This window comes from Balaenoptera ricei, chromosome 13 (genome assembly GCF_028023285.1).
Source record: "Balaenoptera ricei isolate mBalRic1 chromosome 13, mBalRic1.hap2, whole genome shotgun sequence".
NCBI lineage: Eukaryota > Metazoa > Chordata > Mammalia > Artiodactyla > Balaenopteridae > Balaenoptera > Balaenoptera ricei.
The window spans coordinates 29,024,260-29,167,315 of NC_082651.1; positions in this window are offsets into that span (position 1 = coordinate 29,024,260).

A 143,056-nucleotide genomic window follows, 5' to 3' on the forward strand; every position below is an offset into this window, starting at 1 on the left:
CCATTCTTTGCTGGTGCTCATCCTTCGGTAATCTTCAGTGAATAGGCGAACCCGTTTGACCACTAGCCTCAAGCTAAAGTTCCTCTTGTATCATTCCACAGGTTGGCATGCAGCAGAATCCATGTAGGCTTATTCAGTGTGGTTATAAACTCTAGGAATCATTCCAGGTCTCTTAGTACTGGCGAATCTGCACTATGATGAGCAAAGTAAAATCAGGATGGCCTGTGTGTCTGGGGAGTTGAGAGCAGTGTAGCGTTGGGAACAGCTAGATGCCGAGTCATGGGAGGTGAAGGGCTATTTTTATTAAACCTGTAGAATGTGGTAACTTGAAACAACTCAAGTATCTCCCTTCTAAAGCACCTTGGTGGAACAAAATAGAGCATGAAACAGCAGGGTCAATGCTCTGCGGGCCCTTTTGTAAATAAGGCTTGAAGGGAAACTTTATTTATTTTCTTCATTGGTCTTTAGAGAGTTGCGGGCTCAATTTTCCCTGACATACCCCGTAGTTGCACATGTTCTCTTCATAGCACAATTGCCTTTGTGATGACAAGTCAGTTCCTAGGAAAGAAACTTGGAAGTTGCCATTCTTTGGTAGGGGCCCATCCTTCGGTACTCTTCAGTGAATTGGCGACCCCATTTGAACAGTATCCTCAAGCTAACGTTCCTCTTGTATCATGCCACAGGTTGGCATGCATCAGAATCCATGTAACCTTATTCAGGTTGGTTCTTGAGCTCCAGGAAGCAGTCCAGGACTCTTAATACTGGCGGAACTGCTCTAGGATGAGACACGTACAAGAAGGACTGCCTGTGTGTTTTGGATGTTATGAGCAGTGCAGTGTTGGGAACAGCTAGTTGCCGAGTCATGGGAGGTGAAGGGCTTCTTTTGTTAAACCTCTAGAATGTGGTAACTTGAAACAACTCAAGGATCTCCCTTCTAAAGCACCTTGGAGGTACGAAATAGAGAAAGAAAAAGCAGGGTCAATGCTCTGTGGACCTTTTTGTAAATAAGGCTTGAAGGGAAACTTTATTTTCTTCATTGGGATATAGAGAGTTGAGGGCTGAATCCTCCCTGAGAAACACTTTAGCGGCACATGTTCTGTTCTTAGCACAATTGCCTTTGTGATGACAAGTGAGTTTCTAGGAAAGAAACTTGGAGGTTGAAAATCTTTGGTAGGTGCTCACCCTTCAGTAAACTTCAGTGAATTGGCGAGCCCATTTAACTCTAGCCTCAAGCTAACGTGCCTCTTGTATCATGCCACCGGTTGGCATGCAGCAGAATCCATGTAGCCTTATTCAGTGTGCTTCCTGAGCTCTAGGAAGCATTCCAGGTCTCTTAGTACAGGCGGATCTGCACTATGATGAGAAAAGTACAAGAAGGACGGCCTGTGTGTCTGGGGAGTTGTGAGCAATGTAGCGTTGGGAACAGCTAGATGCCGAGGCATGGGAGGTGAAGGGCTATTTGTTTTAAACCTGTAGAATGTGGTAACTTGAAACAACTCAAGTATCTCCCTTCTAAAGCACCTTGTTGGTTCAAAATAGAGAAAGAAACAGCAGGGTCAATGCTCTGTGGGCCCTTTTGTAAATAAGGCTTGAAGGGAAACTTTATTTTCTTCATTGGTTTTTAGAGAGTTGCGGGCTCAGTTTTCCCTGACATACCCTGTAGTTGCACATGTTCTCTTCATAGCACAATTGCCTTTGTGATGACAAGTGATTTTCTAGGAAAGATAGTTGGAAGTTGCCATTCTTTGGTAGGTGCTCGTCCTTCAGTAATCTTCAGTGAATTGGTGAACGCATCTGACGACTAGCCTCAAGCTAATGGTGTTTTGTATCATGCCACAGGTTGGCATGCAGCAGAATCCATGTAGCGTTTTTCAGTGTGGTTCTTGAGCTCTAGGAAGCATTCCAGGTCTCTTAGAAGTGCCGGGTCTGCACTAGGATGAGAAAATTAGAAGAAAGACGGCCTGGATGTTTGGGCCTTTGTGAGCAATGCCGAGTTGGGAACAGCTAGATGCCGAGTCAGGGGTAGTGAAGGGCTTCTTTGGGTAAACCTCTAGATTGTGGCAAGTTGAAACAACTGAAGTATCTCCCTTCTAAAGCACCCTGGAGTTACAAAGTACAGAAAGAAATAGCAGGGTCCAATCTCTGCGGACCCTTTTGAAAATAAGGATTGAAGGGAAACTTTATTCTCCTCATTGGGATTTAGAGAGTTGCATGCTCAGTTCTCCCTGAGAAACACTGCAGCTGCACATGTTCTCTTCATGGCACAATTGCCTTTGTGATGACAAGTGAGTTTCTAGGAAAGAAAATGGAGGTTGCCATTCTTTGCTGGTGCTCATCCTTCGGTAATCTTCAGTGAATAGGCGAACCCGTTTGACCACTAGCCTCAAGCTAAACTTCCTCTTGTATCATTCCACAGGTTGGCATGCAGCAGAATCCATGTAGGCTTATTCAGTGTGGTTATAAACTCTAGGAATCATTCCAGGTCTCTTAGTACTGGCGGATCTGTACTATGATGAGAAAAGTAAAATAAGGATGGCCTGTGTGTCTGGGGAGTTGAGAGCAGTGTAGCGTTGGGAACAGCTAGATGCCGAGTCATGAGAGGTGAAGGGCTATTTTTATTAAACCTGTAGAATGTGGTAACTTGAAACAACTCAAGTATCTCCCTTCTAAAGCACCTTGGTGGTACAAAATAGAGAATGAAACAGCAGGGTCAAGGCTCTGCGGGCCCTTTTGTAAATAAGGCTTGAAGGGAAACTTTATTTTCCTCATTGGGATATAGAGAGTTGCGGGCTGAATCCTCCCTGAGAAACACTTTAGCGGCACATGTTCTGTTCTTAGCACAATTGCCTTTGTGATGACAAGTGAGTTTCTAGGAAAGAAACTTGGAGGTTGAAAATCTTTGGTAGGTGCTCATCCTTCAGTAAACTTCAGTGAATTGGCGAGCCCATTTAACTCTAGCCTCAAGCTGACGTGCCTCTTGTACCATGCCACCAGTTGGCATGCAGTAGAATCCATGTAGCCTTATTCAGTGTGGTTCTTGAGCTCTAGGAAGCATTCCAGGTCTCTTAGTACTGGCGGATCTGCACTAGGATGAGAAATGTACAAGGAGGAAGGCCTGTGTGTTGGGGGAGTTGGGAACAGTGCAGCTTTGGGAACAGCTCGATAGTGAGTCATGGGAGATGAAGGGCTTCTTTTCTTAAACCTCTAGAATGTGGTAAGTTGAAACAACACAAGGATCTCCCTTCTAAATCACCTTGGAAATACAAAATAGCGAAAGAAACAGCAGGGTCAGTGCTCTGCAGGCACTGTTGAAAATAAGGCTTGAAGGGAAACTTTGTTTTCCTCATTGGGATGTAGAGAGATGCGGGCTCAATTCTCCCTGAGAAACACTGTAGTTGCACATGTTCTCTTCATAGCACAATTGCCTTTCCGATGTCATGTGTGTTCCTAGCAAAGAAAGTTGGAGGGTGCAATTCTTTGGTACGTGCTCGTCTTTCAGTAATCTTCAGTGAATTGGCTAACCCGTTTGACCACTAGCATCAAGCTAACGTTGTTTTGTATCATGCCACAGGTTGGCATGCAGCAGAATCCATGTAGCTTTATTCAAGTTGGTTCCTGAGCTCCAGGAACCATTCCAGGACTCTTAATACTGGCGGGTCTGCACTGGGATGAGACACATACAAGAAGGACTGCCTGTGTGTTTTGGATGTTATGAGCCGTGCAGTGTTGGGAAAAGGTAGTTGCCGAGTCATGGGAGGTGAAGGGCTTCTTTTGTTAAACCTCTAGAATGTGGTAACTTGAAACAACTCAGGTATCTCCCTTCTAAAGCACCTTGGTGGTACGAAATAGAGAAAGAAACAGCAGGGTTAATTCTCTGTGGGCTCTTTTGTAAATAAGGCTTGAAGGGAAACTTTATTTTCTTCATGGTTTTTAGAGAGTTGCGGGCTCAATTTCCCTGACATACCCTGTAGTTGCACATGTTCTCTTCATACCACAATTGCCTTTGTGATGACAAGTGAGTTTCTAAGCAAGGAAATTGGAAGGTGCCATTCTTTGGTAGGTGCTCGTCCTTCAGTAATCTTCAGTGAATTGGTGAACGCATCTGACGACTAGCCTCAAGCTAATGGTGTTTTGTATCATGCCACAGGTTGGCATGCAGCAGAATCCATGTAGCGTTTTTCAGTGTGGTTCTTGAGCTCTAGGAAGCATTCCAGGTCTCTTAGAAGTGCCGGGTCTGCACTAGGATGAGAAAATTAGAAGAAAGACGGCCTGGATGTTTGGGCCTTTGTGAGCAATGCCGAGTTGGGAACAGCTAGATGCCGAGTCAGGGGTAGTGAAGGGCTTCTTTGGGTGAACCTCTAGATTGTGGCAAGTTGAAACAACTGAAGTATCTCCCTTCTAAAGCACCCTGGAGTTACAAAGTACAGAAAGAAATAGCAGGGTCCAATCTCTGCGGACCCTTTTGAAAATAAGGATTGAAGGGAAACTTTATTTTCCTCATTGGGATTTAGAGAGTTGCATGCTCAATTCTCCCTGAGAAACACTGTAGCTGCACATGTTCTCTTCACGGCACAATTGCCTTTGTGATGACAAGTGAGTTTCTAGGAAAGAAAATGGAGGTTGCCATTCTTTGCTGGTGCTCATCCTTCGGTAATCTTCAGTGAATAGGCGAACCCGTTTGACCACTAGCCTCAAGCTAAAGTTCCTCTTGTATCATTCCACAGGTGGGCATGCAGCAGAATCCATGTAGGCTTATTCAGTGTGGTTATAAACTCTAGGAATCATTCCAGGTCTCTTAGAACTGGCGAATCTGCACTATGATGAGCAAAGTAAAATCAGGATGGCCTGTGTGTCTGGGGAGTTGAGAGCAGTGTAGCGTTGGGAACAGCTAGATGCCGAGTCATGGGAGGTGAAGGGCTATTTTTATTAAACCTGTAGAATGTGGTAACTTGAAACAACTCAAGTATCTCCCTTCTAAAGCACCTTGGTGGAACAAAATAGAGAATGAAACAGCAGGGTCAATGCTCTGCGGGCCCTTTTGTAAATAAGGCTTGAAGGGAAACTTTATTTATTTTCTTCATTGGTCTTTAGAGAGTTGCGGGCTCAATTTTCCCTGACATACCCCGTAGTTGCACATGTTCTCTTCATAGCACAATTGCCTTTGTGATGACAAGTCAGTTCCTAGGAAAGAAACTTGGAAGTTGCCATTCTTTGGTAGGGGCCCATCCTTCGGTACTCTTCAGTGAATTGGCGACCCCATTTGAACAGTATCCTCAAGCTAACGTTCCTCTTGTATCATGCCACAGGTTGGCATGCAGCAGAATCCATGTAACCTTATTCAGGTTGGTTCTTGAGCTCCAGGAAGCAGTCCAGGACTCTTAATACTGGCGGAACTGCTCTAGGATGAGACACGTACAAGAAGGACTGCCTGTGTGTTTTGGATGTTATGAGCAGTGCAGTGTTGGGAACAGCTAGTTGCCGAGTCATGGGAGGTGAAGGGCTTCTTTTGTTAAACCTCTAGAATGTGGTAACTTGAAACAACTCAAGGATCTCCCTTCTAAAGCACCTTGGAGGTACGAAATAGAGAAAGAAAAAGCAGGGTCAATGCTCTGTGGACCTTTTTGTAAATAAGGCTTGAAGGGAAACTTTATTTTCTTCATTGGGATATAGAGAGTTGAGGGCTGAATCCTCCCTGAGAAACACTTTAGCGGCACATGTTCTGTTCTTAGCACAATTGCCTTTGTGATGACAAGTGAGTTTCTAGGAAAGAAACTTGGAGGTTGAAAATCTTTGGTAGGTGCTCATCCTTCAGTAAACTTCAGTGAATTGGCGAGCCCATTTAACTCTAGCCTCAAGCTGACGTGCCTCTTGTACCATGCCACCAGTTGGCATGCAGTAGAATCCATGTAGCCTTATTCAGTGTGGTTCTTGAGCTCTAGGAAGCATTCCAGGTCTCTTAGTACTGGCGGATCTGCACTAGGATGAGAAATGTACAAGGAGGAAGGCCTCTGTGTTGGGGGAGTTGAGAACAGTGCAGCTTTGGGAACAGCTCGATAGTGAGTCATGGGAGATGAAGGGCTTCTTTTCTTAAACCTCTAGAATGTGGTAAGTTGAAACAACACAAGGATCTCCCTTCTAAATCACCTTGGAAATACAAAATAGCGAAAGAAACAGCAGGGTCAGTGCTCTGCAGGCACTGTTGAAAATAAGGCTTGAAGGGAAACTTTGTTTTCCTCATTGGGATGTAGAGAGATGCGGGCTCAATTCTCCCTGAGAAACACTGTAGTTGCACATGTTCTCTTCATAGCACAATTGCCTTTCCGATGTCATGTGTGTTCCTAGCAAAGAAAGTTGGAGGGTGCAATTCTTTGGTACGTGCTCGTCTTTCAGTAATCTTCAGTGAATTGGCTAACCCGTTTGACCACTAGCATCAAGCTAACGTTGTTTTGTATCATGCCACAGGTTGGCATGCAGCAGAATCCATGTAGCTTTATTCAAGTTGGTTCCTGAGCTCCAGGAACCATTCCAGGACTCTTAATACTGGCGGGTCTCCACTGGGATGAGACACATACAAGAAGGACTGCCTGTGTGTTTTGGATGTTATGAGCCGTGCAGTGTTGGGAAAAGGTAGTTGCCGAGTCATGGGAGGTGAAGGGCTTCTTTTGTTAAACCTCTAGAATGTGGTAACTTGAAACAACTCAGGTATCTCCCTTCTAAAGCACCTTGGTGGTACGAAATAGAGAAAGAAACAGCAGGGTTAATTCTCTGTGGGCTCTTTTGTAAATAAGGCTTGAAGGGAAACTTTATTTTCTTCATGGTTTTTAGAGAGTTGCGGGCTCAATTTCCCTGACATACCCTGTAGTTGCACATGTTCTCTTCATACCACAATTGCCTTTGTGATGACAAGTGAGTTTCTAAGCAAGGAAATTGGAAGGTGCCATTCTTTGGTAGGTGCTCGTCCTTCAGTAATCTTCAGTGAATTGGTGAACGCATCTGACGACTAGCCTCAAGCTAATGGTGTTTTGTATCATGCCACAGGTTGGCATGCAGCAGAATCCATGTAGCGTTTTTCAGTGTGGTTCTTGAGCTCTAGGAAGCATTCCAGGTCTCTTAGAAGTGCCGGGTCTGCACTAGGATGAGAAAATTAGAAGAAAGACGGCCTGGATGTTTGGGCCTTTGTGAGCAATGCCGAGTTGGGAACAGCTAGATGCCGAGTCAGGGGTAGTGAAGGGCTTCTTTGGGTGAATCTCTAGATTGTGGCAAGTTGAAACAACTGAAGTATCTCCCTTCTAAAGCACCCTGGAGTTACAAAGTACAGAAAGAAATAGCAGGGTCCAATCTCTGCGGACCCTTTTGAAAATAAGGATTGAAGGGAAACTTTATTTTCCTCATTGGGATTTAGAGAGTTGCATGCTCAATTCTCCCTGAGAAACACTGTAGCTGCACATGTTCTCTTCACGGCACAATTGCCTTTGTGATGACAAGTGAGTTTCTAGGAAAGAAAATGGAGGTTGCCATTCTTTGCTGGTGCTCATCCTTCGGTAATCTTCAGTGAATAGGCGAACCCGTTTGACCACTAGCCTCAAGCTAAAGTTCCTCTTGTATCATTCCACAGGTGGGCATGCAGCAGAATCCATGTAGGCTTATTCAGTGTGGTTATAAACTCTAGGAATCATTCCAGGTCTCTTAGAACTGGCGAATCTGCACTATGATGAGCAAAGTAAAATCAGGATGGCCTGTGTGTCTGGGGAGTTGAGAGCAGTGTAGCGTTGGGAACAGCTAGATGCCGAGTCATGGGAGGTGAAGGGCTATTTTTATTAAACCTGTAGAATGTGGTAACTTGAAACAACTCAAGTATCTCCCTTCTAAAGGACCTTGGTGGAACAAAATAGAGAATGAAACAGCAGGGTCAATGCTCTGCGGGCCCTTTTGTAAATAAGGCTTGAAGGGAAACTTTATTTTCTTCATTGGTCTTTAGAGAGTTGCGGGCTCAATTTTCCCTGACATACCCCGTAGTTGCACATGTTCTCTTCATAGCACAATTGCCTTTGTGATGACAAGTCAGTTCCTAGGAAAGAAACTTGGAAGTTGCCATTCTTTGGTAGGGGCCCATCCTTCGGTACTCTTCAGTGAATTGGCGACCCCATTTGAACAGTATCCTCAAGCTAACGTTCCTCTTGTATCATGCCACAGGTTGGCATGCAGCAGAATCCATGTAACCTTATTCAGGTTGGTTCTTGAGCTCCAGGAAGCAGTCCAGGACTCTTAATACTGGCGGAACTGCTCTAGGATGAGACACGTACAAGAAGGACTGCCTGTGTGTTTTGGATGTTATGAGCAGTGCAGTGTTGGGAACAGCTAGTTGCCGAGTCATGGGAGGTGAAGGGCTTCTTTTGTTAAACCTCTAGAATGTGGTAACTTGAAACAACTCAAGGATCTCCCTTCTAAAGCACCTTGGAGGTACGAAATAGAGAAAGAAAAAGCAGGGTCAATGCTCTGTGGACCTTTTTGTAAATAAGGCTTGAAGGGAAACTTTATTTTCTTCATTGGGATATAGAGAGTTGAGGGCTGAATCCTCCCTGAGAAACACTTTAGCGGCACATGTTCTGTTCTTAGCACAATTGCCTTTGTGATGACAAGTGAGTTTCTAGGAAAGAAACTTGGAGGTTGAAAATCTTTGGTAGGTGCTCATCCTTCAGTAAACTTCAGTGAATTGGCGAGCCCATTTAACTCTAGCCTCAAGCTGACGTGCCTCTTGTACCATGCCACCAGTTGGCATGCAGTAGAATCCATGTAGCCTTATTCAGTGTGGTTCTTGAGCTCTAGGAAGCATTCCAGGTCTCTTAGTACTGGCGGATCTGCACTAGGATGAGAAATGTACAAGGAGGAAGGCCTCTGTGTTGGGGGAGTTGAGAACAGTGCAGCTTTGGGAACAGCTCGATAGTGAGTCATGGGAGATGAAGGGCTTCTTTTCTTAAACCTCTAGAATGTGGTAAGTTGAAACAACACAAGGATCTCCCTTCTAAATCACCTTGGAAATACAAAATAGCGAAAGAAACAGCAGGGTCAGTGCTCTGCAGGCACTGTTGAAAATAAGGCTTGAAGGGAAACTTTGTTTTCCTCATTGGGATGTAGAGAGATGCGGGCTCAATTCTCCCTGAGAAACACTGTAGTTGCACATGTTCTCTTCATAGCACAATTGCCTTTCCGATGTCATGTGTGTTCCTAGCAAAGAAAGTTGGAGGGTGCAATTCTTTGGTACGTGCTCGTCTTTCAGTAATCTTCAGTGAATTGGCTAACCCGTTTGACCACTAGCATCAAGCTAACGTTGTTTTGTATCATGCCACAGGTTGGCATGCAGCAGAATCCATGTAGCTTTATTCAAGTTGGTTCCTGAGCTCCAGGAACCATTCCAGGACTCTTAATACTGGCGGGTCTCCACTGGGATGAGACACATACAAGAAGGACTGCCTGTGTGTTTTGGATGTTATGAGCCGTGCAGTGTTGGGAAAAGGTAGTTGCCGAGTCATGGGAGGTGAAGGGCTTCTTTTGTTAAACCTCTAGAATGTGGTAACTTGAAACAACTCAGGTATCTCCCTTCTAAAGCACCTTGGTGGTACGAAATAGAGAAAGAAACAGCAGGGTTAATTCTCTGTGGGCTCTTTTGTAAATAAGGCTTGAAGGGAAACTTTATTTTCTTCATGGTTTTTAGAGAGTTGCGGGCTCAATTTCCCTGACATACCCTGTAGTTGCACATGTTCTCTTCATACCACAATTGCCTTTGTGATGACAAGTGAGTTTCTAAGCAAGGAAATTGGAAGGTGCCATTCTTTGGTAGGTGCTCGTCCTTCAGTAATCTTCAGTGAATTGGTGAACGCATCTGACGACTAGCCTCAAGCTAATGGTGTTTTGTATCATGCCACAGGTTGGCATGCAGCAGAATCCATGTAGCGTTTTTCAGTGTGGTTCTTGAGCTCTAGGAAGCATTCCAGGTCTCTTAGAAGTGCCGGGTCTGCACTAGGATGAGAAAATTAGAAGAAAGACGGCCTGGATGTTTGGGCCTTTGTGAGCAATGCCGAGTTGGGAACAGCTAGATGCCGAGTCAGGGGTAGTGAAGGGCTTCTTTGGGTGAACCTCTAGATTGTGGCAAGTTGAAACAACTGAAGTATCTCCCTTCTAAAGCACCCTGGAGTTACAAAGTACAGAAAGAAATAGCAGGGTCCAATCTCTGCGGACCCTTTTGAAAATAAGGATTGAAGGGAAACTTTATTTTCCTCATTGGGATTTAGAGAGTTGCATGCTCAATTCTCCCTGAGAAACACTGTAGCTGCACATGTTCTCTTCACGGCACAATTGCCTTTGTGATGACAAGTGAGTTTCTAGGAAAGAAAATGGAGGTTGCCATTCTTTGCTGGTGCTCATCCTTCGGTAATCTTCAGTGAATAGGCGAACCCGTTTGACCACTAGCCTCAAGCTAAAGTTCCTCTTGTATCATTCCACAGGTGGGCATGCAGCAGAATCCATGTAGGCTTATTCAGTGTGGTTATAAACTCTAGGAATCATTCCAGGTCTCTTAGAACTGGCGAATCTGCACTATGATGAGCAAAGTAAAATCAGGATGGCCTGTGTGTCTGGGGAGTTGAGAGCAGTGTAGCGTTGGGAACAGCTAGATGCCGAGTCATGGGAGGTGAAGGGCTATTTTTATTAAACCTGTAGAATGTGGTAACTTGAAACAACTCAAGTATCTCCCTTCTAAAGGACCTTGGTGGAACAAAATAGAGAATGAAACAGCAGGGTCAATGCTCTGCGGGCCCTTTTGTAAATAAGGCTTGAAGGGAAACTTTATTTTCTTCATTGGTCTTTAGAGAGTTGCGGGCTCAGTTTTCCCTGACATACCCCGTAGTTGCACATGTTCTCTTCATAGCACAATTGCCTTTGTGATGACAAGTCAGTTCCTAGGAAAGAAACTTGGAAGTTGCCATTCTTTGGTAGGGGCCCATCCTTCGGTACTCTTCAGTGAATTGGCGACCCCATTTGAACAGTATCCTCAAGCTAACGTTCCTCTTGTATCATGCCACAGGTTGGCATGCAGCAGAATCCATGTAACCTTATTCAGGTTGGTTCTTGAGCTCCAGGAAGCAGTCCAGGACTCTTAATACTGGCGGAACTGCTCTAGGATGAGACACGTACAAGAAGGACTGCCTGTGTGTTTTGGATGTTATGAGCAGTGCAGTGTTGGGAACAGCTAGTTGCCGAGTCATGGGAGGTGAAGGGCTTCTTTTGTTAAACCTCTAGAATGTGGTAACTTGAAACAACTCAAGGATCTCCCTTCTAAAGCACCTTGGAGGTACGAAATAGAGAAAGAAAAAGCAGGGTCAATGCTCTGTGGACCTTTTTGTAAATAAGGCTTGAAGGGAAACTTTATTTTCTTCATTGGGATATAGAGAGTTGAGGGCTGAATCCTCCCTGAGAAACACTTTAGCGGCACATGTTCTGTTCTTAGCACAATTGCCTTTGTGATGACAAGTGAGTTTCTAGGAAAGAAACTTGGAGGTTGAAAATCTTTGGTAGGTGCTCATCCTTCAGTAAACTTCAGTGAATTGGCGAGCCCATTTAACTCTAGCCTCAAGCTGACGTGCCTCTTGTACCATGCCACCAGTTGGCATGCAGTAGAATCCATGTAGCCTTATTCAGTGTGGTTCTTGAGCTCTAGGAAGCATTCCAGGTCTCTTAGTACTGGCGGATCTGCACTAGGATGAGAAATGTACAAGGAGGAAGGCCTCTGTGTTGGGGGAGTTGGGAACAGTGCAGCTTTGGGAACAGCTCGATAGTGAGTCATGGGAGATGAAGGGCTTCTTTTCTTAAACCTCTAGAATGTGGTAAGTTGAAACAACACAAGGATCTCCCTTCTAAATCACCTTGGAAATACAAAATAGCGAAAGAAACAGCAGGGTCAGTGCTCTGCAGGCACTGTTGAAAATAAGGCTTGAAGGGAAACTTTGTTTTCCTCATTGGGATGTAGAGAGATGCGGGCTCAATTCTCCCTGAGAAACACTGTAGTTGCACATGTTCTCTTCATAGCACAATTGCCTTTCCGATGTCATGTGTGTTCCTAGCAAAGAAAGTTGGAGGGTGCAATTCTTTGGTACGTGCTCGTCTTTCAGTAATCTTCAGTGAATTGGCTAACCCGTTTGACCACTAGCATCAAGCTAACGTTGTTTTGTATCATGCCACAGGTTGGCATGCAGCAGAATCCATGTAGCTTTATTCAAGTTGGTTCCTGAGCTCCAGGAACCATTCCAGGACTCTTAATACTGGCGGGTCTCCACTGGGATGAGACACATACAAGAAGGACTGCCTGTGTGTTTTGGATGTTATGAGCCGTGCAGTGTTGGGAAAAGGTAGTTGCCGAGTCATGGGAGGTGAAGGGCTTCTTTTGTTAAACCTCTAGAATGTGGTAACTTGAAACAACTCAGGTATCTCCCTTCTAAAGCACCTTGGTGGTACGAAATAGAGAAAGAAACAGCAGGGTTAATTCTCTGTGGGCTCTTTTGTAAATAAGGCTTGAAGGGAAACTTTATTTTCTTCATGGTTTTTAGAGAGTAGCGGGCTCAATTTCCCTGACATACCCTGTAGTTGCACATGTTCTCTTCATACCACAATTGCCTTTGTGATGACAAGTGAGTTTCTAAGCAAGGAAATTGGAAGGTGCCATTCTTTGGTAGGTGCTCGTCCTTCAGTAATCTTCAGTGAATTGGTGAACGCATCTGACGACTAGCCTCAAGCTAATGGTGTTTTGTATCATGCCACAGGTTGGCATGCAGCAGAATCCATGTAGCGTTTTTCAGTGTGGTTCTTGAGCTCTAGGAAGCATTCCAGGTCTCTTAGAAGTGCCGGGTCTGCACTAGGATGAGAAAATTAGAAGAAAGACGGCCTGGATGTTTGGGCCTTTGTGAGCAATGCCGAGTTGGGAACAGCTAGATGCCGAGTCAGGGGTAGTGAAGGGCTTCTTTGGGTGAACCTCTAGATTGTGGCAAGTTGAAACAACTGAAGTATCTCCCTTCTAAAGCACCCTGGAGTTACAAAGTACAGAAAGAAATAGCAGGGTCCAATCTCTGCGGACCCTTTTGAAAATAAGGATTGAAGGGAAACTTTATTTTCCTCATTGGGATTTAGAGAGTTGCATGCTCAATTCTCCCTGAGAAACACTGTAGCTGCACATGTTCTCTTCACGGCACAATTGCCTTTGTGATGACAAGTGAGTTTCTAGGAAAGAAAATGGAGGTTGCCATTCTTTGCTGGTGCTCATCCTTCGGTAATCTTCAGTGAATAGGCGAACCCGTTTGACCACTAGCCTCAAGCTAAAGTTCCTCTTGTATCATTCCACAGGTGGGCATGCAGCAGAATCCATGTAGGCTTATTCAGTGTGGTTATAAACTCTAGGAATCATTCCAGGTCTCTTAGAACTGGCGAATCTGCACTATGATGAGCAAAGTAAAATCAGGATGGCCTGTGTGTCTGGGGAGTTGAGAGCAGTGTAGCGTTGGGAACAGCTAGATGCCGAGTCATGGGAGGTGAAGGGCTATTTTTATTAAACCTGTAGAATGTGGTAACTTGAAACAACTCAAGTATCTCCCTTCTAAAGGACCTTGGTGGAACAAAATAGAGAATGAAACAGCAGGGTCAATGCTCTGCGGGCCCTTTTGTAAATAAGGCTTGAAGGGAAACTTTATTTTCTTCATTGGTCTTTAGAGAGTTGCGGGCTCAGTTTTCCCTGACATACCCCGTAGTTGCACATGTTCTCTTCATAGCACAATTGCCTTTGTGATGACAAGTCAGTTCCTAGGAAAGAAACTTGGAAGTTGCCATTCTTTGGTAGGGGCCCATCCTTCGGTACTCTTCAGTGAATTGGCGACCCCATTTGAACAGTATCCTCAAGCTAACGTTCCTCTTGTATCATGCCACAGGTTGGCATGCAGCAGAATCCATGTAACCTTATTCAGGTTGGTTCTTGAGCTCCAGGAAGCAGTCCAGGACTCTTAATACTGGCGGAACTGCTCTAGGATGAGACACGTACAAGAAGGACTGCCTGTGTGTTTTGGATGTTATGAGCAGTGCAGTGTTGGGAACAGCTAGTTGCCGAGTCATGGGAGGTGAAGGGCTTCTTTTGTTAAACCTCTAGAATGTGGTAACTTGAAACAACTCAAGGATCTCCCTTCTAAAGCACCTTGGAGGTACGAAATAGAGAAAGAAAAAGCAGGGTCAATGCTCTGTGGACCTTTTTGTAAATAAGGCTTGAAGGGAAACTTTATTTTCTTCATTGGGATATAGAGAGTTGAGGGCTGAATCCTCCCTGAGAAACACTTTAGCGGCACATGTTCTGTTCTTAGCACAATTGCCTTTGTGATGACAAGTGAGTTTCTAGGAAAGAAACTTGGAGGTTGAAAATCTTTGGTAGGTGCTCATCCTTCAGTAAACTTCAGTGAATTGGCGAGCCCATTTAACTCTAGCCTCAAGCTGACGTGCCTCTTGTACCATGCCACCAGTTGGCATGCAGTAGAATCCATGTAGCCTTATTCAGTGTGGTTCTTGAGCTCTAGGAAGCATTCCAGGTCTCTTAGTACTGGCGGATCTGCACTAGGATGAGAAATGTACAAGGAGGAAGGCCTCTGTGTTGGGGGAGTTGGGAACAGTGCAGCTTTGGGAACAGCTCGATAGTGAGTCATGGGAGATGAAGGGCTTCTTTTCTTAAACCTCTAGAATGTGGTAAGTTGAAACAACACAAGGATCTCCCTTCTAAATCACCTTGGAAATACAAAATAGCGAAAGAAACAGCAGGGTCAGTGCTCTGCAGGCACTGTTGAAAATAAGGCTTGAAGGGAAACTTTGTTTTCCTCATTGGGATGTAGAGAGATGCGGGCTCAATTCTCCCTGAGAAACACTGTAGTTGCACATGTTCTCTTCATAGCACAATTGCCTTTCCGATGTCATGTGTGTTCCTAGCAAAGAAAGTTGGAGGGTGCAATTCTTTGGTACGTGCTCGTCTTTCAGTAATCTTCAGTGAATTGGCTAACCCGTTTGACCACTAGCATCAAGCTAACGTTGTTTTGTATCATGCCACAGGTTGGCATGCAGCAGAATCCATGTAGCTTTATTCAAGTTGGTTCCTGAGCTCCAGGAACCATTCCAGGACTCTTAATACTGGCGGGTCTCCACTGGGATGAGACACATACAAGAAGGACTGCCTGTGTGTTTTGGATGTTATGAGCCGTGCAGTGTTGGGAAAAGGTAGTTGCCGAGTCATGGGAGGTGAAGGGCTTCTTTTGTTAAACCTCTAGAATGTGGTAACTTGAAACAACTCAGGTATCTCCCTTCTAAAGCACCTTGGTGGTACGAAATAGAGAAAGAAACAGCAGGGTTAATTCTCTGTGGGCTCTTTTGTAAATAAGGCTTGAAGGGAAACTTTATTTTCTTCATGGTTTTTAGAGAGTAGCGGGCTCAATTTCCCTGACATACCCTGTAGTTGCACATGTTCTCTTCATACCACAATTGCCTTTGTGATGACAAGTGAGTTTCTAAGCAAGGAAATTGGAAGGTGCCATTCTTTGGTAGGTGCTCGTCCTTCAGTAATCTTCAGTGAATTGGTGAACGCATCTGACGACTAGCCTCAAGCTAATGGTGTTTTGTATCATGCCACAGGTTGGCATGCAGCAGAATCCATGTAGCGTTTTTCAGTGTGGTTCTTGAGCTCTAGGAAGCATTCCAGGTCTCTTAGAAGTGCCGGGTCTGCACTAGGATGAGAAAATTAGAAGAAAGACGGCCTGGATGTTTGGGCCTTTGTGAGCAATGCCGAGTTGGGAACAGCTAGATGCCGAGTCAGGGGTAGTGAAGGGCTTCTTTGGGTGAACCTCTAGATTGTGGCAAGTTGAAACAACTGAAGTATCTCCCTTCTAAAGCACCCTGGAGTTACAAAGTACAGAAAGAAATAGCAGGGTCCAATCTCTGCGGACCCTTTTGAAAATAAGGATTGAAGGGAAACTTTATTTTCCTCATTGGGATTTAGAGAGTTGCATGCTCAATTCTCCCTGAGAAACACTGTAGCTGCACATGTTCTCTTCACGGCACAATTGCCTTTGTGATGACAAGTGAGTTTCTAGGAAAGAAAATGGAGGTTGCCATTCTTTGCTGGTGCTCATCCTTCGGTAATCTTCAGTGAATAGGCGAACCCGTTTGACCACTAGCCTCAAGCTAAAGTTCCTCTTGTATCATTCCACAGGTGGGCATGCAGCAGAATCCATGTAGGCTTATTCAGTGTGGTTATAAACTCTAGGAATCATTCCAGGTCTCTTAGAACTGGCGAATCTGCACTATGATGAGCAAAGTAAAATCAGGATGGCCTGTGTGTCTGGGGAGTTGAGAGCAGTGTAGCGTTGGGAACAGCTAGATGCCGAGTCATGGGAGGTGAAGGGCTATTTTTATTAAACCTGTAGAATGTGGTAACTTGAAACAACTCAAGTATCTCCCTTCTAAAGCACCTTGGTGGAACAAAATAGAGAATGAAACAGCAGGGTCAATGCTCTGCGGGCCCTTTTGTAAATAAGGCTTGAAGGGAAACTTTATTTATTTTCTTCATTGGTCTTTAGAGAGTTGCGGGCTCAATTTTCCCTGACATACCCCGTAGTTGCACATGTTCTCTTCATAGCACAATTGCCTTTGTGATGACAAGTCAGTTCCTAGGAAAGAAACTTGGAAGTTGCCATTCTTTGGTAGGGGCCCATCCTTCGGTACTCTTCAGTGAATTGGCGACCCCATTTGAACAGTATCCTCAAGCTAACGTTCCTCTTGTATCATGCCACAGGTTGGCATGCAGCAGAATCCATGTAACCTTATTCAGGTTGGTTCTTGAGCTCCAGGAAGCAGTCCAGGACTCTTAATACTGGCGGAACTGCTCTAGGATGAGACACGTACAAGAAGGACTGCCTGTGTGTTTTGGATGTTATGAGCAGTGCAGTGTTGGGAACAGCTAGTTGCCGAGTCATGGGAGGTGAAGGGCTTCTTTTGTTAAACCTCTAGAATGTGGTAACTTGAAACAACTCAAGGATCTCCCTTCTAAAGCACCTTGGAGGTACGAAATAGAGAAAGAAAAAGCAGGGTCAATGCTCTGTGGACCTTTTTGTAAATAAGGCTTGAAGGGAAACTTTATTTTCTTCATTGGGATATAGAGAGTTGAGGGCTGAATCCTCCCTGAGAAACACTTTAGCGGCACATGTTCTGTTCTTAGCACAATTGCCTTTGTGATGACAAGTGAGTTTCTAGGAAAGAAACTTGGAGGTTGAAAATCTTTGGTAGGTGCTCATCCTTCAGTAAACTTCAGTGAATTGGCGAGCCCATTTAACTCTAGCCTCAAGCTGACGTGCCTCTTGTACCATGCCACCAGTTGGCATGCAGTAGAATCCATGTAGCCTTATTCAGTGTGGTTCTTGAGCTCTAGGAAGCATTCCAGGTCTCTTAGTACTGGCGGATCTGCACTAGGATGAGAAATGTACAAGGAGGAAGGCCTCTGTGTTGGGGGAGTTGGGAACAGTGCAGCTTTGGGAACAGCTCGATAGTGAGTCATGGGAGATGAAGGGCTTCTTTTCTTAAACCTCTAGAATGTGGTAAGTTGAAACAACACAAGGATCTCCCTTCTAAATCACCTTGGAAATACAAAATAGCGAAAGAAACAGCAGGGTCAGTGCTCTGCAGGCACTGTTGAAAATAAGGCTTGAAGGGAAACTTTGTTTTCCTCATTGGGATGTAGAGAGATGCGGGCTCAATTCTCCCTGAGAAACACTGTAGTTGCACATGTTCTCTTCATAGCACAATTGCCTTTCCGATGTCATGTGTGTTCCTAGCAAAGAAAGTTGGAGGGTGCAATTCTTTGGTACGTGCTCGTCTTTCAGTAATCTTCAGTGAATTGGCTAACCCGTTTGACCACTAGCATCAAGCTAACGTTGTTTTGTATCATGCCACAGGTTGGCATGCAGCAGAATCCATGTAGCTTTATTCAAGTTGGTTCCTGAGCTCCAGGAACCATTCCAGGACTCTTAATACTGGCGGGTCTCCACTGGGATGAGACACATACAAGAAGGACTGCCTGTGTGTTTTGGATGTTATGAGCCGTGCAGTGTTGGGAAAAGGTAGTTGCCGAGTCATGGGAGGTGAAGGGCTTCTTTTGTTAAACCTCTAGAATGTGGTAACTTGAAACAACTCAGGTATCTCCCTTCTAAAGCACCTTGGTGGTACGAAATAGAGAAAGAAACAGCAGGGTTAATTCTCTGTGGGCTCTTTTGTAAATAAGGCTTGAAGGGAAACTTTATTTTCTTCATGGTTTTTAGAGAGTTGCGGGCTCAATTTCCCTGACATACCCTGTAGTTGCACATGTTCTCTTCATACCACAATTGCCTTTGTGATGACAAGTGAGTTTCTAAGCAAGGAAATTGGAAGGTGCCATTCTTTGGTAGGTGCTCGTCCTTCAGTAATCTTCAGTGAATTGGTGAACGCATCTGACGACTAGCCTCAAGCTAATGGTGTTTTGTATCATGCCACAGGTTGGCATGCAGCAGAATCCATGTAGCGTTTTTCAGTGTGGTTCTTGAGCTCTAGGAAGCATTCCAGGTCTCTTAGAAGTGCCGGGTCTGCACTAGGATGAGAAAATTAGAAGAAAGACGGCCTGGATGTTTGGGCCTTTGTGAGCAATGCCGAGTTGGGAACAGCTAGATGCCGAGTCAGGGGTAGTGAAGGGCTTCTTTGGGTGAACCTCTAGATTGTGGCAAGTTGAAACAACTGAAGTATCTCCCTTCTAAAGCACCCTGGAGTTACAAAGTACAGAAAGAAATAGCAGGGTCCAATCTCTGCGGACCCTTTTGAAAATAAGGATTGAAGGGAAACTTTATTTTCCTCATTGGGATTTAGAGAGTTGCATGCTCAATTCTCCCTGAGAAACACTGTAGCTGCACATGTTCTCTTCACGGCACAATTGCCTTTGTGATGACAAGTGAGTTTCTAGGAAAGAAAATGGAGGTTGCCATTCTTTGCTGGTGCTCATCCTTCGGTAATCTTCAGTGAATAGGCGAACCCGTTTGACCACTAGCCTCAAGCTAAAGTTCCTCTTGTATCATTCCACAGGTGGGCATGCAGCAGAATCCATGTAGGCTTATTCAGTGTGGTTATAAACTCTAGGAATCATTCCAGGTCTCTTAGAACTGGCGAATCTGCACTATGATGAGCAAAGTAAAATCAGGATGGCCTGTGTGTCTGGGGAGTTGAGAGCAGTGTAGCGTTGGGAACAGCTAGATGCCGAGTCATGGGAGGTGAAGGGCTATTTTTATTAAACCTGTAGAATGTGGTAACTTGAAACAACTCAAGTATCTCCCTTCTAAAGCACCTTGGTGGAACAAAATAGAGAATGAAACAGCAGGGTCAATGCTCTGCGGGCCCTTTTGTAAATAAGGCTTGAAGGGAAACTTTATTTATTTTCTTCATTGGTCTTTAGAGAGTTGCGGGCTCAATTTTCCCTGACATACCCCGTAGTTGCACATGTTCTCTTCATAGCACAATTGCCTTTGTGATGACAAGTCAGTTCCTAGGAAAGAAACTTGGAAGTTGCCATTCTTTGGTAGGGGCCCATCCTTCGGTACTCTTCAGTGAATTGGCGACCCCATTTGAACAGTATCCTCAAGCTAACGTTCCTCTTGTATCATGCCACAGGTTGGCATGCAGCAGAATCCATGTAACCTTATTCAGGTTGGTTCTTGAGCTCCAGGAAGCAGTCCAGGACTCTTAATACTGGCGGAACTGCTCTAGGATGAGACACGTACAAGAAGGACTGCCTGTGTGTTTTGGATGTTATGAGCAGTGCAGTGTTGGGAACAGCTAGTTGCCGAGTCATGGGAGGTGAAGGGCTTCTTTTGTTAAACCTCTAGAATGTGGTAACTTGAAACAACTCAAGGATCTCCCTTCTAAAGCACCTTGGAGGTACGAAATAGAGAAAGAAAAAGCAGGGTCAATGCTCTGTGGACCTTTTTGTAAATAAGGCTTGAAGGGAAACTTTATTTTCTTCATTGGGATATAGAGAGTTGAGGGCTGAATCCTCCCTGAGAAACACTTTAGCGGCACATGTTCTGTTCTTAGCACAATTGCCTTTGTGATGACAAGTGAGTTTCTAGGAAAGAAACTTGGAGGTTGAAAATCTTTGGTAGGTGCTCATCCTTCAGTAAACTTCAGTGAATTGGCGAGCCCATTTAACTCTAGCCTCAAGCTGACGTGCCTCTTGTACCATGCCACCAGTTGGCATGCAGTAGAATCCATGTAGCCTTATTCAGTGTGGTTCTTGAGCTCTAGGAAGCATTCCAGGTCTCTTAGTACTGGCGGATCTGCACTAGGATGAGAAATGTACAAGGAGGAAGGCCTCTGTGTTGGGGGAGTTGGGAACAGTGCAGCTTTGGGAACAGCTCGATAGTGAGTCATGGGAGATGAAGGGCTTCTTTTCTTAAACCTCTAGAATGTGGTAAGTTGAAACAACACAAGGATCTCCCTTCTAAATCACCTTGGAAATACAAAATAGCGAAAGAAACAGCAGGGTCAGTGCTCTGCAGGCACTGTTGAAAATAAGGCTTGAAGGGAAACTTTGTTTTCCTCATTGGGATGTAGAGAGATGCGGGCTCAATTCTCCCTGAGAAACACTGTAGTTGCACATGTTCTCTTCATAGCACAATTGCCTTTCCGATGTCATGTGTGTTCCTAGCAAAGAAAGTTGGAGGGTGCAATTCTTTGGTACGTGCTCGTCTTTCAGTAATCTTCAGTGAATTGGCTAACCCGTTTGACCACTAGCATCAAGCTAACGTTGTTTTGTATCATGCCACAGGTTGGCATGCAGCAGAATCCATGTAGCTTTATTCAAGTTGGTTCCTGAGCTCCAGGAACCATTCCAGGACTCTTAATACTGGCGGGTCTCCACTGGGATGAGACACATACAAGAAGGACTGCCTGTGTGTTTTGGATGTTATGAGCCGTGCAGTGTTGGGAAAAGGTAGTTGCCGAGTCATGGGAGGTGAAGGGCTTCTTTTGTTAAACCTCTAGAATGTGGTAACTTGAAACAACTCAGGTATCTCCCTTCTAAAGCACCTTGGTGGTACGAAATAGAGAAAGAAACAGCAGGGTTAATTCTCTGTGGGCTCTTTTGTAAATAAGGCTTGAAGGGAAACTTTATTTTCTTCATGGTTTTTAGAGAGTTGCGGGCTCAATTTCCCTGACATACCCTGTAGTTGCACATGTTCTCTTCATACCACAATTGCCTTTGTGATGACAAGTGAGTTTCTAAGCAAGGAAATTGGAAGGTGCCATTCTTTGGTAGGTGCTCGTCCTTCAGTAATCTTCAGTGAATTGGTGAACGCATCTGACGACTAGCCTCAAGCTAATGGTGTTTTGTATCATGCCACAGGTTGGCATGCAGCAGAATCCATGTAGCGTTTTTCAGTGTGGTTCTTGAGCTCTAGGAAGCATTCCAGGTCTCTTAGAAGTGCCGGGTCTGCACTAGGATGAGAAAATTAGAAGAAAGACGGCCTGGATGTTTGGGCCTTTGTGAGCAATGCCGAGTTGGGAACAGCTAGATGCCGAGTCAGGGGTAGTGAAGGGCTTCTTTGGGTGAACCTCTAGATTGTGGCAAGTTGAAACAACTGAAGTATCTCCCTTCTAAAGCACCCTGGAGTTACAAAGTACAGAAAGAAATAGCAGGGTCCAATCTCTGCGGACCCTTTTGAAAATAAGGATTGAAGGGAAACTTTATTTTCCTCATTGGGATTTAGAGAGTTGCATGCTCAATTCTCCCTGAGAAACACTGTAGCTGCACATGTTCTCTTCACGGCACAATTGCCTTTGTGATGACAAGTGAGTTTCTAGGAAAGAAAATGGAGGTTGCCATTCTTTGCTGGTGCTCATCCTTCGGTAATCTTCAGTGAATAGGCGAACCCGTTTGACCACTAGCCTCAAGCTAAAGTTCCTCTTGTATCATTCCACAGGTGGGCATGCAGCAGAATCCATGTAGGCTTATTCAGTGTGGTTATAAACTCTAGGAATCATTCCAGGTCTCTTAGAACTGGCGAATCTGCACTATGATGAGCAAAGTAAAATCAGGATGGCCTGTGTGTCTGGGGAGTTGAGAGCAGTGTAGCGTTGGGAACAGCTAGATGCCGAGTCATGGGAGGTGAAGGGCTATTTTTATTAAACCTGTAGAATGTGGTAACTTGAAACAACTCAAGTATCTCCCTTCTAAAGCACCTTGGTGGAACAAAATAGAGAATGAAACAGCAGGGTCAATGCTCTGCGGGCCCTTTTGTAAATAAGGCTTGAAGGGAAACTTTATTTATTTTCTTCATTGGTCTTTAGAGAGTTGCGGGCTCAATTTTCCCTGACATACCCCGTAGTTGCACATGTTCTCTTCATAGCACAATTGCCTTTGTGATGACAAGTCAGTTCCTAGGAAAGAAACTTGGAAGTTGCCATTCTTTGGTAGGGGCCCATCCTTCGGTACTCTTCAGTGAATTGGCGACCCCATTTGAACAGTATCCTCAAGCTAACGTTCCTCTTGTATCATGCCACAGGTTGGCATGCAGCAGAATCCATGTAACCTTATTCAGGTTGGTTCTTGAGCTCCAGGAAGCAGTCCAGGACTCTTAATACTGGCGGAACTGCTCTAGGATGAGACACGTACAAGAAGGACTGCCTGTGTGTTTTGGATGTTATGAGCAGTGCAGTGTTGGGAACAGCTAGTTGCCGAGTCATGGGAGGTGAAGGGCTTCTTTTGTTAAACCTCTAGAATGTGGTAACTTGAAACAACTCAAGGATCTCCCTTCTAAAGCACCTTGGAGGTACGAAATAGAGAAAGAAAAAGCAGGGTCAATGCTCTGTGGACCTTTTTGTAAATAAGGCTTGAAGGGAAACTTTATTTTCTTCATTGGGATATAGAGAGTTGAGGGCTGAATCCTCCCTGAGAAACACTTTAGCGGCACATGTTCTGTTCTTAGCACAATTGCCTTTGTGATGACAAGTGAGTTTCTAGGAAAGAAACTTGGAGGTTGAAAATCTTTGGTAGGTGCTCATCCTTCAGTAAACTTCAGTGAATTGGCGAGCCCATTTAACTCTAGCCTCAAGCTGACGTGCCTCTTGTACCATGCCACCAGTTGGCATGCAGTAGAATCCATGTAGCCTTATTCAGTGTGGTTCTTGAGCTCTAGGAAGCATTCCAGGTCTCTTAGTACTGGCGGATCTGCACTAGGATGAGAAATGTACAAGGAGGAAGGCCTCTGTGTTGGGGGAGTTGGGAACAGTGCAGCTTTGGGAACAGCTCGATAGTGAGTCATGGGAGATGAAGGGCTTCTTTTCTTAAACCTCTAGAATGTGGTAAGTTGAAACAACACAAGGATCTCCCTTCTAAATCACCTTGGAAATACAAAATAGCGAAAGAAACAGCAGGGTCAGTGCTCTGCAGGCACTGTTGAAAATAAGGCTTGAAGGGAAACTTTGTTTTCCTCATTGGGATGTAGAGAGATGCGGGCTCAATTCTCCCTGAGAAACACTGTAGTTGCACATGTTCTCTTCATAGCACAATTGCCTTTCCGATGTCATGTGTGTTCCTAGCAAAGAAAGTTGGAGGGTGCAATTCTTTGGTACGTGCTCGTCTTTCAGTAATCTTCAGTGAATTGGCTAACCCGTTTGACCACTAGCATCAAGCTAACGTTGTTTTGTATCATGCCACAGGTTGGCATGCAGCAGAATCCATGTAGCTTTATTCAAGTTGGTTCCTGAGCTCCAGGAACCATTCCAGGACTCTTAATACTGGCGGGTCTCCACTGGGATGAGACACATACAAGAAGGACTGCCTGTGTGTTTTGGATGTTATGAGCCGTGCAGTGTTGGGAAAAGGTAGTTGCCGAGTCATGGGAGGTGAAGGGCTTCTTTTGTTAAACCTCTAGAATGTGGTAACTTGAAACAACTCAGGTATCTCCCTTCTAAAGCACCTTGGTGGTACGAAATAGAGAAAGAAACAGCAGGGTTAATTCTCTGTGGGCTCTTTTGTAAATAAGGCTTGAAGGGAAACTTTATTTTCTTCATGGTTTTTAGAGAGTAGCGGGCTCAATTTCCCTGACAAACCCTGTAGTTGCACATGTTCTCTTCATACCACAATTGCCTTTGTGATGACAAGTGAGTTTCTAAGCAAGGAAATTGGAAGGTGCCATTCTTTGGTAGGTGCTCGTCCTTCAGTAATCTTCAGTGAATTGGTGAACGCATCTGACGACTAGCCTCAAGCTAATGGTGTTTTGTATCATGCCACAGGTTGGCATGCAGCAGAATCCATGTAGCGTTTTTCAGTGTGGTTCTTGAGCTCTAGGAAGCATTCCAGGTCTCTTAGAAGTGCCGGGTCTGCACTAGGATGAGAAAATTAGAAGAAAGACGGCCTGGATGTTTGGGCCTTTGTGAGCAATGCCGAGTTGGGAACAGCTAGATGCCGAGTCAGGGGTAGTGAAGGGCTTCTTTGGGTGAACCTCTAGATTGTGGCAAGTTGAAACAACTGAAGTATCTCCCTTCTAAAGCACCCTGGAGTTACAAAGTACAGAAAGAAATAGCAGGGTCCAATCTCTGCGGACCCTTTTGAAAATAAGGATTGAAGGGAAACTTTATTTTCCTCATTGGGATTTAGAGAGTTGCATGCTCAATTCTCCCTGAGAAACACTGTAGCTGCACATGTTCTCTTCACGGCACAATTGCCTTTGTGATGACAAGTGAGTTTCTAGGAAAGAAAATGGAGGTTGCCATTCTTTGCTGGTGCTCATCCTTCGGTAATCTTCAGTGAATAGGCGAACCCGTTTGACCACTAGCCTCAAGCTAAAGTTCCTCTTGTATCATTCCACAGGTGGGCATGCAGCAGAATCCATGTAGGCTTATTCAGTGTGGTTATAAACTCTAGGAATCATTCCAGGTCTCTTAGAACTGGCGAATCTGCACTATGATGAGCAAAGTAAAATCAGGATGGCCTGTGTGTCTGGGGAGTTGAGAGCAGTGTAGCGTTGGGAACAGCTAGATGCCGAGTCATGGGAGGTGAAGGGCTATTTTTATTAAACCTGTAGAATGTGGTAACTTGAAACAACTCAAGTATCTCCCTTCTAAAGCACCTTGGTGGAACAAAATAGAGAATGAAACAGCAGGGTCAATGCTCTGCGGGCCCTTTTGTAAATAAGGCTTGAAGGGAAACTTTATTTATTTTCTTCATTGGTCTTTAGAGAGTTGCGGGCTCAATTTTCCCTGACATACCCCGTAGTTGCACATGTTCTCTTCATAGCACAATTGCCTTTGTGATGACAAGTCAGTTCCTAGGAAAGAAACTTGGAAGTTGCCATTCTTTGGTAGGGGCCCATCCTTCGGTACTCTTCAGTGAATTGGCGACCCCATTTGAACAGTATCCTCAAGCTAACGTTCCTCTTGTATCATGCCACAGGTTGGCATGCAGCAGAATCCATGTAACCTTATTCAGGTTGGTTCTTGAGCTCCAGGAAGCAGTCCAGGACTCTTAATACTGGCGGAACTGCTCTAGGATGAGACACGTACAAGAAGGACTGCCTGTGTGTTTTGGATGTTATGAGCAGTGCAGTGTTGGGAACAGCTAGTTGCCGAGTCATGGGAGGTGAAGGGCTTCTTTTGTTAAACCTCTAGAATGTGGTAACTTGAAACAACTCAAGGATCTCCCTTCTAAAGCACCTTGGAGGTACGAAATAGAGAAAGAAAAAGCAGGGTCAATGCTCTGTGGACCTTTTTGTAAATAAGGCTTGAAGGGAAACTTTATTTTCTTCATTGGGATATAGAGAGTTGAGGGCTGAATCCTCCCTGAGAAACACTTTAGCGGCACATGTTCTGTTCTTAGCACAATTGCCTTTGTGATGACAAGTGAGTTTCTAGGAAAGAAACTTGGAGGTTGAAAATCTTTGGTAGGTGCTCATCCTTCAGTAAACTTCAGTGAATTGGCGAGCCCATTTAACTCTAGCCTCAAGCTGACGTGCCTCTTGTACCATGCCACCAGTTGGCATGCAGTAGAATCCATGTAGCCTTATTCAGTGTGGTTCTTGAGCTCTAGGAAGCATTCCAGGTCTCTTAGTACTGGCGGATCTGCACTAGGATGAGAAATGTACAAGGAGGAAGGCCTCTGTGTTGGGGGAGTTGGGAACAGTGCAGCTTTGGGAACAGCTCGATAGTGAGTCATGGGAGATGAAGGGCTTCTTTTCTTAAACCTCTAGAATGTGGTAAGTTGAAACAACACAAGGATCTCCCTTCTAAATCACCTTGGAAATACAAAATAGCGAAAGAAACAGCAGGGTCAGTGCTCTGCAGGCACTGTTGAAAATAAGGCTTGAAGGGAAACTTTGTTTTCCTCATTGGGATGTAGAGAGATGCGGGCTCAATTCTCCCTGAGAAACACTGTAGTTGCACATGTTCTCTTCATAGCACAATTGCCTTTCCGATGTCATGTGTGTTCCTAGCAAAGAAAGTTGGAGGGTGCAATTCTTTGGTACGTGCTCGTCTTTCAGTAATCTTCAGTGAATTGGCTAACCCGTTTGACCACTAGCATCAAGCTAACGTTGTTTTGTATCATGCCACAGGTTGGCATGCAGCAGAATCCATGTAGCTTTATTCAAGTTGGTTCCTGAGCTCCAGGAACCATTCCAGGACTCTTAATACTGGCGGGTCTCCACTGGGATGAGACACATACAAGAAGGACTGCCTGTGTGTTTTGGATGTTATGAGCCGTGCAGTGTTGGGAAAAGGTAGTTGCCGAGTCATGGGAGGTGAAGGGCTTCTTTTGTTAAACCTCTAGAATGTGGTAACTTGAAACAACTCAGGTATCTCCCTTCTAAAGCACCTTGGTGGTACGAAATAGAGAAAGAAACAGCAGGGTTAATTCTCTGTGGGCTCTTTTGTAAATAAGGCTTGAAGGGAAACTTTATTTTCTTCATGGTTTTTAGAGAGTAGCGGGCTCAATTTCCCTGACAAACCCTGTAGTTGCACATGTTCTCTTCATACCACAATTGCCTTTGTGATGACAAGTGAGTTTCTAAGCAAGGAAATTGGAAGGTGCCATTCTTTGGTAGGTGCTCGTCCTTCAGTAATCTTCAGTGAATTGGTGAACGCATCTGACGACTAGCCTCAAGCTAATGGTGTTTTGTATCATGCCACAGGTTGGCATGCAGCAGAATCCATGTAGCGTTTTTCAGTGTGGTTCTTGAGCTCTAGGAAGCATTCCAGGTCTCTTAGAAGTGCCGGGTCTGCACTAGGATGAGAAAATTAGAAGAAAGACGGCCTGGATGTTTGGGCCTTTGTGAGCAATGCCGAGTTGGGAACAGCTAGATGCCGAGTCAGGGGTAGTGAAGGGCTTCTTTGGGTGAACCTCTAGATTGTGGCAAGTTGAAACAACTGAAGTATCTCCCTTCTAAAGCACCCTGGAGTTACAAAGTACAGAAAGAAATAGCAGGGTCCAATCTCTGCGGACCCTTTTGAAAATAAGGATTGAAGGGAAACTTTATTTTCCTCATTGGGATTTAGAGAGTTGCATGCTCAATTCTCCCTGAGAAACACTGTAGCTGCACATGTTCTCTTCACGGCACAATTGCCTTTGTGATGACAAGTGAGTTTCTAGGAAAGAAAATGGAGGTTGCCATTCTTTGCTGGTGCTCATCCTTCGGTAATCTTCAGTGAATAGGCGAACCCGTTTGACCACTAGCCTCAAGCTAAAGTTCCTCTTGTATCATTCCACAGGTGGGCATGCAGCAGAATCCATGTAGGCTTATTCAGTGTGGTTATAAACTCTAGGAATCATTCCAGGTCTCTTAGAACTGGCGAATCTGCACTATGATGAGCAAAGTAAAATCAGGATGGCCTGTGTGTCTGGGGAGTTGAGAGCAGTGTAGCGTTGGGAACAGCTAGATGCCGAGTCATGGGAGGTGAAGGGCTATTTTTATTAAACCTGTAGAATGTGGTAACTTGAAACAACTCAAGTATCTCCCTTCTAAAGCACCTTGGTGGAACAAAATAGAGAATGAAACAGCAGGGTCAATGCTCTGCGGGCCCTTTTGTAAATAAGGCTTGAAGGGAAACTTTATTTATTTTCTTCATTGGTCTTTAGAGAGTTGCGGGCTCAATTTTCCCTGACATACCCCGTAGTTGCACATGTTCTCTTCATAGCACAATTGCCTTTGTGATGACAAGTCAGTTCCTAGGAAAGAAACTTGGAAGTTGCCATTCTTTGGTAGGGGCCCATCCTTCGGTACTCTTCAGTGAATTGGCGACCCCATTTGAACAGTATCCTCAAGCTAACGTTCCTCTTGTATCATGCCACAGGTTGGCATGCAGCAGAATCCATGTAACCTTATTCAGGTTGGTTCTTGAGCTCCAGGAAGCAGTCCAGGACTCTTAATACTGGCGGAACTGCTCTAGGATGAGACACGTACAAGAAGGACTGCCTGTGTGTTTTGGATGTTATGAGCAGTGCAGTGTTGGGAACAGCTAGTTGCCGAGTCATGGGAGGTGAAGGGCTTCTTTTGTTAAACCTCTAGAATGTGGTAACTTGAAACAACTCAAGGATCTCCCTTCTAAAGCACCTTGGAGGTACGAAATAGAGAAAGAAAAAGCAGGGTCAATGCTCTGTGGACCTTTTTGTAAATAAGGCTTGAAGGGAAACTTTATTTTCTTCATTGGGATATAGAGAGTTGAGGGCTGAATCCTCCCTGAGAAACACTTTAGCGGCACATGTTCTGTTCTTAGCACAATTGCCTTTGTGATGACAAGTGAGTTTCTAGGAAAGAAACTTGGAGGTTGAAAATCTTTGGTAGGTGCTCACCCTTCAGTAAACTTCAGTGAATTGGCGAGCCCATTTAACTCTAGCCTCAAGCTAACGTGCCTCTTGTATCATGCCACCGGTTGGCATGCAGCAGAATCCATGTAGCCTTATTCAGTGTGCTTCCTGAGCTCTAGGAAGCATTCCAGGTCTCTTAGTACTGGCGGATCTGCACTATGATGAGAAAAGTACAAGAAGGACGGCCTGTGTGTCTGGGGAGTTGTGAGCAATGTAGCGTTGGGAACAGCTAGATGCCGAGGCATGGGAGGTGAAGGGCTATTTGTTTTAAACCTGTAGAATGTGGTAACTTGAAACAACTCAAGTATCTCCCTTCTAAAGCACCTTGTTGGTTCAAAATAGAGAAAGAAACAGCAGGGTCAATGCTCTGTGGGCCCTTTTGTAAATAAGGCTTGAAGGGAAACTTTATTTTCTTCATTGGTTTTTAGAGAGTTGCGGGCTCAGTTTTCCCTGACATACCCTGTAGTTGCACATGTTCTCTTCATAGCACAATTGCCTTTGTGATGACAAGTGATTTTCTAGGAAAGATAGTTGGAAGTTGCCATTCTTTGGTAGGTGCTCGTCCTTCAGTAATCTTCAGTGAATTGGTGAACGCATTTGACGACTAGCCTCAAGCTAATGTTGTTTTGTATCATGCCACAGGTTGGCATGCAGCAGAATCCATGTAGCGTTTTTCAGTGTGGTTCTTGAGCTCTAGGAAGCATTCCAGGTCTCTTAGAAGTGCCGGGTCTGCACTAGGATGAGAAAATTAGAAGAAAGACGGCCTGGATGTTTGGGCCTTTGTGAGCAATGCCGAGTTGGGAACAGCTAGATGCCGAGTCAGGGGTAGTGAAGGGCTTCTTTGGGTAAACCTCTAGATTGTGGCAAGTTGAAACAACTGAAGTATCTCCCTTCTAAAGCACCCTTGAGTTACAAAGTACAGAAAGAAATAGCAGGGTCCAATCTCTGCGGACCCTTTTGAAAATAAGGATTGAAGGGAAACTTTATTCTCCTCATTGGGATTTAGAGAGTTGCATGCTCAGTTCTCCCTGAGAAACACTGTAGCTGCACATGTTCTCTTCACGGCACAATTGCCTTTGTGATGACAAGTGAGTTTCTAGGAAAGAAACTTGGAGGTTGCCATTCTTTGCTGGTGCTCATCCTTCGGTAATCTTCAGTGAATAGGCGAACCCGTTTGACCACTAGCCTCAAGCTAAACTTCCTCTTGTATCATTCCACAGGTTGGCATGCAGCAGAATCCATGTAGGCTTATTCAGTGTGGTTATAAACTCTAGGAATCATTCCAGGTCTCTTAGTACTGGCGGATCTGTACTATGATGAGAAAAGTAAAATAAGGATGGCCTGTGTGTCTGGGGAGTTGAGAGCAGTGTAGCGTTGGGAACAGCTAGATGCCGAGTCATGAGAGGTGAAGGGCTATTTTTATTAAACCTGTAGAATGTGGTAACTTGAAACAACTCAAGTATCTCCCTTCTAAAGCACCTTGGTGGTACAAAATAGAGAATGAAACAGCAGGGTCAAGGCTCTGCGGGCCCTTTTGTAAATAAGGCTTGAAGGGAAACTTTATTTTCCTCATTGGGATATAGAGAGTTGCGGGCTGAATCCTCCCTGAGAAACACTTTAGCGGCACATGTTCTGTTCTTAGCACAATTGCCTTTGTGATGACAAGTGAGTTTCTAGGAAAGAAACTTGGAGGTTGAAAATCTTTGGTAGGTGCTCATCCTTCAGTAAACTTCAGTGAATTGGCGAGCCCATTTAACTCTAGCCTCAAGCTAACGTGCCTCTTGTACCATGCCACCAGTTGGCATGCAGTAGAATCCATGTAGCCTTATTCAGTGTGGTTCTTGAGCTCTAGGAAGCATTCCAGGTCTCTTAGTACTGGCGGATCTGCACTAGGATGAGAAATGTACAAGGAGGAAGGCCTGTGTGTTGGGGGAGTTGGGAACAGTGCAGCTTTGGGAACAGCTCGATAGTGAGTCATGGGAGATGAAGGGCTTCTTTTCTTAAACCTCTAGAATGTGGTAAGTTGAAACAACACAAGGATCTCCCTTCTAAATCACCTTGGAAATACAAAATAGCGAAAGAAACAGCAGGGTCAGTGCTCTGCAGGCACTGTTGAAAATAAGGCTTGAAGGGAAACTTTGTTTTCCTCATTGGGATGTAGAGAGATGCGGGCTCAATTCTCCCTGAGAAACACTGTAGTTGCACATGTTCTCTTCATAGCACAATTGCCTTTCCGATGTCATGTGTGTTCCTAGCAAAGAAAGTTGGAGGGTGCAATTCTTTGGTACGTGCTCGTCTTTCAGTTATCTTCAGTGAATTGGCTAACCCGTTTGACCACTAGCATCAAGCTAACGTTGTTTTGTATCATGCCACAGGTTGGCATGCAGCAGAATCCATGTAGCTTTATTCAAGTTGGTTCCTGAGCTCCAGGAACCATTCCAGGACTCTTAATACTGGCGGGTCTGCACTGGGATGAGACACATACAAGAAGGACTGCCTGTGTGTTTTGGATGTTATGAGCCGTGCAGTGTTGGGAAAAGGTAGTTGCCGAGTCATGGGAGGTGAAGGGCTTCTTTTGTTAAACCTCTAGAATGTGGTAACTTGAAACAACTCAGGTATCTCCCTTCTAAAGCACCTTGGTGGTACGAAATAGAGAAAGAAACAGCAGGGTTAATTCTCTGTGGGCTCTTTTGTAAATAAGGCTTGAAGGGAAACTTTATTTTCTTCATGGTTTTTAGAGAGTTGCGGGCTCAATTTCCCTGACATACCCTGTAGTTGCACATGTTCTCTTCATACCACAATTGCCTTTGTGATGACAAGTGAGTTTCTAAGCAAGGAAATTGGAAGGTGCCATTCTTTGGTAGGTGCTCGTCCTTCAGTAATCTTCAGTGAATTGGTGAACGCATCTGACGACTAGCCTCAAGCTAATGGTGTTTTGTATCATGCCACAGGTTGGCATGCAGCAGAATCCATGTAGCGTTTTTCAGTGTGGTTCTTGAGCTCTAGGAAGCATTCCAGGTCTCTTAGAAGTGCCGGGTCTGCACTAGGATGAGAAAATTAGAAGAAAGACGGCCTGGATGTTTGGGCCTTTGTGAGCAATGCCGAGTTGGGAACAGCTAGATGCCGAGTCAGGGGTAGTGAAGGGCTTCTTTGGGTGAACCTCTAGATTGTGGCAAGTTGAAACAACTGAAGTATCTCCCTTCTAAAGCACCCTGGAGTTACAAAGTACAGAAAGAAATAGCAGGGTCCAATCTCTGCGGACCCTTTTGAAAATAAGGATTGAAGGGAAACTTTATTTTCCTCATTGGGATTTAGAGAGTTGCATGCTCAATTCTCCCTGAGAAACACTGTAGCTGCACATGTTCTCTTCACGGCACAATTGCCTTTGTGATGACAAGTGAGTTTCTAGGAAAGAAAATGGAGGTTGCCATTCTTTGCTGGTGCTCATCCTTCGGTAATCTTCAGTGAATAGGCGAACCCGTTTGACCACTAGCCTCAAGCTAAAGTTCCTCTTGTATCATTCCACAGGTGGGCATGCAGCAGAATCCATGTAGGCTTATTCAGTGTGGTTATAAACTCTAGGAATCATTCCAGGTCTCTTAGAACTGGCGAATCTGCACTATGATGAGCAAAGTAAAATCAGGATGGCCTGTGTGTCTGGGGAGTTGAGAGCAGTGTAGCGTTGGGAACAGCTAGATGCCGAGTCATGGGAGGTGAAGGGCTATTTTTATTAAACCTGTAGAATGTGGTAACTTGAAACAACTCAAGTATCTCCCTTCTAAAGCACCTTGGTGGAACAAAATAGAGAATGAAACAGCAGGGTCAATGCTCTGCGGGCCCTTTTGTAAATAAGGCTTGAAGGGAAACTTTATTTATTTTCTTCATTGGTCTTTAGAGAGTTGCGGGCTCAATTTTCCCTGACATACCCCGTAGTTGCACATGTTCTCTTCATAGCACAATTGCCTTTGTGATGACAAGTCAGTTCCTAGGAAAGAAACTTGGAAGTTGCCATTCTTTGGTAGGGGCCCATCCTTCGGTACTCTTCAGTGAATTGGCGACCCCATTTGAACAGTATCCTCAAGCTAACGTTCCTCTTGTATCATGCCACAGGTTGGCATGCAGCAGAATCCATGTAACCTTATTCAGGTTGGTTCTTGAGCTCCAGGAAGCAGTCCAGGACTCTTAATACTGGCGGAACTGCTCTAGGATGAGACACGTACAAGAAGGACTGCCTGTGTGTTTTGGATGTTATGAGCAGTGCAGTGTTGGGAACAGCTAGTTGCCGAGTCATGGGAGGTGAAGGGCTTCTTTTGTTAAACCTCTAGAATGTGGTAACTTGAAACAACTCAAGGATCTCCCTTCTAAAGCACCTTGGAGGTACGAAATAGAGAAAGAAAAAGCAGGGTCAATGCTCTGTGGACCTTTTTGTAAATAAGGCTTGAAGGGAAACTTTATTTTCTTCATTGGGATATAGAGAGTTGAGGGCTGAATCCTCCCTGAGAAACACTTTAGCGGCACATGTTCTGTTCTTAGCACAATTGCCTTTGTGATGACAAGTGAGTTTCTAGGAAAGAAACTTGGAGGTTGAAAATCTTTGGTAGGTGCTCATCCTTCAGTAAACTTCAGTGAATTGGCGAGCCCATTTAACTCTAGCCTCAAGCTGACGTGCCTCTTGTACCATGCCACCAGTTGGCATGCAGTAGAATCCATGTAGCCTTATTCAGTGTGGTTCTTGAGCTCTAGGAAGCATTCCAGGTCTCTTAGTACTGGCGGATCTGCACTAGGATGAGAAATGTACAAGGAGGAAGGCCTCTGTGTTGGGGGAGTTGGGAACAGTGCAGCTTTGGGAACAGCTCGATAGTGAGTCATGGGAGATGAAGGGCTTCTTTTCTTAAACCTCTAGAATGTGGTAAGTTGAAACAACACAAGGATCTCCCTTCTAAATCACCTTGGAAATACAAAATAGCGAAAGAAACAGCAGGGTCAGTGCTCTGCAGGCACTGTTGAAAATAAGGCTTGAAGGGAAACTTTGTTTTCCTCATTGGGATGTAGAGAGATGCGGGCTCAATTCTCCCTGAGAAACACTGTAGTTGCACATGTTCTCTTCATAGCACAATTGCCTTTCCGATGTCATGTGTGTTCCTAGCAAAGAAAGTTGGAGGGTGCAATTCTTTGGTACGTGCTCGTCTTTCAGTAATCTTCAGTGAATTGGCTAACCCGTTTGACCACTAGCATCAAGCTAACGTTGTTTTGTATCATGCCACAGGTTGGCATGCAGCAGAATCCATGTAGCTTTATTCAAGTTGGTTCCTGAGCTCCAGGAACCATTCCAGGACTCTTAATACTGGCGGGTCTCCACTGGGATGAGACACATACAAGAAGGACTGCCTGTGTGTTTTGGATGTTATGAGCCATGCAGTGTTGGGAAAAGGTAGTTGCCGAGTCATGGGAGGTGAAGGGCTTCTTTTGTTAAACCTCTAGAATGTGGTAACTTGAAACAACTCAGGTATCTCCCTTCTAAAGCACCTTGGTGGTACGAAATAGAGAAAGAAACAGCAGGGTTAATTCTCTGTGGGCTCTTTTGTAAATAAGGCTTGAAGGGAAACTTTATTTTCTTCATGGTTTTTAGAGAGTAGCGGGCTCAATTTCCCTGACATACCCTGTAGTTGCACATGTTCTCTTCATACCACAATTGCCTTTGTGATGACAAGTGAGTTTCTAAGCAAGGAAATTGGAAGGTGCCATTCTTTGGTAGGTGCTCGTCCTTCAGTAATCTTCAGTGAATTGGTGAACGCATCTGACGACTAGCCTCAAGCTAATGGTGTTTTGTATCATGCCACAGGTTGGCATGCAGCAGAATCCATGTAGCGTTTTTCAGTGTGGTTCTTGAGCTCTAGGAAGCATTCCAGGTCTCTTAGAAGTGCCGGGTCTGCACTAGGATGAGAAAATTAGAAGAAAGACGGCCTGGATGTTTGGGCCTTTGTGAGCAATGCCGAGTTGGGAACAGCTAGATGCCGAGTCAGGGGTAGTGAAGGGCTTCTTTGGGTGAACCTCTAGATTGTGGCAAGTTGAAACAACTGAAGTATCTCCCTTCTAAAGCACCCTGGAGTTACAAAGTACAGAAAGAAATAGCAGGGTCCAATCTCTGCGGACCCTTTTGAAAATAAGGATTGAAGGGAAACTTTATTTTCCTCATTGGGATTTAGAGAGTTGCATGCTCAATTCTCCCTGAGAAACACTGTAGCTGCACATGTTCTCTTCACGGCACAATTGCCTTTGTGATGACAAGTGAGTTTCTAGGAAAGAAAATGGAGGTTGCCATTCTTTGCTGGTGCTCATCCTTCGGTAATCTTCAGTGAATAGGCGAACCCGTTTGACCACTAGCCTCAAGCTAAAGTTCCTCTTGTATCATTCCACAGGTGGGCATGCAGCAGAATCCATGTAGGCTTATTCAGTGTGGTTATAAACTCTAGGAATCATTCCAGGTCTCTTAGAACTGGCGAATCTGCACTATGATGAGCAAAGTAAAATCAGGATGGCCTGTGTGTCTGGGGAGTTGAGAGCAGTGTAGCGTTGGGAACAGCTAGATGCCGAGTCATGGGAGGTGAAGGGCTATTTTTATTAAACCTGTAGAATGTGGTAACTTGAAACAACTCAAGTATCTCCCTTCTAAAGCACCTTGGTGGAACAAAATAGAGAATGAAACAGCAGGGTCAATGCTCTGCGGGCCCTTTTGTAAATAAGGCTTGAAGGGAAACTTTATTTATTTTCTTCATTGGTCTTTAGAGAGTTGCGGGCTCAATTTTCCCTGACATACCCCGTAGTTGCACATGTTCTCTTCATAGCACAATTGCCTTTGTGATGACAAGTCAGTTCCTAGGAAAGAAACTTGGAAGTTGCCATTCTTTGGTAGGGGCCCATCCTTCGGTACTCTTCAGTGAATTGGCGACCCCATTTGAACAGTATCCTCAAGCTAACGTTCCTCTTGTATCATGCCACAGGTTGGCATGCAGCAGAATCCATGTAACCTTATTCAGGTTGGTTCTTGAGCTCCAGGAAGCAGTCCAGGACTCTTAATACTGGCGGAACTGCTCTAGGATGAGACACGTACAAGAAGGACTGCCTGTGTGTTTTGGATGTTATGAGCAGTGCAGTGTTGGGAACAGCTAGTTGCCGAGTCATGGGAGGTGAAGGGCTTCTTTTGTTAAACCTCTAGAATGTGGTAACTTGAAACAACTCAAGGATCTCCCTTCTAAAGCACCTTGGAGGTACGAAATAGAGAAAGAAAAAGCAGGGTCAATGCTCTGTGGACCTTTTTGTAAATAAGGCTTGAAGGGAAACTTTATTTTCTTCATTGGGATATAGAGAGTTGAGGGCTGAATCCTCCCTGAGAAACACTTTAGCGGCACATGTTCTGTTCTTAGCACAATTGCCTTTGTGATGACAAGTGAGTTTCTAGGAAAGAAACTTGGAGGTTGAAAATCTTTGGTAGGTGCTCATCCTTCAGTAAACTTCAGTGAATTGGCGAGCCCATTTAACTCTAGCCTCAAGCTGACGTGCCTCTTGTACCATGCCACCAGTTGGCATGCAGTAGAATCCATGTAGCCTTATTCAGTGTGGTTCTTGAGCTCTAGGAAGCATTCCAGGTCTCTTAGTACTGGCGGATCTGCACTAGGATGAGAAATGTACAAGGAGGAAGGCCTGTGTGTTGGGGGAGTTGGGAACAGTGCAGCTTTGGGAACAGCTCGATAGTGAGTCATGGGAGATGAAGGGCTTCTTTTCTTAAACCTCTAGAATGTGGTAAGTTGAAACAACACAAGGATCTCCCTTCTAAATCACCTTGGAAATACAAAATAGCGAAAGAAACAGCAGGGTCAGTGCTCTGCAGGCACTGTTGAAAATAAGGCTTGAAGGGAAACTTTGTTTTCCTCATTGGGATGTAGAGAGATGCGGGCTCAATTCTCCCTGAGAAACACTGTAGTTGCACATGTTCTCTTCATAGCACAATTGCCTTTCCGATGTCATGTGTGTTCCTAGCAAAGAAAGTTGGAGGGTGCAATTCTTTGGTACGTGCTCGTCTTTCAGTAATCTTCAGTGAATTGGCTAACCCGTTTGACCACTAGCATCAAGCTAACGTTGTTTTGTATCATGCCACAGGTTGGCATGCAGCAGAATCCATGTAGCTTTATTCAAGTTGGTTCCTGAGCTCCAGGAACCATTCTAGGACTCTTAATACTGGCGGGTCTCCACTGGGATGAGACACATACAAGAAGGACTGCCTGTGTGTTTTGGATGTTATGAGCCGTGCAGTGTTGGGAAAAGGTAGTTGCCGAGTCATGGGAGGTGAAGGGCTTCTTTTGTTAAACCTCTAGAATGTGGTAACTTGAAACAACTCAGGTATCTCCCTTCTAAAGCACCTTGGTGGTACGAAATAGAGAAAGAAACAGCAGGGTTAATTCTCTGTGGGCTCTTTTGTAAATAAGGCTTGAAGGGAAACTTTATTTTCTTCATGGTTTTTAGAGAGTTGCGGGCTCAATTTCCCTGACATACCCTGTAGTTGCACATGTTCTCTTCATACCACAATTGCCTTTGTGATGACAAGTGAGTTTCTAAGCAAGGAAATTGGAAGGTGCCATTCTTTGGTAGGTGCTCGTCCTTCAGTAATCTTCAGTGAATTGGTGAACGCATCTGACGACTAGCCTCAAGCTAATGGTGTTTTGTATCATGCCACAGGTTGGCATGCAGCAGAATCCATGTAGCGTTTTTCAGTGTGGTTCTTGAGCTCTAGGAAGCATTCCAGGTCTCTTAGAAGTGCCGGGTCTGCACTAGGATGAGAAAATTAGAAGAAAGACGGCCTGGATGTTTGGGCCTTTGTGAGCAATGCCGAGTTGGGAACAGCTAGATGCCGAGTCAGGGGTAGTGAAGGGCTTCTTTGGGTGAACCTCTAGATTGTGGCAAGTTGAAACAACTGAAGTATCTCCCTTCTAAAGCACCCTGGAGTTACAAAGTACAGAAAGAAATAGCAGGGTCCAATCTCTGCGGACCCTTTTGAAAATAAGGATTGAAGGGAAACTTTATTTTCCTCATTGGGATTTAGAGAGTTGCATGCTCAATTCTCCCTGAGAAACACTGTAGCTGCACATGTTCTCTTCACGGCACAATTGCCTTTGTGATGACAAGTGAGTTTCTAGGAAAGAAAATGGAGGTTGCCATTCTTTGCTGGTGCTCATCCTTCGGTAATCTTCAGTGAATAGGCGAACCCGTTTGACCACTAGCCTCAAGCTAAAGTTCCTCTTGTATCATTCCACAGGTGGGCATGCAGCAGAATCCATGTAGGCTTATTCAGTGTGGTTATAAACTCTAGGAATCATTCCAGGTCTCTTAGAACTGGCGAATCTGCACTATGATGAGCAAAGTAAAATCAGGATGGCCTGTGTGTCTGGGGAGTTGAGAGCAGTGTAGCGTTGGGAACAGCTAGATGCCGAGTCATGGGAGGTGAAGGGCTATTTTTATTAAACCTGTAGAATGTGGTAACTTGAAACAACTCAAGTATCTCCCTTCTAAAGCACCTTGGTGGAACAAAATAGAGAATGAAACAGCAGGGTCAATGCTCTGCGGGCCCTTTTGTAAATAAGGCTTGAAGGGAAACTTTATTTATTTTCTTCATTGGTCTTTAGAGAGTTGCGGGCTCAATTTTCCCTGACATACCCCGTAGTTGCACATGTTCTCTTCATAGCACAATTGCCTTTGTGATGACAAGTCAGTTCCTAGGAAAGAAACTTGGAAGTTGCCATTCTTTGGTAGGGGCCCATCCTTCGGTACTCTTCAGTGAATTGGCGACCCCATTTGAACAGTATCCTCAAGCTAACGTTCCTCTTGTATCATGCCACAGGTTGGCATGCAGCAGAATCCATGTAACCTTATTCAGGTTGGTTCTTGAGCTCCAGGAAGCAGTCCAGGACTCTTAATACTGGCGGAACTGCTCTAGGATGAGACACGTACAAGAAGGACTGCCTGTGTGTTTTGGATGTTATGAGCAGTGCAGTGTTGGGAACAGCTAGTTGCCGAGTCATGGGAGGTGAAGGGCTTCTTTTGTTAAACCTCTAGAATGTGGTAACTTGAAACAACTCAAGGATCTCCCTTCTAAAGCACCTTGGAGGTACGAAATAGAGAAAGAAAAAGCAGGGTCAATGCTCTGTGGACCTTTTTGTAAATAAGGCTTGAAGGGAAACTTTATTTTCTTCATTGGGATATAGAGAGTTGAGGGCTGAATCCTCCCTGAGAAACACTTTAGCGGCACATGTTCTGTTCTTAGCACAATTGCCTTTGTGATGACAAGTGAGTTTCTAGGAAAGAAACTTGGAGGTTGAAAATCTTTGGTAGGTGCTCATCCTTCAGTAAACTTCAGTGAATTGGCGAGCCCATTTAACTCTAGCCTCAAGCTGACGTGCCTCTTGTACCATGCCACCAGTTGGCATGCAGTAGAATCCATGTAGCCTTATTCAGTGTGGTTCTTGAGCTCTAGGAAGCATTCCAGGTCTCTTAGTACTGGCGGATCTGCACTAGGATGAGAAATGTACAAGGAGGAAGGCCTCTGTGTTGGGGGAGTTGGGAACAGTGCAGCTTTGGGAACAGCTCGATAGTGAGTCATGGGAGATGAAGGGCTTCTTTTCTTAAACCTCTAGAATGTGGTAAGTTGAAACAACACAAGGATCTCCCTTCTAAATCACCTTGGAAATACAAAATAGCGAAAGAAACAGCAGGGTCAGTGCTCTGCAGGCACTGTTGAAAATAAGGCTTGAAGGGAAACTTTGTTTTCCTCATTGGGATGTAGAGAGATGCGGGCTCAATTCTCCCTGAGAAACACTGTAGTTGCACATGTTCTCTTCATAGCACAATTGCCTTTCCGATGTCATGTGTGTTCCTAGCAAAGAAAGTTGGAGGGTGCAATTCTTTGGTACGTGCTCGTCTTTCAGTAATCTTCAGTGAATTGGCTAACCCGTTTGACCACTAGCATCAAGCTAACGTTGTTTTGTATCATGCCACAGGTTGGCATGCAGCAGAATCCATGTAGCTTTATTCAAGTTGGTTCCTGAGCTCCAGGAACCATTCCAGGACTCTTAATACTGGCGGGTCTCCACTGGGATGAGACACATACAAGAAGGACTGCCTGTGTGTTTTGGATGTTATGAGCCGTGCAGTGTTGGGAAAAGGTAGTTGCCGAGTCATGGGAGGTGAAGGGCTTCTTTTGTTAAACCTCTAGAATGTGGTAACTTGAAACAACTCAGGTATCTCCCTTCTAAAGCACCTTGGTGGTACGAAATAGAGAAAGAAACAGCAGGGTTAATTCTCTGTGGGCTCTTTTGTAAATAAGGCTTGAAGGGAAACTTTATTTTCTTCATGGTTTTTAGAGAGTAGCGGGCTCAATTTCCCTGACATACCCTGTAGTTGCACATGTTCTCTTCATACCACAATTGCCTTTGTGATGACAAGTGAGTTTCTAAGCAAGGAAATTGGAAGGTGCCATTCTTTGGTAGGTGCTCGTCCTTCAGTAATCTTCAGTGAATTGGTGAACGCATCTGACGACTAGCCTCAAGCTAATGGTGTTTTGTATCATGCCACAGGTTGGCATGCAGCAGAATCCATGTAGCGTTTTTCAGTGTGGTTCTTGAGCTCTAGGAAGCATTCCAGGTCTCTTAGAAGTGCCGGGTCTGCACTAGGATGAGAAAATTAGAAGAAAGACGGCCTGGATGTTTGGGCCTTTGTGAGCAATGCCGAGTTGGGAACAGCTAGATGCCGAGTCAGGGGTAGTGAAGGGCTTCTTTGGGTGAACCTCTAGATTGTGGCAAGTTGAAACAACTGAAGTATCTCCCTTCTAAAGCACCCTGGAGTTACAAAGTACAGAAAGAAATAGCAGGGTCCAATCTCTGCGGACCCTTTTGAAAATAAGGATTGAAGGGAAACTTTATTTTCCTCATTGGGATTTAGAGAGTTGCATGCTCAATTCTCCCTGAGAAACACTGTAGCTGCACATGTTCTCTTCACGGCACAATTGCCTTTGTGATGACAAGTGAGTTTCTAGGAAAGAAAATGGAGGTTGCCATTCTTTGCTGGTGCTCATCCTTCGGTAATCTTCAGTGAATAGGCGAACCCGTTTGACCACTAGCCTCAAGCTAAAGTTCCTCTTGTATCATTCCACAGGTGGGCATGCAGCAGAATCCATGTAGGCTTATTCAGTGTGGTTATAAACTCTAGGAATCATTCCAGGTCTCTTAGAACTGGCGAATCTGCACTATGATGAGCAAAGTAAAATCAGGATGGCCTGTGTGTCTGGGGAGTTGAGAGCAGTGTAGCGTTGGGAACAGCTAGATGCCGAGTCATGGGAGGTGAAGGGCTATTTTTATTAAACCTGTAGAATGTGGTAACTTGAAACAACTCAAGTATCTCCCTTCTAAAGCACCTTGGTGGAACAAAATAGAGAATGAAACAGCAGGGTCAATGCTCTGCGGGCCCTTTTGTAAATAAGGCTTGAAGGGAAACTTTATTTATTTTCTTCATTGGTCTTTAGAGAGTTGCGGGCTCAATTTTCCCTGACATACCCCGTAGTTGCACATGTTCTCTTCATAGCACAATTGCCTTTGTGATGACAAGTCAGTTCCTAGGAAAGAAACTTGGAAGTTGCCATTCTTTGGTAGGGGCCCATCCTTCGGTACTCTTCAGTGAATTGGCGACCCCATTTGAACAGTATCCTCAAGCTAACGTTCCTCTTGTATCATGCCACAGGTTGGCATGCAGCAGAATCCATGTAACCTTATTCAGGTTGGTTCTTGAGCTCCAGGAAGCAGTCCAGGACTCTTAATACTGGCGGAACTGCTCTAGGATGAGACACGTACAAGAAGGACTGCCTGTGTGTTTTGGATGTTATGAGCAGTGCAGTGTTGGGAACAGCTAGTTGCCGAGTCATGGGAGGTGAAGGGCTTCTTTTGTTAAACCTCTAGAATGTGGTAACTTGAAACAACTCAAGGATCTCCCTTCTAAAGCACCTTGGAGGTACGAAATAGAGAAAGAAAAAGCAGGGTCAATGCTCTGTGGACCTTTTTGTAAATAAGGCTTGAAGGGAAACTTTATTTTCTTCATTGGGATATAGAGAGTTGAGGGCTGAATCCTCCCTGAGAAACACTTTAGCGGCACATGTTCTGTTCTTAGCACAATTGCCTTTGTGATGACAAGTGAGTTTCTAGGAAAGAAACTTGGAGGTTGAAAATCTTTGGTAGGTGCTCATCCTTCAGTAAACTTCAGTGAATTGGCGAGCCCATTTAACTCTAGCCTCAAGCTGACGTGCCTCTTGTACCATGCCACCAGTTGGCATGCAGTAGAATCCATGTAGCCTTATTCAGTGTGGTTCTTGAGCTCTAGGAAGCATTCCAGGTCTCTTAGTACTGGCGGATCTGCACTAGGATGAGAAATGTACAAGGAGGAAGGCCTCTGTGTTGGGGGAGTTGGGAACAGTGCAGCTTTGGGAACAGCTCGATAGTGAGTCATGGGAGATGAAGGGCTTCTTTTCTTAAACCTCTAGAATGTGGTAAGTTGAAACAACACAAGGATCTCCCTTCTAAATCACCTTGGAAATACAAAATAGCGAAAGAAACAGCAGGGTCAGTGCTCTGCAGGCACTGTTGAAAATAAGGCTTGAAGGGAAACTTTGTTTTCCTCATTGGGATGTAGAGAGATGCGGGCTCAATTCTCCCTGAGAAACACTGTAGTTGCACATGTTCTCTTCATAGCACAATTGCCTTTCCGATGTCATGTGTGTTCCTAGCAAAGAAAGTTGGAGGGTGCAATTCTTTGGTACGTGCTCGTCTTTCAGTAATCTTCAGTGAATTGGCTAACCCGTTTGACCACTAGCATCAAGCTAACGTTGTTTTGTATCATGCCACAGGTTGGCATGCAGCAGAATCCATGTAGCTTTATTCAAGTTGGTTCCTGAGCTCCAGGAACCATTCCAGGACTCTTAATACTGGCGGGTCTCCACTGGGATGAGACACATACAAGAAGGACTGCCTGTGTGTTTTGGATGTTATGAGCCGTGCAGTGTTGGGAAAAGGTAGTTGCCGAGTCATGGGAGGTGAAGGGCTTCTTTTGTTAAACCTCTAGAATGTGGTAACTTGAAACAACTCAGGTATCTCCCTTCTAAAGCACCTTGGTGGTACGAAATAGAGAAAGAAACAGCAGGGTTAATTCTCTGTGGGCTCTTTTGTAAATAAGGCTTGAAGGGAAACTTTATTTTCTTCATGGTTTTTAGAGAGTTGCGGGCTCAATTTCCCTGACATACCCTGTAGTTGCACATGTTCTCTTCATACCACAATTGCCTTTGTGATGACAAGTGAGTTTCTAAGCAAGGAAATTGGAAGGTGCCATTCTTTGGTAGGTGCTCGTCCTTCAGTAATCTTCAGTGAATTGGTGAACGCATCTGACGACTAGCCTCAAGCTAATGGTGTTTTGTATCATGCCACAGGTTGGCATGCAGCAGAATCCATGTAGCGTTTTTCAGTGTGGTTCTTGAGCTCTAGGAAGCATTCCAGGTCTCTTAGAAGTGCCGGGTCTGCACTAGGATGAGAAAATTAGAAGAAAGACGGCCTGGATGTTTGGGCCTTTGTGAGCAATGCCGAGTTGGGAACAGCTAGATGCCGAGTCAGGGGTAGTGAAGGGCTTCTTTGGGTGAACCTCTAGATTGTGGCAAGTTGAAACAACTGAAGTATCTCCCTTCTAAAGCACCCTGGAGTTACAAAGTACAGAAAGAAATAGCAGGGTCCAATCTCTGCGGACCCTTTTGAAAATAAGGATTGAAGGGAAACTTTATTTTCCTCATTGGGATTTAGAGAGTTGCATGCTCAATTCTCCCTGAGAAACACTGTAGCTGCACATGTTCTCTTCACGGCACAATTGCCTTTGTGATGACAAGTGAGTTTCTAGGAAAGAAAATGGAGGTTGCCATTCTTTGCTGGTGCTCATCCTTCGGTAATCTTCAGTGAATAGGCGAACCCGTTTGACCACTAGCCTCAAGCTAAAGTTCCTCTTGTATCATTCCACAGGTGGGCATGCAGCAGAATCCATGTAGGCTTATTCAGTGTGGTTATAAACTCTAGGAATCATTCCAGGTCTCTTAGAACTGGCGAATCTGCACTATGATGAGCAAAGTAAAATCAGGATGGCCTGTGTGTCTGGGGAGTTGAGAGCAGTGTAGCGTTGGGAACAGCTAGATGCCGAGTCATGGGAGGTGAAGGGCTATTTTTATTAAACCTGTAGAATGTGGTAACTTGAAACAACTCAAGTATCTCCCTTCTAAAGCACCTTGGTGGAACAAAATAGAGAATGAAACAGCAGGGTCAATGCTCTGCGGGCCCTTTTGTAAATAAGGCTTGAAGGGAAACTTTATTTATTTTCTTCATTGGTCTTTAGAGAGTTGCGGGCTCAATTTTCCCTGACATACCCCGTAGTTGCACATGTTCTCTTCATAGCACAATTGCCTTTGTGATGACAAGTCAGTTCCTAGGAAAGAAACTTGGAAGTTGCCATTCTTTGGTAGGGGCCCATCCTTCGGTACTCTTCAGTGAATTGGCGACCCCATTTGAACAGTATCCTCAAGCTAACGTTCCTCTTGTATCATGCCACAGGTTGGCATGCAGCAGAATCCATGTAACCTTATTCAGGTTGGTTCTTGAGCTCCAGGAAGCAGTCCAGGACTCTTAATACTGGCGGAACTGCTCTAGGATGAGACACGTACAAGAAGGACTGCCTGTGTGTTTTGGATGTTATGAGCAGTGCAGTGTTGGGAACAGCTAGTTGCCGAGTCATGGGAGGTGAAGGGCTTCTTTTGTTAAACCTCTAGAATGTGGTAACTTGAAACAACTCAAGGATCTCCCTTCTAAAGCACCTTGGAGGTACGAAATAGAGAAAGAAAAAGCAGGGTCAATGCTCTGTGGACCTTTTTGTAAATAAGGCTTGAAGGGAAACTTTATTTTCTTCATTGGGATATAGAGAGTTGAGGGCTGAATCCTCCCTGAGAAACACTTTAGCGGCACATGTTCTGTTCTTAGCACAATTGCCTTTGTGATGACAAGTGAGTTTCTAGGAAAGAAACTTGGAGGTTGAAAATCTTTGGTAGGTGCTCATCCTTCAGTAAACTTCAGTGAATTGGCGAGCCCATTTAACTCTAGCCTCAAGCTGACGTGCCTCTTGTACCATGCCACCAGTTGGCATGCAGTAGAATCCATGTAGCCTTATTCAGTGTGGTTCTTGAGCTCTAGGAAGCATTCCAGGTCTCTTAGTACTGGCGGATCTGCACTAGGATGAGAAATGTACAAGGAGGAAGGCCTCTGTGTTGGGGGAGTTGGGAACAGTGCAGCTTTGGGAACAGCTCGATAGTGAGTCATGGGAGATGAAGGGCTTCTTTTCTTAAACCTCTAGAATGTGGTAAGTTGAAACAACACAAGGATCTCCCTTCTAAATCACCTTGGAAATACAAAATAGCGAAAGAAACAGCAGGGTCAGTGCTCTGCAGGCACTGTTGAAAATAAGGCTTGAAGGGAAACTTTGTTTTCCTCATTGGGATGTAGAGAGATGCGGGCTCAATTCTCCCTGAGAAACACTGTAGTTGCACATGTTCTCTTCATAGCACAATTGCCTTTCCGATGTCATGTGTGTTCCTAGCAAAGAAAGTTGGAGGGTGCAATTCTTTGGTACGTGCTCGTCTTTCAGTAATCTTCAGTGAATTGGCTAACCCGTTTGACCACTAGCATCAAGCTAACGTTGTTTTGTATCATGCCACAGGTTGGCATGCAGCAGAATCCATGTAGCTTTATTCAAGTTGGTTCCTGAGCTCCAGGAACCATTCCACGACTCTTAATACTGGCGGGTCTCCACTGGGATGAGACACATACAAGAAGGACTGCCTGTGTGTTTTGGATGTTATGAGCCGTGCAGTGTTGGGAAAAGGTAGTTGCCGAGTCATGGGAGGTGAAGGGCTTCTTTTGTTAAACCTCTAGAATGTGGTAACTTGAAACAACTCAGGTATCTCCCTTCTAAAGCACCTTGGTGGTACGAAATAGAGAAAGAAACAGCAGGGTTAATTCTCTGTGGGCTCTTTTGTAAATAAGGCTTGAAGGGAAACTTTATTTTCTTCATGGTTTTTAGAGAGTAGCGGGCTCAATTTCCCTGACATACCCTGTAGTTGCACATGTTCTCTTCATACCACAATTGCCTTTGTGATGACAAGTGAGTTTCTAAGCAAGGAAATTGGAAGGTGCCATTCTTTGGTAGGTGCTCGTCCTTCAGTAATCTTCAGTGAATTGGTGAACGCATCTGACGACTAGCCTCAAGCTAATGGTGTTTTGTATCATGCCACAGGTTGGCATGCAGCAGAATCCATGTAGCGTTTTTCAGTGTGGTTCTTGAGCTCTAGGAAGCATTCCAGGTCTCTTAGAAGTGCCGGGTCTGCACTAGGATGAGAAAATTAGAAGAAAGACGGCCTGGATGTTTGGGCCTTTGTGAGCAATGCCGAGTTGGGAACAGCTAGATGCCGAGTCAGGGGTAGTGAAGGGCTTCTTTGGGTGAACCTCTAGATTGTGGCAAGTTGAAACAACTGAAGTATCTCCCTTCTAAAGCACCCTGGAGTTACAAAGTACAGAAAGAAATAGCAGGGTCCAATCTCTGCGGACCCTTTTGAAAATAAGGATTGAAGGGAAACTTTATTTTCCTCATTGGGATTTAGAGAGTTGCATGCTCAATTCTCCCTGAGAAACACTGTAGCTGCACATGTTCTCTTCACGGCACAATTGCCTTTGTGATGACAAGTGAGTTTCTAGGAAAGAAAATGGAGGTTGCCATTCTTTGCTGGTGCTCATCCTTCGGTAATCTTCAGTGAATAGGCGAACCCGTTTGACCACTAGCCTCAAGCTAAAGTTCCTCTTGTATCATTCCACAGGTGGGCATGCAGCAGAATCCATGTAGGCTTATTCAGTGTGGTTATAAACTCTAGGAATCATTCCAGGTCTCTTAGAACTGGCGAATCTGCACTATGATGAGCAAAGTAAAATCAGGATGGCCTGTGTGTCTGGGGAGTTGAGAGCAGTGTAGCGTTGGGAACAGCTAGATGCCGAGTCATGGGAGGTGAAGGGCTATTTTTATTAAACCTGTAGAATGTGGTAACTTGAAACAACTCAAGTATCTCCCTTCTAAAGCACCTTGGTGGAACAAAATAGAGAATGAAACAGCAGGGTCAATGCTCTGCGGGCCCTTTTGTAAATAAGGCTTGAAGGGAAACTTTATTTATTTTCTTCATTGGTCTTTAGAGAGTTGCGGGCTCAATTTTCCCTGACATACCCCGTAGTTGCACATGTTCTCTTCATAGCACAATTGCCTTTGTGATGACAAGTCAGTTCCTAGGAAAGAAACTTGGAAGTTGCCATTCTTTGGTAGGGGCCCATCCTTCGGTACTCTTCAGTGAATTGGCGACCCCATTTGAACAGTATCCTCAAGCTAACGTTCCTCTTGTATCATGCCACAGGTTGGCATGCAGCAGAATCCATGTAACCTTATTCAGGTTGGTTCTTGAGCTCCAGGAAGCAGTCCAGGACTCTTAATACTGGCGGAACTGCTCTAGGATGAGACACGTACAAGAAGGACTGCCTGTGTGTTTTGGATGTTATGAGCAGTGCAGTGTTGGGAACAGCTAGTTGCCGAGTCATGGGAGGTGAAGGGCTTCTTTTGTTAAACCTCTAGAATGTGGTAACTTGAAACAACTCAAGGATCTCCCTTCTAAAGCACCTTGGAGGTACGAAATAGAGAAAGAAAAAGCAGGGTCAATGCTCTGTGGACCTTTTTGTAAATAAGGCTTGAAGGGAAACTTTATTTTCTTCATTGGGATATAGAGAGTTGAGGGCTGAATCCTCCCTGAGAAACACTTTAGCGGCACATGTTCTGTTCTTAGCACAATTGCCTTTGTGATGACAAGTGAGTTTCTAGGAAAGAAACTTGGAGGTTGAAAATCTTTGGTAGGTGCTCATCCTTCAGTAAACTTCAGTGAATTGGCGAGCCCATTTAACTCTAGCCTCAAGCTGACGTGCCTCTTGTACCATGCCACCAGTTGGCATGCAGTAGAATCCATGTAGCCTTATTCAGTGTGGTTCTTGAGCTCTAGGAAGCATTCCAGGTCTCTTAGTACTGGCGGATCTGCACTAGGATGAGAAATGTACAAGGAGGAAGGCCTCTGTGTTGGGGGAGTTGGGAACAGTGCAGCTTTGGGAACAGCTCGATAGTGAGTCATGGGAGATGAAGGGCTTCTTTTCTTAAACCTCTAGAATGTGGTAAGTTGAAACAACACAAGGATCTCCCTTCTAAATCACCTTGGAAATACAAAATAGCGAAAGAAACAGCAGGGTCAGTGCTCTGCAGGCACTGTTGAAAATAAGGCTTGAAGGGAAACTTTGTTTTCCTCATTGGGATGTAGAGAGATGCGGGCTCAATTCTCCCTGAGAAACACTGTAGTTGCACATGTTCTCTTCATAGCACAATTGCCTTTCCGATGTCATGTGTGTTCCTAGCAAAGAAAGTTGGAGGGTGCAATTCTTTGGTACGTGCTCGTCTTTCAGTAATCTTCAGTGAATTGGCTAACCCGTTTGACCACTAGCATCAAGCTAACGTTGTTTTGTATCATGCCACAGGTTGGCATGCAGCAGAATCCATGTAGCTTTATTCAAGTTGGTTCCTGAGCTCCAGGAACCATTCCACGACTCTTAATACTGGCGGGTCTCCACTGGGATGAGACACATACAAGAAGGACTGCCTGTGTGTTTTGGATGTTATGAGCCGTGCAGTGTTGGGAAAAGGTAGTTGCCGAGTCATGGGAGGTGAAGGGCTTCTTTTGTTAAACCTCTAGAATGTGGTAACTTGAAACAACTCAGGTATCTCCCTTCTAAAGCACCTTGGTGGTACGAAATAGAGAAAGAAACAGCAGGGTTAATTCTCTGTGGGCTCTTTTGTAAATAAGGCTTGAAGGGAAACTTTATTTTCTTCATGGTTTTTAGAGAGTAGCGGGCTCAATTTCCCTGACATACCCTGTAGTTGCACATGTTCTCTTCATACCACAATTGCCTTTGTGATGACAAGTGAGTTTCTAAGCAAGGAAATTGGAAGGTGCCATTCTTTGGTAGGTGCTCGTCCTTCAGTAATCTTCAGTGAATTGGTGAACGCATCTGACGACTAGCCTCAAGCTAATGGTGTTTTGTATCATGCCACAGGTTGGCATGCAGCAGAATCCATGTAGCGTTTTTCAGTGTGGTTCTTGAGCTCTAGGAAGCATTCCAGGTCTCTTAGAAGTGCCGGGTCTGCACTAGGATGAGAAAATTAGAAGAAAGACGGCCTGGATGTTTGGGCCTTTGTGAGCAATGCCGAGTTGGGAACAGCTAGATGCCGAGTCAGGGGTAGTGAAGGGCTTCTTTGGGTGAACCTCTAGATTGTGGCAAGTTGAAACAACTGAAGTATCTCCCTTCTAAAGCACCCTGGAGTTACAAAGTACAGAAAGAAATAGCAGGGTCCAATCTCTGCGGACCCTTTTGAAAATAAGGATTGAAGGGAAACTTTATTTTCCTCATTGGGATTTAGAGAGTTGCATGCTCAATTCTCCCTGAGAAACACTGTAGCTGCACATGTTCTCTTCACGGCACAATTGCCTTTGTGATGACAAGTGAGTTTCTAGGAAAGAAAATGGAGGTTGCCATTCTTTGCTGGTGCTCATCCTTCGGTAATCTTCAGTGAATAGGCGAACCCGTTTGACCACTAGCCTCAAGCTAAAGTTCCTCTTGTATCATTCCACAGGTGGGCATGCAGCAGAATCCATGTAGGCTTATTCAGTGTGGTTATAAACTCTAGGAATCATTCCAGGTCTCTTAGAACTGGCGAATCTGCACTATGATGAGCAAAGTAAAATCAGGATGGCCTGTGTGTCTGGGGAGTTGAGAGCAGTGTAGCGTTGGGAACAGCTAGATGCCGAGTCATGGGAGGTGAAGGGCTATTTTTATTAAACCTGTAGAATGTGGTAACTTGAAACAACTCAAGTATCTCCCTTCTAAAGCACCTTGGTGGAACAAAATAGAGAATGAAACAGCAGGGTCAATGCTCTGCGGGCCCTTTTGTAAATAAGGCTTGAAGGGAAACTTTATTTATTTTCTTCATTGGTCTTTAGAGAGTTGCGGGCTCAATTTTCCCTGACATACCCCGTAGTTGCACATGTTCTCTTCATAGCACAATTGCCTTTGTGATGACAAGTCAGTTCCTAGGAAAGAAACTTGGAAGTTGCCATTCTTTGGTAGGGGCCCATCCTTCGGTACTCTTCAGTGAATTGGCGACCCCATTTGAACAGTATCCTCAAGCTAACGTTCCTCTTGTATCATGCCACAGGTTGGCATGCAGCAGAATCCATGTAACCTTATTCAGGTTGGTTCTTGAGCTCCAGGAAGCAGTCCAGGACTCTTAATACTGGCGGAACTGCTCTAGGATGAGACACGTACAAGAAGGACTGCCTGTGTGTTTTGGATGTTATGAGCAGTGCAGTGTTGGGAACAGCTAGTTGCCGAGTCATGGGAGGTGAAGGGCTTCTTTTGTTAAACCTCTAGAATGTGGTAACTTGAAACAACTCAAGGATCTCCCTTCTAAAGCACCTTGGAGGTACGAAATAGAGAAAGAAAAAGCAGGGTCAATGCTCTGTGGACCTTTTTGTAAATAAGGCTTGAAGGGAAACTTTATTTTCTTCATTGGGATATAGAGAGTTGAGGGCTGAATCCTCCCTGAGAAACACTTTAGCGGCACATGTTCTGTTCTTAGCACAATTGCCTTTGTGATGACAAGTGAGTTTCTAGGAAAGAAACTTGGAGGTTGAAAATCTTTGGTAGGTGCTCATCCTTCAGTAAACTTCAGTGAATTGGCGAGCCCATTTAACTCTAGCCTCAAGCTGACGTGCCTCTTGTACCATGCCACCAGTTGGCATGCAGTAGAATCCATGTAGCCTTATTCAGTGTGGTTCTTGAGCTCTAGGAAGCATTCCAGGTCTCTTAGTACTGGCGGATCTGCACTAGGATGAGAAATGTACAAGGAGGAAGGCCTGTGTGTTGGGGGAGTTGGGAACAGTGCAGCTTTGGGAACAGCTCGATAGTGAGTCATGGGAGATGAAGGGCTTCTTTTCTTAAACCTCTAGAATGTGGTAAGTTGAAACAACACAAGGATCTCCCTTCTAAATCACCTTGGAAATACAAAATAGCGAAAGAAACAGCAGGGTCAGTGCTCTGCAGGCACTGTTGAAAATAAGGCTTGAAGGGAAACTTTGTTTTCCTCATTGGGATGTAGAGAGATGCGGGCTCAATTCTCCCTGAGAAACACTGTAGTTGCACATGTTCTCTTCATAGCACAATTGCCTTTCCGATGTCATGTGTGTTCCTAGCAAAGAAAGTTGGAGGGTGCAATTCTTTGGTACGTGCTCGTCTTTCAGTAATCTTCAGTGAATTGGCTAACCCGTTTGACCACTAGCATCAAGCTAACGTTGTTTTGTATCATGCCACAGGTTGGCATGCAGCAGAATCCATGTAGCTTTATTCAAGTTGGTTCCTGAGCTCCAGGAACCATTCCAGGACTCTTAATACTGGCGGGTCTCCACTGGGATGAGACACATACAAGAAGGACTGCCTGTGTGTTTTGGATGTTATGAGCCGTGCAGTGTTGGGAAAAGGTAGTTGCCGAGTCATGGGAGGTGAAGGGCTTCTTTTGTTAAACCTCTAGAATGTGGTAACTTGAAACAACTCAGGTATCTCCCTTCTAAAGCACCTTGGTGGTACGAAATAGAGAAAGAAACAGCAGGGTTAATTCTCTGTGGGCTCTTTTGTAAATAAGGCTTGAAGGGAAACTTTATTTTCTTCATGGTTTTTAGAGAGTAGCGGGCTCAATTTCCCTGACATACCCTGTAGTTGCACATGTTCTCTTCATACCACAATTGCCTTTGTGATGACAAGTGAGTTTCTAAGCAAGGAAATTGGAAGGTGCCATTCTTTGGTAGGTGCTCGTCCTTCAGTAATCTTCAGTGAATTGGTGAACGCATCTGACGACTAGCCTCAAGCTAATGGTGTTTTGTATCATGCCACAGGTTGGCATGCAGCAGAATCCATGTAGCGTTTTTCAGTGTGGTTCTTGAGCTCTAGGAAGCATTCCAGGTCTCTTAGAAGTGCCGGGTCTGCACTAGGATGAGAAAATTAGAAGAAAGACGGCCTGGATGTTTGGGCCTTTGTGAGCAATGCCGAGTTGGGAACAGCTAGATGCCGAGTCAGGGGTAGTGAAGGGCTTCTTTGGGTGAACCTCTAGATTGTGGCAAGTTGAAACAACTGAAGTATCTCCCTTCTAAAGCACCCTGGAGTTACAAAGTACAGAAAGAAATAGCAGGGTCCAATCTCTGCGGACCCTTTTGAAAATAAGGATTGAAGGGAAACTTTATTTTCCTCATTGGGATTTAGAGAGTTGCATGCTCAATTCTCCCTGAGAAACACTGTAGCTGCACATGTTCTCTTCACGGCACAATTGCCTTTGTGATGACAAGTGAGTTTCTAGGAAAGAAAATGGAGGTTGCCATTCTTTGCTGGTGCTCATCCTTCGGTAATCTTCAGTGAATAGGCGAACCCGTTTGACCACTAGCCTCAAGCTAAAGTTCCTCTTGTATCATTCCACAGGTGGGCATGCAGCAGAATCCATGTAGGCTTATTCAGTGTGGTTATAAACTCTAGGAATCATTCCAGGTCTCTTAGAACTGGCGAATCTGCACTATGATGAGCAAAGTAAAATCAGGATGGCCTGTGTGTCTGGGGAGTTGAGAGCAGTGTAGCGTTGGGAACAGCTAGATGCCGAGTCATGGGAGGTGAAGGGCTATTTTTATTAAACCTGTAGAATGTGGTAACTTGAAACAACTCAAGTATCTCCCTTCTAAAGCACCTTGGTGGAACAAAATAGAGAATGAAACAGCAGGGTCAATGCTCTGCGGGCCCTTTTGTAAATAAGGCTTGAAGGGAAACTTTATTTATTTTCTTCATTGGTCTTTAGAGAGTTGCGGGCTCAATTTTCCCTGACATACCCCGTAGTTGCACATGTTCTCTTCATAGCACAATTGCCTTTGTGATGACAAGTCAGTTCCTAGGAAAGAAACTTGGAAGTTGCCATTCTTTGGTAGGGGCCCATCCTTCGGTACTCTTCAGTGAATTGGCGACCCCATTTGAACAGTATCCTCAAGCTAACGTTCCTCTTGTATCATGCCACAGGTTGGCATGCAGCAGAATCCATGTAACCTTATTCAGGTTGGTTCTTGAGCTCCAGGAAGCAGTCCAGGACTCTTAATACTGGCGGAACTGCTCTAGGATGAGACACGTACAAGAAGGACTGCCTGTGTGTTTTGGATGTTATGAGCAGTGCAGTGTTGGGAACAGCTAGTTGCCGAGTCATGGGAGGTGAAGGGCTTCTTTTGTTAAACCTCTAGAATGTGGTAACTTGAAACAACTCAAGGATCTCCCTTCTAAAGCACCTTGGAGGTACGAAATAGAGAAAGAAAAAGCAGGGTCAATGCTCTGTGGACCTTTTTGTAAATAAGGCTTGAAGGGAAACTTTATTTTCTTCATTGGGATATAGAGAGTTGAGGGCTGAATCCTGCCTGAGAAACACTTTAGCGGCACATGTTCTGTTCTTAGCACAATTGCCTTTGTGATGACAAGTGAGTTTCTAGGAAAGAAACTTGGAGGTTGAAAATCTTTGGTAGGTGCTCACCCTTCAGTAAACTTCAGTGAATTGGCGAGCCCATTTAACTCTAGCCTCAAGCTAACGTGCCTCTTGTATCATGCCACCGGTTGGCATGCAGCAGAATCCATGTAGCCTTATTCAGTGTGCTTCCTGAGCTCTAGGAAGCATTCCAGGTCTCTTAGTACTGGCGGATCTGCACTATGATGAGAAAAGTACAAGAAGGACGGCCTGTGTGTCTGGGGAGTTGTGAGCAATGTAGCGTTGGGAACAGCTAGATGCCGAGGCATGGGAGGTGAAGGGCTATTTGTTTTAAACCTGTAGAATGTGGTAACTTGAAACAACTCAAGTATCTCCCTTCTAAAGCACCTTGTTGGTTCAAAATAGAGAAAGAAACAGCAGGGTCAATGCTCTGTGGGCCCTTTTGTAAATAAGGCTTGAAGGGAAACTTTATTTTCTTCATTGGTTTTTAGAGAGTTGCGGGCTCAGTTTTCCCTGACATACCCTGTAGTTGCACATGTTCTCTTCATAGCACAATTGCCTTTGTGATGACAAGTGATTTTCTAGGAAAGATAGTTGGAAGTTGCCATTCTTTGGTAGGTGCTCGTCCTTCAGTAATCTTCAGTGAATTGGTGAACGCATTTGACGACTAGCCTCAAGCTAATGTTGTTTTGTATCATGCCACAGGTTGGCATGCAGCAGAATCCATGTAGCGTTTTTCAGTGTGGTTCTTGAGCTCTAGGAAGCATTCCAGGTCTCTTAGAAGTGCCGGGTCTGCACTAGGATGAGAAAATTAGAAGAAAGACGGCCTGGATGTTTGGGCCTTTGTGAGCAATGCCGAGTTGGGAACAGCTAGATGCCGAGTCAGGGGTAGTGAAGGGCTTCTTTGGGTAAACCTCTAGATTGTGGCAAGTTGAAACAACTGAAGTATCTCCCTTCTAAAGCACCCTTGAGTTACAAAGTACAGAAAGAAATAGCAGGGTCCAATCTCTGCGGACCCTTTTGAAAATAAGGATTGAAGGGAAACTTTATTCTCCTCATTGGGATTTAGAGAGTTGCATGCTCAGTTCTCCCTGAGAAACACTGTAGCTGCACATGTTCTCTTCACGGCACAATTGCCTTTGTGATGACAAGTGAGTTTCTAGGAAAGAAACTTGGAGGTTGCCATTCTTTGCTGGTGCTCATCCTTCGGTAATCTTCAGTGAATAGGCGAACCCGTTTGACCACTAGCCTCAAGCTAACCTTCCTCTTGTATCATTCCACAGGTTGGCATGCAGCAGAATCCATGTAGGCTTATTCAGTGTGGTTATAAACTCTAGGAATCATTCCAGGTCTCTTAGTACTGGCGGATCTGTACTATGATGAGAAAAGTAAAATAAGGATGGCCTGTGTGTCTGGGGAGTTGAGAGCAGTGTAGCGTTGGGAACAGCTAGATGCCGAGTCATGAGAGGTGAAGGGCTATTTTTATTAAACCTGTAGAATGTGGTAACTTGAAACAACTCAAGTATCTCCCTTCTAAAGCACCTTGGTGGTACAAAATAGAGAATGAAACAGCAGGGTCAAGGCTCTGCGGGCCCTTTTGTAAATAAGGCTTGAAGGGAAACTTTATTTTCCTCATTGGGATATAGAGAGTTGCGGGCTGAATCCTCCCTGAGAAACACTTTAGCGGCACATGTTCTGTTCTTAGCACAATTGCCTTTGTGATGACAAGTGAGTTTCTAGGAAAGAAACTTGGAGGTTGAAAATCTTTGGTAGGTGCTCATCCTTCAGTAAACTTCAGTGAATTGGCGAGCCCATTTAACTCTAGCCTCAAGCTAACGTGCCTCTTGTACCATGCCACCAGTTGGCATGCAGTAGAATCCATGTAGCCTTATTCAGTGTGGTTCTTGAGCTCTAGGAAGCATTCCAGGTCTCTTAGTACTGGCGGATCTGCACTAGGATGAGAAATGTACAAGGAGGAAGGCCTGTGTGTTGGGGGAGTTGGGAACAGTGCAGCTTTGGGAACAGCTCGATAGTGAGTCATGGGAGATGAAGGGCTTCTTTTCTTAAACCTCTAGAATGTGGTAAGTTGAAACAACACAAGGATCTCCCTTCTAAATCACCTTGGAAATACAAAATAGCGAAAGAAACAGCAGGGTCAGTGCTCTGCAGGCACTGTTGAAAATAAGGCTTGAAGGGAAACTTTGTTTTCCTCATTGGGATGTAGAGAGATGCGGGCTCAATTCTCCCTGAGAAACACTGTAGTTGCACATGTTCTCTTCATAGCACAATTGCCTTTCCGATGTCATGTGTGTTCCTAGCAAAGAAAGTTGGAGGGTGCAATTCTTTGGTACGTGCTCGTCTTTCAGTAATCTTCAGTGAATTGGCTAACCCGTTTGACCACTAGCATCAAGCTAACGTTGTTTTGTATCATGCCACAGGTTGGCATGCAGCAGAATCCATGTAGCTTTATTCAAGTTGGTTCCTGAGCTCCAGGAACCATTCCAGGACTCTTAATACTGGCGGGTCTCCACTGGGATGAGACACATACAAGAAGGACTGCCTGTGTGTTTTGGATGTTATGAGCCGTGCAGTGTTGGGAAAAGGTAGTTGCCGAGTCATGGGAGGTGAAGGGCTTCTTTTGTTAAACCTCTAGAATGTGGTAACTTGAAACAACTCAGGTATCTCCCTTCTAAAGCACCTTGGTGGTACGAAATAGAGAAAGAAACAGCAGGGTTAATTCTCTGTGGGCTCTTTTGTAAATAAGGCTTGAAGGGAAACTTTATTTTCTTCATGGTTTTTAGAGAGTTGCGGGCTCAATTTCCCTGACATACCCTGTAGTTGCACATGTTCTCTTCATACCACAATTGCCTTTGTGATGACAAGTGAGTTTCTAAGCAAGGAAATTGGAAGGTGCCATTCTTTGGTAGGTGCTCGTCCTTCAGTAATCTTCAGTGAATTGGTGAACGCATCTGACGACTAGCCTCAAGCTAATGGTGTTTTGTATCATGCCACAGGTTGGCATGCAGCAGAATCCATGTAGCGTTTTTCAGTGTGGTTCTTGAGCTCTAGGAAGCATTCCAGGTCTCTTAGAAGTGCCGGGTCTGCACTAGGATGAGAAAATTAGAAGAAAGACGGCCTGGATGTTTGGGCCTTTGTGAGCAATGCCGAGTTGGGAACAGCTAGATGCCGAGTCAGGGGTAGTGAAGGGCTTCTTTGGGTGAACCTCTAGATTGTGGCAAGTTGAAACAACTGAAGTATCTCCCTTCTAAAGCACCCTGGAGTTACAAAGTACAGAAAGAAATAGCAGGGTCCAATCTCTGCGGACCCTTTTGAAAATAAGGATTGAAGGGAAACTTTATTTTCCTCATTGGGATTTAGAGAGTTGCATGCTCAATTCTCCCTGAGAAACACTGTAGCTGCACATGTTCTCTTCACGGCACAATTGCCTTTGTGATGACAAGTGAGTTTCTAGGAAAGAAAATGGAGGTTGCCATTCTTTGCTGGTGCTCATCCTTCGGTAATCTTCAGTGAATAGGCGAACCCGTTTGACCACTAGCCTCAAGCTAAAGTTCCTCTTGTATCATTCCACAGGTGGGCATGCAGCAGAATCCATGTAGGCTTATTCAGTGTGGTTATAAACTCTAGGAATCATTCCAGGTCTCTTAGAACTGGCGAATCTGCACTATGATGAGCAAAGTAAAATCAGGATGGCCTGTGTGTCTGGGGAGTTGAGAGCAGTGTAGCGTTGGGAACAGCTAGATGCCGAGTCATGGGAGGTGAAGGGCTATTTTTATTAAACCTGTAGAATGTGGTAACTTGAAACAACTCAAGTATCTCCCTTCTAAAGCACCTTGGTGGAACAAAATAGAGAATGAAACAGCAGGGTCAATGCTCTGCGGGCCCTTTTGTAAATAAGGCTTGAAGGGAAACTTTATTTATTTTCTTCATTGGTCTTTAGAGAGTTGCGGGCTCAATTTTCCCTGACATACCCCGTAGTTGCACATGTTCTCTTCATAGCACAATTGCCTTTGTGATGACAAGTCAGTTCCTAGGAAAGAAACTTGGAAGTTGCCATTCTTTGGTAGGGGCCCATCCTTCGGTACTCTTCAGTGAATTGGCGACCCCATTTGAACAGTATCCTCAAGCTAACGTTCCTCTTGTATCATGCCACAGGTTGGCATGCAGCAGAATCCATGTAACCTTATTCAGGTTGGTTCTTGAGCTCCAGGAAGCAGTCCAGGACTCTTAATACTGGCGGAACTGCTCTAGGATGAGACACGTACAAGAAGGACTGCCTGTGTGTTTTGGATGTTATGAGCAGTGCAGTGTTGGGAACAGCTAGTTGCCGAGTCATGGGAGGTGAAGGGCTTCTTTTGTTAAACCTCTAGAATGTGGTAACTTGAAACAACTCAAGGATCTCCCTTCTAAAGCACCTTGGAGGTACGAAATAGAGAAAGAAAAAGCAGGGTCAATGCTCTGTGGACCTTTTTGTAAATAAGGCTTGAAGGGAAACTTTATTTTCTTCATTGGGATATAGAGAGTTGAGGGCTGAATCCTCCCTGAGAAACACTTTAGCGGCACATGTTCTGTTCTTAGCACAATTGCCTTTGTGATGACAAGTGAGTTTCTAGGAAAGAAACTTGGAGGTTGAAAATCTTTGGTAGGTGCTCATCCTTCAGTAAACTTCAGTGAATTGGCGAGCCCATTTAACTCTAGCCTCAAGCTGACGTGCCTCTTGTACCATGCCACCAGTTGGCATGCAGTAGAATCCATGTAGCCTTATTCAGTGTGGTTCTTGAGCTCTAGGAAGCATTCCAGGTCTCTTAGTACTGGCGGATCTGCACTAGGATGAGAAATGTACAAGGAGGAAGGCCTCTGTGTTGGGGGAGTTGGGAACAGTGCAGCTTTGGGAACAGCTCGATAGTGAGTCATGGGAGATGAAGGGCTTCTTTTCTTAAACCTCTAGAATGTGGTAAGTTGAAACAACACAAGGATCTCCCTTCTAAATCACCTTGGAAATACAAAATAGCGAAAGAAACAGCAGGGTCAGTGCTCTGCAGGCACTGTTGAAAATAAGGCTTGAAGGGAAACTTTGTTTTCCTCATTGGGATGTAGAGAGATGCGGGCTCAATTCTCCCTGAGAAACACTGTAGTTGCACATGTTCTCTTCATAGCACAATTGCCTTTCCGATGTCATGTGTGTTCCTAGCAAAGAAAGTTGGAGGGTGCAATTCTTTGGTACGTGCTCGTCTTTCAGTAATCTTCAGTGAATTGGCTAACCCGTTTGACCACTAGCATCAAGCTAACGTTGTTTTGTATCATGCCACAGGTTGGCATGCAGCAGAATCCATGTAGCTTTATTCAAGTTGGTTCCTGAGCTCCAGGAACCATTCCAGGACTCTTAATACTGGCGGGTCTCCACTGGGATGAGACACATACAAGAAGGACTGCCTGTGTGTTTTGGATGTTATGAGCCGTGCAGTGTTGGGAAAAGGTAGTTGCCGAGTCATGGGAGGTGAAGGGCTTCTTTTGTTAAACCTCTAGAATGTGGTAACTTGAAACAACTCAGGTATCTCCCTTCTAAAGCACCTTGGTGGTACGAAATAGAGAAAGAAACAGCAGGGTTAATTCTCTGTGGGCTCTTTTGTAAATAAGGCTTGAAGGGAAACTTTATTTTCTTCATGGTTTTTAGAGAGTTGCGGGCTCAATTTCCCTGACATACCCTGTAGTTGCACATGTTCTCTTCATACCACAATTGCCTTTGTGATGACAAGTGAGTTTCTAAGCAAGGAAATTGGAAGGTGCCATTCTTTGGTAGGTGCTCGTCCTTCAGTAATCTTCAGTGAATTGGTGAACGCATCTGACGACTAGCCTCAAGCTAATGGTGTTTTGTATCATGCCACAGGTTGGCATGCAGCAGAATCCATGTAGCGTTTTTCAGTGTGGTTCTTGAGCTCTAGGAAGCATTCCAGGTCTCTTAGAAGTGCCGGGTCTGCACTAGGATGAGAAAATTAGAAGAAAGACGGCCTGGATGTTTGGGCCTTTGTGAGCAATGCCGAGTTGGGAACAGCTAGATGCCGAGTCAGGGGTAGTGAAGGGCTTCTTTGGGTGAACCTCTAGATTGTGGCAAGTTGAAACAACTGAAGTATCTCCCTTCTAAAGCACCCTGGAGTTACAAAGTACAGAAAGAAATAGCAGGGTCCAATCTCTGCGGACCCTTTTGAAAATAAGGATTGAAGGGAAACTTTATTTTCCTCATTGGGATTTAGAGAGTTGCATGCTCAATTCTCCCTGAGAAACACTGTAGCTGCACATGTTCTCTTCACGGCACAATTGCCTTTGTGATGACAAGTGAGTTTCTAGGAAAGAAAATGGAGGTTGCCATTCTTTGCTGGTGCTCATCCTTCGGTAATCTTCAGTGAATAGGCGAACCCGTTTGACCACTAGCCTCAAGCTAAAGTTCCTCTTGTATCATTCCACAGGTGGGCATGCAGCAGAATCCATGTAGGCTTATTCAGTGTGGTTATAAACTCTAGGAATCATTCCAGGTCTCTTAGAACTGGCGAATCTGCACTATGATGAGCAAAGTAAAATCAGGATGGCCTGTGTGTCTGGGGAGTTGAGAGCAGTGTAGCGTTGGGAACAGCTAGATGCCGAGTCATGGGAGGTGAAGGGCTATTTTTATTAAACCTGTAGAATGTGGTAACTTGAAACAACTCAAGTATCTCCCTTCTAAAGGACCTTGGTGGAACAAAATAGAGAATGAAACAGCAGGGTCAATGCTCTGCGGGCCCTTTTGTAAATAAGGCTTGAAGGGAAACTTTATTTTCTTCATTGGTCTTTAGAGAGTTGCGGGCTCAATTTTCCCTGACATACCCCGTAGTTGCACATGTTCTCTTCATAGCACAATTGCCTTTGTGATGACAAGTCAGTTCCTAGGAAAGAAACTTGGAAGTTGCCATTCTTTGGTAGGGGCCCATCCTTCGGTACTCTTCAGTGAATTGGCGACCCCATTTGAACAGTATCCTCAAGCTAACGTTCCTCTTGTATCATGCCACAGGTTGGCATGCAGCAGAATCCATGTAACCTTATTCAGGTTGGTTCTTGAGCTCCAGGAAGCAGTCCAGGACTCTTAATACTGGCGGAACTGCTCTAGGATGAGACACGTACAAGAAGGACTGCCTGTGTGTTTTGGATGTTATGAGCAGTGCAGTGTTGGGAACAGCTAGTTGCCGAGTCATGGGAGGTGAAGGGCTTCTTTTGTTAAACCTCTAGAATGTGGTAACTTGAAACAACTCAAGGATCTCCCTTCTAAAGCACCTTGGAGGTACGAAATAGAGAAAGAAAAAGCAGGGTCAATGCTCTGTGGACCTTTTTGTAAATAAGGCTTGAAGGGAAACTTTATTTTCTTCATTGGGATATAGAGAGTTGAGGGCTGAATCCTCCCTGAGAAACACTTTAGCGGCACATGTTCTGTTCTTAGCACAATTGCCTTTGTGATGACAAGTGAGTTTCTAGGAAAGAAACTTGGAGGTTGAAAATCTTTGGTAGGTGCTCATCCTTCAGTAAACTTCAGTGAATTGGCGAGCCCATTTAACTCTAGCCTCAAGCTGACGTGCCTCTTGTACCATGCCACCAGTTGGCATGCAGTAGAATCCATGTAGCCTTATTCAGTGTGGTTCTTGAGCTCTAGGAAGCATTCCAGGTCTCTTAGTACTGGCGGATCTGCACTAGGATGAGAAATGTACAAGGAGGAAGGCCTCTGTGTTGGGGGAGTTGGGAACAGTGCAGCTTTGGGAACAGCTCGATAGTGAGTCATGGGAGATGAAGGGCTTCTTTTCTTAAACCTCTAGAATGTGGTAAGTTGAAACAACACAAGGATCTCCCTTCTAAATCACCTTGGAAATACAAAATAGCGAAAGAAACAGCAGGGTCAGTGCTCTGCAGGCACTGTTGAAAATAAGGCTTGAAGGGAAACTTTGTTTTCCTCATTGGGATGTAGAGAGATGCGGGCTCAATTCTCCCTGAGAAACACTGTAGTTGCACATGTTCTCTTCATAGCACAATTGCCTTTCCGATGTCATGTGTGTTCCTAGCAAAGAAAGTTGGAGGGTGCAATTCTTTGGTACGTGCTCGTCTTTCAGTAATCTTCAGTGAATTGGCTAACCCGTTTGACCACTAGCATCAAGCTAACGTTGTTTTGTATCATGCCACAGGTTGGCATGCAGCAGAATCCATGTAGCTTTATTCAAGTTGGTTCCTGAGCTCCAGGAACCATTCCAGGACTCTTAATACTGGCGGGTCTCCACTGGGATGAGACACATACAAGAAGGACTGCCTGTGTGTTTTGGATGTTATGAGCCGTGCAGTGTTGGGAAAAGGTAGTTGCCGAGTCATGGGAGGTGAAGGGCTTCTTTTGTTAAACCTCTAGAATGTGGTAACTTGAAACAACTCAGGTATCTCCCTTCTAAAGCACCTTGGTGGTACGAAATAGAGAAAGAAACAGCAGGGTTAATTCTCTGTGGGCTCTTTTGTAAATAAGGCTTGAAGGGAAACTTTATTTTCTTCATGGTTTTTAGAGAGTAGCGGGCTCAATTTCCCTGACATACCCTGTAGTTGCACATGTTCTCTTCATACCACAATTGCCTTTGTGATGACAAGTGAGTTTCTAAGCAAGGAAATTGGAAGGTGCCATTCTTTGGTAGGTGCTCGTCCTTCAGTAATCTTCAGTGAATTGGTGAACGCATCTGACGACTAGCCTCAAGCTAATGGTGTTTTGTATCATGCCACAGGTTGGCATGCAGCAGAATCCATGTAGCGTTTTTCAGTGTGGTTCTTGAGCTCTAGGAAGCATTCCAGGTCTCTTAGAAGTGCCGGGTCTGCACTAGGATGAGAAAATTAGAAGAAAGACGGCCTGGATGTTTGGGCCTTTGTGAGCAATGCCGAGTTGGGAACAGCTAGATGCCGAGTCAGGGGTAGTGAAGGGCTTCTTTGGGTGAACCTCTAGATTGTGGCAAGTTGAAACAACTGAAGTATCTCCCTTCTAAAGCACCCTGGAGTTACAAAGTACAGAAAGAAATAGCAGGGTCCAATCTCTGCGGACCCTTTTGAAAATAAGGATTGAAGGGAAACTTTATTTTCCTCATTGGGATTTAGAGAGTTGCATGCTCAATTCTCCCTGAGAAACACTGTAGCTGCACATGTTCTCTTCACGGCACAATTGCCTTTGTGATGACAAGTGAGTTTCTAGGAAAGAAAATGGAGGTTGCCATTCTTTGCTGGTGCTCATCCTTCGGTAATCTTCAGTGAATAGGCGAACCCGTTTGACCACTAGCCTCAAGCTAAAGTTCCTCTTGTATCATTCCACAGGTGGGCATGCAGCAGAATCCATGTAGGCTTATTCAGTGTGGTTATAAACTCTAGGAATCATTCCAGGTCTCTTAGAACTGGCGAATCTGCACTATGATGAGCAAAGTAAAATCAGGATGGCCTGTGTGTCTGGGGAGTTGAGAGCAGTGTAGCGTTGGGAACAGCTAGATGCCGAGTCATGGGAGGTGAAGGGCTATTTTTATTAAACCTGTAGAATGTGGTAACTTGAAACAACTCAAGTATCTCCCTTCTAAAGCACCTTGGTGGAACAAAATAGAGAATGAAACAGCAGGGTCAATGCTCTGCGGGCCCTTTTGTAAATAAGGCTTGAAGGGAAACTTTATTTATTTTCTTCATTGGTCTTTAGAGAGTTGCGGGCTCAATTTTCCCTGACATACCCCGTAGTTGCACATGTTCTCTTCATAGCACAATTGCCTTTGTGATGACAAGTCAGTTCCTAGGAAAGAAACTTGGAAGTTGCCATTCTTTGGTAGGGGCCCATCCTTCGGTACTCTTCAGTGAATTGGCGACCCCATTTGAACAGTATCCTCAAGCTAACGTTCCTCTTGTATCATGCCACAGGTTGGCATGCAGCAGAATCCATGTAACCTTATTCAGGTTGGTTCTTGAGCTCCAGGAAGCAGTCCAGGACTCTTAATACTGGCGGAACTGCTCTAGGATGAGACACGTACAAGAAGGACTGCCTGTGTGTTTTGGATGTTATGAGCAGTGCAGTGTTGGGAACAGCTAGTTGCCGAGTCATGGGAGGTGAAGGGCTTCTTTTGTTAAACCTCTAGAATGTGGTAACTTGAAACAACTCAAGGATCTCCCTTCTAAAGCACCTTGGAGGTACGAAATAGAGAAAGAAAAAGCAGGGTCAATGCTCTGTGGACCTTTTTGTAAATAAGGCTTGAAGGGAAACTTTATTTTCTTCATTGGGATATAGAGAGTTGAGGGCTGAATCCTCCCTGAGAAACACTTTAGCGGCACATGTTCTGTTCTTAGCACAATTGCCTTTGTGATGACAAGTGAGTTTCTAGGAAAGAAACTTGGAGGTTGAAAATCTTTGGTAGGTGCTCATCCTTCAGTAAACTTCAGTGAATTGGCGAGCCCATTTAACTCTAGCCTCAAGCTGACGTGCCTCTTGTACCATGCCACCAGTTGGCATGCAGTAGAATCCATGTAGCCTTATTCAGTGTGGTTCTTGAGCTCTAGGAAGCATTCCAGGTCTCTTAGTACTGGCGGATCTGCACTAGGATGAGAAATGTACAAGGAGGAAGGCCTCTGTGTTGGGGGAGTTGGGAACAGTGCAGCTTTGGGAACAGCTCGATAGTGAGTCATGGGAGATGAAGGGCTTCTTTTCTTAAACCTCTAGAATGTGGTAAGTTGAAACAACACAAGGATCTCCCTTCTAAATCACCTTGGAAATACAAAATAGCGAAAGAAACAGCAGGGTCAGTGCTCTGCAGGCACTGTTGAAAATAAGGCTTGAAGGGAAACTTTGTTTTCCTCATTGGGATGTAGAGAGATGCGGGCTCAATTCTCCCTGAGAAACACTGTAGTTGCACATGTTCTCTTCATAGCACAATTGCCTTTCCGATGTCATGTGTGTTCCTAGCAAAGAAAGTTGGAGGGTGCAATTCTTTGGTACGTGCTCGTCTTTCAGTAATCTTCAGTGAATTGGCTAACCCGTTTGACCACTAGCATCAAGCTAACGTTGTTTTGTATCATGCCACAGGTTGGCATGCAGCAGAATCCATGTAGCTTTATTCAAGTTGGTTCCTGAGCTCCAGGAACCATTCCAGGACTCTTAATACTGGCGGGTCTCCACTGGGATGAGACACATACAAGAAGGACTGCCTGTGTGTTTTGGATGTTATGAGCCGTGCAGTGTTGGGAAAAGGTAGTTGCCGAGTCATGGGAGGTGAAGGGCTTCTTTTGTTAAACCTCTAGAATGTGGTAACTTGAAACAACTCAGGTATCTCCCTTCTAAAGCACCTTGGTGGTACGAAATAGAGAAAGAAACAGCAGGGTTAATTCTCTGTGGGCTCTTTTGTAAATAAGGCTTGAAGGGAAACTTTATTTTCTTCATGGTTTTTAGAGAGTAGCGGGCTCAATTTCCCTGACATACCCTGTAGTTGCACATGTTCTCTTCATACCACAATTGCCTTTGTGATGACAAGTGAGTTTCTAAGCAAGGAAATTGGAAGGTGCCATTCTTTGGTAGGTGCTCGTCCTTCAGTAATCTTCAGTGAATTGGTGAACGCATCTGACGACTAGCCTCAAGCTAATGGTGTTTTGTATCATGCCACAGGTTGGCATGCAGCAGAATCCATGTAGCGTTTTTCAGTGTGGTTCTTGAGCTCTAGGAAGCATTCCAGGTCTCTTAGAAGTGCCGGGTCTGCACTAGGATGAGAAAATTAGAAGAAAGACGGCCTGGATGTTTGGGCCTTTGTGAGCAATGCCGAGTTGGGAACAGCTAGATGCCGAGTCAGGGGTAGTGAAGGGCTTCTTTGGGTGAACCTCTAGATTGTGGCAAGTTGAAACAACTGAAGTATCTCCCTTCTAAAGCACCCTGGAGTTACAAAGTACAGAAAGAAATAGCAGGGTCCAATCTCTGCGGACCCTTTTGAAAATAAGGATTGAAGGGAAACTTTATTTTCCTCATTGAGATTTAGAGAGTTGCATGCTCAATTCTCCCTGAGAAACACTGTAGCTGCACATGTTCTCTTCACGGCACAATTGCCTTTGTGATGACAAGTGAGTTTCTAGGAAAGAAAATGGAGGTTGCCATTCTTTGCTGGTGCTCATCCTTCGGTAATCTTCAGTGAATAGGCGAACCCGTTTGACCACTAGCCTCAAGCTAAAGTTCCTCTTGTATCATTCCACAGGTGGGCATGCAGCAGAATCCATGTAGGCTTATTCAGTGTGGTTATAAACTCTAGGAATCATTCCAGGTCTCTTAGAACTGGCGAATCTGCACTATGATGAGCAAAGTAAAATCAGGATGGCCTGTGTGTCTGGGGAGTTGAGAGCAGTGTAGCGTTGGGAACAGCTAGATGCCGAGTCATGGGAGGTGAAGGGCTATTTTTATTAAACCTGTAGAATGTGGTAACTTGAAACAACTCAAGTATCTCCCTTCTAAAGCACCTTGGTGGAACAAAATAGAGAATGAAACAGCAGGGTCAATGCTCTGCGGGCCCTTTTGTAAATAAGGCTTGAAGGGAAACTTTATTTATTTTCTTCATTGGTCTTTAGAGAGTTGCGGGCTCAATTTTCCCTGACATACCCCGTAGTTGCACATGTTCTCTTCATAGCACAATTGCCTTTGTGATGACAAGTCAGTTCCTAGGAAAGAAACTTGGAAGTTGCCATTCTTTGGTAGGGGCCCATCCTTCGGTACTCTTCAGTGAATTGGCGACCCCATTTGAACAGTATCCTCAAGCTAACGTTCCTCTTGTATCATGCCACAGGTTGGCATGCAGCAGAATCCATGTAACCTTATTCAGGTTGGTTCTTGAGCTCCAGGAAGCAGTCCAGGACTCTTAATACTGGCGGAACTGCTCTAGGATGAGACACGTACAAGAAGGACTGCCTGTGTGTTTTGGATGTTATGAGCAGTGCAGTGTTGGGAACAGCTAGTTGCCGAGTCATGGGAGGTGAAGGGCTTCTTTTGTTAAACCTCTAGAATGTGGTAACTTGAAACAACTCAAGGATCTCCCTTCTAAAGCACCTTGGAGGTACGAAATAGAGAAAGAAAAAGCAGGGTCAATGCTCTGTGGACCTTTTTGTAAATAAGGCTTGAAGGGAAACTTTATTTTCTTCATTGGGATATAGAGAGTTGAGGGCTGAATCCTCCCTGAGAAACACTTTAGCGGCACATGTTCTGTTCTTAGCACAATTGCCTTTGTGATGACAAGTGAGTTTCTAGGAAAGAAACTTGGAGGTTGAAAATCTTTGGTAGGTGCTCATCCTTCAGTAAACTTCAGTGAATTGGCGAGCCCATTTAACTCTAGCCTCAAGCTGACGTGCCTCTTGTACCATGCCACCAGTTGGCATGCAGTAGAATCCATGTAGCCTTATTCAGTGTGGTTCTTGAGCTCTAGGAAGCATTCCAGGTCTCTTAGTACTGGCGGATCTGCACTAGGATGAGAAATGTACAAGGAGGAAGGCCTCTGTGTTGGGGGAGTTGGGAACAGTGCAGCTTTGGGAACAGCTCGATAGTGAGTCATGGGAGATGAAGGGCTTCTTTTCTTAAACCTCTAGAATGTGGTAAGTTGAAACAACACAAGGATCTCCCTTCTAAATCACCTTGGAAATACAAAATAGCGAAAGAAACAGCAGGGTCAGTGCTCTGCAGGCACTGTTGAAAATAAGGCTTGAAGGGAAACTTTGTTTTCCTCATTGGGATGTAGAGAGATGCGGGCTCAATTCTCCCTGAGAAACACTGTAGTTGCACATGTTCTCTTCATAGCACAATTGCCTTTCCGATGTCATGTGTGTTCCTAGCAAAGAAAGTTGGAGGGTGCAATTCTTTGGTACGTGCTCGTCTTTCAGTAATCTTCAGTGAATTGGCTAACCCGTTTGACCACTAGCATCAAGCTAACGTTGTTTTGTATCATGCCACAGGTTGGCATGCAGCAGAATCCATGTAGCTTTATTCAAGTTGGTTCCTGAGCTCCAGGAACCATTCCAGGACTCTTAATACTGGCGGGTCTCCACTGGGATGAGACACATACAAGAAGGACTGCCTGTGTGTTTTGGATGTTATGAGCCGTGCAGTGTTGGGAAAAGGTAGTTGCCGAGTCATGGGAGGTGAAGGGCTTCTTTTGTTAAACCTCTAGAATGTGGTAACTTGAAACAACTCAGGTATCTCCCTTCTAAAGCACCTTGGTGGTACGAAATAGAGAAAGAAACAGCAGGGTTAATTCTCTGTGGGCTCTTTTGTAAATAAGGCTTGAAGGGAAACTTTATTTTCTTCATGGTTTTTAGAGAGTAGCGGGCTCAATTTCCCTGACATACCCTGTAGTTGCACATGTTCTCTTCATACCACAATTGCCTTTGTGATGACAAGTGAGTTTCTAAGCAAGGAAATTGGAAGGTGCCATTCTTTGGTAGGTGCTCGTCCTTCAGTAATCTTCAGTGAATTGGTGAACGCATCTGACGACTAGCCTCAAGCTAATGGTGTTTTGTATCATGCCACAGGTTGGCATGCAGCAGAATCCATGTAGCGTTTTTCAGTGTGGTTCTTGAGCTCTAGGAAGCATTCCAGGTCTCTTAGAAGTGCCGGGTCTGCACTAGGATGAGAAAATTAGAAGAAAGACGGCCTGGATGTTTGGGCCTTTGTGAGCAATGCCGAGTTGGGAACAGCTAGATGCCGAGTCAGGGGTAGTGAAGGGCTTCTTTGGGTGAACCTCTAGATTGTGGCAAGTTGAAACAACTGAAGTATCTCCCTTCTAAAGCACCCTGGAGTTACAAAGTACAGAAAGAAATAGCAGGGTCCAATCTCTGCGGACCCTTTTGAAAATAAGGATTGAAGGGAAACTTTATTTTCCTCATTGGGATTTAGAGAGTTGCATGCTCAATTCTCCCTGAGAAACACTGTAGCTGCACATGTTCTCTTCACGGCACAATTGCCTTTGTGATGACAAGTGAGTTTCTAGGAAAGAAAATGGAGGTTGCCATTCTTTGCTGGTGCTCATCCTTCGGTAATCTTCAGTGAATAGGCGAACCCGTTTGACCACTAGCCTCAAGCTAAAGTTCCTCTTGTATCATTCCACAGGTGGGCATGCAGCAGAATCCATGTAGGCTTATTCAGTGTGGTTATAAACTCTAGGAATCATTCCAGGTCTCTTAGAACTGGCGAATCTGCACTATGATGAGCAAAGTAAAATCAGGATGGCCTGTGTGTCTGGGGAGTTGAGAGCAGTGTAGCGTTGGGAACAGCTAGATGCCGAGTCATGGGAGGTGAAGGGCTATTTTTATTAAACCTGTAGAATGTGGTAACTTGAAACAACTCAAGTATCTCCCTTCTAAAGCACCTTGGTGGAACAAAATAGAGAATGAAACAGCAGGGTCAATGCTCTGCGGGCCCTTTTGTAAATAAGGCTTGAAGGGAAACTTTATTTATTTTCTTCATTGGTCTTTAGAGAGTTGCGGGCTCAATTTTCCCTGACATACCCCGTAGTTGCACATGTTCTCTTCATAGCACAATTGCCTTTGTGATGACAAGTCAGTTCCTAGGAAAGAAACTTGGAAGTTGCCATTCTTTGGTAGGGGCCCATCCTTCGGTACTCTTCAGTGAATTGGCGACCCCATTTGAACAGTATCCTCAAGCTAACGTTCCTCTTGTATCATGCCACAGGTTGGCATGCAGCAGAATCCATGTAACCTTATTCAGGTTGGTTCTTGAGCTCCAGGAAGCAGTCCAGGACTCTTAATACTGGCGGAACTGCTCTAGGATGAGACACGTACAAGAAGGACTGCCTGTGTGTTTTGGATGTTATGAGCAGTGCAGTGTTGGGAACAGCTAGTTGCCGAGTCATGGGAGGTGAAGGGCTTCTTTTGTTAAACCTCTAGAATGTGGTAACTTGAAACAACTCAAGGATCTCCCTTCTAAAGCACCTTGGAGGTACGAAATAGAGAAAGAAAAAGCAGGGTCAATGCTCTGTGGACCTTTTTGTAAATAAGGCTTGAAGGGAAACTTTATTTTCTTCATTGGGATATAGAGAGTTGAGGGCTGAATCCTCCCTGAGAAACACTTTAGCGGCACATGTTCTGTTCTTAGCACAATTGCCTTTGTGATGACAAGTGAGTTTCTAGGAAAGAAACTTGGAGGTTGAAAATCTTTGGTAGGTGCTCATCCTTCAGTAAACTTCAGTGAATTGGCGAGCCCATTTAACTCTAGCCTCAAGCTGACGTGCCTCTTGTACCATGCCACCGGTTGGCATGCAGTAGAATCCATGTAGCCTTATTCAGTGTGGTTCTTGAGCTCTAGGAAGCATTCCAGGTCTCTTAGTACTGGCGGATCTGCACTAGGATGAGAAATGTACAAGGAGGAAGGCCTCTGTGTTGGGGGAGTTGGGAACAGTGCAGCTTTGGGAACAGCTCGATAGTGAGTCATGGGAGATGAAGGGCTTCTTTTCTTAAACCTCTAGAATGTGGTAAGTTGAAACAACACAAGGATCTCCCTTCTAAATCACCTTGGAAATACAAAATAGCGAAAGAAACAGCAGGGTCAGTGCTCTGCAGGCACTGTTGAAAATAAGGCTTGAAGGGAAACTTTGTTTTCCTCATTGGGATGTAGAGAGATGCGGGCTCAATTCTCCCTGAGAAACACTGTAGTTGCACATGTTCTCTTCATAGCACAATTGCCTTTCCGATGTCATGTGTGTTCCTAGCAAAGAAAGTTGGAGGGTGCAATTCTTTGGTACGTGCTCGTCTTTCAGTAATCTTCAGTGAATTGGCTAACCCGTTTGACCACTAGCATCAAGCTAACGTTGTTTTGTATCATGCCACAGGTTGGCATGCAGCAGAATCCATGTAGCTTTATTCAAGTTGGTTCCTGAGCTCCAGGAACCATTCCACGACTCTTAATACTGGCGGGTCTCCACTGGGATGAGACACATACAAGAAGGACTGCCTGTGTGTTTTGGATGTTATGAGCCGTGCAGTGTTGGGAAAAGGTAGTTGCCGAGTCATGGGAGGTGAAGGGCTTCTTTTGTTAAACCTCTAGAATGTGGTAACTTGAAACAACTCAGGTATCTCCCTTCTAAAGCACCTTGGTGGTACGAAATAGAGAAAGAAACAGCAGGGTTAATTCTCTGTGGGCTCTTTTGTAAATAAGGCTTGAAGGGAAACTTTATTTTCTTCATGGTTTTTAGAGAGTTGCGGGCTCAATTTCCCTGACATACCCTGTAGTTGCACATGTTCTCTTCATACCACAATTGCCTTTGTGATGACAAGTGAGTTTCTAAGCAAGGAAATTGGAAGGTGCCATTCTTTGGTAGGTGCTCGTCCTTCAGTAATCTTCAGTGAATTGGTGAACGCATCTGACGACTAGCCTCAAGCTAATGGTGTTTTGTATCATGCCACAGGTTGGCATGCAGCAGAATCCATGTAGCGTTTTTCAGTGTGGTTCTTGAGCTCTAGGAAGCATTCCAGGTCTCTTAGAAGTGCCGGGTCTGCACTAGGATGAGAAAATTAGAAGAAAGACGGCCTGGATGTTTGGGCCTTTGTGAGCAATGCCGAGTTGGGAACAGCTAGATGCCGAGTCAGGGGTAGTGAAGGGCTTCTTTGGGTGAACCTCTAGATTGTGGCAAGTTGAAACAACTGAAGTATCTCCCTTCTAAAGCACCCTGGAGTTACAAAGTACAGAAAGAAATAGCAGGGTCCAATCTCTGCGGACCCTTTTGAAAATAAGGATTGAAGGGAAACTTTATTTTCCTCATTGGGATTTAGAGAGTTGCATGCTCAATTCTCCCTGAGAAACACTGTAGCTGCACATGTTCTCTTCACGGCACAATTGCCTTTGTGATGACAAGTGAGTTTCTAGGAAAGAAAATGGAGGTTGCCATTCTTTGCTGGTGCTCATCCTTCGGTAATCTTCAGTGAATAGGCGAACCCGTTTGACCACTAGCCTCAAGCTAAAGTTCCTCTTGTATCATTCCACAGGTGGGCATGCAGCAGAATCCATGTAGGCTTATTCAGTGTGGTTATAAACTCTAGGAATCATTCCAGGTCTCTTAGAACTGGCGAATCTGCACTATGATGAGCAAAGTAAAATCAGGATGGCCTGTGTGTCTGGGGAGTTGAGAGCAGTGTAGCGTTGGGAACAGCTAGATGCCGAGTCATGGGAGGTGAAGGGCTATTTTTATTAAACCTGTAGAATGTGGTAACTTGAAACAACTCAAGTATCTCCCTTCTAAAGCACCTTGGTGGAACAAAATAGAGAATGAAACAGCAGGGTCAATGCTCTGCCGGCCCTTTTGTAAATAAGGCTTGAAGGGAAACTTTATTTATTTTCTTCATTGGTCTTTAGAGAGTTGCGGGCTCAATTTTCCCTGACATACCCCGTAGTTGCACATGTTCTCTTCATAGCACAATTGCCTTTGTGATGACAAGTCAGTTCCTAGGAAAGAAACTTGGAAGTTGCCATTCTTTGGTAGGGGCCCATCCTTCGGTACTCTTCAGTGAATTGGCGACCCCATTTGAACAGTATCCTCAAGCTAACGTTCCTCTTGTATCATGCCACAGGTTGGCATGCAGCAGAATCCATGTAACCTTATTCAGGTTGGTTCTTGAGCTCCAGGAAGCAGTCCAGGACTCTTAATACTGGCGGAACTGCTCTAGGATGAGACACGTACAAGAAGGACTGCCTGTGTGTTTTGGATGTTATGAGCAGTGCAGTGTTGGGAACAGCTAGTTGCCGAGTCATGGGAGGTGAAGGGCTTCTTTTGTTAAACCTCTAGAATGTGGTAACTTGAAACAACTCAAGGATCTCCCTTCTAAAGCACCTTGGAGGTACGAAATAGAGAAAGAAAAAGCAGGGTCAATGCTCTGTGGACCTTTTTGTAAATAAGGCTTGAAGGGAAACTTTATTTTCTTCATTGGGATATAGAGAGTTGAGGGCTGAATCCTCCCTGAGAAACACTTTAGCGGCACATGTTCTGTTCTTAGCACAATTGCCTTTGTGATGACAAGTGAGTTTCTAGGAAAGAAACTTGGAGGTTGAAAATCTTTGGTAGGTGCTCATCCTTCAGTAAACTTCAGTGAATTGGCGAGCCCATTTAACTCTAGCCTCAAGCTGACGTGCCTCTTGTACCATGCCACCAGTTGGCATGCAGTAGAATCCATGTAGCCTTATTCAGTGTGGTTCTTGAGCTCTAGGAAGCATTCCAGGTCTCTTAGTACTGGCGGATCTGCACTAGGATGAGAAATGTACAAGGAGGAAGGCCTCTGTGTTGGGGGAGTTGGGAACAGTGCAGCTTTGGGAACAGCTCGATAGTGAGTCATGGGAGATGAAGGGCTTCTTTTCTTAAACCTCTAGAATGTGGTAAGTTGAAACAACACAAGGATCTCCCTTCTAAATCACCTTGGAAATACAAAATAGCGAAAGAAACAGCAGGGTCAGTGCTCTGCAGGCACTGTTGAAAATAAGGCTTGAAGGGAAACTTTGTTTTCCTCATTGGGATGTAGAGAGATGCGGGCTCAATTCTCCCTGAGAAACACTGTAGTTGCACATGTTCTCTTCATAGCACAATTGCCTTTCCGATGTCATGTGTGTTCCTAGCAAAGAAAGTTGGAGGGTGCAATTCTTTGGTACGTGCTCGTCTTTCAGTAATCTTCAGTGAATTGGCTAACCCGTTTGACCACTAGCATCAAGCTAACGTTGTTTTGTATCATGCCACAGGTTGGCATGCAGCAGAATCCATGTAGCTTTATTCAAGTTGGTTCCTGAGCTCCAGGAACCATTCCACGACTCTTAATACTGGCGGGTCTCCACTGGGATGAGACACATACAAGAAGGACTGCCTGTGTGTTTTGGATGTTATGAGCCGTGCAGTGTTGGGAAAAGGTAGTTGCCGAGTCATGGGAGGTGAAGGGCTTCTTTTGTTAAACCTCTAGAATGTGGTAACTTGAAACAACTCAGGTATCTCCCTTCTAAAGCACCTTGGTGGTACGAAATAGAGAAAGAAACAGCAGGGTTAATTCTCTGTGGGCTCTTTTGTAAATAAGGCTTGAAGGGAAACTTTATTTTCTTCATGGTTTTTAGAGAGTAGCGGGCTCAATTTCCCTGACATACCCTGTAGTTGCACATGTTCTCTTCATACCACAATTGCCTTTGTGATGACAAGTGAGTTTCTAAGCAAGGAAATTGGAAGGTGCCATTCTTTGGTAGGTGCTCGTCCTTCAGTAATCTTCAGTGAATTGGTGAACGCATCTGACGACTAGCCTCAAGCTAATGGTGTTTTGTATCATGCCACAGGTTGGCATGCAGCAGAATCCATGTAGCGTTTTTCAGTGTGGTTCTTGAGCTCTAGGAAGCATTCCAGGTCTCTTAGAAGTGCCGGGTCTGCACTAGGATGAGAAAATTAGAAGAAAGACGGCCTGGATGTTTGGGCCTTTGTGAGCAATGCCGAGTTGGGAACAGCTAGATGCCGAGTCAGGGGTAGTGAAGGGCTTCTTTGGGTGAACCTCTAGATTGTGGCAAGTTGAAACAACTGAAGTATCTCCCTTCTAAAGCACCCTGGAGTTACAAAGTACAGAAAGAAATAGCAGGGTCCAATCTCTGCGGACCCTTTTGAAAATAAGGATTGAAGGGAAACTTTATTTTCCTCATTGAGATTTAGAGAGTTGCATGCTCAATTCTCCCTGAGAAACACTGTAGCTGCACATGTTCTCTTCACGGCACAATTGCCTTTGTGATGACAAGTGAGTTTCTAGGAAAGAAAATGGAGGTTGCCATTCTTTGCTGGTGCTCATCCTTCGGTAATCTTCAGTGAATAGGCGAACCCGTTTGACCACTAGCCTCAAGCTAAAGTTCCTCTTGTATCATTCCACAGGTGGGCATGCAGCAGAATCCATGTAGGCTTATTCAGTGTGGTTATAAACTCTAGGAATCATTCCAGGTCTCTTAGAACTGGCGAATCTGCACTATGATGAGCAAAGTAAAATCAGGATGGCCTGTGTGTCTGGGGAGTTGAGAGCAGTGTAGCGTTGGGAACAGCTAGATGCCGAGTCATGGGAGGTGAAGGGCTATTTTTATTAAACCTGTAGAATGTGGTAACTTGAAACAACTCAAGTATCTCCCTTCTAAAGCACCTTGGTGGAACAAAATAGAGAATGAAACAGCAGGGTCAATGCTCTGCGGGCCCTTTTGTAAATAAGGCTTGAAGGGAAACTTTATTTATTTTCTTCATTGGTCTTTAGAGAGTTGCGGGCTCAATTTTCCCTGACATACCCCGTAGTTGCACATGTTCTCTTCATAGCACAATTGCCTTTGTGATGACAAGTCAGTTCCTAGGAAAGAAACTTGGAAGTTGCCATTCTTTGGTAGGGGCCCATCCTTCGGTACTCTTCAGTGAATTGGCGACCCCATTTGAACAGTATCCTCAAGCTAACGTTCCTCTTGTATCATGCCACAGGTTGGCATGCAGCAGAATCCATGTAACCTTATTCAGGTTGGTTCTTGAGCTCCAGGAAGCAGTCCAGGACTCTTAATACTGGCGGAACTGCTCTAGGATGAGACACGTACAAGAAGGACTGCCTGTGTGTTTTGGATGTTATGAGCAGTGCAGTGTTGGGAACAGCTAGTTGCCGAGTCATGGGAGGTGAAGGGCTTCTTTTGTTAAACCTCTAGAATGTGGTAACTTGAAACAACTCAAGGATCTCCCTTCTAAAGCACCTTGGAGGTACGAAATAGAGAAAGAAAAAGCAGGGTCAATGCTCTGTGGACCTTTTTGTAAATAAGGCTTGAAGGGAAACTTTATTTTCTTCATTGGGATATAGAGAGTTGAGGGCTGAATCCTCCCTGAGAAACACTTTAGCGGCACATGTTCTGTTCTTAGCACAATTGCCTTTGTGATGACAAGTGAGTTTCTAGGAAAGAAACTTGGAGGTTGAAAATCTTTGGTAGGTGCTCATCCTTCAGTAAACTTCAGTGAATTGGCGAGCCCATTTAACTCTAGCCTCAAGCTGACGTGCCTCTTGTACCATGCCACCAGTTGGCATGCAGTAGAATCCATGTAGCCTTATTCAGTGTGGTTCTTGAGCTCTAGGAAGCATTCCAGGTCTCTTAGTACTGGCGGATCTGCACTAGGATGAGAAATGTACAAGGAGGAAGGCCTCTGTGTTGGGGGAGTTGGGAACAGTGCAGCTTTGGGAACAGCTCGATAGTGAGTCATGGGAGATGAAGGGCTTCTTTTCTTAAACCTCTAGAATGTGGTAAGTTGAAACAACACAAGGATCTCCCTTCTAAATCACCTTGGAAATACAAAATAGCGAAAGAAACAGCAGGGTCAGTGCTCTGCAGGCACTGTTGAAAATAAGGCTTGAAGGGAAACTTTGTTTTCCTCATTGGGATGTAGAGAGATGCGGGCTCAATTCTCCCTGAGAAACACTGTAGTTGCACATGTTCTCTTCATAGCACAATTGCCTTTCCGATGTCATGTGTGTTCCTAGCAAAGAAAGTTGGAGGGTGCAATTCTTTGGTACGTGCTCGTCTTTCAGTAATCTTCAGTGAATTGGCTAACCCGTTTGACCACTAGCATCAAGCTAACGTTGTTTTGTATCATGCCACAGGTTGGCATGCAGCAGAATCCATGTAGCTTTATTCAAGTTGGTTCCTGAGCTCCAGGAACCATTCCAGGACTCTTAATACTGGCGGGTCTGCACTGGGATGAGACACATACAAGAAGGACTGCCTGTGTGTTTTGGATGTTATGAGCCGTGCAGTGTTGGGAAAAGGTAGTTGCCGAGTCATGGGAGGTGAAGGGCTTCTTTTGTTAAACCTCTAGAATGTGGTAACTTGAAACAACTCAGGTATCTCCCTTCTAAAGCACCTTGGTGGTACGAAATAGAGAAAGAAACAGCAGGGTTAATTCTCTGTGGGCTCTTTTGTAAATAAGGCTTGAAGGGAAACTTTATTTTCTTCATGGTTTTTAGAGAGTAGCGGGCTCAATTTCCCTGACATACCCTGTAGTTGCACATGTTCTCTTCATACCACAATTGCCTTTGTGATGACAAGTGAGTTTCTAAGCAAGGAAATTGGAAGGTGCCATTCTTTGGTAGGTGCTCGTCCTTCAGTAATCTTCAGTGAATTGGTGAACGCATCTGACGACTAGCCTCAAGCTAATGGTGTTTTGTATCATGCCACAGGTTGGCATGCAGCAGAATCCATGTAGCGTTTTTCAGTGTGGTTCTTGAGCTCTAGGAAGCATTCCAGGTCTCTTAGAAGTGCCGGGTCTGCACTAGGATGAGAAAATTAGAAGAAAGACGGCCTGGATGTTTGGGCCTTTGTGAGCAATGCCGAGTTGGGAACAGCTAGATGCCGAGTCAGGGGTAGTGAAGGGCTTCTTTGGGTGAACCTCTAGATTGTGGCAAGTTGAAACAACTGAAGTATCTCCCTTCTAAAGCACCCTGGAGTTACAAAGTACAGAAAGAAATAGCAGGGTCCAATCTCTGCGGACCCTTTTGAAAATAAGGATTGAAGGGAAACTTTATTTTCCTCATTGGGATTTAGAGAGTTGCATGCTCAATTCTCCCTGAGAAACACTGTAGCTGCACATGTTCTCTTCACGGCACAATTGCCTTTGTGATGACAAGTGAGTTTCTAGGAAAGAAAATGGAGGTTGCCATTCTTTGCTGGTGCTCATCCTTCGGTAATCTTCAGTGAATAGGCGAACCCGTTTGACCACTAGCCTCAAGCTAAAGTTCCTCTTGTATCATTCCACAGGTGGGCATGCAGCAGAATCCATGTAGGCTTATTCAGTGTGGTTATAAACTCTAGGAATCATTCCAGGTCTCTTAGAACTGGCGAATCTGCACTATGATGAGCAAAGTAAAATCAGGATGGCCTGTGTGTCTGGGGAGTTGAGAGCAGTGTAGCGTTGGGAACAGCTAGATGCCGAGTCATGGGAGGTGAAGGGCTATTTTTATTAAACCTGTAGAATGTGGTAACTTGAAACAACTCAAGTATCTCCCTTCTAAAGCACCTTGGTGGAACAAAATAGAGAATGAAACAGCAGGGTCAATGCTCTGCGGGCCCTTTTGTAAATAAGGCTTGAAGGGAAACTTTATTTATTTTCTTCATTGGTCTTTAGAGAGTTGCGGGCTCAATTTTCCCTGACATACCCCGTAGTTGCACATGTTCTCTTCATAGCACAATTGCCTTTGTGATGACAAGTCAGTTCCTAGGAAAGAAACTTGGAAGTTGCCATTCTTTGGTAGGGGCCCATCCTTCGGTACTCTTCAGTGAATTGGCGACCCCATTTGAACAGTATCCTCAAGCTAACGTTCCTCTTGTATCATGCCACAGGTTGGCATGCAGCAGAATCCATGTAACCTTATTCAGGTTGGTTCTTGAGCTCCAGGAAGCAGTCCAGGACTCTTAATACTGGCGGAACTGCTCTAGGATGAGACACGTACAAGAAGGACTGCCTGTGTGTTTTGGATGTTATGAGCAGTGCAGTGTTGGGAACAGCTAGTTGCCGAGTCATGGGAGGTGAAGGGCTTCTTTTGTTAAACCTCTAGAATGTGGTAACTTGAAACAACTCAAGGATCTCCCTTCTAAAGCACCTTGGAGGTACGAAATAGAGAAAGAAAAAGCAGGGTCAATGCTCTGTGGACCTTTTTGTAAATAAGGCTTGAAGGGAAACTTTATTTTCTTCATTGGGATATAGAGAGTTGAGGGCTGAATCCTCCCTGAGAAACACTTTAGCGGCACATGTTCTGTTCTTAGCACAATTGCCTTTGTGATGACAAGTGAGTTTCTAGGAAAGAAACTTGGAGGTTGAAAATCTTTGGTAGGTGCTCACCCTTCAGTAAACTTCAGTGAATTGGCGAGCCCATTTAACTCTAGCCTCAAGCTAACGTGCCTCTTGTATCATGCCACCGGTTGGCATGCAGCAGAATCCATGTAGCCTTATTCAGTGTGCTTCCTGAGCTCTAGGAAGCATTCCAGGTCTCTTAGTACTGGCGGATCTGCACTATGATGAGAAAAGTACAAGAAGGACGGCCTGTGTGTCTGGGGAGTTGTGAGCAATGTAGCGTTGGGAACAGCTAGATGCCGAGGCATGGGAGGTGAAGGGCTATTTGTTTTAAACCTGTAGAATGTGGTAACTTGAAACAACTCAAGTATCTCCCTTCTAAAGCACCTTGTTGGTTCAAAATAGAGAAAGAAACAGCAGGGTCAATGCTCTGTGGGCCCTTTTGTAAATAAGGCTTGAAGGGAAACTTTATTTTCTTCATTGGTTTTTAGAGAGTTGCGGGCTCAGTTTTCCCTGACATACCCTGTAGTTGCACATGTTCTCTTCATAGCACAATTGCCTTTGTGATGACAAGTGATTTTCTAGGAAAGATAGTTGGAAGTTGCCATTCTTTGGTAGGTGCTCGTCCTTCAGTAATCTTCAGTGAATTGGTGAACGCATTTGACGACTAGCCTCAAGCTAATGTTGTTTTGTATCATGCCACAGGTTGGCATGCAGCAGAATCCATGTAGCGTTTTTCAGTGTGGTTCTTGAGCTCTAGGAAGCATTCCAGGTCTCTTAGAAGTGCCGGGTCTGCACTAGGATGAGAAAATTAGAAGAAAGACGGCCTGGATGTTTGGGCCTTTGTGAGCAATGCCGAGTTGGGAACAGCTAGATGCCGAGTCAGGGGTAGTGAAGGGCTTCTTTGGGTAAACCTCTAGATTGTGGCAAGTTGAAACAACTGAAGTATCTCCCTTCTAAAGCACCCTGGAGTTACAAAGTACAGAAAGAAATAGCAGGGTCCAATCTCTGCGGACCCTTTTGAAAATAAGGATTGAAGGGAAACTTTATTCTCCTCATTGGGATTTAGAGAGTTGCATGCTCAGTTCTCCCTGAGAAACACTGTAGCTGCACATGTTCTCTTCACGGCACAATTGCCTTTGTGATGACAAGTGAGTTTCTAGGAAAGAAACTTGGAGGTTGCCATTCTTTGCTGGTGCTCATCCTTCGGTAATCTTCAGTGAATAGGCGAACCCGTTTTACCACTAGCCTCAAGCTAAACTTCCTCTTGTATCATTCCACAGGTTGGCATGCAGCAGAATCCATGTAGGCTTATTCAGTGTGGTTATAAACTCTAGGAATCATTCCAGGTCTCTTAGTACTGGCGGATCTGTACTATGATGAGAAAAGTAAAATCAGGATGGCCTGTGTGTCTGGGGAGTTGAGAGCAGTGTAGCGTTGGGAACAGCTAGATGCCGAGTCATGAGAGGTGAAGGGCTATTTTTATTAAACCTGTAGAATGTGGTAACTTGAAACAACTCAAGTATCTCCCTTCTAAAGCACCTTGGTGGTACAAAATAGAGAATGAAACAGCAGGGTCAAGGCTCTGCGGGCCCTTTTGTAAATAAGGCTTGAAGGGAAACTTTATTTTCCTCATTGGGATATAGAGAGTTGCGGGCTGAATCCTCCCTGAGAAACACTTTAGCGGCACATGTTCTGTTCTTAGCACAATTGCCTTTGTGATGACAAGTGAGTTTCTAGGAAAGAAACTTGGAGGTTGAAAATCTTTGGTAGGTGCTCATCCTTCAGTAAACTTCAGTGAATTGGCGAGCCCATTTAACTCTAGCCTCAAGCTAACGTGCCTCTTGTACCATGCCACCAGTTGGCATGCAGTAGAATCCATGTAGCCTTATTCAGTGTGGTTCTTGAGCTCTAGGAAGCATTCCAGGTCTCTTAGTACTGGCGGATCTGCACTAGGATGAGAAATGTACAAGGAGGAAGGCCTGTGTGTTGGGGGAGTTGGGAACAGTGCAGCTTTGGGAACAGCTCGATAGTGAGTCATGGGAGATGAAGGGCTTCTTTTCTTAAACCTCTAGAATGTGGTAAGTTGAAACAACACAAGGATCTCCCTTCTAAATCACCTTGGAAATACAAAATAGCGAAAGAAACAGCAGGGTCAGTGCTCTGCAGGCACTGTTGAAAATAAGGCTTGAAGGGAAACTTTGTTTTCCTCATTGGGATGTAGAGAGATGCGGGCTCAATTCTCCCTGAGAAACACTGTAGTTGCACATGTTCTCTTCATAGCACAATTGCCTTTCCGATGTCATGTGTGTTCCTAGCAAAGAAAGTTGGAGGGTGCAATTCTTTGGTACGTGCTCGTCTTTCAGTAATCTTCAGTGAATTGGCTAACCCGTTTGACCACTAGCATCAAGCTAACGTTGTTTTGTATCATGCCACAGGTTGGCATGCAGCAGAATCCATGTAGCTTTATTCAAGTTGGTTCCTGAGCTCCAGGAACCATTCCAGGACTCTTAATACTGGCGGGTCTGCACTGGGATGAGACACATACAAGAAGGACTGCCTGTGTGTTTTGGATGTTATGAGCCGTGCAGTGTTGGGAAAAGGTAGTTGCCGAGTCATGGGAGGTGAAGGGTTTCTTTTGTTAAACCTCTAGAATGTGGTAACTTGAAACAACTCAGGTATCTCCCTTCTAAAGCACCTTGGTGGTACGAAATAGAGAAAGAAACAGCAGGGTTAATTCTCTGTGGGCTCTTTTGTAAATAAGGCTTGAAGGGAAACTTTATTTTCTTCATGGTTTTTAGAGAGTTGCGGGCTCAATTTCCCTGACATACCCTGTAGTTGCACATGTTCTCTTCATACCACAATTGCCTTTGTGATGACAAGTGAGTTTCTAAGCAAGGAAATTGGAAGGTGCCATTCTTTGGTAGGTGCTCGTCCTTCAGTAATCTTCAGTGAATTGGTGAACGCATCTGACGACTAGCCTCAAGCTAATGGTGTTTTGTATCATGCCACAGGTTGGCATGCAGCAGAATCCATGTAGCGTTTTTCAGTGTGGTTCTTGAGCTCTAGGAAGCATTCCAGGTCTCTTAGAAGTGCCGGGTCTGCACTAGGATGAGAAAATTAGAAGAAAGACGGCCTGGATGTTTGGGCCTTTGTGAGCAATGCCGAGTTGGGAACAGCTAGATGCCGAGTCAGGGGTAGTGAAGGGCTTCTTTGGGTGAACCTCTAGATTGTGGCAAGTTGAAACAACTGAAGTATCTCCCTTCTAAAGCACCCTGGAGTTACAAAGTACAGAAAGAAATAGCAGGGTCCAATCTCTGCGGACCCTTTTGAAAATAAGGATTGAAGGGAAACTTTATTTTCCTCATTGGGATTTAGAGAGTTGCATGCTCAATTCTCCCTGAGAAACACTGTAGCTGCACATGTTCTCTTCACGGCACAATTGCCTTTGTGATGACAAGTGAGTTTCTAGGAAAGAAAATGGAGGTTGCCATTCTTTGCTGGTGCTCATCCTTCGGTAATCTTCAGTGAATAGGCGAACCCGTTTGACCACTAGCCTCAAGCTAAAGTTCCTCTTGTATCATTCCACAGGTGGGCATGCAGCAGAATCCATGTAGGCTTATTCAGTGTGGTTATAAACTCTAGGAATCATTCCAGGTCTCTTAGAACTGGCGAACCTGCACTATGATGAGCAAAGTAAAATCAGGATGGCCTGTGTGTCTGGGGAGTTGAGAGCAGTGTAGCGTTGGGAACAGCTAGATGCCGAGTCATGGGAGGTGAAGGGCTATTTTTATTAAACCTGTAGAATGTGGTAACTTGAAACAACTCAAGTATCTCCCTTCTAAAGCACCTTGGTGGAAAAAAATAGAGAATGAAACAGCAGGGTCAATGCTCTGCGGGCCCTTTTGTAAATAAGGCTTGAAGGGAAACTTTATTTTCTTCATTGGTCTTTAGAGAGTTGCGGGCTCAATTTTCCCTGACATACCCCGTAGTTGCACATGTTCTCTTCATAGCACAATTGCCTTTGTGATGACAAGTCAGTTCCTAGGAAAGAAACTTGGAAGTTGCCATTCTTTGGTAGGGGCCCATCCTTCGGTACTCTTCAGTGAATTGGCGACCCCATTTGAACAGTATCCTCAAGCTAACGTTCCTCTTGTATCATGCCACAGGTTGGCATGCAGCAGAATCCATGTAACCTTATTCAGGTTGGTTCTTGAGCTCCAGGAAGCAGTCCAGGACTCTTAATACTGGCGGAACTGCTCTAGGATGAGACACGTACAAGAAGGACTGCCTGTGTGTTTTGGATGTTATGAGCAGTGCAGTGTTGGGAACAGCTAGTTGCCGAGTCATGGGAGGTGAAGGGCTTCTTTTGTTAAACCTCTAGAATGTGGTAACTTGAAACAACTCAAGGATCTCCCTTCTAAAGCACCTTGGAGGTACGAAATAGAGAAAGAAAAAGCAGGGTCAATGCTCTGTGGACCTTTTTGTAAATAAGGCTTGAAGGGAAACTTTATTTTCTTCATTGGGATATAGAGAGTTGAGGGCTGAATCCTCCCTGAGAAACACTTTAGCGGCACATGTTCTGTTCTTAGCACAATTGCCTTTGTGATGACAAGTGAGTTTCTAGGAAAGAAACTTGGAGGTTGAAAATCTTTGGTAGGTGCTCACCCTTCTGTAAACTTCAGTGAATTGGCGAGCCCATTTAACTCTAGCCTCAAGCTAACGTGCCTCTTGTATCATGCCACCGGTTGGCATGCAGCAGAATCCATGTAGCCTTATTCAGTGTGCTTCCTGAGCTCTAGGAAGCATTCCAGGTCTCTTAGTACTGGCGGATCTGCACTATGATGAGAAAAGTACAAGAAGGACGGCCTGTGTGTCTGGGGAGTTGTGAGCAATGTAGCGTTGGGAACAGCTAGATGCCGAGGCATGGGAGGTGAAGGGCTATTTGTTTTAAACCTGTAGAATGTGGTAACTTGAAACAACTCAAGGATCTCCCTTCTAAAGCACCTTGTTGGTTCAAAATAGAGAAAGAAACAGCAGGGTCAATGCTCTGTGGGCCCTTTTGTAAATAAGGCTTGAAGGGAAACTTTATTTTCTTCATTGGTTTTTAGAGAGTTGCGGGCTCAGTTTTCCCTGACATACCCTGTAGTTGCACATGTTCTCTTCATAGCACAATTGCCTTTGTGATGACAAGTGATTTTCTAGGAAAGATAGTTGGAAGTTGCCATTCTTTGGTAGGTGCTCGTCCTTCAGTAATCTTCAGTGAATTGGTGAACGCATTTGACGACTAGCCTCAAGCTAATGTTGTTTTGTATCATGCCACAGGTTGGCATGCAGCAGAATCCATGTAGCGTTTTTCGGTGTGGTTCTTGAGCTCTAGGAAGCATTCCAGGTCTCTTAGAAGTGCCGGGTCTGCACTAGGATGAGAAAATTAGAAGAAAGACGGCCTGGATGTTTGGGCCTTTGTGAGCAATGCCGAGTTGGGAACAGCTAGATGCCGAGTCAGGGGTAGTGAAGGGCTTCTTTGGGTAAACCTCTAGATTGTGGCAAGTTGAAACAACTGAAGTATCTCCCTTCTAAAGCACCCTGGAGTTACAAAGTACAGAAAGAAATAGCAGGGTCCAATCTCTGCGGACCCTTTTGAAAATAAGGATTGAAGGGAAACTTTATTCTCCTCATTGGGATTTAGAGAGTTGCATGCTCAGTTCTCCCTGAGAAACACTGTAGCTGCACATGTTCTCTTCACGGCACAATTGCCTTTGTGATGACAAGTGAGTTTCTAGGAAAGAAACTTGGAGGTTGCCATTCTTTGCTGGTGCTCATCCTTCGGTAATCTTCAGTGAATAGGCGAACCCGTTTGACCACTAGCCTCAAGCTAAACTTCCTCTTGTATCATTCCACAGGTTGGCATGCAGCAGAATCCATGTAGGCTTATTCAGTGTGGTTATAAACTCTAGGAATCATTCCAGGTCTCTTAGAACTGGCGAATCTGCACTATGATGAGCAAAGTAAAATCAGGATGGCCTGTGTGTCTGGGGAGTTGAGAGCAGTGTAGCGTTGGGAACAGCTAGATGCCGAGTCATGGGAGGTGAAGGGCTATTTTTATTAAACCTGTAGAATGTGGTAACTTGAAACAACTCAAGTATCTCCCTTCTAAAGCACCTTGGTGGAACAAAATAGAGAATGAAACAGCAGGGTCAATGCTCTGCGGGCCCTTTTGTAAATAAGGCTTGAAGGGAAACTTTATTTATTTTCTTCATTGGTCTTTAGAGAGTTGCGGGCTCAATTTTCCCTGACATACCCCGTAGTTGCACATGTTCTCTTCATAGCACAATTGCCTTTGTGATGACAAGTCAGTTCCTAGGAAAGAAACTTGGAAGTTGCCATTCTTTGGTAGGGGCCCATCCTTCGGTACTCTTCAGTGAATTGGCGACCCCATTTGAACAGTATCCTCAAGCTAACGTTCCTCTTGTATCATGCCACAGGTTGGCATGCAGCAGAATCCATGTAACCTTATTCAGGTTGGTTCTTGAGCTCCAGGAAGCAGTCCAGGACTCTTAATACTGGCGGAACTGCTCTAGGATGAGACACGTACAAGAAGGACTGCCTGTGTGTTTTGGATGTTATGAGCAGTGCAGTGTTGGGAACAGCTAGTTGCCGAGTCATGGGAGGTGAAGGGCTTCTTTTGTTAAACCTCTAGAATGTGGTAACTTGAAACAACTCAAGGATCTCCCTTCTAAAGCACCTTGGAGGTACGAAATAGAGAAAGAAAAAGCAGGGTCAATGCTCTGTGGACCTTTTTGTAAATAAGGCTTGAAGGGAAACTTTATTTTCTTCATTGGGATATAGAGAGTTGAGGGCTGAATCCTCCCTGAGAAACACTTTAGCGGCACATGTTCTGTTCTTAGCACAATTGCCTTTGTGATGACAAGTGAGTTTCTAGGAAAGAAACTTGGAGGTTGAAAATCTTTGGTAGGTGCTCATCCTTCAGTAAACTTCAGTGAATTGGCGAGCCCATTTAACTCTAGCCTCAAGCTGACGTGCCTCTTGTACCATGCCACCAGTTGGCATGCAGTAGAATCCATGTAGCCTTATTCAGTGTGGTTCTTGAGCTCTAGGAAGCATTCCAGGTCTCTTAGTACTGGCGGATCTGCACTAGGATGAGAAATGTACAAGGAGGAAGGCCTCTGTGTTGGGGGAGTTGGGAACAGTGCAGCTTTGGGAACAGCTCGATAGTGAGTCATGGGAGATGAAGGGCTTCTTTTCTTAAACCTCTAGAATGTGGTAAGTTGAAACAACACAAGGATCTCCCTTCTAAATCACCTTGGAAATACAAAATAGCGAAAGAAACAGCAGGGTCAGTGCTCTGCAGGCACTGTTGAAAATAAGGCTTGAAGGGAAACTTTGTTTTCCTCATTGGGATGTAGAGAGATGCGGGCTCAATTCTCCCTGAGAAACACTGTAGTTGCACATGTTCTCTTCATAGCACAATTGCCTTTCCGATGTCATGTGTGTTCCTAGCAAAGAAAGTTGGAGGGTGCAATTCTTTGGTACGTGCTCGTCTTTCAGTAATCTTCAGTGAATTGGCTAACCCGTTTGACCACTAGCATCAAGCTAACGTTGTTTTGTATCATGCCACAGGTTGGCATGCAGCAGAATCCATGTAGCTTTATTCAAGTTGGTTCCTGAGCTCCAGGAACCATTCCAGGACTCTTAATACTGGCGGGTCTCCACTGGGATGAGACACATACAAGAAGGACTGCCTGTGTGTTTTGGATGTTATGAGCCGTGCAGTGTTGGGAAAAGGTAGTTGCCGAGTCATGGGAGGTGAAGGGCTTCTTTTGTTAAACCTCTAGAATGTGGTAACTTGAAACAACTCAGGTATCTCCCTTCTAAAGCACCTTGGTGGTACGAAATAGAGAAAGAAACAGCAGGGTTAATTCTCTGTGGGCTCTTTTGTAAATAAGGCTTGAAGGGAAACTTTATTTTCTTCATGGTTTTTAGAGAGTAGCGGGCTCAATTTCCCTGACATACCCTGTAGTTGCACATGTTCTCTTCATACCACAATTGCCTTTGTGATGACAAGTGAGTTTCTAAGCAAGGAAATTGGAAGGTGCCATTCTTTGGTAGGTGCTCGTCCTTCAGTAATCTTCAGTGAATTGGTGAACGCATCTGACGACTAGCCTCAAGCTAATGGTGTTTTGTATCATGCCACAGGTTGGCATGCAGCAGAATCCATGTAGCGTTTTTCAGTGTGGTTCTTGAGCTCTAGGAAGCATTCCAGGTCTCTTAGAAGTGCCGGGTCTGCACTAGGATGAGAAAATTAGAAGAAAGACGGCCTGGATGTTTGGGCCTTTGTGAGCAATGCCGAGTTGGGAACAGCTAGATGCCGAGTCAGGGGTAGTGAAGGGCTTCTTTGGGTGAACCTCTAGATTGTGGCAAGTTGAAACAACTGAAGTATCTCCCTTCTAAAGCACCCTGGAGTTACAAAGTACAGAAAGAAATAGCAGGGTCCAATCTCTGCGGACCCTTTTGAAAATAAGGATTGAAGGGAAACTTTATTTTCCTCATTGGGATTTAGAGAGTTGCATGCTCAATTCTCCCTGAGAAACACTGTAGCTGCACATGTTCTCTTCACGGCACAATTGCCTTTGTGATGACAAGTGAGTTTCTAGGAAAGAAAATGGAGGTTGCCATTCTTTGCTGGTGCTCATCCTTCGGTAATCTTCAGTGAATAGGCGAACCCGTTTGACCACTAGCCTCAAGCTAAAGTTCCTCTTGTATCATTCCACAGGTGGGCATGCAGCAGAATCCATGTAGGCTTATTCAGTGTGGTTATAAACTCTAGGAATCATTCCAGGTCTCTTAGTACTGGCGAATCTGCACTATGATGAGCAAAGTAAAATCAGGATGGCCTGTGTGTCTGGGGAGTTGAGAGCAGTGTAGCGTTGGGAACAGCTAGATGCCGAGTCATGGGGGGTGAAGGGCTATTTTTATTAAACCTGTAGAATGTGGTAACTTGAAACAACTCAAGTATCTCCCTTCTAAAGCACCTTGGTGGAACAAAATAGAGAATGAAACAGCAGGGTCAATGCTCTGCGGGCCCTTTTGTAAATAAGGCTTGAAGGGGAACTTTATTTTCTTCATTGGTCTTTAGAGAGTTGCGGGCTCAATTTTCCCTGACATACCCCGTAGTTGCACATGTTCTCTTCATAGCACAGTTGCCTTTGTGATGACAAGTCAGTTCCTAGGAAAGAAACTTGGAAGTTGCCATTCTTTGGTAGGGGCCCATCCTTCGGTACTCTTCAGTGAATTGGCGACCCCATTTGAACAGTATCCTCAAGCTAACGTTCCTCTTGTATCATGCCACAGGTTGGCATGCAGCAGAATCCATGTAACCTTATTCAGGTTGGTTCTTGAGCTCCAGGAAGCAGTCCAGGACTCTTAATACTGGCGGAACTGCTCTAGGATGAGACACGTACAAGAAGGACTGCCTGTGTGTTTTGGATGTTATGAGCAGTGCAGTGTTGGGAACAGCTAGTTGCCGAGTCATGGGAGGTGAAGGGCTTCTTTTGTTAAACCTCTAGAATGTGGTAACTTGAAACAACTCAAGGATCTCCCTTCTAAAGCACCTTGGAGGTACGAAATAGAGAAAGAAAAAGCAGGGTCAATGCTCTGTGGACCTTTTTGTAAATAAGGCTTGAAGGGAAACTTTATTTTCTTCATTGGGATATAGAGAGTTGAGGGCTGAATCCTCCCTGAGAAACACTTTAGCGGCACATGTTCTGTTCTTAGCACAATTGCCTTTGTGATGACAAGTGAGTTTCTAGGAAAGAAACTTGGAGGTTGAAAATCTTTGGTAGGTGCTCACCCTTCTGTAAACTTCAGTGAATTGGCGAGCCCATTTAACTCTAGCCTCAAGCTAACGTGCCTCTTGTATCATGCCACCGGTTGGCATGCAGCAGAATCCATGTAGCCTTATTCAGTGTGCTTCCTGAGCTCTAGGAAGCATTCCAGGTCTCTTAGTACTGGCGGATCTGCACTATGATGAGAAAAGTACAAGAAGGACGGCCTGTGTGTCTGGGGAGTTGTGAGCAATGTAGCGTTGGGAACAGCTAGATGCCGAGGCATGGGAGGTGAAGGGCTATTTGTTTTAAACCTGTAGAATGTGGTAACTTGAAACAACTCAAGGATCTCCCTTCTAAAGCACCTTGTTGGTTCAAAATAGAGAAAGAAACAGCAGGGTCAATGCTCTGTGGGCCCTTTTGTAAATAAGGCTTGAAGGGAAACTTTATTTTCTTCATTGGTTTTTAGAGAGTTGCGGGCTCAGTTTTCCCTGACATACCCTGTAGTTGCACATGTTCTCTTCATAGCACAATTGCCTTTGTGATGACAAGTGATTTTCTAGGAAAGATAGTTGGAAGTTGCCATTCTTTGGTAGGTGCTCGTCCTTCAGTAATCTTCAGTGAATTGGTGAACGCATTTAACGACTAGCCTCAAGCTAATGTTGTTTTGTATCATGCCACAGGTTGGCATGCAGCAGAATCCATGTAGCGTTTTTCGGTGTGGTTCTTGAGCTCTAGGAAGCATTCCAGGTCTCTTAGAAGTGCCGGGTCTGCACTAGGATGAGAAAATTAGAAGAAAGACGGCCTGGATGTTTGGGCCTTTGTGAGCAATGCCGAGTTGGGAACAGCTAGATGCCGAGTCAGGGGTAGTGAAGGGCTTCTTTGGGTAAACCTCTAGATTGTGGCAAGTTGAAACAACTGAAGTATCTCCCTTCTAAAGCACCCTGGAGTTACAAAGTACAGAAAGAAATAGCAGGGTCCAATCTCTGCGGACCCTTTTGAAAATAAGGATTGAAGGGAAACTTTATTCTCCTCATTGGGATTTAGAGAGTTGCATGCTCAGTTCTCCCTGAGAAACACTGTAGCTGCACATGTTCTCTTCACGGCACAATTGCCTTTGTGATGACAAGTGAGTTTCTAGGAAAGAAACTTGGAGGTTGCCATTCTTTGCTGGTGCTCATCCTTCGGTAATCTTCAGTGAATAGGCGAACCCGTTTGACCACTAGCCTCAAGCTAAACTTCCTCTTGTATCATTCCACAGGTTGGCATGCAGCAGAATCCATGTAGGCTTATTCAGTGTGGTTATAAACTCTAGGAATCATTCCAGGTCTCTTAGAACTGGCGAATCTGCACTATGATGAGCAAAGTAAAATCAGGATGGCCTGTGTGTCTGGGGAGTTGAGAGCAGTGTAGCGTTGGGAACAGCTAGATGCCGAGTCATGGGAGGTGAAGGGCTATTTTTATTAAACCTGTAGAATGTGGTAACTTGAAACAACTCAAGTATCTCCCTTCTAAAGCACCTTGGTGGAACAAAATAGAGAATGAAACAGCAGGGTCAATGCTCTGCGGGCCCTTTTGTAAATAAGGCTTGAAGGGAAACTTTATTTATTTTCTTCATTGGTCTTTAGAGAGTTGCGGGCTCAATTTTCCCTGACATACCCCGTAGTTGCACATGTTCTCTTCATAGCACAATTGCCTTTGTGATGACAAGTCAGTTCCTAGGAAAGAAACTTGGAAGTTGCCATTCTTTGGTAGGGGCCCATCCTTCGGTACTCTTCAGTGAATTGGCGACCCCATTTGAACAGTATCCTCAAGCTAACGTTCCTCTTGTATCATGCCACAGGTTGGCATGCAGCAGAATCCATGTAACCTTATTCAGGTTGGTTCTTGAGCTCCAGGAAGCAGTCCAGGACTCTTAATACTGGCGGAACTGCTCTAGGATGAGACACGTACAAGAAGGACTGCCTGTGTGTTTTGGATGTTATGAGCAGTGCAGTGTTGGGAACAGCTAGTTGCCGAGTCATGGGAGGTGAAGGGCTTCTTTTGTTAAACCTCTAGAATGTGGTAACTTGAAACAACTCAAGGATCTCCCTTCTAAAGCACCTTGGAGGTACGAAATAGAGAAAGAAAAAGCAGGGTCAATGCTCTGTGGACCTTTTTGTAAATAAGGCTTGAAGGGAAACTTTATTTTCTTCATTGGGATATAGAGAGTTGAGGGCTGAATCCTCCCTGAGAAACACTTTAGCGGCACATGTTCTGTTCTTAGCACAATTGCCTTTGTGATGACAAGTGAGTTTCTAGGAAAGAAACTTGGAGGTTGAAAATCTTTGGTAGGTGCTCATCCTTCAGTAAACTTCAGTGAATTGGCGAGCCCATTTAACTCTAGCCTCAAGCTGACGTGCCTCTTGTACCATGCCACCAGTTGGCATGCAGTAGAATCCATGTAGCCTTATTCAGTGTGGTTCTTGAGCTCTAGGAAGCATTCCAGGTCTCTTAGTACTGGCGGATCTGCACTAGGATGAGAAATGTACAAGGAGGAAGGCCTCTGTGTTGGGGGAGTTGGGAACAGTGCAGCTTTGGGAACAGCTCGATAGTGAGTCATGGGAGATGAAGGGCTTCTTTTCTTAAACCTCTAGAATGTGGTAAGTTGAAACAACACAAGGATCTCCCTTCTAAATCACCTTGGAAATACAAAATAGCGAAAGAAACAGCAGGGTCAGTGCTCTGCAGGCACTGTTGAAAATAAGGCTTGAAGGGAAACTTTGTTTTCCTCATTGGGATGTAGAGAGATGCGGGCTCAATTCTCCCTGAGAAACACTGTAGTTGCACATGTTCTCTTCATAGCACAATTGCCTTTCCGATGTCATGTGTGTTCCTAGCAAAGAAAGTTGGAGGGTGCAATTCTTTGGTACGTGCTCGTCTTTCAGTAATCTTCAGTGAATTGGCTAACCCGTTTGACCACTAGCATCAAGCTAACGTTGTTTTGTATCATGCCACAGGTTGGCATGCAGCAGAATCCATGTAGCTTTATTCAAGTTGGTTCCTGAGCTCCAGGAACCATTCCAGGACTCTTAATACTGGCGGGTCTCCACTGGGATGAGACACATACAAGAAGGACTGCCTGTGTGTTTTGGATGTTATGAGCCATGCAGTGTTGGGAAAAGGTAGTTGCCGAGTCATGGGAGGTGAAGGGCTTCTTTTGTTAAACCTCTAGAATGTGGTAACTTGAAACAACTCAGGTATCTCCCTTCTAAAGCACCTTGGTGGTACGAAATAGAGAAAGAAACAGCAGGGTTAATTCTCTGTGGGCTCTTTTGTAAATAAGGCTTGAAGGGAAACTTTATTTTCTTCATGGTTTTTAGAGAGTAGCGGGCTCAATTTCCCTGACATACCCTGTAGTTGCACATGTTCTCTTCATACCACAATTGCCTTTGTGATGACAAGTGAGTTTCTAAGCAAGGAAATTGGAAGGTGCCATTCTTTGGTAGGTGCTCGTCCTTCAGTAATCTTCAGTGAATTGGTGAACGCATCTGACGACTAGCCTCAAGCTAATGGTGTTTTGTATCATGCCACAGGTTGGCATGCAGCAGAATCCATGTAGCGTTTTTCAGTGTGGTTCTTGAGCTCTAGGAAGCATTCCAGGTCTCTTAGAAGTGCCGGGTCTGCACTAGGATGAGAAAATTAGAAGAAAGACGGCCTGGATGTTTGGGCCTTTGTGAGCAATGCCGAGTTGGGAACAGCTAGATGCCGAGTCAGGGGTAGTGAAGGGCTTCTTTGGGTGAACCTCTAGATTGTGGCAAGTTGAAACAACTGAAGTATCTCCCTTCTAAAGCACCCTGGAGTTACAAAGTACAGAAAGAAATAGCAGGGTCCAATCTCTGCGGACCCTTTTGAAAATAAGGATTGAAGGGAAACTTTATTTTCCTCATTGGGATTTAGAGAGTTGCATGCTCAATTCTCCCTGAGAAACACTGTAGCTGCACATGTTCTCTTCACGGCACAATTGCCTTTGTGATGACAAGTGAGTTTCTAGGAAAGAAAATGGAGGTTGCCATTCTTTGCTGGTGCTCATCCTTCGGTAATCTTCAGTGAATAGGCGAACCCGTTTGACCACTAGCCTCAAGCTAAAGTTCCTCTTGTATCATTCCACAGGTGGGCATGCAGCAGAATCCATGTAGGCTTATTCAGTGTGGTTATAAACTCTAGGAATCATTCCAGGTCTCTTAGTACTGGCGAATCTGCACTATGATGAGCAAAGTAAAATCAGGATGGCCTGTGTGTCTGGGGAGTTGAGAGCAGTGTAGCGTTGGGAACAGCTAGATGCCGAGTCATGGGGGGTGAAGGGCTATTTTTATTAAACCTGTAGAATGTGGTAACTTGAAACAACTCAAGTATCTCCCTTCTAAAGCACCTTGGTGGAACAAAATAGAGAATGAAACAGCAGGGTCAATGCTCTGCGGGCCCTTTTGTAAATAAGGCTTGAAGGGGAACTTTATTTTCTTCATTGGTCTTTAGAGAGTTGCGGGCTCAATTTTCCCTGACATACCCCGTAGTTGCACATGTTCTCTTCATAGCACAATTGCCTTTGTGATGACAAGTCAGTTCCTAGGAAAGAAACTTGGAAGTTGCCATTCTTTGGTAGGGGCCCATCCTTCGGTACTCTTCAGTGAATTGGCGACCCCATTTGAACAGTATCCTCAAGCTAACGTTCCTCTTGTATCATGCCACAGGTTGGCATGCAGCAGAATCCATGTAACCTTATTCAGGTTGGTTCTTGAGCTCCAGGAAGCAGTCCAGGACTCTTAATACTGGCGGAACTGCTCTAGGATGAGACACGTACAAGAAGGACTGCCTGTGTGTTTTGGATGTTATGAGCAGTGCAGTGTTGGGAACAGCTAGTTGCCGAGTCATGGGAGGTGAAGGGCTTCTTTTGTTAAACCTCTAGAATGTGGTAACTTGAAACAACTCAAGGATCTCCCTTCTAAAGCACCTTGGAGGTACGAAATAGAGAAAGAAAAAGCAGGGTCAATGCTCTGTGGACCTTTTTGTAAATAAGGCTTGAAGGGAAACTTTATTTTCTTCATTGGGATATAGAGAGTTGAGGGCTGAATCCTCCCTGAGAAACACTTTAGCGGCACATGTTCTGTTCTTAGCACAATTGCCTTTGTGATGACAAGTGAGTTTCTAGGAAAGAAACTTGGAGGTTGAAAATCTTTGGTAGGTGCTCACCCTTCAGTAAACTTCAGTGAATTGGCGAGCCCATTTAACTCTAGCCTCAAGCTAACGTGCCTCTTGTATCATGCCACCGGTTGGCATGCAGCAGAATCCATGTAGCCTTATTCAGTGTGCTTCCTGAGCTCTAGGAAGCATTCCAGGTCTCTTAGTACTGGCGGATCTGCACTATGATGAGAAAAGTACAAGAAGGACGGCCTGTGTGTCTGGGGAGTTGTGAGCAATGTAGCGTTGGGAACAGCTAGATGCCGAGGCATGGGAGGTGAAGGGCTATTTGTTTTAAACCTGTAGAATGTGGTAACTTGAAACAACTCAAGTATCTCCCTTCTAAAGCACCTTGTTGGTTCAAAATAGAGAAAGAAACAGCAGGGTCAATGCTCTGTGGGCCCTTTTGTAAATAAGGCTTGAAGGGAAACTTTATTTTCTTCATTGGTTTTTAGAGAGTTGCGGGCTCAGTTTTCCCTGACATACCCTGTAGTTGCACATGTTCTCTTCATAGCACAATTGCCTTTGTGATGACAAGTGATTTTCTAGGAAAGATAGTTGGAAGTTGCCATTCTTTGGTAGGTGCTCGTCCTTCAGTAATCTTCAGTGAATTGGTGAACGCATTTGACGACTAGCCTCAAGCTAATGTTGTTTTGTATCATGCCACAGGTTGGCATGCAGCAGAATCCATGTAGCGTTTTTCAGTGTGGTTCTTGAGCTCTAGGAAGCATTCCAGGTCTCTTAGAAGTGCCGGGTCTGCACTAGGATGAGAAAATTAGAAGAAAGACGGCCTGGATGTTTGGGCCTTTGTGAGCAATGCCGAGTTGGGAACAGCTAGATGCCGAGTCAAGGGTAGTGAAGGGCTTCTTTGGGTAAACCTCTAGATTGTGGCAAGTTGAAACAACTGAAGTATCTCCCTTCTAAAGCACCCTGGAGTTACAAAGTACAGAAAGAAATAGCAGGGTCCAATCTCTGCGGACCCTTTTGAAAATAAGGATTGAAGGGAAACTTTATTCTCCTCATTGGGATTTAGAGAGTTGCATGCTCAGTTCTCCCTGAGAAACACTGTAGCTGCACATGTTCTCTTCACGGCACAATTGCCTTTGTGATGACAAGTGAGTTTCTAGGAAAGAAACTTGGAGGTTGCCATTCTTTGCTGGTGCTCATCCTTCGGTAATCTTCAGTGAATAGGCGAACCCGTTTGACCACTAGCCTCAAGCTAAACTTCCTCTTGTATCATTCCACAGGTTGGCATGCAGCAGAATCCATGTAGGCTTATTCAGTGTGGTTATAAACTCTAGGAATCATTCCAGGTCTCTTAGTACTGGCGGATCTGTACTATGATGAGAAAAGTAAAATCAGGATGGCCTGTGTGTCTGGGGAGTTGAGAGCAGTGTAGCGTTGGGAACAGCTAGATGCCGAGTCATGAGAGGTGAAGGGCTATTTTTATTAAACCTGTAGAATGTGGTAACTTGAAACAACCCAAGTATCTCCCTTCTAAAGCACCTTGGTGGTACAAAATAGAGAATGAAACAGCAGGGTCAAGGCTCTGCGGGCCCTTTTGTAAATAAGGCTTGAAGGGAAACTTTATTTTCCTCATTGGGATATAGAGAGTTGCGGGCTGAATCCTCCCTGAGAAACACTTTAGCGGCACATGTTCTGTTCTTAGCACAATTGCCTTTGTGATGACAAGTGAGTTTCTAGGAAAGAAACTTGGAGGTTGAAAATCTTTGGTAGGTGCTCATCCTTCAGTAAACTTCAGTGAATTGGCGAGCCCATTTAACTCTAGCCTCAAGCTAACGTGCCTCTTGTACCATGCCACCAGTTGGCATGCAGTAGAATCCATGTAGCCTTATTCAGTGTGGTTCTTGAGCTCTAGGAAGCATTCCAGGTCTCTTAGTACTGGCGGATCTGCACTAGGATGAGAAATGTACAAGGAGGAAGGCCTGTGTGTTGGGGGAGTTGGGAACAGTGCAGCTTTGGGAACAGCTCGATAGTGAGTCATGGGAGATGAAGGGCTTCTTTTCTTAAACCTCTAGAATGTGGTAAGTTGAAACAACACAAGGATCTCCCTTCTAAATCACCTTGGAAATACAAAATAGCGAAAGAAACAGCAGGGTCAGTGCTCTGCAGGCACTGTTGAAAATAAGGCTTGAAGGGAAACTTTGTTTTCCTCATTGGGATGTAGAGAGATGCGGGCTCAATTCTCCCTGAGAAACACTGTAGTTGCACATGTTCTCTTCATAGCACAATTGCCTTTCCGATGTCATGTGTGTTCCTAGCAAAGAAAGTTGGAGGGTGCAATTCTTTGGTACGTGCTCGTCTTTCAGTAATCTTCAGTGAATTGGCTAACCCGTTTGACCACTAGCATCAAGCTAACGTTGTTTTGTATCATGCCACAGGTTGGCATGCAGCAGAATCCATGTAGCTTTATTCAAGTTGGTTCCTGAGCTCCAGGAACCATTCCACGACTCTTAATACTGGCGGGTCTCCACTGGGATGAGACACATACAAGAAGGACTGCCTGTGTGTTTTGGATGTTATGAGCCGTGCAGTGTTGGGAAAAGGTAGTTGCCGAGTCATGGGAGGTGAAGGGCTTCTTTTGTTAAACCTCTAGAATGTGGTAACTTGAAACAACTCAGGTATCTCCCTTCTAAAGCACCTTGGTGGTACGAAATAGAGAAAGAAACAGCAGGGTTAATTCTCTGTGGGCTCTTTTGTAAATAAGGCTTGAAGGGAAACTTTATTTTCTTCATGGTTTTTAGAGAGTTGCGGGCTCAATTTCCCTGACATACCCTGTAGTTGCACATGTTCTCTTCATACCACAATTGCCTTTGTGATGACAAGTGAGTTTCTAAGCAAGGAAATTGGAAGGTGCCATTCTTTGGTAGGTGCTCGTCCTTCAGTAATCTTCAGTGAATTGGTGAACGCATCTGACGACTAGCCTCAAGCTAATGGTGTTTTGTATCATGCCACAGGTTGGCATGCAGCAGAATCCATGTAGCGTTTTTCAGTGTGGTTCTTGAGCCCTAGGAAGCATTCCAGGTCTCTTAGAAGTGCCGGGTCTGCACTAGGATGAGAAAATTAGAAGAAAGACGGCCTGGATGTTTGGGCCTTTGTGAGCAATGCAGAGTTGGGAACAGCTAGATGCCGAGTCAGGGGTAGTGAAGGGCTTCTTTGGGTAAACCTCTAGATTGTGGCAAGTTGAAACAACTGAAGTATCTCCCTTCTAAAGCACCCTGGAGTTACAAAGTACAGAAAGAAATAGCAGGGTCCAATCTCTGCGGACCCTTTTGAAAATAAGGATTGAAGGGAAACTATATTTTCCTCATTGGGATTTAGAGAGTTGCATGCTCAATTCTCCCTGAGAAACACTGTAGCTGCACATGTTCTCTTCACGGCACAATTGCCTTTGTGATGACAAGTGAGTTTCTAGGAAAGAAAATGGAGGTTGCCATTCTTTGCTGGTGCTCATCCTTCGGTAATCTTCAGTGAATAGGCGAACCCGTTTGACCACTAGCCTCAAGCTAAACTTCCTCTTGTATCATTCCACAGGTGGGCATGCAGCAGAATCCATGTAGGCTTATTCAGTGTGGTTATAAACTCTAGGAATCATTCCAGGTCTCTTAGTACTGGCGAATCTGCACTATGATGAGCAAAGTAAAATCAGGATGGCCTGTGTGTCTGGGGAGTTGAGAGCAGTGTAGCGTTGGGAACAGCTAGATGCCGAGTCATGGGAGGTGAAGGGCTATTTTTATTAAACCTGTAGAATGTGGTAACTTGAAACAACTCAAGTATCTCCCTTCTAAAGCACCTTGGTGGAACAAAATAGAGAATGAAACAGCAGGGTCAATGCTCTGCGGGCCCTTTTGTAAATAAGGCTTGAAGGGAAACTTTATTTTCTTCATTGGTCTTTAGAGAGTTGCGGGCTCAATTTTCCCTGACATACCCCGTAGTTGCACATGTTCTCTTCATAGCACAATTGCCTTTGTGATGACAAGTCAGTTCCTAGGAAAGAAACTTGGAAGTTGCCATTCTTTGGTAGGGGCCCATCCTTCGGTACCCTTCAGTGAATTGGCGACCCCATTTGAACAGTAGCCTCAAGCTAACGTTCCTCTTGTATCATGCCACAGGTTGGCATGCAGCAGAATCCATGTAACCTTATTCAGGTTGGTTCTTGAGCTCCAGGAAGCAGTCCAGGACTCTTAATACTGGCGGAACTGCTCTAGGATGAGACACGTACAAGAAGGACTGCCTGTGTGTTTTGGATGTTATGAGCAGTGCAGTGTTGGGAACAGCTAGTTGCCGAATCATGGGAGGTGAAGGGCTTCTTTTGTTAAACCTCTAGAATGTGGTAACTTGAAACAACTCAAGGATCTCCCTTCTAAAGCACCTTGGAGGTACGAAATAGAGAAAGAAAAAGCAGGGTCAATGCTCTGTGGACCTTTTTGTAAATAAGGCTTGAAGGGAAACTTTATTTTCTTCATTGGGATATAGAGAGTTGAGGGCTGAATCCTCCCTGAGAAACACTTTAGCGGCACATGTTCTGTTCTTAGCACAATTGCCTTTGTGATGACAAGTGAGTTTCTAGGAAAGAAACTTGGAGGTTGAAAATCTTTGGTAGGTGCTCATCCTTCAGTAAACTTCAGTGAATTGGCGAGCCCATTTAACTCTAGCCTCAAGCTAACGTGCCTCTTGTACCATGCCACCAGTTGGCATGCAGTAGAATCCATGTAGCCTTATTCAGTGTGGTTCTTGAGCTCTAGGAAGCATTCCAGGTCTCTTAGTACTGGCGGATCTGCACTAGGATGAGAAATGTACAAGGAGGAAGGCCTGTGTGTTGGGGGAGTTGGGAACAGTGCAGCTTTGGGAACAGCTCGATAGTGAGTCATGGGAGATGAAGGGCTTCTTTTCTTAAACCTCTAGAATGTGGTAAGTTGAAACAACACAAGGATCTCCCTTCTAAATCACCTTGGAAATACAAAATAGCGAAAGAAACAGCAGGGTCAGTGCTCTGCAGGCACTGTTGAAAATAAGGCTTGAAGGGAAACTTTGTTTTCCTCATTGGGATGTAGAGAGATGCGGGCTCAATTCTCCCTGAGAAACACTGTAGTTGCACATGTTCTCTTCATAGCACAATTGCCTTTCCGATGTCATGTGTGTTCCTAGCAAAGAAAGTTGGAGGGTGCAATTCTTTGGTACGTGCTCGTCTTTCAGTAATCTTCAGTGAATTGGCTAACCCGTTTGACCACTAGCATCAAGCTAACGTTGTTTTGTATCATGCCACAGGTTGGCATGCAGCAGAATCCATGTAGCTTTATTCAAGTTGGTTCCTGAGCTCCAGGAACCATTCCAGGACTCTTAATACTGGCGGGTCTGCACTGGGATGAGACACATACAAGAAGGACTGCCTGTGTGTTTTGGATGTTATGAGCCGTGCAGTGTTGGGAAAAGGTAGTTGCCGAGTCATGGGAGGTGAAGGGCTTCTTTTGTTAAACCTCTAGAATGTGGTAACTTGAAACAACTCAGGTATCTCCCTTCTAAAGCACCTTGGTGGTACGAAATAGAGAAAGAAACAGCAGGGTTAATTCTCTGTGGGCTCTTTTGTAAATAAGGCTTGAAGGGAAACTTTATTTTCTTCATGGTTTTTAGAGAGTTGCGGGCTCAATTTCCCTGACATACCCTGTAGTTGCACATGTTCTCTTCATACCACAATTGCCTTTGTGATGACAAGTGAATTTCTAAGCAAGGAAATTGGAAGGTGCCATTCTTTGGTAGGTGCTCGTCCTTCAGTAATCTTCAGTGAATTGGTGAACGCATCTGACGACTAGCCTCAAGCTAATGGTGTTTTGTATCATGCCACAGGTTGGCATGCAGCAGAATCCATGTAGCGTTTTTCAGTGTGGTTCTTGAGCTCTAGGAAGCATTCCAGGTCTCTTAGAAGTGCCGGGTCTGCACTAGGATGAGAAAATTAGAAGAAAGACGGCCTGGATGTTTGGGCCTTTGTGAGCAATGCCGAGTTGGGAACAGCTAGATGCCGAGTCAGGGGTAGTGAAGGGCTTCTTTGGGTGAACCTCTAGATTGTGGCAAGTTGAAACAACTGAAGTATCTCCCTTCTAAAGCACCCTGGAGTTACAAAGTACAGAAAGAAATAGCAGGGTCCAATCTCTGCGGACCCTTTTGAAAATAAGGATTGAAGGGAAACTTTATTTTCCTCATTGGGATTTAGAGAGTTGCATGCTCAATTCTCCCTGAGAAACACTGTAGCTGCACATGTTCTCTTCACGGCACAATTGCCTTTGTGATGACAAGTGAGTTTCTAGGAAAGAAAATGGAGGTTGCCATTCTTTGCTGGTGCTCATCCTTCGGTAATCTTCAGTGAATAGGCGAACCCGTTTGACCACTAGCCTCAAGCTAAAGTTCCTCTTGTATCATTCCACAGGTGGGCATGCAGCAGAATCCATGTAGGCTTATTCAGTGTGGTTATAAACTCTAGGAATCATTCCAGGTCTCTTAGAACTGGCGAACCTGCACTATGATGAGCAAAGTAAAATCAGGATGGCCTGTGTGTCTGGGGAGTTGAGAGCAGTGTAGCGTTGGGAACAGCTAGATGCCGAGTCATGGGAGGTGAAGGGCTATTTTTATTAAACCTGTAGAATGTGGTAACTTGAAACAACTCAAGTATCTCCCTTCTAAAGCACCTTGGTGGTACGAAATAGAGAAAGAAACAGCAGGGTTAATTCTCTGTGGGCTCTTTTGTAAATAAGGCTTGAAGGGAAACTTTATTTTCTTCATGGTTTTTAGAGAGTTGCGGGCTCAATTTCCCTGACATACCCTGTAGTTGCACATGTTCTCTTCATACCACAATTGCCTTTGTGATGACAAGTGAGTTTCTAAGCAAGGAAATTGGAAGGTGCCATTCTTTGGTAGGTGCTCGTCCTTCAGTAATCTTCAGTGAATTGGTGAACGCATCTGACGACTAGCCTCAAGCTAATGGTGTTTTGTATCATGCCACAGGTTGGCATGCAGCAGAATCCATGTAGCGTTTTTCAGTGTGGTTCTTGAGCCCTAGGAAGCATTCCAGGTCTCTTAGAAGTGCCGGGTCTGCACTAGGATGAGAAAATTAGAAGAAAGACGGCCTGGATGTTTGGGCCTTTGTGAGCAATGCAGAGTTGGGAACAGCTAGATGCCGAGTCAGGGGTAGTGAAGGGCTTCTTTGGGTAAACCTCTAGATTGTGGCAAGTTGAAACAACTGAAGTATCTCCCTTCTAAAGCACCCTGGAGTTACAAAGTACAGAAAGAAATAGCAGGGTCCAATCTCTGCGGACCCTTTTGAAAATAAGGATTGAAGGGAAACTATATTTTCCTCATTGGGATTTAGAGAGTTGCATGCTCAATTCTCCCTGAGAAACACTGTAGCTGCACATGTTCTCTTCACGGCACAATTGCCTTTGTGATGACAAGTGAGTTTCTAGGAAAGAAAATGGAGGTTGCCATTCTTTGCTGGTGCTCATCCTTCGGTAATCTTCAGTGAATAGGCGAACCCGTTTGACCACTAGCCTCAAGCTAAAGTTCCTCTTGTATCATTCCACAGGTGGGCATGCAGCAGAATCCATGTAGGCTTATTCAGTGTGGTTATAAACTCTAGGAATCATTCCAGGTCTCTTAGTACTGGCGAATCTGCACTATGATGAGCAAAGTAAAATCAGGATGGCCTGTGTGTCTGGGGAGTTGAGAGCAGTGTAGCGTTGGGAACAGCTAGATGCCGAGTCATGGGAGGTGAAGGGCTATTTTTATTAAACCTGTAGAATGTGGTAACTTGAAACAACTCAAGTATCTCCCTTCTAAAGCACCTTGGTGGAACAAAATAGAGAATGAAACAGCAGGGTCAATGCTCTGCGGGCCCTTTTGTAAATAAGGCTTGAAGGGAAACTTTATTTTCTTCATTGGTCTTTAGAGAGTTGCGGGCTCAATTTTCCCTGACATACCCCGTAGTTGCACATGTTCTCTTCATAGCACAATTGCCTTTGTGATGACAAGTCAGTTCCTAGGAAAGAAACTTGGAAGTTGCCATTCTTTGGTAGGGGCCCATCCTTCGGTACCCTTCAGTGAATTGGCGACCCCATTTGAACAGTAGCCTCAAGCTAACGTTCCTCTTGTATCATGCCACAGGTTGGCATGCAGCAGAATCCATGTAACCTTATTCAGGTTGGTTCTTGAGCTCCAGGAAGCAGTCCAGGACTCTTAATACTGGCGGAACTGCTCTAGGATGAGACACGTACAAGAAGGACTGCCTGTGTGTTTTGGATGTTATGAGCAGTGCAGTGTTGGGAACAGCTAGTTGCCGAATCATGGGAGGTGAAGGGCTTCTTTTGTTAAACCTCTAGAATGTGGTAACTTGAAACAACTCAAGGATCTCCCTTCTAAAGCACCTTGGAGGTACGAAATAGAGAAAGAAAAAGCAGGGTCAATGCTCTGTGGACCTTTTTGTAAATAAGGCTTGAAGGGAAACTTTATTTTCTTCATTGGGATATAGAGAGTTGAGGGCTGAATCCTCCCTGAGAAACACTTTAGCGGCACATGTTCTGTTCTTAGCACAATTGCCTTTGTGATGACAAGTGAGTTTCTAGGAAAGAAACTTGGAGGTTGAAAATCTTTGGTAGGTGCTCATCCTTCAGTAAACTTCAGTGAATTGGCGAGCCCATTTAACTCTAGCCTCAAGCTAACGTGCCTCTTGTACCATGCCACCAGTTGGCATGCAGTAGAATCCATGTAGCCTTATTCAGTGTGGTTCTTGAGCTCTAGGAAGCATTCCAGGTCTCTTAGTACTGGCGGATCTGCACTAGGATGAGAAATGTACAAGGAGGAAGGCCTGTGTGTTGGGGGAGTTGGGAACAGTGCAGCTTTGGGAACAGCTCGATAGTGAGTCATGGGAGATGAAGGGCTTCTTTTCTTAAACCTCTAGAATGTGGTAAGTTGAAACAACACAAGGATCTCCCTTCTAAATCACCTTGGAAATACAAAATAGCGAAAGAAACAGCAGGGTCAGTGCTCTGCAGGCACTGTTGAAAATAAGGCTTGAAGGGAAACTTTGTTTTCCTCATTGGGATGTAGAGAGATGCGGGCTCAATTCTCCCTGAGAAACACTGTAGTTGCACATGTTCTCTTCATAGCACAATTGCCTTTCCGATGTCATGTGTGTTCCTAGCAAAGAAAGTTGGAGGGTGCAATTCTTTGGTACGTGCTCGTCTTTCAGTAATCTTCAGTGAATTGGCTAACCCGTTTGACCACTAGCATCAAGCTAACGTTGTTTTGTATCATGCCACAGGTTGGCATGCAGCAGAATCCATGTAGCTTTATTCAAGTTGGTTCCTGAGCTCCAGGAACCATTCCAGGACTCTTAATACTGGCGGGTCTGCACTGGGATGAGACACATACAAGAAGGACTGCCTGTGTGTTTTGGATGTTATGAGCCGTGCAGTGTTGGGAAAAGGTAGTTGCCGAGTCATGGGAGGTGAAGGGCTTCTTTTGTTAAACCTCTAGAATGTGGTAACTTGAAACAACTCAGGTATCTCCCTTCTAAAGCACCTTGGTGGTACGAAATAGAGAAAGAAACAGCAGGGTTAATTCTCTGTGGGCTCTTTTGTAAATAAGGCTTGAAGGGAAACTTTATTTTCTTCATGGTTTTTAGAGAGTTGCGGGCTCAATTTCCCTGACATACCCTGTAGTTGCACATGTTCTCTTCATACCACAATTGCCTTTGTGATGACAAGTGAGTTTCTAAGCAAGGAAATTGGAAGGTGCCATTCTTTGGTAGGTGCTCGTCCTTCAGTAATCTTCAGTGAATTGGTGAACGCATCTGACGACTAGCCTCAAGCTAATGGTGTTTTGTATCATGCCACAGGTTGGCATGCAGCAGAATCCATGTAGCGTTTTTCAGTGTGGTTCTTGAGCCCTAGGAAGCATTCCAGGTCTCTTAGAAGTGCCGGGTCTGCACTAGGATGAGAAAATTAGAAGAAAGACGGCCTGGATGTTTGGGCCTTTGTGAGCAATGCAGAGTTGGGAACAGCTAGATGCCGAGTCAGGGGTAGTGAAGGGCTTCTTTGGGTAAACCTCTAGATTGTGGCAAGTTGAAACAACTGAAGTATCTCCCTTCTAAAGCACCCTGGAGTTACAAAGTACAGAAAGAAATAGCAGGGTCCAATCTCTGCGGACCCTTTTGAAAATAAGGATTGAAGGGAAACTATATTTTCCTCATTGGGATTTAGAGAGTTGCATGCTCAATTCTCCCTGAGAAACACTGTAGCTGCACATGTTCTCTTCACGGCACAATTGCCTTTGTGATGACAAGTGAGTTTCTAGGAAAGAAAATGGAGGTTGCCATTCTTTGCTGGTGCTCATCCTTCGGTAATCTTCAGTGAATAGGCGAACCCGTTTGACCACTAGCCTCAAGCTAAAGTTCCTCTTGTATCATTCCACAGGTGGGCATGCAGCAGAATCCATGTAGGCTTATTCAGTGTGGTTATAAACTCTAGGAATCATTCCAGGTCTCTTAGTACTGGCGAATCTGCACTATGATGAGCAAAGTAAAATCAGGATGGCCTGTGTGTCTGGGGAGTTGAGAGCAGTGTAGCGTTGGGAACAGCTAGATGCCGAGTCATGGGAGGTGAAGGGCTATTTTTATTAAACCTGTAGAATGTGGTAACTTGAAACAACTCAAGTATCTCCCTTCTAAAGCACCTTGGTGGAACAAAATAGAGAATGAAACAGCAGGGTCAATGCTCTGCGGGCCCTTTTGTAAATAAGGCTTGAAGGGAAACTTTATTTTCTTCATTGGTCTTTAGAGAGTTGCGGGCTCAATTTTCCCTGACATACCCCGTAGTTGCACATGTTCTCTTCATAGCACAATTGCCTTTGTGATGACAAGTCAGTTCCTAGGAAAGAAACTTGGAAGTTGCCATTCTTTGGTAGGGGCCCATCCTTCGGTACCCTTCAGTGAATTGGCGACCCCATTTGAACAGTAGCCTCAAGCTAACGTTCCTCTTGTATCATGCCACAGGTTGGCATGCAGCAGAATCCATGTAACCTTATTCAGGTTGGTTCTTGAGCTCCAGGAAGCAGTCCAGGACTCTTAATACTGGCGGAACTGCTCTAGGATGAGACACGTACAAGAAGGACTGCCTGTGTGTTTTGGATGTTATGAGCAGTGCAGTGTTGGGAACAGCTAGTTGCCGAATCATGGGAGGTGAAGGGCTTCTTTTGTTAAACCTCTAGAATGTGGTAACTTGAAACAACTCAAGGATCTCCCTTCTAAAGCACCTTGGAGGTACGAAATAGAGAAAGAAAAAGCAGGGTCAATGCTCTGTGGACCTTTTTGTAAATAAGGCTTGAAGGGAAACTTTATTTTCTTCATTGGGATATAGAGAGTTGAGGGCTGAATCCTCCCTGAGAAACACTTTAGCGGCACATGTTCTGTTCTTAGCACAATTGCCTTTGTGATGACAAGTGAGTTTCTAGGAAAGAAACTTGGAGGTTGAAAATCTTTGGTAGGTGCTCATCCTTCAGTAAACTTCAGTGAATTGGCGAGCCCATTTAACTCTAGCCTCAAGCTAACGTGCCTCTTGTACCATGCCACCAGTTGGCATGCAGTAGAATCCATGTAGCCTTATTCAGTGTGGTTCTTGAGCTCTAGGAAGCATTCCAGGTCTCTTAGTACTGGCGGATCTGCACTAGGATGAGAAATGTACAAGGAGGAAGGCCTGTGTGTTGGGGGAGTTGGGAACAGTGCAGCTTTGGGAACAGCTCGATAGTGAGTCATGGGAGATGAAGGGCTTCTTTTCTTAAACCTCTAGAATGTGGTAAGTTGAAACAACACAAGGATCTCCCTTCTAAATCACCTTGGAAATACAAAATAGCGAAAGAAACAGCAGGGTCAGTGCTCTGCAGGCACTGTTGAAAATAAGGCTTGAAGGGAAACTTTGTTTTCCTCATTGGGATGTAGAGAGATGCGGGCTCAATTCTCCCTGAGAAACACTGTAGTTGCACATGTTCTCTTCATAGCACAATTGCCTTTCCGATGTCATGTGTGTTCCTAGCAAAGAAAGTTGGAGGGTGCAATTCTTTGGTACGTGCTCGTCTTTCAGTAATCTTCAGTGAATTGGCTAACCCGTTTGACCACTAGCATCAAGCTAACGTTGTTTTGTATCATGCCACAGGTTGGCATGCAGCAGAATCCATGTAGCTTTATTCAAGTTGGTTCCTGAGCTCCAGGAACCATTCCAGGACTCTTAATACTGGCGGGTCTGCACTGGGATGAGACACATACAAGAAGGACTGCCTGTGTGTTTTGGATGTTATGAGCCGTGCAGTGTTGGGAAAAGGTAGTTGCCGAGTCATGGGAGGTGAAGGGCTTCTTTTGTTAAACCTCTAGAATGTGGTAACTTGAAACAACTCAGGTATCTCCCTTCTAAAGCACCTTGGTGGTACGAAATAGAGAAAGAAACAGCAGGGTTAATTCTCTGTGGGCTCTTTTGTAAATAAGGCTTGAAGGGAAACTTTATTTTCTTCATGGTTTTTAGAGAGTTGCGGGCTCAATTTCCCTGACATACCCTGTAGTTGCACATGTTCTCTTCATACCACAATTGCCTTTGTGATGACAAGTGAGTTTCTAAGCAAGGAAATTGGAAGGTGCCATTCTTTGGTAGGTGCTCGTCCTTCAGTAATCTTCAGTGAATTGGTGAACGCATCTGACGACTAGCCTCAAGCTAATGGTGTTTTGTATCATGCCACAGGTTGGCATGCAGCAGAATCCATGTAGCGTTTTTCAGTGTGGTTCTTGAGCCCTAGGAAGCATTCCAGGTCTCTTAGAAGTGCCGGGTCTGCACTAGGATGAGAAAATTAGAAGAAAGACGGCCTGGATGTTTGGGCCTTTGTGAGCAATGCAGAGTTGGGAACAGCTAGATGCCGAGTCAGGGGTAGTGAAGGGCTTCTTTGGGTAAACCTCTAGATTGTGGCAAGTTGAAACAACTGAAGTATCTCCCTTCTAAAGCACCCTGGAGTTACAAAGTACAGAAAGAAATAGCAGGGTCCAATCTCTGCGGACCCTTTTGAAAATAAGGATTGAAGGGAAACTATATTTTCCTCATTGGGATTTAGAGAGTTGCATGCTCAATTCTCCCTGAGAAACACTGTAGCTGCACATGTTCTCTTCACGGCACAATTGCCTTTGTGATGACAAGTGAGTTTCTAGGAAAGAAAATGGAGGTTGCCATTCTTTGCTGGTGCTCATCCTTCGGTAATCTTCAGTGAATAGGCGAACCCGTTTGACCACTAGCCTCAAGCTAAAGTTCCTCTTGTATCATTCCACAGGTGGGCATGCAGCAGAATCCATGTAGGCTTATTCAGTGTGGTTATAAACTCTAGGAATCATTCCAGGTCTCTTAGTACTGGCGAATCTGCACTATGATGAGCAAAGTAAAATCAGGATGGCCTGTGTGTCTGGGGAGTTGAGAGCAGTGTAGCGTTGGGAACAGCTAGATGCCGAGTCATGGGAGGTGAAGGGCTATTTTTATTAAACCTGTAGAATGTGGTAACTTGAAACAACTCAAGTATCTCCCTTCTAAAGCACCTTGGTGGAACAAAATAGAGAATGAAACAGCAGGGTCAATGCTCTGCGGGCCCTTTTGTAAATAAGGCTTGAAGGGAAACTTTATTTTCTTCATTGGTCTTTAGAGAGTTGCGGGCTCAATTTTCCCTGACATACCCCGTAGTTGCACATGTTCTCTTCATAGCACAATTGCCTTTGTGATGACAAGTCAGTTCCTAGGAAAGAAACTTGGAAGTTGCCATTCTTTGGTAGGGGCCCATCCTTCGGTACCCTTCAGTGAATTGGCGACCCCATTTGAACAGTAGCCTCAAGCTAACGTTCCTCTTGTATCATGCCACAGGTTGGCATGCAGCAGAATCCATGTAACCTTATTCAGGTTGGTTCTTGAGCTCCAGGAAGCAGTCCAGGACTCTTAATACTGGCGGAACTGCTCTAGGATGAGACACGTACAAGAAGGACTGCCTGTGTGTTTTGGATGTTATGAGCAGTGCAGTGTTGGGAACAGCTAGTTGCCGAATCATGGGAGGTGAAGGGCTTCTTTTGTTAAACCTCTAGAATGTGGTAACTTGAAACAACTCAAGGATCTCCCTTCTAAAGCACCTTGGAGGTACGAAATAGAGAAAGAAAAAGCAGGGTCAATGCTCTGTGGACCTTTTTGTAAATAAGGCTTGAAGGGAAACTTTATTTTCTTCATTGGGATATAGAGAGTTGAGGGCTGAATCCTCCCTGAGAAACACTTTAGCGGCACATGTTCTGTTCTTAGCACAATTGCCTTTGTGATGACAAGTGAGTTTCTAGGAAAGAAACTTGGAGGTTGAAAATCTTTGGTAGGTGCTCATCCTTCAGTAAACTTCAGTGAATTGGCGAGCCCATTTAACTCTAGCCTCAAGCTAACGTGCCTCTTGTACCATGCCACCAGTTGGCATGCAGTAGAATCCATGTAGCCTTATTCAGTGTGGTTCTTGAGCTCTAGGAAGCATTCCAGGTCTCTTAGTACTGGCGGATCTGCACTAGGATGAGAAATGTACAAGGAGGAAGGCCTCTGTGTTGGGGGAGTTGGGAACAGTGCAGCTTTGGGAACAGCTCGATAGTGAGTCATGGGAGATGAAGGGCTTCTTTTCTTAAACCTCTAGAATGTGGTAAGTTGAAACAACACAAGGATCTCCCTTCTAAATCACCTTGGAAATACAAAATAGCGAAAGAAACAGCAGGGTCAGTGCTCTGCAGGCACTGTTGAAAATAAGGCTTGAAGGGAAACTTTGTTTTCCTCATTGGGATGTAGAGAGATGCGGGCTCAATTCTCCCTGAGAAACACTGTAGTTGCACATGTTCTCTTCATAGCACAATTGCCTTTCCGATGTCATGTGTGTTCCTAGCAAAGAAAGTTGGAGGGTGCAATTCTTTGGTACGTGCTCGTCTTTCAGTAATCTTCAGTGAATTGGCTAACCCGTTTGACCACTAGCATCAAGCTAACGTTGTTTTGTATCATGCCACAGGTTGGCATGCAGCAGAATCCATGTAGCTTTATTCAAGTTGGTTCCTGAGCTCCAGGAACCATTCCAGGACTCTTAATACTGGCGGGTCTGCACTGGGATGAGACACATACAAGAAGGACTGCCTGTGTGTTTTGGATGTTATGAGCCGTGCAGTGTTGGGAAAAGGTAGTTGCCGAGTCATGGGAGGTGAAGGGCTTCTTTTGTTAAACCTCTAGAATGTGGTAACTTGAAACAACTCAGGTATCTCCCTTCTAAAGCACCTTGGTGGTACGAAATAGAGAAAGAAACAGCAGGGTTAATTCTCTGTGGGCTCTTTTGTAAATAAGGCTTGAAGGGAAACTTTATTTTCTTCATGGTTTTTAGAGAGTTGCGGGCTCAATTTCCCTGACATACCCTGTAGTTGCACATGTTCTCTTCATACCACAATTGCCTTTGTGATGACAAGTGAGTTTCTAAGCAAGGAAATTGGAAGGTGCCATTCTTTGGTAGGTGCTCGTCCTTCAGTAATCTTCAGTGAATTGGTGAACGCATCTGACGACTAGCCTCAAGCTAATGGTGTTTTGTATCATGCCACAGGTTGGCATGCAGCAGAATCCATGTAGCGTTTTTCAGTGTGGTTCTTGAGCCCTAGGAAGCATTCCAGGTCTCTTAGAAGTGCCGGGTCTGCACTAGGATGAGAAAATTAGAAGAAAGACGGCCTGGATGTTTGGGCCTTTGTGAGCAATGCAGAGTTGGGAACAGCTAGATGCCGAGTCAGGGGTAGTGAAGGGCTTCTTTGGGTAAACCTCTAGATTGTGGCAAGTTGAAACAACTGAAGTATCTCCCTTCTAAAGCACCCTGGAGTTACAAAGTACAGAAAGAAATAGCAGGGTCCAATCTCTGCGGACCCTTTTGAAAATAAGGATTGAAGGGAAACTATATTTTCCTCATTGGGATTTAGAGAGTTGCATGCTCAATTCTCCCTGAGAAACACTGTAGCTGCACATGTTCTCTTCACGGCACAATTGCCTTTGTGATGACAAGTGAGTTTCTAGGAAAGAAAATGGAGGTTGCCATTCTTTGCTGGTGCTCATCCTTCGGTAATCTTCAGTGAATAGGCGAACCCGTTTGACCACTAGCCTCAAGCTAAAGTTCCTCTTGTATCATTCCACAGGTGGGCATGCAGCAGAATCCATGTAGGCTTATTCAGTGTGGTTATAAACTCTAGGAATCATTCCAGGTCTCTTAGTACTGGCGAATCTGCACTATGATGAGCAAAGTAAAATCAGGATGGCCTGTGTGTCTGGGGAGTTGAGAGCAGTGTAGCGTTGGGAACAGCTAGATGCCGAGTCATGGGAGGTGAAGGGCTATTTTTATTAAACCTGTAGAATGTGGTAACTTGAAACAACTCAAGTATCTCCCTTCTAAAGCACCTTGGTGGAACAAAATAGAGAATGAAACAGCAGGGTCAATGCTCTGCGGGCCCTTTTGTAAATAAGGCTTGAAGGGAAACTTTATTTTCTTCATTGGTCTTTAGAGAGTTGCGGGCTCAATTTTCCCTGACATACCCCGTAGTTGCACATGTTCTCTTCATAGCACAATTGCCTTTGTGATGACAAGTCAGTTCCTAGGAAAGAAACTTGGAAGTTGCCATTCTTTGGTAGGGGCCCATCCTTCGGTACCCTTCAGTGAATTGGCGACTCCATTTGAACAGTAGCCTCAAGCTAACGTTCCTCTTGTATCATGCCACAGGTTGGCATGCAGCAGAATCCATGTAACCTTATTCAGGTTGGTTCTTGAGCTCCAGGAAGCAGTCCAGGACTCTTAATACTGGCGGAACTGCTCTAGGATGAGACACGTACAAGAAGGACTGCCTGTGTGTTTTGGATGTTATGAGCAGTGCAGTGTTGGGAACAGCTAGTTGCCGAATCATGGGAGGTGAAGGGCTTCTTTTGTTAAACCTCTAGAATGTGGTAACTTGAAACAACTCAAGGATCTCCCTTCTAAAGCACCTTGGAGGTACGAAATAGAGAAAGAAAAAGCAGGGTCAATGCTCTGTGGACCTTTTTGTAAATAAGGCTTGAAGGGAAACTTTATTTTCTTCATTGGGATATAGAGAGTTGAGGGCTGAATCCTCCCTGAGAAACACTTTAGCGGCACATGTTCTGTTCTTAGCACAATTGCCTTTGTGATGACAAGTGAGTTTCTAGGAAAGAAACTTGGAGGTTGAAAATCTTTGGTAGGTGCTCATCCTTCAGTAAACTTCAGTGAATTGGCGAGCCCATTTAACTCTAGCCTCAAGCTAACGTGCCTCTTGTACCATGCCACCAGTTGGCATGCAGTAGAATCCATGTAGCCTTATTCAGTGTGGTTCTTGAGCTCTAGGAAGCATTCCAGGTCTCTTAGTACTGGCGGATCTGCACTAGGATGAGAAATGTACAAGGAGGAAGGCCTGTGTGTTGGGGGAGTTGGGAACAGTGCAGCTTTGGGAACAGCTCGATAGTGAGTCATGGGAGATGAAGGGCTTCTTTTCTTAAACCTCTAGAATGTGGTAAGTTGAAACAACACAAGGATCTCCCTTCTAAATCACCTTGGAAATACAAAATAGCGAAAGAAACAGCAGGGTCAGTGCTCTGCAGGCACTGTTGAAAATAAGGCTTGAAGGGAAACTTTGTTTTCCTCATTGGGATGTAGAGAGATGCGGGCTCAATTCTCCCTGAGAAACACTGTAGTTGCACATGTTCTCTTCATAGCACAATTGCCTTTCCGATGTCATGTGTGTTCCTAGCAAAGAAAGTTGGAGGGTGCAATTCTTTGGTACGTGCTCGTCTTTCAGTAATCTTCAGTGAATTGGCTAACCCGTTTGACCACTAGCATCAAGCTAACGTTGTTTTGTATCATGCCACAGGTTGGCATGCAGCAGAATCCATGTAGCTTTATTCAAGTTGGTTCCTGAGCTCCAGGAACCATTCCAGGACTCTTAATACTGGCGGGTCTGCACTGGGATGAGACACATACAAGAAGGACTGCCTGTGTGTTTTGGATGTTATGAGCCGTGCAGTGTTGGGAAAAGGTAGTTGCCGAGTCATGGGAGGTGAAGGGCTTCTTTTGTTAAACCTCTAGAATGTGGTAACTTGAAACAACTCAGGTATCTCCCTTCTAAAGCACCTTGGTGGTACGAAATAGAGAAAGAAACAGCAGGGTTAATTCTCTGTGGGCTCTTTTGTAAATAAGGCTTGAAGGGAAACTTTATTTTCTTCATGGTTTTTAGAGAGTTGCGGGCTCAATTTCCCTGACATACCCTGTAGTTGCACATGTTCTCTTCATACCACAATTGCCTTTGTGATGACAAGTGAATTTCTAAGCAAGGAAATTGGAAGGTGCCATTCTTTGGTAGGTGCTCGTCCTTCAGTAATCTTCAGTGAATTGGTGAACGCATCTGACGACTAGCCTCAAGCTAATGGTGTTTTGTATCATGCCACAGGTTGGCATGCAGCAGAATCCATGTAGCGTTTTTCAGTGTGGTTCTTGAGCTCTAGGAAGCATTCCAGGTCTCTTAGAAGTGCCGGGTCTGCACTAGGATGAGAAAATTAGAAGAAAGACGGCCTGGATGTTTGGGCCTTTGTGAGCAATGCCGAGTTGGGAACAGCTAGATGCCGAGTCAGGGGTAGTGAAGGGCTTCTTTGGGTGAACCTCTAGATTGTGGCAAGTTGAAACAACTGAAGTATCTCCCTTCTAAAGCACCCTGGAGTTACAAAGTACAGAAAGAAATAGCAGGGTCCAATCTCTGCGGACCCTTTTGAAAATAAGGATTGAAGGGAAACTTTATTTTCCTCATTGGGATTTAGAGAGTTGCATGCTCAATTCTCCCTGAGAAACACTGTAGCTGCACATGTTCTCTTCACGGCACAATTGCCTTTGTGATGACAAGTGAGTTTCTAGGAAAGAAAATGGAGGTTGCCATTCTTTGCTGGTGCTCATCCTTCGGTAATCTTCAGTGAATAGGCGAACCCGTTTGACCACTAGCCTCAAGCTAAAGTTCCTCTTGTATCATTCCACAGGTGGGCATGCAGCAGAATCCATGTAGGCTTATTCAGTGTGGTTATAAACTCTAGGAATCATTCCAGGTCTCTTAGAACTGGCGAACCTGCACTATGATGAGCAAAGTAAAATCAGGATGGCCTGTGTGTCTGGGGAGTTGAGAGCAGTGTAGCGTTGGGAACAGCTAGATGCCGAGTCATGGGAGGTGAAGGGCTATTTTTATTAAACCTGTAGAATGTGGTAACTTGAAACAACTCAAGTATCTCCCTTCTAAAGCACCTTGGTGGTACGAAATAGAGAAAGAAACAGCAGGGTTAATTCTCTGTGGGCTCTTTTGTAAATAAGGCTTGAAGGGAAACTTTATTTTCTTCATGGTTTTTAGAGAGTTGCGGGCTCAATTTCCCTGACATACCCTGTAGTTGCACATGTTCTCTTCATACCACAATTGCCTTTGTGATGACAAGTGAGTTTCTAAGCAAGGAAATTGGAAGGTGCCATTCTTTGGTAGGTGCTCGTCCTTCAGTAATCTTCAGTGAATTGGTGAACGCATCTGACGACTAGCCTCAAGCTAATGGTGTTTTGTATCATGCCACAGGTTGGCATGCAGCAGAATCCATGTAGCGTTTTTCAGTGTGGTTCTTGAGCCCTAGGAAGCATTCCAGGTCTCTTAGAAGTGCCGGGTCTGCACTAGGATGAGAAAATTAGAAGAAAGACGGCCTGGATGTTTGGGCCTTTGTGAGCAATGCAGAGTTGGGAACAGCTAGATGCCGAGTCAGGGGTAGTGAAGGGCTTCTTTGGGTAAACCTCTAGATTGTGGCAAGTTGAAACAACTGAAGTATCTCCCTTCTAAAGCACCCTGGAGTTACAAAGTACAGAAAGAAATAGCAGGGTCCAATCTCTGCGGACCCTTTTGAAAATAAGGATTGAAGGGAAACTATATTTTCCTCATTGGGATTTAGAGAGTTGCATGCTCAATTCTCCCTGAGAAACACTGTAGCTGCACATGTTCTCTTCACGGCACAATTGCCTTTGTGATGACAAGTGAGTTTCTAGGAAAGAAAATGGAGGTTGCCATTCTTTGCTGGTGCTCATCCTTCGGTAATCTTCAGTGAATAGGCGAACCCGTTTGACCACTAGCCTCAAGCTAAAGTTCCTCTTGTATCATTCCACAGGTGGGCATGCAGCAGAATCCATGTAGGCTTATTCAGTGTGGTTATAAACTCTAGGAATCATTCCAGGTCTCTTAGTACTGGCGAATCTGCACTATGATGAGCAAAGTAAAATCAGGATGGCCTGTGTGTCTGGGGAGTTGAGAGCAGTGTAGCGTTGGGAACAGCTAGATGCCGAGTCATGGGAGGTGAAGGGCTATTTTTATTAAACCTGTAGAATGTGGTAACTTGAAACAACTCAAGTATCTCCCTTCTAAAGCACCTTGGTGGAACAAAATAGAGAATGAAACAGCAGGGTCAATGCTCTGCGGGCCCTTTTGTAAATAAGGCTTGAAGGGAAACTTTATTTTCTTCATTGGTCTTTAGAGAGTTGCGGGCTCAATTTTCCCTGACATACCCCGTAGTTGCACATGTTCTCTTCATAGCACAATTGCCTTTGTGATGACAAGTCAGTTCCTAGGAAAGAAACTTGGAAGTTGCCATTCTTTGGTAGGGGCCCATCCTTCGGTACCCTTCAGTGAATTGGCGACCCCATTTGAACAGTAGCCTCAAGCTAACGTTCCTCTTGTATCATGCCACAGGTTGGCATGCAGCAGAATCCATGTAACCTTATTCAGGTTGGTTCTTGAGCTCCAGGAAGCAGTCCAGGACTCTTAATACTGGCGGAACTGCTCTAGGATGAGACACGTACAAGAAGGACTGCCTGTGTGTTTTGGATGTTATGAGCAGTGCAGTGTTGGGAACAGCTAGTTGCCGAATCATGGGAGGTGAAGGGCTTCTTTTGTTAAACCTCTAGAATGTGGTAACTTGAAACAACTCAAGGATCTCCCTTCTAAAGCACCTTGGAGGTACGAAATAGAGAAAGAAAAAGCAGGGTCAATGCTCTGTGGACCTTTTTGTAAATAAGGCTTGAAGGGAAACTTTATTTTCTTCATTGGGATATAGAGAGTTGAGGGCTGAATCCTCCCTGAGAAACACTTTAGCGGCACATGTTCTGTTCTTAGCACAATTGCCTTTGTGATGACAAGTGAGTTTCTAGGAAAGAAACTTGGCGGTTGAAAATCTTTGGTAGGTGCTCATCCTTCAGTAAACTTCAGTGAATTGGCGAGCCCATTTAACTCTAGCCTCAAGCTAACGTGCCTCTTGTACCATGCCACCAGTTGGCATGCAGTAGAATCCATGTAGCCTTATTCAGTGTGGTTCTTGAGCTCTAGGAAGCATTCCAGGTCTCTTAGTACTGGCGGATCTGCACTAGGATGAGAAATGTACAAGGAGGAAGGCCTGTGTGTTGGGGGAGTTGGGAACAGTGCAGCTTTGGGAACAGCTCGATAGTGAGTCATGGGAGATGAAGGGCTTCTTTTCTTAAACCTCTAGAATGTGGTAAGTTGAAACAACACAAGGATCTCCCTTCTAAATCACCTTGGAAATACAAAATAGCGAAAGAAACAGCAGGGTCAGTGCTCTGCAGGCACTGTTGAAAATAAGGCTTGAAGGGAAACTTTGTTTTCCTCATTGGGATGTAGAGAGATGCGGGCTCAATTCTCCCTGAGAAACACTGTAGTTGCACATGTTCTCTTCATAGCACAATTGCCTTTCCGATGTCATGTGTGTTCCTAGCAAAGAAAGTTGGAGGGTGCAATTCTTTGGTACGTGCTCGTCTTTCAGTAATCTTCAGTGAATTGGCTAACCCGTTTGACCACTAGCATCAAGCTAACGTTGTTTTGTATCATGCCACAGGTTGGCATGCAGCAGAATCCATGTAGCTTTATTCAAGTTGGTTCCTGAGCTCCAGGAACCATTCCAGGACTCTTAATACTGGCGGGTCTGCACTGGGATGAGACACATACAAGAAGGACTGCCTGTGTGTTTTGGATGTTATGAGCCGTGCAGTGTTGGGAAAAGGTAGTTGCCGAGTCATGGGAGGTGAAGGGCTTCTTTTGTTAAACCTCTAGAATGTGGTAACTTGAAACAACTCAGGTATCTCCCTTCTAAAGCACCTTGGTGGTACGAAATAGAGAAAGAAACAGCAGGGTTAATTCTCTGTGGGCTCTTTTGTAAATAAGGCTTGAAGGGAAACTTTATTTTCTTCATGGTTTTTAGAGAGTTGCGGGCTCAATTTCCCTGACATACCCTGTAGTTGCACATGTTCTCTTCATACCACAATTGCCTTTGTGATGACAAGTGAGTTTCTAAGCAAGGAAATTGGAAGGTGCCATTCTTTGGTAGGTGCTCGTCCTTCAGTAATCTTCAGTGAATTGGTGAACGCATCTGACGACTAGCCTCAAGCTAATGGTGTTTTGTATCATGCCACAGGTTGGCATGCAGCAGAATCCATGTAGCGTTTTTCAGTGTGGTTCTTGAGCTCTAGGAAGCATTCCAGGTCTCTTAGAAGTGCCGGGTCTGCACTAGGATGAGAAAATTAGAAGAAAGACGGCCTGGATGTTTGGGCCTTTGTGAGCAATGCAGAGTTGGGAACAGCTAGATGCCGAGTCAGGGGTAGTGAAGGGCTTCTTTGGGTGAACCTCTAGATTGTGGCAAGTTGAAACAACTGAAGTATCTCCCTTCTAAAGCACCCTGGAGTTACAAAGTACAGAAAGAAATAGCAGGGTCCAATCTCTGCGGACCCTTTTGAAAATAAGGATTGAAGGGAAACTTTATTTTCCTCATTGGGATTTAGAGAGTTGCATGCTCAATTCTCCCTGAGAAACACTGTAGCTGCACATGTTCTCTTCACGGCACAATTGCCTTTGTGATGACAAGTGAGTTTCTAGGAAAGAAAATGGAGGTTGCCATTCTTTGCTGGTGCTCATCCTTCGGTAATCTTCAGTGAATAGGCGAACCCGTTTGACCACTAGCCTCAAGCTAAAGTTCCTCTTGTATCATTCCACAGGTGGGCATGCAGCAGAATCCATGTAGGCTTATTCAGTGTGGTTATAAACTCTAGGAATCATTCCAGGTCTCTTAGTACTGGCGAATCTGCACTATGATGAGCAAAGTAAAATCAGGATGGCCTGTGTGTCTGGGGAGTTGAGAGCAGTGTAGCGTTGGGAACAGCTAGATGCCGAGTCATGGGGGGTGAAGGGCTATTTTTATTAAACCTGTAGAATGTGGTAACTTGAAACAACTCAAGTATCTCCCTTCTAAAGCACCTTGGTGGAACAAAATAGAGAATGAAACAGCAGGGTCAATGCTCTGCGGGCCCTTTTGTAAATAAGGCTTGAAGGGGAACTTTATTTTCTTCATTGGTCTTTAGAGAGTTGCGGGCTCAATTTTCCCTGACATACCCGGTAGTTGCACATGTTCTCTTCATAGCACAGTTGCCTTTGTGATGACAAGTTAGTTCCTAGGAAAGAAACTTGGAAGTTGCCATTCTTTGGTAGGGGCCCATCCTTCGGTACTCTTCAGTGAATTGGCGACCCCATTTGAACAGTAGCCTCAAGCTAACGTTCCTCTTGTATCATGCCACAGGTTGGCATGCAGCAGAATCCATGTAACCTTATTCAGGTTGGTTCTTGAGCTCCAGGAAGCAGTCCAGGACTCTTAATACTGGCGGAACTGCTCTAGGATGAGACACGTACAAGAAGGACTGCCTGTGTGTTTTGGATGTTATGAGCAGTGCAGTGTTGGGAACAGCTAGTTGCCGAGTCATGGGAGGTGAAGGGCTTCTTTTGTTAAACCTCTAGAATGTGGTAACTTGAAACAACTCAAGGATCTCCCTTCTAAAGCACCTTGGAGGTACGAAATAGAGAAAGAAAAAGCAGGGTCAATGCTCTGTGGACCTTTTTGTAAATAAGGCTTGAAGGGAAACTTTATTTTCTTCATTGGGATATAGAGAGTTGAGGGCTGAATCCTCCCTGAGAAACACTTTAGCGGCACATGTTCTGTTCTTAGCACAATTGCCTTTGTGATGACAAGTGAGTTTCTAGGAAAGAAACTTGGAGGTTGAAAATCTTTGGTAGGTGCTCACCCTTCAGTAAACTTCAGTGAATTGGCGAGCCCATTTAACTCTAGCCTCAAGCTAACGTGCCTCTTGTATCATGCCACCGGTTGGCATGCAGCAGAATCCATGTAGCCTTATTCAGTGTGCTTCCTGAGCTCTAGGAAGCATTCCAGGTCTCTTAGTACTGGCGGATCTGCACTATGATGAGAAAAGTACAAGAAGGACGACCTGTGTGTCTGGGGAGTTGTGAGCAATGTAGCGTTGGGAACAGCTAGATGCCGAGGCATGGGAGGTGAAGGGCTATTTGTTTTAAACCTGTAGAATGTGGTAACTTGAAACAACTCAAGTATCTCCCTTCTAAAGCACCTTGTTGGTTCAAAATAGAGAAAGAAACAGCAGGGTCAATGCTCTGTGGGCCCTTTTGTAAATAAGGCTTGAAGGGAAACTTTATTTTCTTCATTGGTTTTTAGAGAGTTGCGGGCTCAGTTTTCCCTGACATACCCTGTAGTTGCACATGTTCTCTTCATAGCACAATTGCCTTTGTGATGACAAGTGATTTTCTAGGAAAGATAGTTGGAAGTTGCCATTCTTTGGTAGGTGCTCGTCCTTCAGTAATCTTCAGTGAATTGGTGAACGCATTTGACGACTAGCCTCAAGCTAATGTTGTTTTGTATCATGCCACAGGTTGGCATGCAGCAGAATCCATGTAGCGTTTTTCAGTGTGGTTCTTGAGCTCTAGGAAGCATTCCAGGTCTCTTAGAAGTGCCGGGTCTGCACTAGGATGAGAAAATTAGAAGAAAGACGGCCTGGATGTTTGGGCCTTTGTGAGCAATGCCGAGTTGGGAACAGCTAGATGCCGAGTCAGGGGTAGTGAAGGGCTTCTTTGGGTAAACCTCTAGATTGTGGCAAGTTGAAACAACTGAAGTATCTCCCTTCTAAAGCACCCTGGAGTTACAAAGTACAGAAAGAAATAGCAGGGTCCAATCTCTGCGGACCCGTTTGAAAATAAGGATTGAAGGGAAACTTTATTCTCCTCATTGGGATTTAGAGAGTTGCATGCTCAGTTCTCCCTGAGAAACACTGTAGCTGCACATGTTCTCTTCACGGCACAATTGCCTTTGTGATGACAAGTGAGTTTCTAGGAAAGAAACTTGGAGGTTGCCATTCTTTGCTGGTGCTCATCCTTCGGTAATCTTCAGTGAATAGGCGAACCCGTTTGACCACTAGCCTCAAGCTAAAGTTCCTCTTGTATCATTCCACAGGTTGGCATGCAGCAGAATCCATGTAGGCTTATTCAGTGTGGTTATAAACTCTAGGAATCATTCCAGGTCTCTTAGTACTGGCGGATCTGTACTATGATGAGAAAAGTAAAATAAGGATGGCCTGTGTGTCTGGGGAGTTGAGAGCAGTGTAGCGTTGGGAACAGCTAGATGCCGAGTCATGGGGGGTGAAGGGCTATTTTTATTAAACCTGTAGAATGTGGTAACTTGAAACAACTCAAGTATCTCCCTTGTAAAGCACCTTGGTGGTACAAAATAGAGAATGAAACAGCAGGGTCAAGGCTCTGCGGGCCCTTTTGTAAATAAGGCTTGAAGGGAAACTTTATTTTCCTCATTGGGATATAGAGAGTTGCGGGCTGAATCCTCCCTGAGAAACACTTTAGCGGCACATGTTCTGTTCTTAGCACAATTGCCTTTGTGATGACAAGTGAGTTTCTAGGAAAGAAACTTGGAGGTTGAAAATCTTTGGTAGGTGCTCATCCTTCAGTAAACTTCAGTGAATTGGCGAGCCCATTTAACTCTAGCCTCAAGCTAACGTGCCTCTTGTACCATGCCACCAGTTGGCATGCAGTAGAATCCATGTAGCCTTATTCAGTGTGGTTCTTGAGCTCTAGGAAGCATTCCAGGTCTCTTAGTACTGGCGGATCTGCACTAGGATGAGAAATGTACAAGGAGGAAGGCCTGTGTGTTGGGGGAGTTGGGAACAGTGCAGCTTTGGGAACAGCTCGATAGTGAGTCATGGGAGATGAAGGGCTTCTTTTCTTAAACCTCTAGAATGTGGTAAGTTGAAACAACACAAGGATCTCCCTTCTAAATCACCTTGGAAATACAAAATAGCGAAAGAAACAGCAGGGTCAGTGCTCTGCAGGCACTGTTGAAAATAAGGCTTGAAGGGAAACTTTGTTTTCCTCATTGGGATGTAGAGAGATGCGGGCTCAATTCTCCCTGAGAAACACTGTAGTTGCACATGTTCTCTTCATAGCACAATTGCCTTTCCGATGTCATGTGTGTTCCTAGCAAAGAAAGTTGGAGGGTGCAATTCTTTGGTACGTGCTCGTCTTTCAGTAATCTTCAGTGAATTGGCTAACCCGTTTGACCACTAGCATCAAGCTAACGTTGTTTTGTATCATGCCACAGGTTGGCATGCAGCAGAATCCATGTAGCTTTATTCAAGTTGGTTCCTGAGCTCCAGGAACCATTCCAGGACTCTTAATACTGGCGGGTCTGCACTGGGATGAGACACATACAAGAAGGACTGCCTGTGTGTTTTGGATGTTATGAGCCGTGCAGTGTTGGGAAAAGGTAGTTGCCGAGTCATGGGAGGTGAAGGGCTTCTTTTGTTAAACCTCTAGAATGTGGTAACTTGAAACAACTCAGGTATCTCCCTTCTAAAGCACCTTGGTGGTACGAAATAGAGAAAGAAACAGCAGGGTTAATTCTCTGTGGGCTCTTTTGTAAATAAGGCTTGAAGGGAAACTTTATTTTCTTCATGGTTTTTAGAGAGTTGCGGGCTCAATTTCCCTGACATACCCTGTAGTTGCACATGTTCTCTTCATACCACAATTGCCTTTGTGATGACAAGTGAGTTTCTAAGCAAGGAAATTGGAAGGTGCCATTCTTTGGTAGGTGCTCGTCCTTCAGTAATCTTCAGTGAATTGGTGAACGCATCTGACGACTAGCCTCAAGCTAATGGTGTTTTGTATCATGCCACAGGTTGGCATGCAGCAGAATCCATGTAGCGTTTTTCAGTGTGGTTCTTGAGCCCTAGGAAGCATTCCAGGTCTCTTAGAAGTGCCGGGTCTGCACTAGGATGAGAAAATTAGAAGAAAGACGGCCTGGATGTTTGGGCCTTTGTGAGCAATGCAGAGTTGGGAACAGCTAGATGCCGAGTCAGGGGTAGTGAAGGGCTTCTTTGGGTAAACCTCTAGATTGTGGCAAGTTGAAACAACTGAAGTATCTCCCTTCTAAAGCACCCTGGAGTTACAAAGTACAGAAAGAAATAGCAGGGTCCAATCTCTGCGGACCCTTTTGAAAATAAGGATTGAAGGGAAACTATATTTTCCTCATTGGGATTTAGAGAGTTGCATGCTCAATTCTCCCTGAGAAACACTGTAGCTGCACATGTTCTCTTCACGGCACAATTGCCTTTGTGATGACAAGTGAGTTTCTAGGAAAGAAAATGGAGGTTGCCATTCTTTGCTGGTGCTCATCCTTCGGTAATCTTCAGTGAATAGGCGAACCCGTTTGACCACTAGCCTCAAGCTAAAGTTCCTCTTGTATCATTCCACAGGTGGGCATGCAGCAGAATCCATGTAGGCTTATTCAGTGTGGTTATAAACTCTAGGAATCATTCCAGGTCTCTTAGTACTGGCGAATCTGCACTATGATGAGCAAAGTAAAATCAGGATGGCCTGTGTGTCTGGGGAGTTGAGAGCAGTGTAGCGTTGGGAACAGCTAGATGCCGAGTCATGGGAGGTGAAGGGCTATTTTTATTAAACCTGTAGAATGTGGTAACTTGAAACAACTCAAGTATCTCCCTTCTAAAGCACCTTGGTGGAACAAAATAGAGAATGAAACAGCAGGGTCAATGCTCTGCGGGCCCTTTTGTAAATAAGGCTTGAAGGGAAACTTTATTTTCTTCATTGGTCTTTAGAGAGTTGCGGGCTCAATTTTCCCTGACATACCCCGTAGTTGCACATGTTCTCTTCATAGCACAATTGCCTTTGTGATGACAAGTCAGTTCCTAGGAAAGAAACTTGGAAGTTGCCATTCTTTGGTAGGGGCCCATCCTTCGGTACCCTTCAGTGAATTGGCGACCCCATTTGAACAGTAGCCTCAAGCTAACGTTCCTCTTGTATCATGCCACAGGTTGGCATGCAGCAGAATCCATGTAACCTTATTCAGGTTGGTTCTTGAGCTCCAGGAAGCAGTCCAGGACTCTTAATACTGGCGGAACTGCTCTAGGATGAGACACGTACAAGAAGGACTGCCTGTGTGTTTTGGATGTTATGAGCAGTGCAGTGTTGGGAACAGCTAGTTGCCGAATCATGGGAGGTGAAGGGCTTCTTTTGTTAAACCTCTAGAATGTGGTAACTTGAAACAACTCAAGGATCTCCCTTCTAAAGCACCTTGGAGGTACGAAATAGAGAAAGAAAAAGCAGGGTCAATGCTCTGTGGACCTTTTTGTAAATAAGGCTTGAAGGGAAACTTTATTTTCTTCATTGGGATATAGAGAGTTGAGGGCTGAATCCTCCCTGAGAAACACTTTAGCGGCACATGTTCTGTTCTTAGCACAATTGCCTTTGTGATGACAAGTGAGTTTCTAGGAAAGAAACTTGGAGGTTGAAAATCTTTGGTAGGTGCTCATCCTTCAGTAAACTTCAGTGAATTGGCGAGCCCATTTAACTCTAGCCTCAAGCTAACGTGCCTCTTGTACCATGCCACCAGTTGGCATGCAGTAGAATCCATGTAGCCTTATTCAGTGTGGTTCTTGAGCTCTAGGAAGCATTCCAGGTCTCTTAGTACTGGCGGATCTGCACTAGGATGAGAAATGTACAAGGAGGAAGGCCTGTGTGTTGGGGGAGTTGGGAACAGTGCAGCTTTGGGAACAGCTCGATAGTGAGTCATGGGAGATGAAGGGCTTCTTTTCTTAAACCTCTAGAATGTGGTAAGTTGAAACAACACAAGGATCTCCCTTCTAAATCACCTTGGAAATACAAAATAGCGAAAGAAACAGCAGGGTCAGTGCTCTGCAGGCACTGTTGAAAATAAGGCTTGAAGGGAAACTTTGTTTTCCTCATTGGGATGTAGAGAGATGCGGGCTCAATTCTCCCTGAGAAACACTGTAGTTGCACATGTTCTCTTCATAGCACAATTGCCTTTCCGATGTCATGTGTGTTCCTAGCAAAGAAAGTTGGAGGGTGCAATTCTTTGGTACGTGCTCGTCTTTCAGTAATCTTCAGTGAATTGGCTAACCCGTTTGACCACTAGCATCAAGCTAACGTTGTTTTGTATCATGCCACAGGTTGGCATGCAGCAGAATCCATGTAGCTTTATTCAAGTTGGTTCCTGAGCTCCAGGAACCATTCCAGGACTCTTAATACTGGCGGGTCTGCACTGGGATGAGACACATACAAGAAGGACTGCCTGTGTGTTTTGGATGTTATCAGCCGTGCAGTGTTGGGAAAAGGTAGTTGCCGAGTCATGGGAGGTGAAGGGCTTCTTTTGTTAAACCTCTAGAATGTGGTAACTTGAAACAACTCAGGTATCTCCCTTCTAAAGCACCTTGGTGGTACGAAATAGAGAAAGAAACAGCAGGGTTAATTCTCTGTGGGCTCTTTTGTAAATAAGGCTTGAAGGGAAACTTTATTTTCTTCATGGTTTTTAGAGAGTTGCGGGCTCAATTTCCCTGACATACCCTGTAGTTGCACATGTTCTCTTCATACCACAATTGCCTTTGTGATGACAAGTGAATTTCTAAGCAAGGAAATTGGAAGGTGCCATTCTTTGGTAGGTGCTCGTCCTTCAGTAATCTTCAGTGAATTGGTGAACGCATCTGACGACTAGCCTCAAGCTAATGGTGTTTTGTATCATGCCACAGGTTGGCATGCAGCAGAATCCATGTAGCGTTTTTCAGTGTGGTTCTTGAGCTCTAGGAAGCATTCCAGGTCTCTTAGAAGTGCCGGGTCTGCACTAGGATGAGAAAATTAGAAGAAAGACGGCCTGGATGTTTGGGCCTTTGTGAGCAATGCCGAGTTGGGAACAGCTAGATGCCGAGTCAGGGGTAGTGAAGGGCTTCTTTGGGTGAACCTCTAGATTGTGGCAAGTTGAAACAACTGAAGTATCTCCCTTCTAAAGCACCCTGGAGTTACAAAGTACAGAAAGAAATAGCAGGGTCCAATCTCTGCGGACCCTTTTGAAAATAAGGATTGAAGGGAAACTTTATTTTCCTCATTGGGATTTAGAGAGTTGCATGCTCAATTCTCCCTGAGAAACACTGTAGCTGCACATGTTCTCTTCACGGCACAATTGCCTTTGTGATGACAAGTGAGTTTCTAGGAAAGAAAATGGAGGTTGCCATTCTTTGCTGGTGCTCATCCTTCGGTAATCTTCAGTGAATAGGCGAACCCGTTTGACCACTAGCCTCAAGCTAAAGTTCCTCTTGTATCATTCCACAGGTGGGCATGCAGCAGAATCCATGTAGGCTTATTCAGTGTGGTTATAAACTCTAGGAATCATTCCAGGTCTCTTAGTACTGGCGAATCTGCACTATGATGAGCAAAGTAAAATCAGGATGGCCTGTGTGTCTGGGGAGTTGAGAGCAGTGTAGCGTTGGGAACAGCTAGATGCCGAGTCATGGGGGGTGAAGGGCTATTTTTATTAAACCTGTAGAATGTGGTAACTTGAAACAACTCAAGTATCTCCCTTCTAAAGCACCTTGGTGGAACAAAATAGAGAATGAAACAGCAGGGTCAATGCTCTGCGGGCCCTTTTGTAAATAAGGCTTGAAGGGGAACTTTATTTTCTTCATTGGTCTTTAGAGAGTTGCGGGCTCAATTTTCCCTGACATACCCGGTAGTTGCACATGTTCTCTTCATAGCACAGTTGCCTTTGTGATGACAAGTCAGTTCCTAGGAAAGAAACTTGGAAGTTGCCATTCTTTGGTAGGGGCCCATCCTTCGGTACTCTTCAGTGAATTGGCGACCCCATTTGAACAGTAGCCTCAAGCTAACGTTCCTCTTGTATCATGCCACAGGTTGGCATGCAGCAGAATCCATGTAACCTTATTCAGGTTGGTTCTTGAGCTCCAGGAAGCAGTCCAGGACTCTTAATACTGGCGGAACTGCTCTAGGATGAGACACGTACAAGAAGGACTGCCTGTGTGTTTTGGATGTTATGAGCAGTGCAGTGTTGGGAACAGCTAGTTGCCGAGTCATGGGAGGTGAAGGGCTTCTTTTGTTAAACCTCTAGAATGTGGTAACTTGAAACAACTCAAGGATCTCCCTTCTAAAGCACCTTGGAGGTACGAAATAGAGAAAGAAAAAGCAGGGTCAATGCTCTGTGGACCTTTTTGTAAATAAGGCTTGAAGGGAAACTTTATTTTCTTCATTGGGATATAGAGAGTTGAGGGCTGAATCCTCCCTGAGAAACACTTTAGCGGCACATGTTCTGTTCTTAGCACAATTGCCTTTGTGATGACAAGTGAGTTTCTAGGAAAGAAACTTGGAGGTTGAAAATCTTTGGTAGGTGCTCACCCTTCAGTAAACTTCAGTGAATTGGCGAGCCCATTTAACTCTAGCCTCAAGCTAACGTGCCTCTTGTATCATGCCACCGGTTGGCATGCAGCAGAATCCATGTAGCCTTATTCAGTGTGCTTCCTGAGCTCTAGGAAGCATTCCAGGTCTCTTAGTACTGGCGGATCTGCACTATGATGAGAAAAGTACAAGAAGGACGACCTGTGTGTCTGGGGAGTTGTGAGCAATGTAGCGTTGGGAACAGCTAGATGCCGAGGCATGGGAGGTGAAGGGCTATTTGTTTTAAACCTGTAGAATGTGGTAACTTGAAACAACTCAAGTATCTCCCTTCTAAAGCACCTTGTTGGTTCAAAATAGAGAAAGAAACAGCAGGGTCAATGCTCTGTGGGCCCTTTTGTAAATAAGGCTTGAAGGGAAACTTTATTTTCTTCATTGGTTTTTAGAGAGTTGCGGGCTCAGTTTTCCCTGACATACCCTGTAGTTGCACATGTTCTCTTCATAGCACAATTGCCTTTGTGATGACAAGTGATTTTCTAGGAAAGATAGTTGGAAGTTGCCATTCTTTGGTAGGTGCTCATCCTTCAGTAATCTTCAGTGAATTGGTGAACGCATTTGACGACTAGCCTCAAGCTAATGTTGTTTTGTATCATGCCACAGGTTGGCATGCAGCAGAATCCATGTAGCGTTTTTCAGTGTGGTTCTTGAGCTCTAGGAAGCATTCCAGGTCTCTTAGAAGTGCCGGGTCTGCACTAGGATGAGAAAATTAGAAGAAAGACGGCCTGGATGTTTGGGCCTTTGTGAGCAATGCCGAGTTGGGAACAGCTAGATGCCGAGTCAGGGGTAGTGAAGGGCTTCTTTGGGTAAACCTCTAGATTGTGGCAAGTTGAAACAACTGAAGTATCTCCCTTCTAAAGCACCCTGGAGTTACAAAGTACAGAAAGAAATAGCAGGGTCCAATCTCTGCGGACCCTTTTGAAAATAAGGATTGAAGGGAAACTTTATTCTCCTCATTGGGATTTAGAGAGTTGCATGCTCAGTTCTCCCTGAGAAACACTGTAGCTGCACATGTTCTCTTCACGGCACAATTGCCTTTGTGATGACAAGTGAGTTTCTAGGAAAGAAACTTGGAGGTTGCCATTCTTTGCTGGTGCTCATCCTTCGGTAATCTTCAGTGAATAGGCGAACCCGTTTGACCACTAGCCTCAAGCTAAAGTTCCTCTTGTATCATTCCACAGGTTGGCATGCAGCAGAATCCATGTAGGCTTATTCAGTGTGGTTATAAACTCTAGGAATCATTCCAGGTCTCTTAGTACTGGCGGATCTGTACTATGATGAGAAAAGTAAAATCAGGATGGCCTGTGTGTCTGGGGAGTTGAGAGCAGTGTAGCGTTGGGAACAGCTAGATGCCGAGTCATGAGAGGTGAAGGGCTATTTTTATTAAACCTGTAGAATGTGGTAACTTGAAACAACTCAAGTATCTCCCTTCTAAAGCACCTTGGTGGTACAAAATAGAGAATGAAACAGCAGGGTCAAGGCTCTGCGGGCCCTTTTGTAAATAAGGCTTGAAGGGAAACTTTATTTTCCTCATTGGGATATAGAGAGTTGCGGGCTGAATCCTCCCTGAGAAACACTTTAGCGGCACATGTTCTGTTCTTAGCACAATTGCCTTTGTGATGACAAGTGAGTTTCTAGGAAAGAAACTTGGAGGTTGAAAATCTTTGGTAGGTGCTCATCCTTCAGTAAACTTCAGTGAATTGGCGAGCCCATTTAACTCTAGCCTCAAGCTAACGTGCCTCTTGTACCATGCCACCAGTTGGCATGCAGTAGAATCCATGTAGCCTTATTCAGTGTGGTTCTTGAGCTCTAGGAAGCATTCCAGGTCTCTTAGTACTGGCGGATCTGCACTAGGATGAGAAATGTACAAGGAGGAAGGCCTGTGTGTTGGGGGAGTTGGGAACAGTGCAGCTTTGGGAACAGCTCGATAGTGAGTCATGGGAGATGAAGGGCTTCTTTTCTTAAACCTCTAGAATGTGGTAAGTTGAAACAACACAAGGATCTCCCTTCTAAATCACCTTGGAAATACAAAATAGCGAAAGAAACAGCAGGGTCAGTGCTCTGCAGGCACTGTTGAAAATAAGGCTTGAAGGGAAACTTTGTTTTCCTCATTGGGATGTAGAGAGATGCGGGCTCAATTCTCCCTGAGAAACACTGTAGTTGCACATGTTCTCTTCATAGCACAATTGCCTTTCCGATGTCATGTGTGTTCCTAGCAAAGAAAGTTGGAGGGTGCAATTCTTTGGTACGTGCTCGTCTTTCAGTAATCTTCAGTGAATTGGCTAACCCGTTTGACCACTAGCATCAAGCTAACGTTGTTTTGTATCATGCCACAGGTTGGCATGCAGCAGAATCCATGTAGCTTTATTCAAGTTGGTTCCTGAGCTCCAGGAACCATTCCAGGACTCTTAATACTGGCGGGTCTGCACTGGGATGAGACACATACAAGAAGGACTGCCTGTGTGTTTTGGATGTTATGAGCCGTGCAGTGTTGGGAAAAGGTAGTTGCCGAGTCATGGGAGGTGAAGGGCTTCTTTTGTTAAACCTCTAGAATGTGGTAACTTGAAACAACTCAGGTATCTCCCTTCTAAAGCACCTTGGTGGTACGAAATAGAGAAAGAAACAGCAGGGTTAATTCTCTGTGGGCTCTTTTGTAAATAAGGCTTGAAGGGAAACTTTATTTTCTTCATGGTTTTTAGAGAGTTGCGGGCTCAATTTCCCTGACATACCCTGTAGTTGCACATGTTCTCTTCATACCACAATTGCCTTTGTGATGACAAGTGAGTTTCTAAGCAAGGAAATTGGAAGGTGCCATTCTTTGGTAGGTGCTCGTCCTTCAGTAATCTTCAGTGAATTGGTGAACGCATCTGACGACTAGCCTCAAGCTAATGGTGTTTTGTATCATGCCACAGGTTGGCATGCAGCAGAATCCATGTAGCGTTTTTCAGTGTGGTTCTTGAGCTCTAGGAAGCATTCCAGGTCTCTTAGAAGTGCCGGGTCTGCACTAGGATGAGAAAATTAGAAGAAAGACGGCCTGGATGTTTGGGCCTTTGTGAGCAATGCCGAGTTGGGAACAGCTAGATGCCGAGTCAGGGGTAGTGAAGGGCTTCTTTGGGTGAACCTCTAGATTGTGGCAAGTTGAAACAACTGAAGTATCTCCCTTCTAAAGCACCCTGGAGTTACAAAGTACAGAAAGAAATAGCAGGGTCCAATCTCTGCGGACCCTTTTGAAAATAAGGATTGAAGGGAAACTTTATTTTCCTCATTGGGATTTAGAGAGTTGCATGCTCAATTCTCCCTGAGAAACACTGTAGCTGCACATGTTCTCTTCACGGCACAATTGCCTTTGTGATGACAAGTGAGTTTCTAGGAAAGAAAATGGAGGTTGCCATTCTTTGCTGGTGCTCATCCTTCGGTAATCTTCAGTGAATAGGCGAACCCGTTTGACCACTAGCCTCAAGCTAAAGTTCCTCTTGTATCATTCCACAGGTGGGCATGCAGCAGAATCCATGTAGGCTTATTCAGTGTGGTTATAAACTCTAGGAATCATTCCAGGTCTCTTAGTACTGGCGAATCTGCACTATGATGAGCAAAGTAAAATCAGGATGGCCTGTGTGTCTGGGGAGTTGAGAGCAGTGTAGCGTTGGGAACAGCTAGATGCCGAGTCATGGGAGGTGAAGGGCTATTTTTATTAAACCTGTAGAATGTGGTAACTTGAAACAACTCAAGTATCTCCCTTCTAAAGCACCTTGGTGGAACAAAATAGAGAATGAAACAGCAGGGTCAATGCTCTGCGGGCCCTTTTGTAAATAAGGCTTGAAAGGAAACTTTATTTATTTTCTTCATTGGTCTTTAGAGAGTTGCGGGCTCAATTTTCCCTGACATACCCCGTAGTTGCACATGTTCTCTTCATAGCACAATTGCCTTTGTGATGACAAGTCAGTTCCTAGGAAAGAAACTTGGAAGTTGCCATTCTTTGGTAGGGGCCCATCCTTCGGTACTCTTCAGTGAATTGGCGACCCCATTTGAACAGTATCCTCAAGCTAACGTTCCTCTTGTATCATGCCACAGGTTGGCATGCAGCAGAATCCATGTAACCTTATTCAGGTTGGTTCTTGAGCTCCAGGAAGCAGTCCAGGACTCTTAATACTGGCGGAACTGCTCTAGGATGAGACACGTACAAGAAGGACTGCCTGTGTGTTTTGGATGTTATGAGCAGTGCAGTGTTGGGAACAGCTAGTTGCCGAGTCATGGGAGGTGAAGGGCTTCTTTTGTTAAACCTCTAGAATGTGGTAACTTGAAACAACTCAAGGATCTCCCTTCTAAAGCACCTTGGAGGTACGAAATAGAGAAAGAAAAAGCAGGGTCAATGCTCTGTGGACCTTTTTGTAAATAAGGCTTGAAGGGAAACTTTATTTTCTTCATTGGGATATAGAGAGTTGAGGGCTGAATCCTCCCTGAGAAACACTTTAGCGGCACATGTTCTGTTCTTAGCACAATTGCCTTTGTGATGACAAGTGAGTTTCTAGGAAAGAAACTTGGAGGTTGAAAATCTTTGGTAGGTGCTCACCCTTCAGTAAACTTCAGTGAATTGGCGAGCCCATTTAACTCTAGCCTCAAGCTAACGTGCCTCTTGTATCATGCCACCGGTTGGCATGCAGCAGAATCCATGTAGCCTTATTCAGTGTGCTTCCTGAGCTCTAGGAAGCATTCCAGGTCTCTTAGTACTGGCGGATCTGCACTATGATGAGAAAAGTACAAGAAGGACGGCCTGTGTGTCTGGGGAGTTGTGAGCAATGTAGCGTTGGGAACAGCTAGATGCCGAGGCATGGGAGGTGAAGGGCTATTTGTTTTAAACCTGTAGAATGTGGTAACTTGAAACAACTCAAGGATCTCCCTTCTAAAGCACCTTGTTGGTTCAAAATAGAGAAAGAAACAGCAGGGTCAATGCTCTGTGGGCCCTTTTGTAAATAAGGCTTGAAGGGAAACTTTATTTTCTTCATTGGTTTTTAGAGAGTTGCGGGCTCAGTTTTCCCTGACATACCCTGTAGTTGCACATGTTCTCTTCATAGCACAATTGCCTTTGTGATGACAAGTGATTTTCTAGGAAAGATAGTTGGAAGTTGCCATTCTTTGGTAGGTGCTCGTCCTTCAGTAATCTTCAGTGAATTGGTGAACGCATTTGACGACTAGCCTCAAGCTAATGTTGTTTTGTATCATGCCACAGGTTGGCATGCAGCAGAATCCATGTAGCGTTTTTCAGTGTGGTTCTTGAGCTCTAGGAAGCATTCCAGGTCTCTTAGAAGTGCCGGGTCTGCACTAGGATGAGAAAATTAGAAGAAAGACGGCCTGGATGTTTGGGCCTTTGTGAGCAATGCCGAGTTGGGAACAGCTAGATGCCGAGTCAGGGGTAGTGAAGGGCTTCTTTGGGTAAACCTCTAGATTGTGGCAAGTTGAAACAACTGAAGTATCTCCCTTCTAAAGCACCCTTGAGTTACAAAGTACAGAAAGAAATAGCAGGGTCCAATCTCTGCGGACCCTTTTGAAAATAAGGATTGAAGGGAAACTTTATTCTCCTCATTGGGATTTAGAGAGTTGCATGCTCAGTTCTCCCTGAGAAACACTGTAGCTGCACATGTTCTCTTCACGGCACAATTGCCTTTGTGATGACAAGTGAGTTTCTAGGAAAGAAACTTGGAGGTTGCCATTCTTTGCTGGTGCTCATCCTTCGGTAATCTTCAGTGAATAGGCGAACCCGTTTGACCACTAGCCTCAAGCTAAACTTCCTCTTGTATCATTCCACAGGTTGGCATGCAGCAGAATCCATGTAGGCTTATTCAGTGTGGTTATAAACTCTAGGAATCATTCCAGGTCTCTTAGTACTGGCGGATCTGTACTATGATGAGAAAAGTAAAATAAGGATGGCCTGTGTGTCTGGGGAGTTGAGAGCAGTGTAGCGTTGGGAACAGCTAGATGCCGAGTCATGAGAGGTGAAGGGCTATTTTTATTAAACCTGTAGAATGTGGTAACTTGAAACAACTCAAGTATCTCCCTTCTAAAGCACCTTGGTGGTACAAAATAGAGAATGAAACAGCAGGGTCAAGGCTCTGCGGGCCCTTTTGTAAATAAGGCTTGAAGGGAAACTTTATTTTCCTCATTGGGATATAGAGAGTTGCGGGCTGAATCCTCCCTGAGAAACACTTTAGCGGCACATGTTCTGTTCTTAGCACAATTGCCTTTGTGATGACAAGTGAGTTTCTAGGAAAGAAACTTGGAGGTTGAAAATCTTTGGTAGGTGCTCATCCTTCAGTAAACTTCAGTGAATTGGCGAGCCCATTTAACTCTAGCCTCAAGCTAACGTGCCTCTTGTACCATGCCACCAGTTGGCATGCAGTAGAATCCATGTAGCCTTATTCAGTGTGGTTCTTGAGCTCTAGGAAGCATTCCAGGTCTCTTAGTACTGGCGGATCTGCACTAGGATGAGAAATGTACAAGGAGGAAGGCCTGTGTGTTGGGGGAGTTGGGAACAGTGCAGCTTTGGGAACAGCTCGATAGTGAGTCATGGGAGATGAAGGGCTTCTTTTCTTAAACCTCTAGAATGTGGTAAGTTGAAACAACACAAGGATCTCCCTTCTAAATCACCTTGGAAATACAAAATAGCGAAAGAAACAGCAGGGTCAGTGCTCTGCAGGCACTGTTGAAAATAAGGCTTGAAGGGAAACTTTGTTTTCCTCATTGGGATGTAGAGAGATGCGGGCTCAATTCTCCCTGAGAAACACTGTAGTTGCACATGTTCTCTTCATAGCACAATTGCCTTTCCGATGTCATGTGTGTTCCTAGCAAAGAAAGTTGGAGGGTGCAATTCTTTGGTACGTGCTCGTCTTTCAGTAATCTTCAGTGAATTGGCTAACCCGTTTGACCACTAGCATCAAGCTAACGTTGTTTTGTATCATGCCACAGGTTGGCATGCAGCAGAATCCATGTAGCTTTATTCAAGTTGGTTCCTGAGCTCCAGGAACCATTCCAGGACTCTTAATACTGGCGGGTCTGCACTGGGATGAGACACATACAAGAAGGACTGCCTGTGTGTTTTGGATGTTATGAGCCGTGCAGTGTTGGGAAAAGGTAGTTGCCGAGTCATGGGAGGTGAAGGGCTTCTTTTGTTAAACCTCTAGAATGTGGTAACTTGAAACAACTCAGGTATCTCCCTTCTAAAGCACCTTGGTGGTACGAAATAGAGAAAGAAACAGCAGGGTTAATTCTCTGTGGGCTCTTTTGTAAATAAGGCTTGAAGGGAAACTTTATTTTCTTCATGGTTTTTAGAGAGTTGCGGGCTCAATTTCCCTGACATACCCTGTAGTTGCACATGTTCTCTTCATACCACAATTGCCTTTGTGATGACAAGTGAGTTTCTAAGCAAGGAAATTGGAAGGTGCCATTCTTTGGTAGGTGCTCGTCCTTCAGTAATCTTCAGTGAATTGGTGAACGCATCTGACGACTAGCCTCAAGCTAATGGTGTTTTGTATCATGCCACAGGTTGGCATGCAGCAGAATCCATGTAGCGTTTTTCAGTGTGGTTCTTGAGCCCTAGGAAGCATTCCAGGTCTCTTAGAAGTGCCGGGTCTGCACTAGGATGAGAAAATTAGAAGAAAGACGGCCTGGATGTTTGGGCCTTTGTGAGCAATGCAGAGTTGGGAACAGCTAGATGCCGAGTCAGGGGTAGTGAAGGGCTTCTTTGGGTAAACCTCTAGATTGTGGCAAGTTGAAACAACTGAAGTATCTCCCTTCTAAAGCACCCTGGAGTTACAAAGTACAGAAAGAAATAGCAGGGTCCAATCTCTGCGGACCCTTTTGAAAATAAGGATTGAAGGGAAACTATATTTTCCTCATTGGGATTTAGAGAGTTGCATGCTCAATTCTCCCTGAGAAACACTGTAGCTGCACATGTTCTCTTCACGGCACAATTGCCTTTGTGATGACAAGTGAGTTTCTAGGAAAGAAAATGGAGGTTGCCATTCTTTGCTGGTGCTCATCCTTCGGTAATCTTCAGTGAATAGGCGAACCCGTTTGACCACTAGCCTCAAGCTAAAGTTCCTCTTGTATCATTCCACAGGTGGGCATGCAGCAGAATCCATGTAGGCTTATTCAGTGTGGTTATAAACTCTAGGAATCATTCCAGGTCTCTTAGTACTGGCGAATCTGCACTATGATGAGCAAAGTAAAATCAGGATGGCCTGTGTGTCTGGGGAGTTGAGAGCAGTGTAGCGTTGGGAACAGCTAGATGCCGAGTCATGGGAGGTGAAGGGCTATTTTTATTAAACCTGTAGAATGTGGTAACTTGAAACAACTCAAGTATCTCCCTTCTAAAGCACCTTGGTGGAACAAAATAGAGAATGAAACAGCAGGGTCAATGCTCTGCGGGCCCTTTTGTAAATAAGGCTTGAAGGGAAACTTTATTTTCTTCATTGGTCTTTAGAGAGTTGCGGGCTCAATTTTCCCTGACATACCCCGTAGTTGCACATGTTCTCTTCATAGCACAATTGCCTTTGTGATGACAAGTCAGTTCCTAGGAAAGAAACTTGGAAGTTGCCATTCTTTGGTAGGGGCCCATCCTTCGGTACCCTTCAGTGAATTGGCGACCCCATTTGAACAGTAGCCTCAAGCTAACGTTCCTCTTGTATCATGCCACAGGTTGGCATGCAGCAGAATCCATGTAACCTTATTCAGGTTGGTTCTTGAGCTCCAGGAAGCAGTCCAGGACTCTTAATACTGGCGGAACTGCTCTAGGATGAGACACGTACAAGAAGGACTGCCTGTGTGTTTTGGATGTTATGAGCAGTGCAGTGTTGGGAACAGCTAGTTGCCGAATCATGGGAGGTGAAGGGCTTCTTTTGTTAAACCTCTAGAATGTGGTAACTTGAAACAACTCAAGGATCTCCCTTCTAAAGCACCTTGGAGGTACGAAATAGAGAAAGAAAAAGCAGGGTCAATGCTCTGTGGACCTTTTTGTAAATAAGGCTTGAAGGGAAACTTTATTTTCTTCATTGGGATATAGAGAGTTGAGGGCTGAATCCTCCCTGAGAAACACTTTAGCGGCACATGTTCTGTTCTTAGCACAATTGCCTTTGTGATGACAAGTGAGTTTCTAGGAAAGAAACTTGGCGGTTGAAAATCTTTGGTAGGTGCTCATCCTTCAGTAAACTTCAGTGAATTGGCGAGCCCATTTAACTCTAGCCTCAAGCTAACGTGCCTCTTGTACCATGCCACCAGTTGGCATGCAGTAGAATCCATGTAGCCTTATTCAGTGTGGTTCTTGAGCTCTAGGAAGCATTCCAGGTCTCTTAGTACTGGCGGATCTGCACTAGGATGAGAAATGTACAAGGAGGAAGGCCTGTGTGTTGGGGGAGTTGGGAACAGTGCAGCTTTGGGAACAGCTCGATAGTGAGTCATGGGAGATGAAGGGCTTCTTTTCTTAAACCTCTAGAATGTGGTAAGTTGAAACAACACAAGGATCTCCCTTCTAAATCACCTTGGAAATACAAAATAGCGAAAGAAACAGCAGGGTCAGTGCTCTGCAGGCACTGTTGAAAATAAGGCTTGAAGGGAAACTTTGTTTTCCTCATTGGGATGTAGAGAGATGCGGGCTCAATTCTCCCTGAGAAACACTGTAGTTGCACATGTTCTCTTCATAGCACAATTGCCTTTCCGATGTCATGTGTGTTCCTAGCAAAGAAAGTTGGAGGGTGCAATTCTTTGGTACGTGCTCGTCTTTCAGTAATCTTCAGTGAATTGGCTAACCCGTTTGACCACTAGCATCAAGCTAACGTTGTTTTGTATCATGCCACAGGTTGGCATGCAGCAGAATCCATGTAGCTTTATTCAAGTTGGTTCCTGAGCTCCAGGAACCATTCCAGGACTCTTAATACTGGCGGGTCTGCACTGGGATGAGACACATACAAGAAGGACTGCCTGTGTGTTTTGGATGTTATGAGCCGTGCAGTGTTGGGAAAAGGTAGTTGCCGAGTCATGGGAGGTGAAGGGCTTCTTTTGTTAAACCTCTAGAATGTGGTAACTTGAAACAACTCAGGTATCTCCCTTCTAAAGCACCTTGGTGGTACGAAATAGAGAAAGAAACAGCAGGGTTAATTCTCTGTGGGCTCTTTTGTAAATAAGGCTTGAAGGGAAACTTTATTTTCTTCATGGTTTTTAGAGAGTTGCGGGCTCAATTTCCCTGACATACCCTGTAGTTGCACATGTTCTCTTCATACCACAATTGCCTTTGTGATGACAAGTGAATTTCTAAGCAAGGAAATTGGAAGGTGCCATTCTTTGGTAGGTGCTCGTCCTTCAGTAATCTTCAGTGAATTGGTGAACGCATCTGACGACTAGCCTCAAGCTAATGGTGTTTTGTATCATGCCACAGGTTGGCATGCAGCAGAATCCATGTAGCGTTTTTCAGTGTGGTTCTTGAGCTCTAGGAAGCATTCCAGGTCTCTTAGAAGTGCCGGGTCTGCACTAGGATGAGAAAATTAGAAGAAAGACGGCCTGGATGTTTGGGCCTTTGTGAGCAATGCCGAGTTGGGAACAGCTAGATGCCGAGTCAGGGGTAGTGAAGGGCTTCTTTGGGTGAACCTCTAGATTGTGGCAAGTTGAAACAACTGAAGTATCTCCCTTCTAAAGCACCCTGGAGTTACAAAGTACAGAAAGAAATAGCAGGGTCCAATCTCTGCGGACCCTTTTGAAAATAAGGATTGAAGGGAAACTTTATTTTCCTCATTGGGATTTAGAGAGTTGCATGCTCAATTCTCCCTGAGAAACACTGTAGCTGCACATGTTCTCTTCACGGCACAATTGCCTTTGTGATGACAAGTGAGTTTCTAGGAAAGAAAATGGAGGTTGCCATTCTTTGCTGGTGCTCATCCTTCGGTAATCTTCAGTGAATAGGCGAACCCGTTTGACCACTAGCCTCAAGCTAAAGTTCCTCTTGTATCATTCCACAGGTGGGCATGCAGCAGAATCCATGTAGGCTTATTCAGTGTGGTTATAAACTCTAGGAATCATTCCAGGTCTCTTAGTACTGGCGAATCTGCACTATGATGAGCAAAGTAAAATCAGGATGGCCTGTGTGTCTGGGGAGTTGAGAGCAGTGTAGCGTTGGGAACAGCTAGATGCCGAGTCATGGGGGGTGAAGGGCTATTTTTATTAAACCTGTAGAATGTGGTAACTTGAAACAACTCAAGTATCTCCCTTCTAAAGCACCTTGGTGGAACAAAATAGAGAATGAAACAGCAGGGTCAATGCTCTGCGGGCCCTTTTGTAAATAAGGCTTGAAGGGGAACTTTATTTTCTTCATTGGTCTTTAGAGAGTTGCGGGCTCAATTTTCCCTGACATACCCGGTAGTTGCACATGTTCTCTTCATAGCACAGTTGCCTTTGTGATGACAAGTTAGTTCCTAGGAAAGAAACTTGGAAGTTGCCATTCTTTGGTAGGGGCCCATCCTTCGGTACTCTTCAGTGAATTGGCGACCCCATTTGAACAGTAGCCTCAAGCTAACGTTCCTCTTGTATCATGCCACAGGTTGGCATGCAGCAGAATCCATGTAACCTTATTCAGGTTGGTTCTTGAGCTCCAGGAAGCAGTCCAGGACTCTTAATACTGGCGGAACTGCTCTAGGATGAGACACGTACAAGAAGGACTGCCTGTGTGTTTTGGATGTTATGAGCAGTGCAGTGTTGGGAACAGCTAGTTGCCGAGTCATGGGAGGTGAAGGGCTTCTTTTGTTAAACCTCTAGAATGTGGTAACTTGAAACAACTCAAGGATCTCCCTTCTAAAGCACCTTGGAGGTACGAAATAGAGAAAGAAAAAGCAGGGTCAATGCTCTGTGGACCTTTTTGTAAATAAGGCTTGAAGGGAAACTTTATTTTCTTCATTGGGATATAGAGAGTTGAGGGCTGAATCCTCCCTGAGAAACACTTTAGCGGCACATGTTCTGTTCTTAGCACAATTGCCTTTGTGATGACAAGTGAGTTTCTAGGAAAGAAACTTGGAGGTTGAAAATCTTTGGTAGGTGCTCACCCTTCAGTAAACTTCAGTGAATTGGCGAGCCCATTTAACTCTAGCCTCAAGCTAACGTGCCTCTTGTATCATGCCACCGGTTGGCATGCAGCAGAATCCATGTAGCCTTATTCAGTGTGCTTCCTGAGCTCTAGGAAGCATTCCAGGTCTCTTAGTACTGGCGGATCTGCACTATGATGAGAAAAGTACAAGAAGGACGACCTGTGTGTCTGGGGAGTTGTGAGCAATGTAGCGTTGGGAACAGCTAGATGCCGAGGCATGGGAGGTGAAGGGCTATTTGTTTTAAACCTGTAGAATGTGGTAACTTGAAACAACTCAAGTATCTCCCTTCTAAAGCACCTTGTTGGTTCAAAATAGAGAAAGAAACAGCAGGGTCAATGCTCTGTGGGCCCTTTTGTAAATAAGGCTTGAAGGGAAACTTTATTTTCTTCATTGGTTTTTAGAGAGTTGCGGGCTCAGTTTTCCCTGACATACCCTGTAGTTGCACATGTTCTCTTCATAGCACAATTGCCTTTGTGATGACAAGTGATTTTCTAGGAAAGATAGTTGGAAGTTGCCATTCTTTGGTAGGTGCTCGTCCTTCAGTAATCTTCAGTGAATTGGTGAACGCATTTGACGACTAGCCTCAAGCTAATGTTGTTTTGTATCATGCCACAGGTTGGCATGCAGCAGAATCCATGTAGCGTTTTTCAGTGTGGTTCTTGAGCTCTAGGAAGCATTCCAGGTCTCTTAGAAGTGCCGGGTCTGCACTAGGATGAGAAAATTAGAAGAAAGACGGCCTGGATGTTTGGGCCTTTGTGAGCAATGCCGAGTTGGGAACAGCTAGATGCCGAGTCAGGGGTAGTGAAGGGCTTCTTTGGGTAAACCTCTAGATTGTGGCAAGTTGAAACAACTGAAGTATCTCCCTTCTAAAGCACCCTGGAGTTACAAAGTACAGAAAGAAATAGCAGGGTCCAATCTCTGCGGACCCGTTTGAAAATAAGGATTGAAGGGAAACTTTATTCTCCTCATTGGGATTTAGAGAGTTGCATGCTCAGTTCTCCCTGAGAAACACTGTAGCTGCACATGTTCTCTTCACGGCACAATTGCCTTTGTGATGACAAGTGAGTTTCTAGGAAAGAAACTTGGAGGTTGCCATTCTTTGCTGGTGCTCATCCTTCGGTAATCTTCAGTGAATAGGCGAACCCGTTTGACCACTAGCCTCAAGCTAAAGTTCCTCTTGTATCATTCCACAGGTTGGCATGCAGCAGAATCCATGTAGGCTTATTCAGTGTGGTTATAAACTCTAGGAATCATTCCAGGTCTCTTAGTACTGGCGGATCTGTACTATGATGAGAAAAGTAAAATAAGGATGGCCTGTGTGTCTGGGGAGTTGAGAGCAGTGTAGCGTTGGGAACAGCTAGATGCCGAGTCATGGGGGGTGAAGGGCTATTTTTATTAAACCTGTAGAATGTGGTAACTTGAAACAACTCAAGTATCTCCCTTGTAAAGCACCTTGGTGGTACAAAATAGAGAATGAAACAGCAGGGTCAAGGCTCTGCGGGCCCTTTTGTAAATAAGGCTTGAAGGGAAACTTTATTTTCCTCATTGGGATATAGAGAGTTGCGGGCTGAATCCTCCCTGAGAAACACTTTAGCGGCACATGTTCTGTTCTTAGCACAATTGCCTTTGTGATGACAAGTGAGTTTCTAGGAAAGAAACTTGGAGGTTGAAAATCTTTGGTAGGTGCTCATCCTTCAGTAAACTTCAGTGAATTGGCGAGCCCATTTAACTCTAGCCTCAAGCTAACGTGCCTCTTGTACCATGCCACCAGTTGGCATGCAGTAGAATCCATGTAGCCTTATTCAGTGTGGTTCTTGAGCTCTAGGAAGCATTCCAGGTCTCTTAGTACTGGCGGATCTGCACTAGGATGAGAAATGTACAAGGAGGAAGGCCTGTGTGTTGGGGGAGTTGGGAACAGTGCAGCTTTGGGAACAGCTCGATAGTGAGTCATGGGAGATGAAGGGCTTCTTTTCTTAAACCTCTAGAATGTGGTAAGTTGAAACAACACAAGGATCTCCCTTCTAAATCACCTTGGAAATACAAAATAGCGAAAGAAACAGCAGGGTCAGTGCTCTGCAGGCACTGTTGAAAATAAGGCTTGAAGGGAAACTTTGTTTTCCTCATTGGGATGTAGAGAGATGCGGGCTCAATTCTCCCTGAGAAACACTGTAGTTGCACATGTTCTCTTCATAGCACAATTGCCTTTCCGATGTCATGTGTGTTCCTAGCAAAGAAAGTTGGAGGGTGCAATTCTTTGGTACGTGCTCGTCTTTCAGTAATCTTCAGTGAATTGGCTAACCCGTTTGACCACTAGCATCAAGCTAACGTTGTTTTGTATCATGCCACAGGTTGGCATGCAGCAGAATCCATGTAGCTTTATTCAAGTTGGTTCCTGAGCTCCAGGAACCATTCCAGGACTCTTAATACTGGCGGGTCTGCACTGGGATGAGACACATACAAGAAGGACTGCCTGTGTGTTTTGGATGTTATGAGCCGTGCAGTGTTGGGAAAAGGTAGTTGCCGAGTCATGGGAGGTGAAGGGCTTCTTTTGTTAAACCTCTAGAATGTGGTAACTTGAAACAACTCAGGTATCTCCCTTCTAAAGCACCTTGGTGGTACGAAATAGAGAAAGAAACAGCAGGGTTAATTCTCTGTGGGCTCTTTTGTAAATAAGGCTTGAAGGGAAACTTTATTTTCTTCATGGTTTTTAGAGAGTTGCGGGCTCAATTTCCCTGACATACCCTGTAGTTGCACATGTTCTCTTCATACCACAATTGCCTTTGTGATGACAAGTGAATTTCTAAGCAAGGAAATTGGAAGGTGCCATTCTTTGGTAGGTGCTCGTCCTTCAGTAATCTTCAGTGAATTGGTGAACGCATCTGACGACTAGCCTCAAGCTAATGGTGTTTTGTATCATGCCACAGGTTGGCATGCAGCAGAATCCATGTAGCGTTTTTCAGTGTGGTTCTTGAGCTCTAGGAAGCATTCCAGGTCTCTTAGAAGTGCCGGGTCTGCACTAGGATGAGAAAATTAGAAGAAAGACGGCCTGGATGTTTGGGCCTTTGTGAGCAATGCCGAGTTGGGAACAGCTAGATGCCGAGTCAGGGGTAGTGAAGGGCTTCTTTGGGTGAACCTCTAGATTGTGGCAAGTTGAAACAACTGAAGTATCTCCCTTCTAAAGCACCCTGGAGTTACAAAGTACAGAAAGAAATAGCAGGGTCCAATCTCTGCGGACCCTTTTGAAAATAAGGATTGAAGGGAAACTTTATTTTCCTCATTGGGATTTAGAGAGTTGCATGCTCAATTCTCCCTGAGAAACACTGTAGCTGCACATGTTCTCTTCACGGCACAATTGCCTTTGTGATGACAAGTGAGTTTCTAGGAAAGAAAATGGAGGTTGCCATTCTTTGCTGGTGCTCATCCTTCGGTAATCTTCAGTGAATAGGCGAACCCGTTTGACCACTAGCCTCAAGCTAAAGTTCCTCTTGTATCATTCCACAGGTGGGCATGCAGCAGAATCCATGTAGGCTTATTCAGTGTGGTTATAAACTCTAGGAATCATTCCAGGTCTCTTAGTACTGGCGAATCTGCACTATGATGAGCAAAGTAAAATCAGGATGGCCTGTGTGTCTGGGGAGTTGAGAGCAGTGTAGCGTTGGGAACAGCTAGATGCCGAGTCATGGGGGGTGAAGGGCTATTTTTATTAAACCTGTAGAATGTGGTAACTTGAAACAACTCAAGTATCTCCCTTCTAAAGCACCTTGGTGGAACAAAATAGAGAATGAAACAGCAGGGTCAATGCTCTGCGGGCCCTTTTGTAAATAAGGCTTGAAGGGGAACTTTATTTTCTTCATTGGTCTTTAGAGAGTTGCGGGCTCAATTTTCCCTGACATACCCGGTAGTTGCACATGTTCTCTTCATAGCACAGTTGCCTTTGTGATGACAAGTTAGTTCCTAGGAAAGAAACTTGGAAGTTGCCATTCTTTGGTAGGGGCCCATCCTTCGGTACTCTTCAGTGAATTGGCGACCCCATTTGAACAGTAGCCTCAAGCTAACGTTCCTCTTGTATCATGCCACAGGTTGGCATGCAGCAGAATCCATGTAACCTTATTCAGGTTGGTTCTTGAGCTCCAGGAAGCAGTCCAGGACTCTTAATACTGGCGGAACTGCTCTAGGATGAGACACGTACAAGAAGGACTGCCTGTGTGTTTTGGATGTTATGAGCAGTGCAGTGTTGGGAACAGCTAGTTGCCGAGTCATGGGAGGTGAAGGGCTTCTTTTGTTAAACCTCTAGAATGTGGTAACTTGAAACAACTCAAGGATCTCCCTTCTAAAGCACCTTGGAGGTACGAAATAGAGAAAGAAAAAGCAGGGTCAATGCTCTGTGGACCTTTTTGTAAATAAGGCTTGAAGGGAAACTTTATTTTCTTCATTGGGATATAGAGAGTTGAGGGCTGAATCCTCCCTGAGAAACACTTTAGCGGCACATGTTCTGTTCTTAGCACAATTGCCTTTGTGATGACAAGTGAGTTTCTAGGAAAGAAACTTGGAGGTTGAAAATCTTTGGTAGGTGCTCACCCTTCAGTAAACTTCAGTGAATTGGCGAGCCCATTTAACTCTAGCCTCAAGCTAACGTGCCTCTTGTATCATGCCACCGGTTGGCATGCAGCAGAATCCATGTAGCCTTATTCAGTGTGCTTCCTGAGCTCTAGGAAGCATTCCAGGTCTCTTAGTACTGGCGGATCTGCACTATGATGAGAAAAGTACAAGAAGGACGACCTGTGTGTCTGGGGAGTTGTGAGCAATGTAGCGTTGGGAACAGCTAGATGCCGAGGCATGGGAGGTGAAGGGCTATTTGTTTTAAACCTGTAGAATGTGGTAACTTGAAACAACTCAAGTATCTCCCTTCTAAAGCACCTTGTTGGTTCAAAATAGAGAAAGAAACAGCAGGGTCAATGCTCTGTGGGCCCTTTTGTAAATAAGGCTTGAAGGGAAACTTTATTTTCTTCATTGGTTTTTAGAGAGTTGCGGGCTCAGTTTTCCCTGACATACCCTGTAGTTGCACATGTTCTCTTCATAGCACAATTGCCTTTGTGATGACAAGTGATTTTCTAGGAAAGATAGTTGGAAGTTGCCATTCTTTGGTAGGTGCTCGTCCTTCAGTAATCTTCAGTGAATTGGTGAACGCATTTGACGACTAGCCTCAAGCTAATGTTGTTTTGTATCATGCCACAGGTTGGCATGCAGCAGAATCCATGTAGCGTTTTTCAGTGTGGTTCTTGAGCTCTAGGAAGCATTCCAGGTCTCTTAGAAGTGCCGGGTCTGCACTAGGATGAGAAAATTAGAAGAAAGACGGCCTGGATGTTTGGGCCTTTGTGAGCAATGCCGAGTTGGGAACAGCTAGATGCCGAGTCAGGGGTAGTGAAGGGCTTCTTTGGGTAAACCTCTAGATTGTGGCAAGTTGA